Here is a 144,179-nt window from a genome sequence, read left to right on the forward strand (position 1 = left end):
AAAACCAAAGTCTCTCAAGATATAACTGAAATTTCTGTAGTCTTCAAGAATTTTTGTTTAAATAAGCATTTGCCTGTTTTTAGAGTTTTTTTATTGGTGTATAGTTTTAAGTTTCAGCAATTCTCAATATTGCTCTTTTTTTGTTCTTGTGTGTAGTTTTATAACTGGTAGTTTTATATTGGGATTATTTATGTTTGTTTCTCCTCTGTTATATGCCTTACATGTTGAAGGCTTACTATTTCCTTAACTACTAGCGTTTTAGCTAGTGTCTATTATTCTCTATGTTTATTTAGTAGGGAAGTTAATTCTTTTCTGTTTTATGCCTTACATGTTAATGGCTTACTATTCCCTCAACTTTTTTTGGCAGCGAAGGGCGATCGTCGTTAATTTTTGCTTTGGGTGTTATTGTTTTTTGCTGTTTTTGCCTTGTTCTTATTACTATCTACCTTTTTTTGCCTTTGGGATTATTCCCGTGGAATTTTTTTCATTTATTTATTTTTTATTTTGGATTTTAAATTCAATAATCTTTTATCTATAGTTTAAATTCTTTTTTCATTCGATTTAATTATTGTACTTTGCAATTTATGGACTTTCCTCCCATTCAATTCATCTAGTTATTTTCTTTTAGTTGCTTTTTCATCTCAGCAACTAAATCTTTAACAACAGTTGCTATCAACAAGTCCTCACAGACACGTCTAACGACTAGCAACCCCAGTGGAGTTCTAGGTTAATATGTGATCAATTTCTTTTAGACCTTAAACATTATAGTTGTTTAATATCAAAAAAGTAAGCCAAAGATAATTTAACTACATTTAAGGGGTTTTTGCCCATGTATTTAGTGGCTTCAAATATATAAATCCAGATAGCACTGATGATTAAATAGTTATTCCGAAAACGTTCTGTGATGTAGCCCGATAGGGTTTTTATATTAATATACATTTTCAAAAGAATTTCTTTAAATAAATTTTTTTTATATATTTACCATTCTTGCACTTGATTGGATTTGACGTTTTACTGCCTTCTTATTTTTATTTCTAGTTTTACTTTCCTCTTCTAATTCTGTTTCGAAATTGTTTTGATTTTTTTTTCGATGCAGTCTGGGGTGTTTTAAAATTTGTTTAAAGCATCGCACAGTAAATTATCATTATTAAAAAATAGCTCCATAACGATGTTATCGTTTTAAGTATATTTGGTGTAAAGAAATTAAAAACTACGTCATTTTTAAAATGATTTTTATCTATTCTTATCAATATGATAAGTATTTTACAAACTTAGCCTTGATATTTTTCTTTTTAAGTATTTATAACTATTATTCCTATATACAACTTTATATTTTGCGAAGTCATGCTTTATCTTACTTTTTTTTAATAATTTGCAATGTTTAGATAAGTTTTGAGATTCATTGCCATCTGGAAATATTCTACAAATAAGAAAGTTAAATAATATATATATATATATATATATATATATATATATATATATATATATATATATATATATATATTACACATATATATATATATATATATATATATATATATATATATATATATATTCACTATTATTTCAATTAATTTTAGATTACTAATGATACTCATATAGGCTGATGTACTCAATTTGTTTGTTGCCAATCGTGCATTTTATCATAGAAAACCTTTTTCACGTAAAGGTAAAACAATAGTTATTCGCTTATTTTTAGTTTAATTTATTAAGCTGAAATAAATATTGTTTTAATTTAATTAAGTTTAAAACAACTATGCCATGAGTCATTGCCAGTATGAGTATGCCATTTTACCACAAAGGAAATACACAAAATGATATCGCACGACGTCTCGGGACAAGTCTACAGTTTTGAATACTTTAAAAAGGTAATACCACAAAACAGAAAATTTTATAAGGCCTGGTCAACTACGCCCAAGGTGCACAACCGCAATTAATGGCCGTTTTTTGGTTCTTAATTCTACACGAAATCGCTCATTGACATTGACGCACCTCCGAATGAGCTACCAAATGTTGAACAAATTAATTTGAGTTCAAAAACAATTGGACAAGGATTCAAAGAAGCAAACTTAAAGACTAGACGTTTTGCCAAAGTTCCACGTCTTTTCCAAAACCATACGATTCGCTACCTGCAACAAGGTGGTGGCATAATTCTTTGGGGTGGTATTAGTTGGGAGGGACGCACCGCACTTGTGCAAGTGATTGGACAAATGACTGGTTGCTATTACGATCAAATCATCCTGCAAGATCATGTTTTTCCATATGTTGGTTACATTGGATATGACAGATTCATGTAAATGCAAGATAATGCTCGACCATATGGCGCTGCCATAGTAATTATTTATCTTATCAATAGAGCATATGTGGCATCAGCCAAAAGCATACACATACGACAAAGAAATCTCGTTTAAATTACGATAGAGCACCTTCGGCTTGCTGCACAGGATGAATGCAATGCAATTTTCCAAGGATATGTCCAAAATTTAGTTGCAAGCATGGCGAGAAGGATACAAGCACTAATAAGAGCCAGAGGGGGAATACTCGTTGCTAATCATGTACTTGTTTCAATTAAAAAGCAATTTCAATTAAGTTAAAATTTGGAAAATAAAAGAAGGCCACTTCATCCTTTATTAAAGCAGACGGTTCATATAGGAATCCATATACATTATCAGTTAATCTAAAATTAGTTAAATGAGTAAATATTCATAGAAAAATGTTTACTTTACAAAGATATGTAGCTATAAAAAGAGAAAAATGAAATAAAAATTTAACATAAGTTTTTTATAAGAGAAAACAGAACTAACTCAGTTTTTATGTACAAAGTGCAAATAACAGAAGTATATAAAAATTGGGTAAACAAAGAGCATACTTTTTAACATGGAGGACAAACAGAATTCCAAAAGCACTGATATTGTTGTTTACTTAAACATTTATAAGTTTTTTATTTATATTTAGGTAGCATTATTGGGCCACGTTGTTTTAAATTAAGTATGAAAGAATTTTTTATTAGCGAAATCACCAAGTTAACACTTTAAAGGTCTACCGAAGAAAAGGAAACTACAGGTTGTTAATTATAAATTTGTAGCAACTTAATCCCAAACGCAATCGATCGAGAACATTAAATTAGACTCCAACAAATAGAGCGGTAAAAAATTAAGATATTGGAGTGCTATATCTAGTAGTGTGAGTTAACATCATCAGTGAGGTATCACCTCTATCATTAATATCAACCTAACAATATCAGGTGAGGATACTGTTAGTATTGACATAAAAAACAAAAGATTCAAGAAAATAAACCACTGTAATTAATCTGAGGTTCACCACACCTATCAAATTAAGAACTATGTATGTAAAGTTTATAAATAATTTATTTTAAAGAATCTAATTGTATGTAATTTTAAATACAATTGTACCTTCTTCAACGGCTGCTTGCACAGTTCTGTCGTCATGTGGGGAAGAAATACCTACTTGTTACCAAATTTGATTACCCTTTTCTTAAAATCTAATTGAAAGCCATGCAAATTCATTATGTCCAATTTTAATATAACATTCTCTTCGATTTCAGCAAATATGACAGTATGGACGAACTTGTTTGACCCAATTCCTAATTGGATCTAAATTTCTCCATGGATGTTGGCATTTTCACCTATGGCAGTCCGCAGTCGTAATCTCGTTGGTAAAAGTTTCTTCTCCCTCTTTAACAGTGTTACGAATATTTGTTATTTTATACAATGTATTTAGTTAATTTTAAGTTCTATCATGTTACCCAAAATTTCCCGTTGCTACTGTTCTATAGACTATGTCAAATAGAATAAAAACGTCAGAAAATAAACGTGTCACCGATTAGGGAAAAAATTTAAATAATTTTAGCAGACAGCAAGAGAACAGTAAGTAATGGGAATTAATTAATTTTTTATATTGTTAATTTTATATATTGTAGGAATTTGAATTTGGTTTTCGCAAATTAAAAACAGTAAACTACAAATCCGTCAATTGCTGGCTGTACAATAAAGATAAATTCCCAACAAGCTCAAATTCTATTCATCACACGCGATTGCTGAATCACACAATCTTACAAGATCTACGAATATGGGTCCATCAGTTGTTGGGCGAACCAAAATTGATCTATGTCCTGTGTGCGGCAAACCATATCGTGAAGAACGGATGGTAGAATGTACAGAATGTAAAAAATGGTGCTGTTTTGAATGCGTAAATGTACAGGATGATTCCGAAGTAATTGGTGATGACAGCTGGAAGTGCCCTCTTTGTATAGACGCAGCCACTAAGAAGTCTCACCCACAAGGTTCCAAAATCAAGAAATCTTGTTCTGCAACCTCCTTAAAAAGCTCCTCATCAACAAGCAGCAAAACAAAAATGAAGCTTCAACTTCTGCAGGAAGAACGAGATCTATTACGTCAAGAACGCGAGTTAACCAAGGAGTCTAGGAGAATTATAGAAGAAGATGAGTGCTCGAATGCTAGTCAAGACATCGATGAAGAAGAAATAATTGAAACTAACCCTTTGGTCAATAAATTCCTTTCTCTAAATATAGATAAGCCCGTTATCGACAATATTGCCCCTTTAACACCAACACTTGGTAAGCCTCTGCCAACTTATAACGATAAAAGTTCAGGTATATTATATAAAAGAAGGGATCCTGGAGATCTCCCTATTTTTAATGGTAATCCATATGACTGGCCCGTTTTTATTAGTAGTTTTGAAAGATTTACTGAGCTATGTCAAGTAGATAATCATGAGAATATATTAAGATTACAAAAATGTTTAAAAGGTCCAGCAAGAGTCAGTGTTTCAAGTTTTTTAATATTACCTCAATGTGTGCCCCAAATTATAGCTACATTAAAAGTTCTTTTTGGAAGACCTGAGCAAATTATTGAAGCTCATATAAATTCTATTCGTAGATTACCACCTCCTAAACCGGAAAAACTTGAAACTCTGGTAGAATTTGCTTTAGCAGTTAAAAATTTATGTGTTTTATTGGAAGCATCTAATTTAAAAGACTATCTTAATAACCCTACCCTTATGCATGAACTATTAGAGAAACTACCTTCACAAATTAAAGTTAATTGGGCGATATATCGCAGTGCTTTTCAAAAATTTCAGGGATTAAGGGAACTTGCTGATTGGTTGTATAATCTGGCAACAAATGTTTGTTCTGCTCTACCTACACTAGCCCTTAATGACCAAAGTAATAAAAAAAGGCAATTTAATAATAATGTGCATGCTAATATACATGAACCAAATGCCTCCAGTGAAACACATAATTGTAAACTGTGTAATCAGAGAGATTGTAAAAAGATTGCAGGTTGTTCAGAATTTCAGAGATATTCATTATCTCAAAGATGGGAGGCTGTTAAAGCCTTAAATTTATGTAGGCTTAGCTTAAAGAAACACAGATTTCCCTGTAAGTATCCTGTAAAATGCAACAAAGAAGAATGCCAAAAGAAACATCATCCTCTTCTTCATGAATTTTCAGAAAAAGTATCCAATAAAAGTACAAAGCTTATCAAAAAGGAAAGCGGTATGCAAACAGTAGAATCACACCTCTTATCTGCAGATGAAGAAAGTAATGCACATCAAGGAACACGCTTTCGAATACTTCCCGTTGTTTTAAGAAATGGAAGGAGGGAGGTCACTACATTTGCCTTTCTAGATGAAGGGTCTTCCGTTACTTTGTTAGAAGAAAGTATTGCTAAAAAGCTAAATATAATGGGAATCCCAGAACAACTTTGCTTAAAATGGACAGGAAATCAACAACGCTTAGAAGATGCGTCAGAAAAAGTATTTTTTTCTATTGCTGGTGATTATAATGGGGCCAAAGAATTTGACCACCGACCAGTCAGAACGGTAAGAAAATTAGGCCTTCCAAAACAAACTCTCGATGCAAAGGCAATTAAAGAAAGCTTTCCCTATCTAAAAAACTTGCCTTTCAAATCATATAAGAACGCTGTTCCTCAGATCTTGATAGGCTTAGATAACTGGGACTTGGCGTTACCACTTCGAGTGAAGGAAGGTCTAGAACTTCAACCGATAGCTGCAAAGTCCAGGTTAGGTTGGACCATTTTGGACGATGTGGAAATAAACTACTCGTACCACATTTGCGAATGTAGTTCTGAAAGCATTACTAACCAAGAACTCTTTAATAGTGTAAAAGATTTCTTTTCAGTTGAAAGCCTTGGAGTTCAAAATATTAAACCGTCTGTTTCCAAAGAATTAGATAGGGCTATTCGTATACAAGAAAGTACCCTAGTTCAAATTGGTAACCAATATAAAATTGGATTATTCTGGAAATACGACAACTTGAAACTCCCTAATAGTAAACCCATGGCTATTCAAAGACTGGAGTGTATAGAGAGAAAAATTAAGAAAAATCCAGAACTAGGTACCAAAATTAATTAACAAATTCAAGATTTTCTAGAAAAGAAATATATTAGAAAACTGTCAGAACAAGAACTCTTAGAGCATCAAGAAAAAACATGGTATCTTTCCATATTTCCGGCCTCTAATCCTAATAAACCTGACAAATTCAGATTAGTTTGGGATGCAGCGGCAACCGTACAGGGAATATCCTTAAATTCTATGTTATTAAAAGGAGATGACCAATTTGCTTCTTTATTAGGCGTCCTCCTACGATTTCGTGAAAGAAAGATTGGCTTTTCTGGAGACATCAAGGAAATGTTTCTTCGTGTAGGTATAATAGAAGAAGATCAACATGCACAACGATTCTTGTGGCGCAATGGTAGCTCTGATAATCCTTTGGAAGTTTATGTCATGACTGTGATGACCTTCGGGGCTACCTGCTCACCAAGTTATGCACAGTTTGTTAAAAACACTAATGCGAAGAAATTTAGCGTAGAATATCCTAGCGCTGTTGATTCCATAGTAAAGAATCATTATGTCGATGATCTCTTAGAATCAATAGACACTGAGGATGAAGCCATCCAATTAGCAAAAGAAATTGCCTTAATTCACGCCAGCGGAAATTTTGAAATAAGAAACTGGAGATCAAACTCTGAAAAATTAATAAAAATCATGAACACCAACCACGGATATAACGAGGAAGTCAACCTAGATATAGGAAACAATAAGAGCATGAAAAGGTTCTAGGAATATGGTGGGATTTAAAGGGAGACAATTTTATTTTCAATTTAAAATGTAATAAAGGAAACAAAGATGTTTTAAGTGGATTAAGAAAGCCAACAAAGCGAGAAATTTTACAAATCTTAATGTCTGTATATGACCCTTTAGGTTTGTTAGCAAACTTTTTGATTTATGTGAAGATTCTGTTACAGGAAATATGGAGGAGTAACATTTCTTGGGATCAACCAATAACCAATGAACAGTTTCAAAAATGGCTTGTTTGGTTAAAACAGCTTCCAGAAATAGAGAAAGTTTCAATTCCAAGATATTTTCTTAATAAACTCGAAAACTGGAAGGATACCAATACGCAAATGCACATTTTTGTAGATGCCAGCGAACACGCAAGTGCTTGTGTAGCATATCTAAGAATGATGAAAAAAGATGTCATAGAGTGTACTTTGATTGGAGCGAAAACACATGTAGCACCATTAAAACCACAAACTATTCCTCGATTGGAACTTAATGGTGCGGTAATGGGTTCAAGGTTTGCTAAAAGCCTTTGTCAACATCTTTCCATAACTGTGCACAACATTGTTTATTGGACAGATTCTTCAACAGTTTTAAGCTGGTTAAGAAATGAAGACCCAAGAAAATTACCAAAGTATGATGCTTACAGAGTGGCCGAAATTCAACAAAACTCAATGATATCACATTGGAGATATGTACCTACTAAGAATAACATAGCAGACGAAGCTACTAAATGGACGAAACGTCCCAATTTGAAAAACACCAGGTGTTGGTTTAAAGGTCCTGATTTTCTGTATCAATTAGAAAACAGTTGGCCTCCAGACACCACCCTTAAAAAGGAAAAAGCTGATGAAATTTTAACCACTCATGAAGTAAAATTTAATAGTCCACGTTTAATAGATTTTGAAAGATTCAGTCAATTTAATAGAATTTTAAGAGCAACTGCATATATGTTTCGATTTTTAAGAATTGTTTATGCAAAATTGATGAAATCTGAAGAGCCTAAAGGAATATTAACTTCATAAGAACTTTTAGATGCTAGAAATATTTTAATAAAGTAAACTCAATGTGAATATTTCAAAAATGAAATAAAACAATTAAAAACTAATAACTCTCATAGCTACAGAAAACATAGTAAACTCAAGACCACTTACTTATCTTCCAATAGAATCTGAAGAATCTGAATCTCTAACCCCAAATCATTTTCTAATTGGATCTTCAAACGGAGATAAACCAATTGGATTTTTAAACAAAGATGTTAAAGTATTTAAATTTAATTATTTGTACAGAGAGCAATTTGCAAATAAATGTTGGCGACGCTTTATTTCTGAATACATACCTGAACTACTACTTTGAGCAAAATGGCATAAACAAGTTGTACCAATTAAACAGGGCGATATTGTAATTATATGTGATAAAGATTTACCAAGATGCAATTGGCCAAAGGGTAAGGTAATTGAAGTTAAAAAATCATCTGATGGGCAAGTGCGACGAGCAATAGTTCAAACAAAAAATGGAATATATGAACGTCCTGTTATAAAATTAGCAGTAATACCAATAAATGGAGACTAAAAAGATGATGAAAAATAAGTGGTACAGTTTCTCTTTTGCATAGAACTGTACCGGGTGGGAGTGTTACGAATATTTGTTATTTTATACAATGTATTTAGTTAATTTTAAGTTCTATCATGTTACCCAAAATTTCCCGTTGCTACTGTTTTATAGACTATGTCAAATAGAATAAAAACGTCAGAAAATAAATCACCGATTAGGGAAAAAATTTAAATAATTTTAGCAGACAGCAAGAGAACAGTAAGTAATGGGAATTAATTAATTTTTTATATTGTTAATTTTATATATTGTAGGAATTTGAGTTTGGTTTTCGCAAATTAAAAACAGTAAACTACAAATCCGTCAATTGCTGGCTGTACAATAAAGATAAATTCCCAACAAACAGTCTTAACTTTACTGTACCCACCAGAGGCCTACGTAGCTGATTCACATTCGATCGTGGTGGACAAGACATCGGCCAGCGTCTTGTAATGTGACGATCACAGTGTTCTCTGAATAATATGATCACGAACCTTTGTCTTCGATTTTTGAACTGTACTTGGCAAACCGGCTTCAAAAGTTTCTTTTATAGCTATAGTCCAAAGCACATCAAAGACATCTTCTTGAAGAGCAATAGTTAGGTTTACAGTCTGTTTTTTTCGAACTTTCCAATAACTCTTGCAGCTAATTAGAACTGTTTTATGAAGTTATTCCATGACGATTTTCCATAGAATGTTGTGAGTTTGACATGAACAGAATCTCTACTTCGTTGTTCCTCCACTAACAGAGTCTCGTCGTTTTTTATCTCTACTTTAATTGAATGAATTTATCTGTCTGCTGTTCCTGTTTTCTCCATCTTCTTTTCAATATATTTCAATTTCTTTTCTTCTAAAAATGAAATATCGGTAGCAACGTGAAGAAATCTGAGAAGTGACCAGAAATTTCCAAAGAGATCGTAGCGGAAGCTTTGGTTTCTAGAGAACAAATATCGATACAAAGTTTATTTTCTAAAGAAACAATGTCCGTAGAAACATACAACAATTCGAAAGATAGATAACAAGAAACTTTGCTTTTCCAAGGATGTGATATTACCAGAAACTTTGTCCCAATCGGAAAAAACTTTAGAAATCGACGATATGACAGCACGATTGTACTCAAATACATATGTTTTTGGATCAAAACATAGTTAGATAGACATAGAAGTTTTGTTAAATAAAAACATAGACAGTAAAAACATTAGAATTATAAATGGATAACAGGACTAAAGAGCTTAACTCTAGCCTGAATTTAAATCGGTTAGGGTACCATGTTGGAGTTTTATTATCCAGGACTCCCACATGAAGAGCATTCGGCTGATAGTTGTGTCCCTATCGCGCATCAGAGTACTATAGGGGGAAAGGGATAGTCTGGAGCATTGGAACGCAATGGAGTGATTTCTGTTTACACAAGAATTAATACACCACGCTCCAATGAATTGTTACACCTGAACGTAATTCTAGGGGGCTAACAAGTCTCACAGGCTGAGTTCAATTAAATTGATTGCATTAGAATTATATGTAACCTTCATTGGAATCAAACATCGAAAGTAAATTTTAAAAATAAAGTGACTGAGCATATCCAGATTCGCAGTAAGGTGCGCCAAGGGTGTATTTTGTCACCATTGTTCTTTAATTTATACAGTGAAATTCTCTCAAAATTAGAATTTGTCAGAATTAGAAGTCAATGAGGGCCTAGTAAGAAACGATAAGCTAGTTAATAACGTGAGATATGCTGACAATAACGTCCTTTTGGCGGGAACACTAGAAAAACTGCAGCACCTTGCTCAACAACTAAATATACATTGCAACGATGATGAACTAAAAATAAATTTTAAGAAAACCAAGTTCATGGTACTTACAAAAACACAAAATATCACAGTTAAGTTTGTACTAGATAATACAGAAATTTATCAAATTTCTTCGTACAAATGCCTTGAAGCATGGATTCTAAAGATACTGATCAGACAAAAGAAATAAGATGCCGCATTGAAATGACACGGTAAACTTTTAACAGAATGAGAAATCTTTTTTCTAATCGCAATATCAATACAACGCTCCGGATAAGAATGCTTCGATGTGATGTTTTCCCCACCTTTTTGTATGAGGTCGAGGCCTAGACACTGAAATAATCCAACATTAACAACCTGGAAGTATACGAAATGTGGTGTTACCGACGTATTCATGGATCAAAACGATCATGGATGGATCGCAAAACAAACCCACAAGTTCTCGAACAACTAGGAAAACAATGCAAAGTTTTAAATTCCATAAAAATCAGGAAGTTTTAATACTGGGGCCCATCATGAGTGGTCAAAAATATGAACTATTAAAGAATATAATGCAAGGAAAATCACAGGGAGAAGAAGCGTAGGAAGAAGTAAAATCTCGTGGCCATGGCCATGTGAATAGTTTGGATGCAGTTAATTAAAGTATTCAGGCGCGTATTCAACAAAATTAAAATTATAATTGCCAGAATGATTTCCAACCTCCAAAAGGATCGGAACTAGAAGAAGAAGATAGTCCACCTCATTCTTCGAAATGTTTCTAAAATTTAGTGGAATTCTCGTGACGTCGAAATAGCCGTAAACCTTCTGCGAATCTTATAGTATATTCTTTCAGGAGCGTAACAAGGATTGGCGTAACTCATTAACGTCTATTTTTTTAAATATTGTTAGCTGCATATTTATTTTGCTTTTTCTAATTATTACTTTTCAGTATCTAATTAAACAGAGTTATTGATAGTGGATCTATTTGTCGTAAACCTTCCTAGGTTTTAAAATTATTTGGTTTATGACTCTTCCATCCCATTTCATTTGTTGTGCGCCTGCTTTAAGTCGATGAACAGAATATATACTACTGTTTTGTGTTCATAGCACGTAGACTAAATTTATGTTAGAACAAATATTTGGTCTGTCGTCGGCCTATTGTTTCTAGATTCTGCTTGATATTCGTCGTCCCTTTTTGCGTGTATTGATTTAGCTTTTTTCTTTATGTCAACATTTCGTAAACTATTTTAGGAATCAGCGATGTCCAATGGCCCGATTCAGGAAAGATAAAAATCAACAATAAAACAATAAATTATTCAGGAAGTCAAGACGGTTCACACAGATATGGTGTCGGGATTAAATTAAAATGGCATTAAAAAACAGCAAAAATGGTAAAGCAGTAGATCCAGACCAAATCCCTATAGAAACCTTAAAATGCATAAATGATAAAATCTCAGACATTATAGTAGACTTATTTAACTCAGTATACAAAACAGGACACATACCGAAACAATGGTTACTCTCCACCTTTTGTGCTATCCCTAAAAATACAAACGCTAAATATTGCAGTGAATACAGAACAATATCACTAATAATTTATATTCTCAAATTATTCCTGAAAATAATACATGGTCATATAAATAAAAAACTTTAAGAAGGAATAGATGATAGTCAGTTTGGGTTTAGAAACGGACTAGGAACCAGAGAAGCGTTATTTGCTTTTAATGTGTTAGCTCAAAGATGCATGGATATGAATGTTAATATGTTCATGTTTGTTACGTTGATTTTGAAAAAGCATTTGACAAAGTAAGACATGAAAAATTAGTCCAAATTCTAAAGACAAAAACATAGACATAGGGACTTACGAATAATAACAAACCTCTACTGGAATCAAAGAGCACAAATCGTAATAGATAACGAACCCAGTCCAAAAATTGAAATCAGAAGAGGAGTTAGGCAGGGGTGTATTATGTCCCCATTACTATTTAATGTATATAGTGAAGCCATTTTTGAAGAAGCATTACTATCACAAAGTGAGGAATAATAATTAACGGAAAATCTATTAACAACATGAGATATGCAGATGACATCGTGATTATGACAAGCTCTGCTGAACAACTTCAATTACTGCTAAACAAAACAAACAGTTTCTGTGAAAAATATGGACTAAAAATAAATATAAAAAACACCAAATACATTATAATAACAAAGAAAACAAACATACCAACAAACATACATTTGGGAAATGTGCCGATAGAAAGGGTTGATAAATAAAAATACCTAGGAACCTGGATTTTAGACAATAATGATCAAACAACCGAAATAAGAGCCGGGTTAGAAATAGCAAGAAATGCGTTTGAAAAAATGAAAACAATTCTCTGCAACAAAGACCTTAGATTAGAACTGAGAGTAAGAGCACTGAGATGCTACGTGTTTTCGATACTACAATATGGACTTGAAAGCTGGACATTAAAGCAAGAACACATAAATAAGTTACAGTCCTTTGAAATATGGTGTTACAGGAAGATGCCTAGAATAGCATGGACACAGAAGAAAACTAACACGGAAGTATTGCGAGAAATAAGCAAAGAATGCGAAATAATAAACACAAAATAAGAAAGTTACAATACCTGGGACACGTAATGAGGGGACAGCGATATGAACTGCTAAGGCTGATAATACAGGAAAAGATAAAAGGAGAAAGGAGTATAGAAAGAAGGAGAGTGTCATGGTCGAAGAATTTAAGGACTGGTTTAAATGCAGATCTATAGAACTCTTTAAAGCAGCAGTAGATAGAGTAAAGATAGTGATGATGATATCCAACCTCCGATCGGGAGACGGCACTTAAAGAAGAAGATGTTTCATTGATCACCTGTTAACCTGATTAACCTGATACAAAAACTGTTACTAACAATCTGTTTTCTCCATTCATTAAAAAATACTATATAATCTGTTTCTACTATTAGCGTATCTAGTTATTTTGTTTCTTTTAAAGCTATTGTGTCTATGTCATAATTTTTAATTTCTCTAATTATTAATTCTTAAAGTTTTTCCTTTTAACATGTATACCTTATATTTCATGTACATAAGTTAGTTTTAATTTTCTTTTTCTTATTAATCTAATTGCCTTGTCCATTACCTGTGTTAATTTAGTTTGTAACAATTTGTATTTTTGCTTATAGTGGGTTAAAAGGGGGACTGAACAATCACTGGGCTTGGAGACAGGGTAAGCAAATACATTGAAACATTTGCGAACGTCTACTCGTGTTTTGGTTGGAGAGATAGTTCGTGGATAAGGATTCCTTTTGGGGGAGGGGGAGACTTTTGGAATTAACTACGAAAAATAAATAAAAAATACAGAGATGTCCTAGGCAACACTAAACAAGAAGATTTCTAAAGTATTTAAAATTAGGACACCATTTAAAAATATCCTCTTTTTCCGTTTTAAAAATATCACCGTTTAAAAAAGTTTTTCTATCCTAAAAAAATTTAAAGGTGAATATGTTTTTAAAAGAAATAGTTTTTTTAAACTCCTAGTTTAAGAGAACAGTTAAATATTTATTTATTTTTATTGTACATCAACAGTTTATTGTACATAAACAAAAAATATCTAAATTTATCAACAAACATTAAATTGAACCTTCTAACAAAACAGACTTTAAAATTACGGGTATGTACCAAATGGCAGAAAAATATGCACTAATTGTCATATGTCGAATAAACTACCAAAGTTTTCTGAATTAGTAATTAATTGTCAAAGGTTAATTTTATTTAAAAGAAGCTAAAACATGACAATTAGCTAATACATAGTTTTTTATTTATTTATAAACTTTTTAAATTATTATAAGAGCAAATCTTATTGTATTAACGAATAAATGTTTATTTAGAAAAATTTAACAAAAACCACTCTCTTCACTGGCTAGTTATTTCTCTTTAAATTATTAAAAAAGTTTGTTACCTTAGATTACAAAATTTAATACAAAAACACTGTCCCATAAACTTCAAACATCTAGATCCGACCCATGGAAGATACAAAATGGAAGCTGGATAAATCCTGGAAGAAATGAAATCAAATACCAAAACTGGGCTTCAGGTTATCCTGAAGGATAACAATTTTAATTCTTCAAAACTCAGCTGCTTATATTCCACTTTAAACCATGTCGGCTTACTTAGCCCTCAGACAATGTTATCAAATCCCTTGAAGGAGGACACAGCTTGCAACAAAACGGTGATTAACTCATATTACAAAGATGCCACATGGCATTTTGAGCTCAAATCACCTTCTTCTTACCAAAACTCATAGAACTAAGCGAAACTGCCAGTTTTCAAAACTCGAACGATGTTTCTTCGTTCAGATCCTGAATTGTTCATGACCGCTACACTATCGAATTCCCGATGACGAAATTCGGACTTGCACAATAAAAGCGTCTACCTCTTATGACGCCCCATCGCGAAGTGAACACATCCTCAAAAATCATTCTCTTGTCAGCATACACTTTCCCACCAACCTAAGTGAAAATATCCTTGTTTATTTCCGGCGTAAATATGTAGGCGGAATTAGGATCAATCAAGAAAACAGTTTGTTTTATTATAAACAGACTCGAAAATGTTTATATTATCAATCTCAGAGACCCAAAAGATTAAGAATATTTTTCGGTGTTTTATGATATATGAGGTGAAACCAAAATGCTACAAGTTTCATTTAGGTCTGTTAGTTTCTTTGGTTTTCTATTTTTTCAAGTTAGTTCTTGGCCTTACTCCTTATCCGTAGTTTTGTCCATATCACCCTTAATATATAATTGTTTTCACTTGATTTATCTCAGTTTACTTTTGCTTTTCAGTATTGTCTCTTTATCCGTTGAGTTATTAAAGAAGATTTATTAAGCAGACTTTATATCTATTAAGAGTAAATAACCATAATTTTTTTAAAATATAGGTTGAACAATATTCGCTACAATTTTTTTTTCACAATTTCACCAATATTTTTTTTGCTATATTTATTTCATTATTAAATTTCACAATCAATTTTACAGATTTTTGATTTTTCCCTATATCCGAGGTTAAATTTTTTTCATGTAATTGTTAATATATACTTGTTTACGCTTAATTTAACTTTATGTATCTTTATTTGTCCCCATTATTGTTCAATACATATTCAGAGCACATTATGAACCTAGCGCTAACGGACATAGACGAGAGAATACTTATAAACGGAGAACGATTGAACAACATAAGATACGCTGATGATACTGTCATTTTTGCAGACAGTCTTAAAGGTCTGCAGACACTTGTCTCCAGGGTGGCAGAGGTAAGTAGCAGGTTTGGGCTTGATTTTAACATCAAAAAAACCAAATACATGGTTATAAGCAAAAATAGGATACCACCTGATCAATTACTAGTTAACCAACAACCTATAACACAAATCACTAACTTTTGTTATCTGGGTGCAAACTTAAATGAACAGTGGGACCAATCGACGGAAATTAAGATAAGGATCGAGAAGGCAAGATCACCTTTCGTCAAAATGAAAAAAATCTTTAACAGTCACGATATAAAATTGGAAATAAAAGTTCGTTTACTAAAATGCTACGTATTCTCCGTTCTTTAGGATAGACAGAGTTACCAACGAAGAAGTACTACATAGAATGGGTAAAGAGCGCGAACTAGTCATACCCATAAAACGTCGCAAACTAGAATACCTGGGCCATATAATGCGCAATGAACAACGATACAACCTACTTCGGACCATACTTCAAGGTAAAGTGCATAGGAAAAGAGGTCCAGGACGAAGAAGAATATCCTGGCTGCATAACCTGCGAAAATGGTTTAACTTAACCACTACCGGACTTTTCAGGGCAGCAGTCAACAAAGTCAGAATAGCCATGTTAGTGTCCAACATCCGTAACGGATAGGCACCATACGCAGAAACATTATTATCTGTAATTTATTTCCTTTCAATACAGTAACACCTTTCAGGTACTTACTTACCCATTGTATCTGGTGAACTGTCGGGACGGCTTGCTATAATATGGTATTACTTAATTATTACAATTTGTTGGGCTCTTTTTATTAACAAGTTTATTTTGGTAGTGAGATTTTATAGAAGGTTTTCAATAATATATGTATTAAATATTGCAAAATAAGCTGAACAGTAAAAACAGGAATTATATGCAAAATATGCAATTGTCATAAAGTTATATATAGTCCGTCTAGAAAGTATCCGGAATTTTATATTTTTCCTAATTTTAATAGATTTCCTTTTTATAACATTTTGACACAAAAGTAATGCATCAAGTAGGTTGTGCCGATAGTAGGTTATGAACAAAATCGCATGACAACACCATCTGTCAAATAGTGTTGTTTGTAAACAGACTTAAGATTTCTAAAATAATGTCGCAAGTAGAAAAAAGAAATGTGGTGGAATATTTATATAGAAAGGGTGTCCGAAACATTAAAAAATTAGTGCAATTGACTGAACTTGGAAAAAGTGCAGTGTATGAGACAATAAAGAGGATAAAAAATGGCATATATATATGAGACATAGACCAGTTTCGGGTAGACCGCGTAAGATTCGCGGAAACAATTTAAATGCTTTAGTGGCTTTAGAATGAAAAAATCCTCGCCTAGAGTTTCGAAAATTAGCGAACAGATTTGGAAATCAACAAATAATAAAAGTGTGCCCAGGAACTGTCCGCATGTCACTAAAAAAGCAAGGCTACATATCAAGGAATCCAAAGAAAATCTCTACAATGACACCTCTGCACAGGCAACGAAGAATAGATTTTTGTCAACGTTTTCGAAAAGATAATTTTAATAATGTCTTTATATCTGATGAAAGTTGTTTCCAGCTTGGTGCAAATCATCTTAAAGTCCTATCAAGAGAAAATGTTACCGTTCAAATTTCCAAATGTCCACTAAAATAATTGATCGGGGAGCAAACCAGCCTCATCGTTGTGCTACACCTCTCTGTATAGTTAATGCTACTGTTGATAGTGCAAAAATAGTGCGAAATATAGTGCGAAATATTGTGATATCCTAAATGGTGTTTTTTTTTCTTTAAACGGCTCATGTTTTATATCCAGAGGGGTGGCGTTTTCAACAAGATAATGCAAGATGCCATACTTCTGCTTATACTTAAGCTTGGATGCCAGAACACGAATTAGAAACAATTCCGTAGCCAACAGCATCTCCAGTCTTAGCCCCATTGAAAACATATGGGGACTGATGAAAATTGAAGTGGAACAAGCAGCGCCACGGGATAAAGAAAGTTTGATTCGGTCAGTTTTACAGGCCTGGAACACCATTACCGAAAATTATGGCCTTGACCTAGATTCAGGTGTAACTGGACGTTAGGTTAAGTGTTTAGATTTAAATGGAGGTTGTATAAGTAAAAGAGATGAATTATTTGTTAAAATTTTATGTTTCAAGTGATAAAAATAAATACCGTAAAATTATAATTCTGCTTTCTTTTTTTCGGATACTTTGTAGACGGACTATAGTATATCATATAGTGCAAATGCCTCTTTGTCCAAATTAAATAATGATAGGGAGTTAATAAAATTATCGACTATAATACTGTTACGTAGAAAAGTATATGAGTCATATTAAAAACCGTAAACATATTTATTACTAATATTCTGTTCATTCACGAATTTTCTAGGTCATATACTACCGAATTCTCCAGAAGGGTCGAATAACAACTTCAGGTAACAAGAATGCAGCCGACGGCCCGACCCTCCGAATTTACCGAGAAGGCGATCAACTTTTCTAGTCTAGCGGTATTGGATATATATATATAACGGGATTTTCATTGTGGAAAAGCAGTCAAAAAGAAGCTGGCGCACGCGTTTAAATTGTAAAGCACGAATTATAATAAATTGTATAATTAAGATAAATTATTTAATAAAGACTTTAATAAATTTGTGAGTCTTATAAATAGAACCTTTAATATTTAAATAATAAATAAATTAGAATTAATAGAAACATTACAATACTCTAACTGCTGTTATGAATATGGTTTAACTTAATCAATAAAATTTACTATTTTTACTGAGAAAAGCCACAATTTTAGTAAAATAAGTTTATTTTGTTTCGATGTCTACTTCGAAAATCGTTTGAGAAGAATTTCCAAAGAGTAAATCAAAACTTCAAAATAAGCATATTAGTAAAATCGTCGCTTAGTCGCTTCAGGCAATTCTTGTTAAACTTAGCGAAACACTACTCATCTTATTTAGTCATTAGATCTTTGTAACAAATCCTGTATTTTCGTTAAATTAAGTCATAAGTTTAAGGATTTCCCTTAACTAGAAAATTTAAAATTATAAACGATATATGTTCAAGTTTTAATATCTGGTTTTAATATCAGATTAGAGAAACGGCACCAAATATTGAAGAATCCTTCAGTTGTAACATTTTTTACTTCGTTTTTGTTTAAGGAAGTTCTTTATAATATTAAAAGACTACCTCAGCACCTATCGATCCAAAGTACCTGTTCGTCACATAAACAAAGTATGTATTGACTTTCTTGATGTCAAATAGCTCATGAAGCTTTTTGGATAAAATAGATTAGCGTATCTTTTATAGACCTACTTTATTCTCAGACACTATTTTCTCTAAGTAGTTGTCAGATATCACTGCTGTCTTAATACCATTATAGTTGTTTTGTAACTTTCACCACCACAATCTTTTGGAAAAATTCTTGCAGCCCTGCCTTGTTTGTAATTTTCTCATTAAGAATACTTTCGGTAGACACATTTCTCTTAGTAGTGTGTCTCGCATCTATTCTCCTTCTAGAAGTAGTTACAAGATTTTGTGGTATGATAATCTAACTAGTATCAACTACCTGCTGCCCCATGTTCCTGAATTTTCTTTTTTGAGCTCCAGATAAGCATTACCAATATACTTTAAGTTTCTCGATCTTTTCTGTACATGTACGTAAATACTATTTTAATGTTGGTATTTATTTCGATCTTGTGAAGATTATGTGAACATCCTTTTTAAAAGAAGTTTTCTTAGTTTTTTGGACTTTTTTAGTCCTCCGTTTTTTTCTTAATTTGGTCCAATCTGATCCTACTAGTAGGTATGGAAGGAATTCGAGTCCGTATCAATACATTATAAATTCTGTACGAGGCCATACAATCTCCATGCAGGTTTCACATGATACAATATGCTCTTATATTGGGTGTACAATTATGACTTGCATATTGCCCTAACAGCAGGAAGCAGTTTTCTAGGTTCAAGCTACATCACAAAGTCACGGTGTAACAGTAAAATGGAAAAAGGACGTTAGTGAAACTACTATAAAAAAATTTTGATATTTTATTTGTATTACTGAAACTAATAATAAAAAGCAAACATAACATTTTTGCACTAGAATACGAAATTCATAAAGCATTTACAAATCAACAAAAAGTAATCGCAATATTTTTCGACATCAAAAAAGCTTTCGACAGAACATGGACGCATGATATCCTCAAAATTATGAAAAACTGGAAAATAGGTGGTAACTTTCTCGCTTTCACCAAAAACTTTCTTCAAAACAGGTCCATACAAATAAAAACGAATGGATTCATGTCAACATCGAAATCACTCCATAATGTCCACTTAAGTCCACTATTATTCTTAATCGCAATAAATAATATAACAAACCACATAAATCTTCCCGTAAAAGCTAATCTTTTTGCTGATGATCTAGTAATATATGTATGTTAAAAGTAAAAATATAGAATTAGCTACGCAAATTTTACAGAGAGCATTAAACAGCTTAGAAATGTGGTCTTTAGAGACTGGTTTAACTTTTTCAACTGAGAAGACTAAAGTAATAATGTTTGACAAAAGAAGAGCAGAATACAACTTAAACTTGTATCTTAATAGTCATTCTCTGAAACAAGTCCGCGAAATCAAATTTCTGGATGTAATATTTGAGTCACAACTCACATGGACTTCACATATCAACAATTTGATCAAATCTTGTCAACAAAGAATAAACTTACTAAGAGGTTTATCCAATAATAAATAGGGCTCAGATACTAAAATTCTTCTAAATTTATATCAGACATTAATAAGAAGCAACCTCGACTACGGATGCATCTGTTATGAAACAGCAAATAAAAATCAACTAAAAAAACTGGATGTTATTCAAACCACATCTCTACAACTAATCTTTGGAGCCTTTAGAATTACTCCAATAAGAAGCCTTCAAGTGCTAGCAAGAGAAATGCCACTATACCTCAGAAGACAATAGATATCACTATGCTACGCTTTAAAAATTCTAAGCGCAAAGGATCATACCTTTCTCGCAAGTTTAGTATCGGAAGAATCACTAGAACAATACACAAATTACAACACCAAGACAGTACCATTTTACGAACGAGTTAAAAGACGTAATATATCAATCAAATCACCTTGGCACCCATAAAATATACCAGACACCTCCCTGGACAGTTTCTTCACCAATAGTAGACCTCTCCTTATTTAATCTTGATAAGCATTCACATATTTCTGTTGAGGTCAGGCTTCAGTATCATGCAAATTTACTTAAATATTCCATTACAAATTGTTCTTCACCGATGCCTCAAAAGATTGCAACGGAGTAGCAGCTGCTACTGTATCAGAAAACGTAATTGCTGCCACTAGATTAACTGACGGCTGTAGTATTTATACCGGAGAGTTCCAAGCAATACTTGACGCACTAAATCATTGTAAAATCACAAATGCAAAACAAATAATAATATTATCAGATTCATTAAGTTCTTTACAGGCCATTAAACATGTTTATCCTACACACATCAATATATTCCTAATTAAAGACGCGTTGCAACAGCTTCAATTTTCTGGGAAAACCATATTATTTATGTGGGTCTCATCACATGTCGGAATTACAGGTAATGAGCTAGCAGACAAAACAGCGTTTGAAGCAATAAACAATATAAACATTCCGACTACAACAGGTATACCAATTGTAATATTTTTTTTATAATTAATATATTAAATTATTTCTAATTCCCTTGCCCCTGTGGATGATACGCCGATGGTCGTATTCTCGAATGGGTTGTTAAATGGTATTGGGAAACTACCGAAATATTATGGAAGAACCGACTTATTATAGACGCGGTTTGATTAATCCTTTCCTTTTTAATCCTGAGTATGAAAGGAACTAATGCTTTTTGGTGAAGGCCGGGTTTCTTTTTGATAAATTTGATAAATATCGGCGGGGCACGAAGTAATGTTTTCTTTCTATAATAACCTACTCTAAAGGATTTTAATTTTCTCATGTCCAATTGCTGGTACCGTTATTTACCTCGAACTTCCCGAGTCGTTAGAACTTTACCTTCTTAGAAATATATACTGTAATATCATTTTTAAGTGGGAGATCCTTTTTTTGGGTAGTTTGGTAAAATTTTAGAGGAACCCAGTTACTCGTTGAGAAAAGACCTACTTTTTGGTCGGGCGATCTTTGAGTAAAGACGTTCGCTCATATTATCGTCTCTGTGTTACCTTCTCCTTGCATTTTCTTTCTAAGTGTGTATACACTTGTATATTTAAGTTTTTTTATCTATAATCATATTAGATTAAATATTGGTGTAGAGTACCTTTAATTTTAATTATCAGATAGATCATCAACTTAACCAAGTGCGGTTTGGTTAAATTTTTATTTTGGTAACCTTTTTGTATTCTTGTAAATTTAGATTTGATTAATTTTTGTTATTTGCCATAATTGTTATACATTTTTAACCCAGTGTCTCGAGATATGCCCATTAAACATCAAATAGAGCTTCTTTAATCAACTTTGGTTGAATTTTTTTCTTACTCACTATCAGGCTCTCTTCGCTGATAATTGAACCTGTGCATTATTATATTGTTGTATTTGTAAAGCTACTTATTATTCATATTACTGCTTATTTTTATGTGTACACCGCCATTTCATAATTGATGGTGTATTTTTATTACTTGTATGTACATTCAGCTACGACATCATTGTGTTGTTGAATATATTGTTTTTGTTTTATGTATGTATTTTATTTGTCGACTCCTAACAAGTTTCCTGATATAATAATAACTCTGAATATTTGCTTATTATATTAAAATATTACTATACCCTTGACCAGTAGAAAGATCAGGCCGATTAAGTTTCGTAGGTAAGTAGATGGACGGAGTCCACCTAATATGTTTATTATTTGTTTATATAGTGTGTTGACCAAATTTATTTAATAATTAACTGTTGGTATCTTTCCTTCGATTTGGTCTCAGAACCAAAATATCTTTCTTTATCTCTTTTCTTTTCTAAGGTTTCTTAATTTCCTCCTTAAACCCCAAAAAAAAATTGAGTGGCGCCCTGTTTCTATCTTATCGTATCTTTGGTAATTTTACCCATCTATCTTTTTGTTTATTTCTGTATCTTTTCTAATATCTCTTATCCTATCTTTACTTATTTCGTCCGTTGGACCCATTCCCAGTTCCAAAAGCTAGTTTCGAACCCACGACTCGCTCTCCACCAACCATCTGGCTTCCGTCCGCAGTGTCTCCATTGGTGACCTTTCTAGCACCATCCAAAAAAGGTTTCCGAGGTTACACAATATCAGATACTAAATCTTTATTCAAAACTCATGTAAATAAAATCTGGCAAGAAATATGGGATCAAACAAATACAAATCTTAAAAGCATCAAACCAGACGTATCTTCAAAAATCTTCCTACATCACCAAAGCGAAAAGATCAGGTAATTATCAGCAGACTCCGGCTTGGGACACAAGACTTACATACGGCTATATATTCTTCAAAGAACCACTACCAATGTGCCAAAGATGCCAAACACCTTTCACAGTCAACCATATAATAATAGAATGTCCAGAGTACACCTCAGCCAAGACGATATTCAAGATACCCAACAGCCTGAAAGAAGCATTTGTTACAAAATTCAATGAAGTTCTGTCTTTTTTAAATTACTGTAGACTCTATAATAAATTATGATTTAATTGTTGTTACATGTACATACATATACATTGTACCATATTGTTGTAAGTCATGACTTTTACAATGTACCTACCTTATTTTCTCTATTTCTATCATAAACCTAATGCTAATAACCCCAGTGGTTGATGCGGATAAATAAAATAAAAAAAGGCAAACATAAAGGTAAAAATGATACTTAAGAAGTTTAAAGAACGAAAAACTGTATGACAAAAATAATATTTTTATTATGTTTAAATCGATTTATGAATGTAAAGGTAAAACAAATATATCTAATTAGTATTAGTATATGCCCCTAAATATTTTAATATCGTATTTCACTTGACTATTAGCATAAAAACTTTCCATTTAAAACAAATTATTGTTGTTGTTATTGCTCTAATTATTACTTGCATATTCTGCTAATTAAAAATATTGTGGGAGCAAACAATTAGTATGTGTTATCTTTAGTTTGTGTTAACAAAGTATCTAAATGACTAACTTGATAGACAATTTAAAAATATAGTTGCGTATTGTATACGTGAAGTCGTAAAGACTTCACATCTGAACAAAGTGTCAATAATATTGTGTAAAGTTAAGAATACCTAAAATAACAACACACATTTTAACTAATAAAATATGTCATTCCTGATTCATGATAATACAATGTGTAAGTTGCTAAAAGAGGTCATTGCCAATAGGTATATTGAACCTAAACATCTTCTTACACTCCAACAAAGTGGATTTAGGAAAGATAGGTCAACATTAGATAACTTAATATCATTGGAATCAGAAATTCACGACCAAATGCTTTTTAATTACACTCTTTTTAGTGTTTGCTTTTATTTGTAACTTTCTACGGTAACGATATTTAAAAATTTGGATCCATGACCATTTGTCTGAGTCTAAATTAGAAATAAATGGAATTTCACAGAATCTAAGCGCAGCGCTATTTTTAATTACCATTAACAACGTTGTGTCAACTGCAATAATACAATTAAAACTTTTTTGTACGCCGATGATCTGGTAATTGTACCAAGAAACAAAATCATATTATCTGCTCATAATCGTATTGATGCAGCTCTTACGTCGATAGAATCGTGTTCTCACAATATTAGACTCTAGTTTTTTACCGCAAAAAGAAAAGCTTTACATTTTTCACGAAAAACAAAGCCCAAATATCTCCAAACCTATTTATACATTTTTCACGAAAAACAAAGCCCAAATATCTCCAAACCTATTTTTATACAATTCTCCAATGGAATATAGAAAAAAATAAAATTCCTCGGGATGCAACTGTACTCAAAATTAAGGTGGACAAGTCACATTCACTCGCTAAGACTATCGTGACAGGCTGGATTAAACATTATCAAATCTGTGTCATACAAAAATTGAAGAGCAGATTTTACAACTCTAATAAATTTATATAGAGCTATAATTAGATCAAAACTGGACTACGGATGTGTTGTATACAACTCAGCAAACCAAACATTGCTCAAAACTTTGAATACTCCTTAGAGTTCAGCCGTTAGCCTTGCTCTTGGAGCATATTGCACTAGTCCTATAGACAACTTACACTATGAAGCTGGAGAGCCACCCTTAAACCTAAGAAGAAAATACTTAACTCTATCGTATGTCTCGACTATAAAATCTAACCCAAAAAATCCATCTCTTCATCATGCTGTAGCTCCAGGAAAGACTCCAGGAAGTACTCGTATATCAAAAATCAGATAGGGGTCCTATAACTTTCCATGAACGAGCTAATAGGTACTTATTCGATTTTAATATTGAACTACCTCCTATTTATCTTACGTGTAAAAAAAATTTATATTTTCATTGGGTTTTTCCCTCTCCGCTTTGTAACCTTAAATGTACAGCATATAACAAAAATAACGTGATCCCCAAATTTTTTAAAACTCACTTTCTCCGTGTTCTCTTCTTCTTATAGTGCCGTGCACCTATAGTGCGTTGGCGAATTATTTTAAGGCCAGACGTCTGTCTTTTGCGGCATGCAAAAAATCGCCAGCCTTATTTATGCCTGTCCAGTTCTTTATGTTCCGTAGCCACGACATTTGTTTACGACCTACTCCTCTCTTGCCTTCAATCTTTCCCTGGAAGATTAGTTGAGGGATTTGCGTATTTTTTTCCTCTCAGAATATCGCCGAGATATCCGTGTTCTCATGCAATACAAATATTACTATCTTATATACACGGACGCCTCTAAGACCATAAATTATGGAGTAGGAGCATGCTTTTTGACATCATATGAACATTCCATCTATAAATTATCTCCTGAGACAAGTTTTTTTACAATAGAAATTTTTGGCCATAATTAAGGTCATATTCTTTATCCTAAAAAAGAAAACTTCTTCTCTCAAATCTCTTATAATATCTGATTCACTTAGCTGTCTGACATTAATTTCTCAGGTTTATCACTAATTTTATACCGTATATATCAAAACAATTTGGCAGTAGAGTTCCTCTGAGATGCTGAGATGTCCGCTTTTGCAACATTTCGAACGGTATTTCAGTCGAACCGGAACGGAATTGCATCATTTTGGAACCTCACAATTAAGTCGTTCTCCTTCGATCTTGATACCGTTCGAAAGTGTATCGGCGAATTTAGTTTCTGAGTTCGTGAAAACTCTGATATAGGAGATGGGTTGGTTAGTGAAGCGGGCAATTATGCGAATTATTTTAGTGAAAGGAAATTTATTTTCGGATAAGTTATCCTTGATGTTTCTTTGTCGACGCCAGCAACGACTAGATGAAATATTTGTGGATCATTTGGAACGGGTTGCGGATTAGGGAGTTTTCTAAATTTGTATCCTGAGTTTAAGGAGATGGTGTCATCTCATGTGATTTGTCGTAGTTTTGCCGTGAGGTCTTTGAGGTCTAGATATTCGGTAGTTGGCACTGAAGCTGCCTTTTGGGTAAGGAAGACTTTGATTGAGTCTAAATGAGGGATTAGGTTGTGGTCTCTGCTGACAAATATCTGAGGGGATGTCCTCGGTTCTGTAATTTCGGATCGTGTGTGGTGGTTGTTGTGTTTAGGCTGTTTGAAGTTAAGTGAGTGTTGTTTATGTGTAAAGTTGGGTGAGTATGTGGGTGTGTGTATGGGTGAGGGTGTTGGTTGTGTGGTTGTTGGTGAGAGTGTGTCTTATGTTTGTAGGGGTGTGGGTGCAGAGATTTTGGGGTGGAGGATCGTAGTAAAGTGTATCTGTTATGGATGTGGACGGGATAGGATTGTGTTGCTCTGTATGTGTGGTTCTTTGTGTTTTCTTTGGTGTGGTGAGTATTCTTGGTGTTGTGTTGTTTGTATTTGTGTATACTGTGGGTTTTCGCTTGGATACGGTTATGTGACTGTGGCCTGTGATGGCTTGCAGATTCTCTTCCCACTCTCTTATGCTGGAAATAGGACCTGTTGTGTAGAGGATGGCCTGGTTTTCGGATGATTCCATTTCTAGGTTGAAAGGGATATTTCCGAGGAGATTGTGGTTATTAAGGATTCGGAAAAATTTTCTATGCCTAGAAAACTTTTCCGGGATTAGTGTGATGTAGTATTTGTGTGTGTGTTGTGTCCTTTAAATTGTGTAATTTAAAGGTGTATGATGTGTGTGTGTGTGTAGGTGTGTGTGTGTATGTGTGTGTGTGTGTGTGTGTGTGTGTGTGTGTGTGTGTGTGTGTGTGTGTGTGTGTGTGTGTGTGTGTGTGTGTGAGGTTTGTGTGTATGTAAGCGTGTTGGCCTTACTTTTCGCATCTGGAGTTTGTATCTGGTCCACGCGTCCAGATTTGCGACCCGCTGATACCGTGATTCCGTTCGCGGATTTCGCGTCCGTTGATGCACGTGTATGCCGTTTCGCGACCCGTTTCGTGGGTTCCCACTTTGGACAGTTGCTGTCGTCTTTTCTTAAGCACAGGTTTTCTGGAACTAGAACTGCTTCTGCTTCTCCGGTGTGTCCGTTCACGTTACGAGGTTTCGCGAGACTGTATATGAGAGAGATCGACAATAATAAATGTCCGGGGATTTATACTATCCTTTATTTCATCTCTGTAAATGATGCGCATATTTGTATTTTTAATATGTTAAACGCCTAATCATACAATAGTTAAAAAATCATAGTTGATAGTAAGTTATTTAAGTACTGGGTACTTCGATATTACACACGGTTTGCACATTGGATAGACGTTAAGAGCATCACACCTTTTGTTCATTTGTTAAAATTTCCATGTACCTCTATTTCCGTAGCTTCCCTTAGGAATCTTGTTAGATATTATAGGATGACTGCGAGTTGTTTGCAGGAGCTGAGGTATTAAAATATTCTGCTAGTAACGAAAGTATTTTCGTAGCAAATAAAAAACTTCATGTAATTATGTGTTTAACATATATTTAACTAATTTCAAAGAAACACGTAATTACATAATTAGGTAAAAAGTTAACGTACTTGAAAATGTGGGTAACATGATACAAGGACCTTGTAAATTTAAGAATAGATCAAAACCAAGATTTCATTAATAAAGATTTATTTTGGTCATACCAATAAAAAATATCCAAGTAGAATCAATAATTAATGTTCCTTTCATCTAACCTTCTAAGTGAACAAATAATTGTTGTTTTGTTGATTTAATGTTGGTTAATGAGATTTTACCGAACGCTTTCCACACGCGAGGGAGGTAAAAAGTATCATAAATTTTGTTTAAACTTCCTCGTGGTTCTATTTTAATAAATTTCCAAAGGATCTTTGTTTCATATTGCGTAGCGGTTATATTGTCTATCACATTGGGATGACTTATAGGGGTTGAATACTGGGGACAGAAATTACTGAGCTGTAGATAGGGTAAGCAAAAAAACCGGAACGTTTGCGAACGGCTACTCTTGGTTAAATTGGAGAGCTGGGTCGTCTGTAAGTGAATAAAAAAAAGAGTACTGGATTGGGGTAACTGAAAAAAGTGAATTAAAAAGGTACTTACATGGATATTCTGGACAAAACAACACAAGAAGGTTCCTTAGCTATTAGGTTAGAATCTTTTTAAAGGAAATAATACTATTCTTGGTTTAGGGAAAAACATTTACAGGGATTAACGACATACAATCTCTGATACATATTGCAAGAAATAGAGAATTAATGGAAAATGTGATCGCTAACATCCATTAGTGGATTTGCATCTAAAGAAGAAGAAGAAAAACATTACATATTTATTATTATTTCACCATAAACAGTTACAAATACAAATAATAATAACAAAATACAAAAAAACGACTTACAATGGTGTTACCGGTTTACAACTCTAGACGTTGGGGACACTATAAGAACTTAAATTAATAATAAACTGAAATCATCTAGATATTTTAATGGAGCTTACATTAAGGTTAACCTTTTTAAAAACAAAACAAAACAAATTCAAAATTTATGGTTAGGTATGTACCAAAGGTCCGAAGAAAGTATTGCTAAATGTCATATGTCAAGATTAAATATTAAAACTTTATAAAAATAATTAATATGACAGTTAGCCAATCTCTAAAAGTTATAATTTTATTTATATTAATTTTTTAAATTGTCATGAAAGCCATTATTGATGAAAAATGTCTATTTTTTACTTTAAACATTTTAACAAATAAAGAGTACCTGATATCACTGACTATTGTATCTTCTTTAAAAGTTTTGGGGCTGGAACTGGATTCCAAACACTGCAAACACAAATGCATCTCACAAGCTGCAAAAAGGTCTGCATTGACCAGGGATAAACAAATAGACGAAGGAAGCTGGGCACTGGGTTATCTTGCAGCAATCTTCAAAGCTTGGCTTTTCAAAAACTCCTGCTCCCGCTTGAAACCACGTGGACATATTTTTAAACTGTTCGAAACCCCATCTTACAAATTCCTCAGATGAAACACAGCACAAAACAATCGGTGATTAACTCAGACAAAAACTGACACATTACAGTTGAGTATAAAATTCACCTCTCCGCAATCAGAAATATGTCGGTTGTTTTTGAAAATTACACACAAGCTCTTTTCCCGTCAAGATCTTAAACCAATTGAAATTTGACCTTCTTTACTCTCTCTGTATCAGCTTCCTCTGTTCTCTCTCACCCCTTTTATCAGTCAAAGGGACTAGCCAATCGGAATTATTTTCAACGACGCTTTTTATGGGAAATTGAACTTTAACATGGCTTGGTTTTGAAATTCGCAGAATAACAACTTAAAATACCACCATATTTTTACCTTCTATGTGCACAAACACTTACGTCACAATATAAACAAAAACTCACGGAATTTTATACATAGCAACTAGCGTACCAAATAAATTTTATACATTCAATATTCGATGGTTATAAGGAATTTATACATGCTACAATTGTAGGATAACAACAAGTTGCTTTTAGGAGCTTAATGTGATTTTGTCAATTGCTCTGTATAGATAAATAAGGCTGATTAAATTTCTAGAGTTTTAGGTCCTCTTTAAGGTTTACATCCTTCGGTAGATCTTGGTCTTTTGTTTTATCCTTTACATTTGTGATTGAGACTTTAGTAGAGAACGCTATAAACGACTGTACTTTCCAAGTCTTTTTTGTATTTGCTGTATTTTTTAGTCTTCTTATGGGACTGTAACCTATGCAGCATCTAGGTATTTATGTTAGAGTATGTGCGGTTCTTTCTTCTCTCTTTTTATTAAAGTTATTAAAATAAGTCATTAAAATGTTTTGATTTACAGGTTAACTAACTGTTCACTTTTTAAAGTTAATACTTTTTGCCTTATTTGCCAGTGAAAATATTCATTTTTTACAAAAAAAATCACGTTTTCAGACGGTTTTTCACAAATAACTCAAATTAAGTATTTTATCAAAAAAAAAATCTTAGCAAAAATGTAGCTTATAAAACAACAACAAAAAATGTTTTGCTTATGAATTCTGTAGACTCATTCGATGCAGAAAATATATAGTAGCTTTTCTAGCATCTCTAGCATCAAAACTAAGCAAGTTACGCTCAAGATTAAGTTAGTCCCCTTTTTTTTGTTAAAAAAATCGTGATAATCCCCCCTATTCGCACCCCAAATAAAATTAATTGTTACTACTTTACAATTTATTTTATTTTTGTATTGTTTACATGATCCGTGAGTTTGACCAATTATTTTTGTAAAAATTTAGTTTTAAAGTAAAAAAAAAATTTGAAATTTTGAAAAAATTGCGTTTTTCTCATAAACTAAAAGTATTAGTGATACAAAAAATCTCGAAAAGTAAAAAAAGATAGTGTAATGTTTTTATTATTCTAATTTATTGTTTTTATTTATTAATAAAGGTTCTACACTTATAAGTTTATTTAAAGTCTTTATTTGGACAATATAACTAATTTATCTTACACTTAATAATTATATAATTTATCTACGTGCGTTACATTTTAAAAACTCGACGCGATGTTCAAAAACTAACTGTTCTCTTTACAACAAAATTCCTGTTTAAATATAAAATCCCGTTATTCGAGAATTGCCGCGATTTCCCACCGAAGAGCCCAGAAAGTCGCTCAGACTGGTTTTATTCGGCCTGCTTCTGGAAATTTCAAGTCGCGGGTGACTCATTAGAATTCAGGTAGACAAGTCTTTCAACTGAGCGCCGAAATAACTAGAATAGTTGTTAGCTAAAAGATATGAGTAATAAATATGTTTACAGTTTTGAGTCATATGAGGCGTCATTATCTATCGTAACAATAGGTTTGACTTCTATGAATATTTTGGGTTTTTTTGTTTTTCTGTAAGACAAAATATTGGTTAAGATATGGCTGTTAAAAGTTTGCATACACTCGTGATTAGTGACTCATTCAAGCCCTTTCAACTACAACCCTGTCAAAAATAAGGGTCTGGAAAAGATTAATTTAAATGATCCCATTGCCCTTAAGAAATCTACAAAATGGTTTTTTAGGTACTTAAATGTATACTGGAGTATTGTAATATACACATAATGTTCACATTATGCTTACAAACTAATAAGAGATATTTTTTAACTTGAAATAAAATAAATTCATAACGTTTTGATTAAAAAAAAAATATTCTATTTATAGTTTCAATGAAAAAAAAAATGCTACAGCTATTCGAGTTTCTTCGCAAGCGACGGTTTTTATATTGGTAGAAATTATGTGGTAAAAAATTAAAATAAGTAATGGATTCGACCGTTACTTGCTGGAAATTCATTTTATTTAACAATAAAACACTAAAAACTTTTGTTTTCAACACTTCCACAAAATTTATTTTAAATTATTATCACTACAACTATTTCGGCAAGAGTGCCTTTCTTAAGTGTGTCTCAAGTGTGTAGGCCAGAGTACCTTTCTTACTTGAGAGAGGCACTCTGGCCGAAACAGCTGTAGTGATAATAATTTAAAATAAATTTTGTGAACGTGTTGAAAATAACAAGTTTTTGTTAGACAAAATTAAAACAGTAAAGAAATCTAAATTTAATCTTACTGTATAATTAAATAATTCCAAATTGCTTGACTTTACCTAATTATATAATTTTTTCTAATAAGGGTAGTTTTCACCCCTAAAAAATAAAAACACTGCCTGGGGTGATTGCGGGGTGGATTGAGTAGCTCTGCGGTTACCACAGCCGGTCCCAAGCCCGGATAAAATGTGGAGGGTGATTGGCAAGGTCAGCAAGCTACCAATCGTAAAAGCAAGTACTGCTCAAAGAAACAATGTACAGCCTCGGAACCGTATTAATACTATGAAGACGACTACAGCAAGAAATAAGGACAAGAGAAAAACATCCAAAACCCAGATGAGAATTACTACTTGGAATATCAGATCACTCAACTAAAGGGACCAAGAAATAACCCAAGTGCTGAAAGAGAAAGAAATAGAAATTTGTGCTCTACAGGAAACAAAAAAGAAAGGAAATTGTCAATCAAAATTAGGTGAATACATACTAATCTACACTGAAGTAGCAAATGAAAACAGAGCTAAAGAAGTTGTAGCCTTACTAATACACCAAAGGTACCAAAATCACATCAAAGAGTGCCAATATATATCAGAAAGAATAGCAACAGCAAAGATATGAATGGAAAAGGAAGACCTGAACATCATCGAAGTACACGGCCCAGAAAATAACAAGCCTCAAACAACAAGGGAAGCGTTTTATGACCAATTACAACAATTAGTAGATCAAGTCAGAGGATAGATGATAATATTGGGGGATTTTAACGCTCGAATAGGCAATCAAGTAATACCCGGCATTAAACAAAAACATAACAAGAATGTTAAAAACAAAAATGGAGTACTGATGATTAACTTCTGCACGAATAACGAACTAAGAATAAACAACACATTTTTTGACCACAAAGACCAACACAAATATACATTTAATAACACTCGTGAACAAAGATCTATGATAGATTATCTTATAACCAACAGAGATATACATCCATCGAAAATAATCGACGTAAGATGCCTCAAATCAGCAGATGTAGGTACTGACCATAGCCTAGAATTATGTAAAATAAGAATCATCCTGAAATACTTTCCACCCAAGACAGCGGCGCCAGCAAAAAAAAAATCAAATTCGAAGAACTAAATACGGAATCCACGAAACACTTATACAGGAAAAGATTATCAGAGAAGATCTTTGGGAATTAAATATTAGAAAACGATAACATCGATGAAAACTGGAAAAAACTCAAAAATAACATAATTAACGCAGCAAAAGAATCACTTGGAGAGAGGAAAGTAACGAACACTAACATATCAAAAAAGAAAACACCATGGTTTAGAGAGGAAATGAAGACAAAATGTGAAGAAAAGAAGAAAGCCTTTTTACAATACAGAACACAACAAACACAAAAGGCATACAACCACTATAAACGAATCAGAATTGAAACGAATACTTTAGTTAGACAAATAAAAAAGGAACACTGGCAGAGTTTCTCAAAACAGATGGAACACGATTTCTACGGAACACAAAAAGAAATATGGAGAATGATCAGAGGACAAAGATGAAGATGATTTACAACGTATTCTACACCAATTTAATATAACCGCCAGACAATTTAACATGTTAATTTCCCAAAGACAAGTGATGGAGTTTAAATATCTAGGCATCACATTATCTAGCTACGGAAAGCTCGAAATCGAAGTGGAAGATTAAGTGAATAGAGCAAACAGAGCCGCAGGCTGCCTAAATGAAACAATATGGAGAAATAAAAATATCGGGAAAGAAACGAAAGGCAGAATTTACAAAAAAGTCATCAAATCAATAATGACATACTCGGCAGAAACAAGACCTGACACAGAGAGGACAAAAAGGACGTTAGAAACAGCAGATATCAAAATACTCAGAAAAATTTATTCTAAGACACTATGGGACAGAGCTAGAAGTACAGATATACAACGTAGATGCAAGGTGGAGAACATCAAGAACTGGGTAAGCAATAGAAGAGTAGAATGGAACGACCTTATAAGCCGAATGAAAACAAATAGAGTAGTAAAGACGGCAAGAGACGGTTCCCCGATAGGAAGACGATCAGTAGGAAGACTACGAAAACGATGGAACGACAACTTATTGGAGGTACATTGAACAGAGTCATGTCTATATAAAAAGAAGAAGAAGAAGAAAAAATAAAAAGCAACCAAAGCACAAGTCAAATTTTGAAGTGAAGGATAAGGATAAAACACAGACAGTGCGGCTTGCGCCGCGTCTGCGTCTCGTCGGCTTCTGTGCGGCTTAAAACACATGAGGCGGTTTAACAGTGGCAATAGTTTTGCCATTGTATTCGTTGTTGTCAAGTTTAGTTGAGTTTTGGACGTAGAATGGTATGGTGATGTCTCTAGAATCATCTAGTGAAAGTGACGACGATTTGTTTTTCCCAATAAATACAAGTTTACTTCATATTAGATCAAAGGAGAAGAAGAAACGCAGGTATTGGATACATCCTATAGTAAATAAATGAAAAAATAAAGGAATGTTTTACACGTTAGTTAACGAAATTAAAGATGGCCCAGAAAAGCATCTTCTGAAATAAAACTGTGGGTAACCTCTTTCTAAGCACGTTTTTTCTTTATTTCATTCGAATATTCATTTGAGTGCATATCCCAAATTGTTGGCCGTATGTGAATTTCGGTAATTAATTTATCGATGTCTATAGCTTCAATAATATATACAAAATTTGGAAAACACTTATAAAAGTGATCAAATAAAACCGTTGCAAAACACTCACACGTCTGTGTTAAAGCAAGATATATCTATTACTGATGTGCCGTCAGAAGTCATAAAACCGCCGACGCGACGGAGCATGGTACTCAGCACAGGCCGCGCGGCGGCAAACGCGGCGAGCTGACAAACAAAGGCTCATCTGTGTTGCACAACATAAGTACCATAGACGAGAGACCGCTTTCAACGCCGCCGCGGCAGCCGACGCGGCGCACGCCGCGTCTGTGTTTAACCTAAGTATAACCTATATCCAAATTTATATGCAAATCATTTAGGGGTTAAACTAGAATAAAATCTTAAATTATGTTGTTTAATGTTAGTTGACATTCATTCATTTCATTAAAAGTTCATTTGAACCAATTACCTGCTTTAATTTTTAATTATACGATTTTTTTTTATATTAGGGGCAGTTTTCACCCCTAAAAATAAAAAACAACCAACGGCACAAGTCCAAAAGTGAAATGGACTCTAAGTAAAACCTGCATCCAAATTTTCATGCAATTCGGTGGTGGCACGGAAAATTACACGGTATCGCCGTATTTCAGGTTTATTTACTGGCCTGTTTCGAATACGAATATTGCAAGAAGTTCTGCATCAAAAAAGGTAGTTATTAAACTTTTTTTTTTTAAATATTTAAACATTATAACTCTATGAGTTAGTTATTTTTCTAACTTATTGCTATTTTTAAGGTCATACTCCACTCCCACTCTATTAAGAGTATTCACTATCTCTAATGTAGTTCCTCTCTGTTGGCTTGTATGATAGCTGTAATTTCAGTACTTACATCATATAATTATTAAATAATATTTTATTTGCGTTTAAAAGTTTGCCATGGAAAGATTATTCAAATGATTCGGCAAATAATATAATAATTTTTAACCCCAGGCCGATAAATCAATGAAATTCTACTAAAACTAAGATATTGATTAGTAATCATATAACTATTTATTATCAAATATAAGAATATACGAGCCAAATATAGATTCTGATTTATGTGTTAGATCTCGAATAAAGCAGGAAAGATCAACTTTTCACAATATGAGAAATTTATTATGTAATCAGTCACATCAAAAATTTAATATGTTGAAAAAATTTAATCAACAATGGAAAAATTGTTTTAAAAAATGCCATTTTATTTCGTATTGGTCATACAAAGTATCGTTTATTTTTGAAAAGTGTATTTTTTACCAGCTTTTCATTGAGCCTACATACAAGCGTGTGACACAAAAATTGCCAAAGGTATTATAAATGTTTATAAGGTAAAATTAACCCTTTTTCAACTTGCTTTTTAATAAGACATTTAAGAAAATCTTAAGATTTTTGAAGTTATACTTCTATACGTGCGCTCCACGTTGGAAATTTGTATGGGAGTGAATCTGTGAAATCATTACATATGTAGTACTAAATTAACATACGTCTAAATAATCCTATAAAGTATGCTAGTCTAAAGTTGTAGCTATAAATCTTAAAAAATGACCAAGTTATAAACAAAACAATTGAAATTTATTGGCCTAAAAATGTTTGAAAGCCAATTTCTCAGTTTCACGACATAGTGGTTTACGCCTGTTGACTACCAAGACGACGATATGTAAGATAATGAGTAAGAGAGAGATAGAAGATATATTTTCTCTCTCTTCCTCTCTCGAATATAAAAATGTTCCTTTTGTATATATAATTTAATATTATATATATTATATAAAGATATAAATATATACATATAATATTATACATATAATAAAATATTTAATAATATTATTATTTATGTAATATGTTTTGTATTATTTATTAAATGTTCATAATTATATTAGTCTTTTGTATTTCAAAATAATAATCTCAATAAATCAATGTATGATCCAGAACTGTCAATTTTGAAATACCTTTGTGTCATGTCCTCGGTAGTATAGTAGTCAGTATCCCGCCTGTCACGCGGGAGACCGGGGTTCGATTCCCAGTCAGGGAGGACTTTTTTATTAATATTATTACATTATTGTCATTTTTAAATACTTATGGATAATGCATTTTAATTTGTATTGTATTATTATATGGAACTATGTTGCACTGTATTGTAGTGTATTTTTTTTATGTATATTATTGTCATTTTTAAATACTTATGAATATTGAATTTTAATTTGTATTGTCAGTTTCGTCTAACGAGAGTAGACGTATTTACGATAAGTATAGTGGTGAAGACAAAGTTTATTTTGTGAAATGGAAGTAGTTAGAAAGGAGGTTGATGATCCTGGTGGAACAACTATATCATTATCTGGTGAGTCGTTTCCAATAACAAACGATTATAAAAATGATAATGATCCGAGTCTTATCAGAAAACATTACGATAAAAACATACGATACCGGTTGTGTGATACTGGCCCATACGTTGTGTATGTAGAGTCTATCGATAACAATATCGGTAAATTACATCCGATAAGAGTTGGACATTATTTACATACAAATAATTTTAAAAATAATATTACTGAAATTAAATCTATTGGTAGGAATAAAATTAAGGTAATTTTAAATAATGCTTCTTATGCTAATAACATTGTAAGTGGCGACTTTTTAGAAGCCAACAATTGAATTGCTTATATACCACGGTTTTTTGTGGAACGTCGAGGTTTAATACGTTCAATTGATACAGGGTTTACCGAAACATATCTACTGGAAAAACTTAAAAGTGAGAATCCAAATAGTAATATTAAAGAAATACAACGACTAAATCGTAGAGTTACTACAGAAACAAATGAAACAAAACTAGTACCTAGACAATTTGTATGTATAACATTTATCGGAGCTTCTTTACCAAAAGAAGTCATAATTAATAGTTGCATTTTTCCAGTGGATCCGTACATATATCCTGTTATACAGTGTCAGAAATGCTTAAGATATGGACATATGACACAACAATGTAATGGGAAAGAGCGTTGTAAAAACTGTGGTGAAAATCATAATAATAAGGACTGCTCTGTGGGAACTAAATGTTTATACTCTGGTCAGCAACATTCGGCACTATCAGGAGAATGCTCAGAATATATTAAACAACGTAAAATTAAGGAAATTATGGCAACAAAAAATATCTCGTTTCAGGAAGCTAAAAAAGTTCAAAGCAATCCAAATTACTATTCAAACATATTAACTAATAATAGATTTTCGTTACTAGCTAATGATTCTAGTAGTTTTCCTCCGCTACCTTCCAAAAATGTTAATGTACCTTCAGTGTGCAGTATCTCTAAACCGAGAGTTGTGAGAAGAAATTCCACATCAAGTAGCAGTTCTGAATCTTAAAAAAAAAGAAAACTGAATGAGAGCGATTATATTGATAATGATATTGATAATGAGTTGAAAAAAGTACAGCCAGTTCGTCAATCTTACCAAATCCTTACAGGGATGAGTTCATGAGACATAAAGAACAAATAGTTGAAGGTATTACTAATATAATATTCAGCTTTCTCTCTGATATTTTAAATTGCAAAGATTATATAGACAATGATCAAAATTTAATTAAAAAACATATTTCAAATCTATTGGAAAATTTATCCACATCCAATGGATCATAACAGTTCAAATAATTTAAATATAATTCAATGGAATAGTCGTTCTACTGTATCTAATGCACAATCTTTTAAACAATTTCTGTATTCGAATGCTATTGACATTGCAATTTTATCTGAAACATGTTATAAGACAAAACACAACATTGTTTATGAGGGATACCAAATTATTAGAAAAGATCGTCAAGATCGTAGATTTGAAGGTGTAGCTATATTTTTAGGCCTACGGATAAATAAGTATAAGATATTGGATATTATAAATGTTGGAACATTGGAAATGTGTGGTGTAAAAATTGATTTTAATGGCAGAATAATTAATATAATCTCATTATATAAACCTGACAAGAATATAAGCATTCGAGAATGGGAACGGCTTTTTAATTGGTGTTCCTCACTCGAAGGAGAGACGGTACTAGGAGGTGACTTCAATGCCCATCATGCGGTATGGGGTTCTCCAAAAAATGATACTGATGGCAATAGAATAATTGATGCATTAACTGATATGGATTTAATATTTCTAAATGATGGTTCAGCGACTAGAATTACCCCTCCAAACTCTACAAAATCAGCTGTAGACTTAACGCTAATAACTCCTGGACTAATTGCACTAGCATACTGGCAAACATTGGATAGAACTCTTGGATCTGATCATTATATTATTTCCATCAAGTTGAATATTGATGTACCCTCTTCTGTTGTATATCCAACAAGGAAATGGAAATTAGAGAAGGTCAACTGGGAATTGTTTCATAGCACTCTTGAAATGGAACTGAAGAATGTTGTATACTCTGAAAACTGTAATGAAATGGCATTTAATCTGAATAGAGCAATTAATACAAGCAGCGAAGCTTCTATCCCCCAAAACGTACCTTCAGTCCTAAACATAGACAAAAATCAATTTGGTGGGATAAGGAATGTAATACACAGATACAGCTTAAGAAGAATGCTCTTAAAAAATACAAAAAACGCATCTACACTTAATACCTTTCTTGAATATAAAAAGATAGAAGCTACAACTAAAAAAATGTTTAAACACAAAGCCAAAACAACATGGATTAAATTTTGCTCCAGTCTTAACTCTAGTTGCCCATCAACTCAAATATGGAAGATGGCTAACAAATTAAACAACAAAAACGCAAACATCAAACATGCTCCTTCTGCAGTTGCAGAAGATATTCTTCAGAAGTTATGTCCACCATTTGTTGACAAACATATACCTCACATGGCTTTACATCCAGAAGAACATTATTTATTAAAAGAAATAACATCATCTGAACTGGAATATTCTATCAAGATATCCAAAAACACAGCTCCAGGTGCAGATCAGATTTTTTACATTATGTTACAAAAAATGGGTGTACTGGCTAAAAGACTACTACTACATATTTATAACTGTATTTTGCAAACTGGAATACCCCCTTACAAATTTAATGATTGCTTTGTTATATTAATTCTAAAACCGGGAAAAGACAAAGATAATCTGGAATCATATAGACCAATAACATTATTGTCATGCATTTTTAAAACATTTGAAAGAATTCTAAAATTGAGAATGGAAATTTGGTTAAGGCGGCATAATATTCTACCAGCAACACAATATAGATATAAACAAGGCTATGGAACCACGGATGCAGTAGTTCGTCTGACTACAGATGTACAAATTGGTTTTTCTAATTCCATGACAACAGGTGCATTGTTTATTGACATAAAAAGTGCATATGACAATATTGATGTAAATATACTCTGTGATAAACTTGTGTTTCTTGGCATTCCAAAATCGATATCACATTTACTATCAAATCTATACAAAGACAGAAGTGTATCGATAAGAGTAGGTCACAATATTATTGGACCCAAGATCACATCAAAAGGTATTCCACAGGGAGCTGTTTTAAGTCCACTTCTTTTTAATTTGTACACATACGATTTGCACAATTTATGGTCTCCCAATATTGTTTGCTTACAATATGCTGATGATATTGTCATCTACTCACATAAGAAAACGTACAGTGAAAGCACTACTCAACTCAAACATATTATGTACAACTTGGATAATTGGACTTGGTTAAATGGATTCAATATTTCGTACCAAAAATGTGCCGTAGTATTTTTTTCAAGAAAACACCCTATTAAACATTACGCTGTAACCTTACATGGCAATGATATTCCAATTGTTTCGGAATTTAGATATCTTGGTGTCGTACTTGACAGAAAATTGCTTTGGACTCAACATATTAATGATACAATTGGTCGCTGAGAAAAAGGTATTAATTTCCTTAAAATGGTGTGTAAGAGATCGTGGGGTGCATATCAAAACATTGCATTGAATTTTTATAGAGCCCATATAAGATCTATAATAGATTACTGCTGTGTGGTATATGGGTCAGCTAGCATAACCAATTTACGTAAACTTGATAGAATCCAATTTAAAGCTCTAAGGATTGTGTTAGGATTGATGAAAAGCACTCCAAATGAAGCCACCCTAGCTCTAGCATCTGAAAACCCACTCTCATTGCGCAAAAAATATCTGGCAAGCAAATATTTCCTAAACCAACATTATCGTGGCACTTATAATGCAAAAATAATTAATAAATTAAATACAACTGATTTAACATTTACATACTTCATTAAAAAAAACTCTCCGCCACTTGCAAGAGCAATTATAACTTGCAACGAACTGAAGTAAATAAACTCCCCTTGTAATGTTATCTGGGAATCGTTGGATATACCACATCTAACAAGTGTGCTAGCTACAAATATTATTATCCCTAAATACCAAAATGAATTTTGCTACACTACTCTTAAAGAAATCTTAAGTGGCTATTCAGATCATATTGTGATCTATACAGACGGGTCAAAATCATCAACATGTACAGCCAGTGCTTACTTTGTACCAAAAATGAAGATTAAAAAATCATTTATTTTAAATAATTAATCCAGCATTTTTTCTGCTGAAGCATGTGCCATATACAAAGGCCTTGAATTGTGCTGTGAAAACCAGTGGAACAAAATTGTCATATGCAGTGATTCACTGTCAGTATTACACTCCTTGCAAAACTTTAAATTCACAATAAATAGCAATATATTCATATTAGAAATTTTTCAACAGTTACTAAAACTATCAGATCCATATGGTACTAAATTTCTATGGGTTAAGGGACACTCAGATATTGTAGGCAATACTATTGCTGATTCTATAGCTAAAAATCCATTACAGCACCCACATATGGTGATAGAAGAATTTAACACATGTGACCTACTTGCCTATATCAAACAACATATTAAATTTAAATGGGACAGACAATGGATTCAGTTTAGTGAACGCAGGGGCACTAATTTATACAAATTACAACCAACAGTAGATGTAAAACAATTTTACAAAGATGTCACACTAAGCAGAAACACAGTGTCAACTGTCTTAAGATTAAAAGTAAATCATGGATGTTTTCCGAAACATCTACACAAAATAGGAGTTCTCCCAACAGACCGATGTGAGTGTGGGACTAGTATAGCTGATTTAAATCACATATTTTTCAACTGCCCCCTACATCGTAATACAAGTACGTGGCTGCTAAAAGAATTGATAAAAGAGGGTTTAAGTACACCATTAAACGAAATCTTCTATTAAGTGAAGACAATATAAAAAATTTTAAAATAATTATGACATTTCTTGCAAAAATTAAATTAAAGGTATGAGTATAAAATTGATCGTATGCGTGAATATTTCCTTTGTATGTTTACCATATATGTTGCCCACCTACCTAACCGTGGTTTATGTCTTGTTTGTTACAATAAAGCCGCTCTGATGAATCCCTGAGCTTGAAAAGTGTTCTCCTTGTACAATCCTGTATGAATGAATACTAATATCTATATGTAATTACGTGGCTAAAGGTTTCAAGCCAAAGCCACTAAAAAAAAAAATTAATTATTATATTAATAATATTATTATATTAATAACAAAATAAATAATGAATTTTACTGCAGAGTATGTGTAAAAAAATTTTTGCATTCAACTCCTTTCATACATATATGAAAATAAAAATATTCATTTTCATCAAAATATTGATTCAATCCTTCATTTACTTATTACAGGCCAAAAGTTGTTTATTAATTGTTAGTAAGTTGTTATTAATTCTGTTTCTCTTTCTGCTATGTCTTACCTATAGCATTACATATGTAATAATTGTGCAGATTGACTCCCGAACAAATTTGTAACGGCGAATGCGTGTATAGAAGTGTAACTTCCACCGGCAGTCCCACTGGACTGCCACACCCGTTGTTTTATTTTTAATATACCTTAAAATTGGATCGTTACAGAGTCGACTGCGATTTACAAAATAGCTTAAGGCTAAGTTCACATGGTCGCGCGACAACGCACGTTTGTAACTCGTTAACGCGCGATGATGTAATCAGATGGTCGCGCGTTTTTTTTATTCCGAGTTTTCGAGAACGCAGCATTGTAGCGCCGTAGTCGTCGAAAATGCAAGTTGATGAGGCAATCTGTTTATGGGTTTTGTAACGGAGGTTGAAACATCGACGTCGACGAAGAGAAAGAAGATATTGGGTGTATCCTATTTTAAGCGAGAGAACCACTTCTCTATATATATATCTATATATTATCTTATATCCAAAGCTAAGAAGACATGAAGATAAGTTTTTCAACTATTTCAGGATTTCGGTCACGTCATTTGACTGTTTAATGAGCATTATTGAAAATGATTTAAAGTGCAGTGATAATGCTATACGATACTGCATATCGCCGAAAGAAAAAGTCATTGTTATGTTAAGGTAAGCTTTTAATTAAATATAAGTATTAATATAGTGAATAAGGCATACTATTTTATTATAAATCAAAAACATTTTTACACTTGTTCGTTAAGTACTGTTTTCATCGCTGTTAAACAAATCAAGTTCTTGAGTTTCTGCACTAGATAGTGCTGATGGTGTATATTGTGAATTTGTATTTGTAGTCTCCGTTTGAGGATATGTGGTATATCTATACTGAGAATGAGGTTGATACTCATAGTGCCGCACGGAATTCTGTTTTGTAACTAATCTATTGTTTCTAGGCAGTGGGTGGTGTTCCTGGGGATTTGCGTTATGTTGACTGTAAGAACTAGATGGCTGATTTGTAGCATACGAAATATCGTATATAGATGCATTAGAAGAGAGTGGTTGCCGTTCATGGAATTGCGGAGTATTTGCCTGTACCTGGTTTCGTGCTATTAAATCATATATTTCAATCTTCAGTCTTAAACGGTTGTGCTCGGGTACTTTCTTTAGTTCTTTCAGTAATGATAGGCAAAATAGTTTATCTTCATCGTCTTCTTCTTTTTCTATAGGTCTTCTTTGGTTAATACTCTTTTCTAATATTTTGGCAAAATGTTCGTCTGCTGGATGAAGTTTATACTTCTTTGTAGCAGGTGGATATTCTCTCGGAGGTCTGAAGTTGCTATCACTGTTTGCTTTAGCTGATTCGGGAACGTCGCCGTCATTATCATTACCATCCTTTACTTGAAAACTATTGTCACTTTTTCTTTTTTGTACGGTGGGTTGCAAAAATGTTAATCTTTGAAAATACGTCGAAGTAGATTTCGATGTTGCTGCCGAACCAGATTTTAAAGTTTTAATTTTTTGCATATCTCTCACATATACATCACGTAAATTCTTCCATTTCTTCTGAGGTGTTGATCCTGAAATAGAAATGATAATAATTGTTATTCTATTGCAAGTATCTGTCAAGTGGTTGTTCGTTAGCTGAATTGCAGTATGGTTATAAAATTGGAAAGTCTACATTATCGGGTGCAACTCAAAAAGTGGGCAAGGTGATATGGGAGAAGTTAAAAGCAGTTGTCATGAATGCACCGAGTAAATGGATAGAAATAGCTGAAGAATTTGAACAAAAAGCTTATTTTCCTAACTGCATCGGTGCATTTGACGGAAAGCACATTCGATTAATACAGCCTCCAGACTCCGGATCTATGTACTCCAAACATTTTATTTCATTGGTGCTAATGGTTTGATGTGACGCTAATTACTGCTTTATATGGGCGAGGTTGGAGCGTATAGTAAAGATAGTGACTCAGGAATTTTCAAAGAAAGCACCTTGTACAAAAAACTCACTGAAAAGGCATTAAATATTCCTGAACCCAAATCAATAACAAATAACTGCACTAATAAGTTACCACATGTTATAGTGGCAGATGAAGCTTTTGCCATGATAGAAAATTTAATGAGGCCGTATGGTGGCAAAATGCTATGGCACGCAAAAAAATATATAATTACCGTTTATCGTTAGCTCGAAGATATGTTGAATGCACGTTTGAAATTATGTGCAAAAAATGGCGAATTTTGCACCGACCCATAGACGTTAAACTTGACTTTGCTGAAAACATTGTTAAAGCTATTTGTGTCTTGCACAACTTTGTCAGAATTAAAGATGGTATCACATACGAGGATACAGTTCATGCCGCACCATTGTTTAATATGAATAGATCACACACTGGGCGCGCAATTCGAGATGCAGATAAAGTTCGAACTGCATTTACAGATTACTTTGTAAATGATGGAAGGCTAGATGGACAGGACGGTATGGTATAAACAATATTACTTTTATAATAATTAAAGTAAAAATAAATAAATGTTGTTCTTACCTAATTTTTTTTTTCTCTTGAGTGTCACCATCATTGCAAAAGTTCAAAACTAGTTGCTCCCAAGTCCGTTTCTTCAGTATTTTATTAGAATATTCCTTTGAATTCAAGTTCCATATGGCTGGTCTTTTTTCTACTTCATCGATAAATCAACTGAACTGAGCACGTCTATGCCTGATTGTTGTACTTCAAAACGCACGACGTCGCGCAAATTACGCGCAAATCAAGATTCTGGCGACGAGCAAAGACAATCGTGCGGGATCGCAAGTTTACGCGCGATGACCATATAAACATTTGTATATGACTACTCTGCATCTTAAGTCGCGCGGTTTGTTGTACGCGCGATCATCTGAACTTAGCTTAATAGTGACTGATTTGGGCAAGCACAGTTGTTTACATAAACGCTATCCGGTATAAACAAATTGGATAACTTAATAAATTAATTGGTTAATCTGTTTGAAATTTAGCACACTTTAACAGGTTTGCTGCCAACTTTGTTACAGCAATGTCTACCCAGAACCCAATAGTTAATATTGCAATAGATGTATAAAATAAGTCACCTTCGACTTAATTTTGACTTGTTTGGAAGATATCTGCCAAACTGATAGCTTTAGAAAACTGTCCAGTTAATTGGACAGTTAGTTAGTATTTAGAACATAACAAGAAATAAAAACAAATATTAGAACTTGCAAAACCTTTAATCAAGAAACAAAACAAACTGAAGAAATTATATATATATATATATATATATATATATATATATATATATATATATATATATATATATATATATATATATATACATATATATATATTCAGGGATTCTACAGTATTCACTGCCTTCCTTCGCACAACCGTATCCATCTCTCTCTGTTGTCCCATTCTCAATCGTTTTCTACTTTGTTCCTCCAGGATTTTCGGGGTCCTTTCCTATAGTGCTCCATTCGGTTATTCTCTTTATCCATCCGCTGTCGCTAATTCTTTTTACATGTAAATACCACTGTAGTCTTTTTTGTTCTATATATGTTAGTATGTCTGTTTCTATTGATGTTCTTTGCTTTATTTCGTCATTACTTCTCCTATACATTCTTGTTACTCTGCAGCATCTTCGCAGACATTCCATCTCTGTTGCTACTATCTTACTGCTGTTTTTCTTGTTTATGATCCAATTTTCAGCCTCATATGTCATAATACTTCGCACTAATGTTTTATAAATCTGTGTTTTTGTCTTCATATTTAGGTGTCTATCCCACCATACTGAGTTAAGTTGTCGGATTGCTGTTCTTGTTTGTCCTGATCTTTGTGGAAACTGTAACTAAAGAAATTAACAGAGTTAAAAAAAAAACGACTTAAAAATAATGTTCTAAATAGAGCAAAATATATATAAAGAAGCTCTTACTAAAAACGCATTTATTTTATTTATTCAGACGGTAATCTTTAAAACATAGAGTGACACAAAGACCCAGTCGCACGCTGCATATTGGACAAAAATATCTTATTTTCCTTTTTTTTGCACCGACGACATCTCAACCTCGGGCTTGTGTCCTTTAATGTCGAAATATTTGCTTCAAAATCATGGAAGTTCTTCGAAACATTGGACTGTTTTACAGTATTGATTTTAGTTTCACAATCAAAGTCATTATAACTTTTCCTCTAAACTGTAGAAGTAAGGTATTTATTTTTGTAATTTTTTCGTTTATGTACCATCCATTCCATGTTGCCACAAATCCATTAAATACAAAAATATTTTCCACTATGAACGTATTGTTTTTCGGGGGGTTGTATAATAAACTAAATAAACCTGTCTATACCGGACATGCCTGTTGTAATCATCTACACACAATGGTTTTACTTTTTTGGTGCCTCTTTTACCTTGAATTTTCTTCATTTAATGTTTATGTTTTGTGCTTGTCACCCTGACGTTTCTATATTTCCAATTTGTAATTAAAACTGGCCCTTTTCTTTTTCAGATCACCTCTCATTTTTTAACTTTTTTTTCATGACTTCTTTGGGAGTTCCTTTTCTGTTTTCCGTAATTGTTCCCACACAATTTGTTTTTTTTTTTTGAATAACTGTTAAGCCAAACTCACGCTGGTATAGTAGTTATCCATATATACCTTGTGACCTTTTTCTAAATAGTTGGGAAGTAATGTCATAACTACAGAATGAGTATGGGAAACGTCACTTTCTTTTATTGCACTAGTAGTTGCACATATAATTTTATACCATACTTATGGCTATTGTAGCCTAAATACTGCTTAAAAGATAAGCGCCCGTCAGTTTATCATAGACTCATCTATTGATAAATTTGGTCCGGGATAGAAATTGTTTTTGATATTTGCCAATATTATGTCTAAAAGTGGACGAACTTAAAAAATTTTATCAGTATGATCAAGAGAATCGTGATTAGAAAATCGTAACAATTTTAGAATCATCTGTAATCTGTTTATGGACATTGTATGTCCAAAAATCGGATGACAGTATAGCGGATATTTACTTCATTGTTTCGAGAGTTGTGGTAAAACTAGTGTGCCACTCAGACAGCAAAGCCCAATAAACTTTGTAATTTCCTCGGCAGATATGTTTTCCACTATTTTTGTCTTAGCGACCTACTATTACGACGACACCGAATTACCTCATTACCTCTTCTATTTGTTTTATTAGTAATTAGTTGAAAAATCTTGCCAAAAAATTAATAGAACTAGTTAACAGGTTGCGCTTCAGACGTCAAATTGATATTGATTCTAGTATTTCCAGTAAAATGTATATCAACAGGATCTTCTTCCGTATCCATCCAATCATCATTGTTATATATGATATTCTTGGAGAATTATCTGCTACTGGATTTTCATTTTGGGTATCAGAGTCAGAGAAAGGTACAGGTTCATTTTCTGCTACATTGTTTGAGTTCAAACTGCTTCTGTTGGATGAATTTGAGGGACAGTAGTTTTCTAATTCTGACTGCTTTAACAGTTTCTTTATATCATCACTAATCACATGCTTTCTTTTTATTAATACATCGCTTGGACTGAAAACAAATATTATTTTTGATAAAAAACAGACTACATGAGTTTAAAGAAAAATGCAATAATCTGGCAATATTGCATAATATACTGATAGAATCTACTTTGTGGGACAATAATACTGCAAAGAAAGAAACATACAAAAAAATAGTTCTATTTTACTCCATTTCACACGAACTCACACCCAAAAGAAAGATTAAAACTAAATTCATAAATATTTCCATCTAAAACAATATAGGTATGGTACAAATAACTCTTATAAATAAAATTCTCTCATACTCATAGTCACGAAACCACCTGTAATCTACATAATCTCTGAAACCAATTCAAAACCTAATAAACTGAATAAAAGTACTTCCCCTGGCATGCTCAAATCGCCTCCGTTATTACTCGCAAAAAAATAGATCACTACTTGCAGAATAAATTTATACTGATTTACATTGATTTATAATGTACATGTGGCACAATATACGCTGCAAGCAATTTTCTTGAACTACTTGACGGTGCATATTGAAAACTCAAGGCCGAAAATATCGGTTAGTATCTAAAATATTTCGAGCACAAATCTTAGGAGAGTGCCCATTTCAAAATCTGTAATATAGTGCTAGATTCCACCGTTTAAAGGAACACGTAGGTATATTTAACAATAAATGGGCGTCCAGTTAACTGGACGTGGGCTCTTACTAGAAACCCTTACGTCCAGTATACTGGACGTTGGCAGCCAACCTGTTAATAACTCAATAACTGCCACAATTTTGAGTGGCAAATTTATGTTACATGTCCTTATGCAAAAAACAAAAGTATTAACAAATATAAATTACTGCAAAAATAAGGATTTTTTGAAGCTATGTTGGTAAATTGTTTTAAGATCTACAATATTAATAAAATAATGTTTCTCTACAATGCATAAGAAACGTTTTATAGGTAAAAAATTATTTTTTCACTTTTTAATATCGTTTAAAAAAACTACCCCTCATTATCTACCCCTCAAGATGTTGACGTGAAATCAATAATTTTTTCACAGATAGAGTGGTGTATACGTAAAACTTGCATCGAAGATAAAGAACTTTTTGAATATATAAAAAGTAAAAAGACTGCATACTTAGTGCACACTATAATACCAGAAGAACGATACATTTTTTAACAACTAATACTCGAAGAAAATATAGCGAGTAGGAGTGACCTAGAATGTAAAAAGGTGTCACAACGGACACATTTTGATAAAGTCATAAAGTGAACTTACTTTTATAAACGGCCTTACTCCTATAATAGGTCGGAGTACGTGGATCATTAAATTGATCGAAGGGTGACCTTTATAGGACTATTACTGGGCTTTTTTGAAACTAAAACGAAGGTTGATTTTAACTAATCTGATGATATTATCCTAGTATTTCACCGAATTTCTTAGTGTCCAATTCTATTGTTCGCATTGATGTATATGTAGTTATAATATATAAAAAATATTAAATAATAATATATATTTTATTATTATATGGATAAAATATAAGCCCAATAATATTTAAGCTAAATAATATCATAACTGATGATGATGAGAACACATTTGACCAGACTATCAAATTATGACATCGACGCGTTTGTTGTTTGTTTTTGAATCCGCGTCCTTGCGATTCAATTTTAGTTTGACGCTGCTCATTGCCGTGGATGCACAAACACAGTCTCGCCTTCAATAATAATATATACGTCTTTCGCAGGAAATCTAAGACAATACTCTTTCGAAAGGGTGTAGGTATCTTTTTTTTCATAAATTTTTCGCATTATCACCAGTCAGGTGCTCCTTGACCTTGTACCTAGATATATATACATATCATCAAATTAGCCAATTTTATCGTAATAATTATTGATAATACACCATATAATTAAATAAATAGAAGTTGCAGTCTTTGCTAAACATAAAGTTACCGGCGCGTAGAGGTTTAAAAAAATGGTGTGTACGGTAAAAGTTGAAGAAGGATTAGTACAGGGTACTACAAGAACCAGTACTAACGGCATTCCTTTTCATTCTTTCACATGTATACCATACGGAAAAGCACCCAAGGACGATTTACGCTTCAAGGTAAGTGAAAAAAAGTCTATCTATACTTACATGATTACCTGTCAATACCATCTATCTTGACTTGATCTATATGTAGAGTATATGCTAGTTTTGAGATGGGTTTTAGGGATGTAATTACTAAAATAAAATGAATATTGTGCAAATTATTTATTTTACACTCCCCTAAAAGTTGTACTTGTATTAAAAATCCAATGTTCTTCACCCCATTTTAATTATTCTGTTAATTTATGTTGTTTCTTTTTAATAATGTTTAATGTACTTTTTAATGTTTTGGTGTTCTTCGACATTATTTCAAATCTTTCACTTTCATATCCACATGTTATATCTACATCTTACATTATGCTTCTCCCACCTGTTCCGTTCGTTATGTCTTTCTTAAATTTATCTTCTTCTTTTTCAACATGTGCCTAAACCGCCTTATCTTCTGTGATTTTGTTATGTTCTGATTTTCTTGTAACTAGATTCGCATTTATCAGTCATTCTTGTATTTCATTACTTATCGATTGTTTTAGTCCATCTTCTGTCTTCCTTTGTTATTTTTGGTCCTACCATTTTTTATTATTGTTCTTTCGAATTTTTATACTAAGTTGTTATTTCTCTTTTTCCTTTAACAGTTGTTGATTTTAAGCTTATTCGCCATATTGTTGTTCTTTTCCTATTTTTCGTTTGTAAATCAGTGATCACCAATATGTTTGGCTATCTTTTGTTCTGCTGGCACAGGGTATGCCCAATTGCCTTATCTTTTTCAAATCATTAATAAATGTCTATATTTGTAAGTTGTATGTGAGTTGTATAATACATACTCCTTAAAGATACTGTTTTTATTTGAAGTATACGAAAGCACCAAACGCTGTCTAAGCTAGTTTTATATTTTTATTTTCCAAATCTGATTTGTTTTACTCAGTTTTATGATTAGTAAAATATTCTTATATAAATATATTCAGTTGCTTATTCTATATTATTTTTACCTTCACCTTTCCCCTATAGGTTTTACTGTTGTTTTATTAGATTCCTTTTCGACCATCTTACGGTTTAAAAACCTGTATCTAACCAATTTTTTAACACACTTTATTTTCTGCGTTATTTTTCTTGAACTGCGTTTATATATCCTCTGAAATAACAACTTATCCGGTAAATGGAAAGCTGCTTAAGGATGATTGGGTATACAGCTGATTGAAAGCCAAGAGTAATATGGTTGGCTTCAATCAGCTATATACTCAATTAACCAAATTTAATACCAAATCAAAGTTAAATAAAATTTGTATCAACTCGACGGTAAAAATTCGATATCTTTTGATCAGAGTGTTATATCGACAAAAATCAAAATGTGTTTAAGAAGTGAAGAGTACAGCTTTTGTATGTAATTTTTGTATTTTGCCTCAAATAAAGTCAGTTTCTATAAATCTGTTCAATAAATAAACCTGACGCGATTTTTGCCATATTTTACGATTCCGGTGCCATAGATCCGATGCCATATATTAAAAAAATTTATCACTTTCATTGATCGGTCGTAGTGAAATTTTCATTTTTAGAGACCAATCTACAAAACCTATAATATGAAATTTCAATTTTGAGTTGTGGCAACAAATATGAGGCATTGGAAATATGACTAAAAAGAATTTAAACTTTTACATTACAAACCATCGCACAACACGGGAAATGCCTTCAACAATACAGTTTTGGGTGCAATTTATGACAGAAGTTGGGTACTTTTGAAAAACGTACTAGTACAATGGAAACAGTGCAGTTTTAAACGTTTTAGATAGTTTGTAAACTAAAAAAACTCAAAACTAAAATATTATGCTATAGGTTTTAAAGATTGAGCACTAGTAATCGAACCTCTATAGTAGCCGGTCAATGAAAGGTATAAATTGTATTGATCTATGGCATGAAAATCATAATAAATGGCAAACATCGCGCCACGTTTATCTATTTAACACCTTTATAAAAACTGAGTTAATTTGCAGAAAATAAAAAAAACAGCATAAAAGCTCTTTAGGTTTAACATATCTTGATTTTTGTCGATAGGACACGTTGATCAAAAGATATCGAATTTTTACCGTCGAGCTGATACAGCATCTGATGATGTTCATGACTATAAAACGAAATATAATGCAATATTTTAAACGAAAACAACGTTTCGGCACCCATTTTGTAGCAATTATCAAGAGGGATATGGTTCCGTTTGTGTTCGGGATCTCAATCTGCCTACTCCCCTAACTCGTGACATACCAGTATCTTGTCCTGTAGAAAGACCCGTCAAACGACACTGAGGTCTTAATCTGCCTATCCCTCAGTTCGAGTGACGACTGGTGGGTCGTACCGTATGTAGTGTCATCGGATGCGATAGTCTGTGGACTAGTACGCATTTCGATGCGCATCGCCCCGCCCCGAATTTTCCCATTGGCTCTTGACCAGGAAATCCCTATTTATCACTCGAACAGCGCATATAAATATTGGCGATTTTCAGGTCAGCCAGGTCAGTTCCTCACGGGCTCTCCGAGAGCTTAGTGCTCTCGGGGCTCTGCTTCCTGCATTTATTTTCCATACTCTGTGGCTGAGAATTGTTTCAACTTAACTTGGTGTTTTTATTTTCGACGAAGAAATTGTCATGTAAGAAATATCTTGCCTTTTTCAAGGCAAAACACCGAAGATAAATATTTTCCAAGTCCATAATCCGAAAATGGACTGAAGTAGAGGAGCTCTCGACAGTATATTCGAAGCTCTCTACAGAGCACCCGGGGATATAAGAAGGTGGTTAGACCCTTATTTGTTCCCCCGAGGTGACAGTAGCTGCTTTTATACTATCAATATGCGCGGAAACGGTCTAAACGGGATCGATTGGGGCTGGGGTCGCTGAAGCAGCGGTCGCCACGTTGCTGGCAGTGTTTTAGCGTCATTGCGCGTGTTTACGCTGTTAAGGCGTTTTCCATATTCGATGGCTTCCCGAATAATTCTCGATATTAAGGAGCGATGGTTTTTGCTTTTTCGAAATCTGTTTTGTAATCTGTCTGAATATGATATTGGGCTAGGGCTGAAGAAGTATCGGAATGTTTTACAGATATAAAATGTTCGTAAAGACGGTTGTGGATTCCTCGGTTTGTCTGTTTTGAATGTTTCTATTGCTTTGGATTTTGTCGTTGCCGTTTTGTAAGAGTGTTTGCCTTATTGAATTGATTTCGCATGATCTGTGATTATCGTCGCTAAGTCTTATGGAAAAGACGCTTCAAACTCAACTTTCTTCGTACATTGTATATAACTATATGTATATATATATATATATATATATATATATATATATATATATATATATATATATATACAGTAAACGATGAAAGTTGAGTCTGAAGCGTCTTTTCCATAAGACTTAGCGACGACAATCACAGATCATGCGAAATCAATTCAATAAGGCAAACACTCCTACAAAAGAGTTTAAAAATTACTTTTACTTAATTTTAATGTTGATAGCGGCGACAAACAAATAGTTTCGAAATTACTTTTATTTAATTTTAATGTTTATGTTTATATATGCACCAATGTAATTTATGCTAATGATTATAATTATCGTTTTAGTCAAATATTTGCGTAATTATAATAAGAACGTGATTATTTTAAACAATGATAATTGTATTAAGGAAAGTACAATACATATTAATAAATACAGAAGAACTAATAATGCCTGTGCATTAACGGACATTTATGGAAAGTTTATGATGCGAATTAAATAAATGTTTAGGCTAAAATTTGTATTATACTGTCTTTCGCCGAATCTAAAACTGTTTTTTACCGCATTTAAAGGCTGCCAAATGTGTGTTTTATAGTATATCGATAACGTTAAAGAATCAGTCGATGTTCTAAAACAGATTTGTTAATATTATCATCTATTAAATAAGTAAAAAACTGTTATTTATGTATAAGACGATTAATAAAGAAACTTTCTCTCCGTGTAATCAACAATGGAAAAATATGAATAATTCTTCTTCTTCAATCTTTTTAAGAGGCAAAGTGTGCGTTCAATCGTCTAGATCTCTAGATACTCACACCAGTGTTTATTAGGTCGCCCAATAATTATTTGCCCTATTGATGATTTCTCTTGGGGTATTCTTACTATTTTTTTTGTCCCGTTTTATCAATATATTTATCCAATTCCATTTTTTGTAGACATGTGTTAACAGGATATGTTTTGTACTGCATTCCAACGTTTTCAATTCTTTTCCTACCATATACAGTTTTGCTAAGTATTCTTCGTCGCGTTTTCAACTCTGTTGTTTAAATTATTGCTTTTTTTCAATTGTAATAGGCCTTGTTTCTTCAGTGTATAGTTGTACAGTTTTCTTGTATACCTAGGTTTCATGTATATATCAATATATTTATTTCTCTATATTATGTCATTTTGGCAGTCTGTTATAGCCTAGCGTGTTTTATCATTTTCCGTATTGATCTTTATTCTCATATGATAACAATTTGTTGTTTGTTCTATTACTTTACCTTCGACTTTTAATTTACATCGTATCGGTTCTTTAGAATTGTACCATAAGCACTACTAAACTGCTAAGAAATAGGTTCAAGATACTGGATTCACTTTACTCGTTGTAGATTATCAGCGAGGTCGGTTATAGAGATGATAAACACGCGAAAGATATACACAAAAAAAGAAAAAGAACAATTGTTCACAAAATATTTAAAAAAAATGGGATGCTTATGATTGGACTTAAGTAAATATGCAAAATGCATATTTATACAAAAAATTGTATAAAACGCATAAACGTTATTTCGATTTGCGGATTTTAAATACTACATATTTATCTAACTGTAGATAATGGTATAACTAAGTAACTGGAAATTCCAAGGTTTATTTTATTTCAATATTCCAGTCTTCAATATTACCGATAGCACCTATAGATATACTACCTATTATTCTTGGTACTGTTGGAGCAGGTAATCGATTATAATCCCGTAATAAAAGGATGTTGTAAAAGTTTATTATATAAGGGTTGTGCTGGAGGCGAAAAATACTGTAGTCTTAGTTACGAATATTGTGTTGCAAAATCAAGAACCTCAAACTTAATTGGTATTGAGAGAGACCCATATTGAGATCGCGATAAGGAATCACACTTTGGGATAAGGAACCCTGTTTCGTATTAGAACCCTAATGAAAATCAAAAATAAGATATGCAAAGAAACGAGAAGTACGAAAATAAAAAAGAGAATTGTAATATAACTTCTGATCCGAATCCAAATCCAAATATTCGGAACCTTTGCCTAATACCTAGCTACTAAAAGAAATTTTATCGAAGGCAGCAGGCAAAACAAATTATTGGGGGAGTGCTACAATATAGTCGGTTCGATATATTTACGCGGGTTTCAGATTAAAAATTTTATTGTAAGTACCCAGTTTTAATTACCAACTCTTTGGGAAAATATCAACTGGTCAAATGAAATGAAAAATAATCCATAACTTTTTTTAATTAAATAATAATGGAAAATCTTTTATATAATTGACAGTATAATAAGGAGAATTACTTCATTAATGGAGTCTAATGTGGCTAATATAAACCTAATAATAATTTTATATTACACTTCACACAGAAAATAAATGTATATTTGTTCCATGGAGAGAATTTCTAATGAAAAATAAAAAAAAAAAATAACTTGCCAACAAAAATGAAAATCAGTCATTATCATCAAAAATATCATAATCGTCATCATCATCACTGTCATCACCATTAATTGCTATTATGATTGGACTTATTTCGTTTATTTTATTTTCACGAGTCCACCAATCTTCTATTAGTTTCTCGCACTTGAAGATACAGTTGCACCACACTTCTGGAGTTACAATTGAAAGTGCCTTTCGCCAAGTTTCCCGAACTGCGTCGTCGCTATAACCGTTAGGCCTAATATGGTTGTCATAATATTGTTTTGCTATTCTCCATATATATTCGATGGGATTAAACTGGCAATGATACGGTGGCAGACGTAAAACTTGATGACCGTAACTTTCAATAATCTGATCCACAACAAAGGTTTTTGGTTTTGCGTGGATATTTGCCAAGCGTAATAATTCTGATTTTAAAATATGTTGTGTAAATGGTATATGTTCCTTTGTCAACCATTCTTTAATTTTATTAACAGTCCAAGAATTCGTTGGACTTTTGTTTAATACTTCAGAATGATAAGGTGCATTGTCTAAAATAATTACGCTGGGCTCACTTAAACCTGGGAGAAGTTTTTCATGTAACCATTTTACAAACATTTCTGTGTTCATATTATCATGATAGTCACTTGATTTTGATTTAGATGAAAATATTAAATCAGCACCTTCTATAAAACCGGATTTCCCTCCTGCATATAAAATTATGTGTCGCTTCCCTTCTTCATCAGTATGTTTGATAGACTTTACGTTATCATCTTGCCATATTCTCTTGGTTGCACCCCTAGAAAATATCCATGTTTCGTCTAAATATATAAAATTTGCCCTTTCTTTTTTTAATTTAGAATATTTTCTTAGAAAGTTAATTCTTTTATGCACAACAGAACTTCTTTCACAAAGGGCTTTTCTGTTATCCTCCTTTTGAAATTTGAAACCCAAATTATGTATCACTTGCCATAGACTTGTTCTGCCAATTTCGTCAAATTTTCTATCTTTTAATTCTGAGAGAATTGTATTTAAGGTCACATGTTCCTTGTTGGCTCGCATTCGATAAATGATATCACGAATTTCAAATTTTTTTCCATCTGGAATATCTTTCGTTTTCAATGATAGGCGAGTTTTTCGGTGATCTTCTTTCGGCCGTTCATTATTGCGATTTTGTAATACTCCTCTTAGTTTGGTTTCACTAATTCCTAGAGCATCACATACGCGTTGTTGAACAGACATTACCGATTTTAAAGGACCGCCATTTTCTTTTTCATCCGTAAAATACTTATGTACACTACAAATTAGACTATCTACATCTAAAACACGTCTAGGCATTTTTAAATATTTCCACCAAACATACAATGTCAACACTGGCCAAGAATCAATTCAACTGCAATATTGTAACAAATTTATACCTACCCTAATGTTATTTTAATGTATTTTAAAATATGACCATTAATGCAGTTTTTACCTAATTTTCTGGGAAGTCGTTTACTGCAACTAGTTATCAATGAGTCATTAGCATAATTTTGTTAATCCGAAACCCGCGTAAATATAGCGAACCGACTATAGATAAACTAGGAATTCATGGAACGACTTTGCGGTACTGCCATTATTAGTTCTTTACTAAAGGAAAATGTTTAGACAAAATCTAACAACGCTAATGATCGAGGGATAATAATGTAGTTAGTTAACATATCTGAAAAAAGAGTTACCCCTTATTTAGATTGCCAATATTAAAATTACGCATTAACTTGTTAAAGTTAGTATTTTAAGAAGAAAATATAAAGAACAGAAATAACCATACACGGTATTAAAGATAAATTATTGTTTCAGTTTTCATACCCAATAGAGAACGTTAAATGATTACTTTAATTTAAGATATGACTTTAAAATATTATAATTTATTAAAAATAAAGTACAAAGTATCTTGTTTACAAATAGCTGATTTGTATACTTACAATTACTCTGAAATAACGAGCGCAATAATTTTATTATCTAGATTTTATATTACAAACAATTAAAGCCACGTGACAAAAAACAATTTACTCTTTACCAGATGCTCTACATGGATGATTCATTCACTTGTGCAAATTACAAAATGAAATGATACGGAATATTCAAGTATAAAAAAATTTTTCGTTCATGTTATGATTCATCTTTAATTTTAAAATTGGTAAACCATGGCATTTTAGGTTTCTTTTTTGTTAGTCGATTGTGATTGTTGTCAGCTACTTTTCCTTGTTAGTACAGAGTTTTGTACAATATTAAGTAGTAGGCGGGATAAAACACAGTCCTGTTTTACTTCGTTTGCGCAGCTAGTGGATCAGTTTTGTAGGGCTTGGCTTTCTGTCTTACTCTAGAGTTATTTGATGAGATTTTTTTTTTCTGGTATTTCTATTTCCTGTAGTGCTTTCTATAATGCCATATTTGTAAGCATATCGAAACCTCTTTTAAAGTCCACAAAGCATATGAAGAGTGGGAAGATGAATTCCTGCGACTGTTCTACGATTAGGTACAGTGTGTTAATTTGGTTTATACATAATCGGTTCGGTCTGAAGCCGGCTTGTTCCTTCCCTAACATTGGTTCCACACTGTTTGTCAATTGGTTCTTTATAATTATTACTGTTAATTTATTTATGATATTTAAAAGTGTTATTAATATTAATCTTTAGTTTTCACAATATCTTTTCTCACCCTGTTTTGGTATCTTTATAATAAGTACCATTTTCATGTTTTAGTATCTTTATAATAAGTACCATTTTCCATCGTCTGGGGAACTTTGGCATGAAGAACTTCTTTATCAGACATGACCTAGACCTTTAACTGAGAATCCGCAGGGTACTTGCTGCTACGGCTGCCAGAGCTTAGACCCTCAATCCTTCGTTAGAGAAACGCATGGGCGCTTAAATATGCTTTTATAAGAGAATACGTAGAGGACAAAGCTTCGTCAACATAATATTCCTAGCAGTGGCGACTCGTGGCTTTAGAGACAAAGTCGGCAAGTTTTTTTTTGTCTCCTCATATAGGTATACCGTCTTATAAAAAGACTTCAATCATCATATGAGATTTTTTTTCCTATAAATTTTAACCTAAACATGTTTATAAATTAACTCTAGTCTACGCTGTTTGGAAGTAGCAAAATGGGTTATAACGTCATTGTAAAATTTATTAGAGTTTTGGAGAGATTTTAAAAGTTTTTTTTCTATTGACATTTGAAACCAGCTTGACATTCTCTCTTGTTTCATGGTGTTTCGACAATACGTTTTGATTCTTTTGAGACAAGAGAAATCTCGTTCATTTGAGGCAGAAGTTAGTAGTAATGAGATAATTAATGGCAATAATTTATTAATTTTGGTAACAGTTTGTTGTAAAGAATTGCAGTATATAAAATTATACATATTTTGTAACTTATCCCACCTTCCAAAAATATTTGGATCAGCATATAAAACGTTTAATTCATTTTCTAATTTTATTTTAATAAAGAATGATGGATAATTTTTAATTAACCTGACTAATAAATATCTTGGAAATTCTTTGGCGTAACTTTTAACTTTTGAATCTTCAAAGAGGTCAAAAATTTGCAAATCTTCAAAATTCGAAAAACGAGTATCTATTTGCGTAATAATAGTATCCAAAATTTCAAAATATAATCGTTTCTCGAGATCAGTATTTGTGTCATGCCTTTATCTTTTATTTAGAGGGTTCTGAAATATCAAGCGAGTTCAAAACGTCACTGCGTAATGCGTATTACTGGAAATTACTATCATTACGAAAATTTCTGAGATTTTGCACCAGTTTTGTTATTCTATTTTTGGAACGAATAATGTCAGTTAACTGATTTTGAACAACATTGAATATCAAATCAGTTTGGGTAAACACATTTTAAAAAATATTTAAAAGTATGTTAAAATAGTAATCATTTAATAAAGTTTCCAAATCGATTGCTTAACGGATCGAGATATCATCACTTTCAAAATCGCCGCATTCAATAATAAAATCAAAAACTTCCAAAAGCTGTTCACGAAAATCTGCTACGGTGAAAACTAACCGAGATTTAAAATTCCATAGCGTCTGACAAACTGTTGGCATTTTTTTCGAAACAAACTGTTCTAAAACATTGGTCCGTTTAGGCGAGCTTGAAAAAAATGAAGCAAATTTGCTTAAACTGGCAAAAAAAGACGACATTCTTTAATTTTTTTATAATGTATCCTGCAAAACTAAATTCATTCTATGCGCATGACAGTGAGTAAATAAAGCTTGCGGTGCAATAGTTTTAACTTTCGCCTGGAGACCATTCAATTCACCAGACATCATGGCAGCGCCGTCATTAGTTTGCCCTACCAATTTATTTTTGATATCAAAAATTTTAATCTGTTCTTTAAAACACCAAAAATATATTCTGCCTTATGGCTTTTACTCACGTCTCTAAAACCTAAAAACCTCTCATAAATATTACCACGTAACGCGTATCGAACAACAATTGATAATTGTGAATGACATGATATATCGGTAGTTTCATCTACTTTTAGTGAAAAGCAAATGGTTTCCTGAATCTCAGATTCAATAACGTTACTCAATTGATTATATTAATTCATTCTGGATTGTTTTAGATACACCGCTAAATGTCTTCGAATCAGAAAGTAAATTAGAAAATACCAAATCGTATTTTTCAACATTTTTATTAGTTCTCTATAATTACCTTGATTTAACGAATGCTCCGATTCATCGTGTCCCCTAAATGATAATTCCTGACAACTTAAAAAAATTACAATATCAATTAAACGACGTAAAACTGCGTGATTATTTTTTACAATTTCGTTATGTTTAATAGCATTTTTACGTTGGGCATTATCTAATGAAACATAGATATTTTGTTTTCCAAATAAATCTAGTTCAATCTGGCTGTATGTATGATCTTTCGAAATATCATGTTTCTGTAAAGCCCTAAATAATTCATTTAAATTATTGTAACCAGATTCACACCACGGATTTTGATGTTTGCTCTTATTTGTCGAAAATAAAATGCAAGGCCAACAGAAAAGTTTGTTTTTTATTTCGAAGAACTTGTTCTTCATATGGAATAGATAAAAACCCATTTTGCAAAATATAATTTACAATATCAGATTTATCAATACTTACAGTTTCTCCCATAGCTTGCATTTTTTAGGTTAATTTGCCGTACTTGGCAGTTAAATGCCTAAGGAGAGAAATTTATGTTTGGTTGCTCATCAACTAATATTCCGTTGATTTTTACATGTATATCGTCAAGCTTGGGATCGACTTGCCGAAGTCCCCGAAACGTGTCTTTTTAAGAATTCACACAAGCGGATGGATGTCTCGGATTTTGGATCATTAATTTGAAAATTGTCTTACGCAGGGATCACTTAACGCTCAGATTGGACGAATCCTTTTAAAAACCTTAAATAAAATTTATTATCTCACAGATATTTTTTTATTTCATAAAAACAAATGACATTAACTTATTACCTGCCACAATTAGTTATCGAAATACTGATTAAATTAAATATTAAAAAAAATCTATAATATCTATTAAGGTGTGGATCAGCACTGCCGACCCTGCCGACCCTAACCGGCCATCACTGATTCCCAGTATATAAAAAATTTGTTCTTTCAATCCCTAGATTAAAAAAACCCTTCCAATCACACCACGAATCACACCTAACATAACCCATCGGTTACTGTTATTCTTAAATAATTTAAAAAAGTTTTAAATGTCTCGAGTTTATTTTTATAATTTGAAAACATTTTCAAGGAAGAATAGTTATTTTTAATTAAAAATATATGACTACTTTTTACACTAATGTCTTTAAACATTTGAAAAAAATTTTCCCTCATCTTAATTGTCCATATTAAAATTATGCATAAAATTGCTGAAGAAAAGTGGTACATGGTATTAAAGATAAATTAATGTTTTAATTTCGTTACGCAATAGCTGTCGTAAAAATGCAAAATATTTATCTTGTAAAGGAGACAAATTTACACCATAAAAATCCAAAATAATTTAATAAATAGAGAAAGTCTATTAATTTATATTTCATTTCATTAAAAATAAATTATTGTTTTCATTTAAGATATTGCTTTATAATATATTTTATTACAGATAAAGTGCAAAATATCTTGTTTATAAATAATATCTAATGTATATACTTAAAATTACTCTGAAATAATGCGCTCAATAATTTTATTATCTAGATTTTATATCACAACCAATTACAGCCACGTGACAAACACAATCTTCTTTTTACCAGATGTTCTAAATCGACGATTCAATGACGTGTTTGTGCAAATTCATTAATAATGAAACTATACAGGATATTCAAGTTTTAAAAAACAAATTTTTCGTTTATTTTGATTCATCTCTAACTCGTGGTCGCCAAATATTTGTGCACCATGGCATTTTAGATCATTTTCTGTTAGCTTTTTATTGTAGAAAATTGTTTTCGAATTTGTATTATAATCTTCTCGTATATTTCTTGACACAACTTGACTCAATATACTCTATGATCCCTGCGATTGTAGTCAGCAATATATAATGTATATATATATATATATATATATATATATATATATATATATATATATATATATATATATATTGTAGCGTTTTTAAATAAAACGAGCGGTTCGAATTTTATTTATAGGTTATTTACAGTTCGATGCTCTCTTATCAACTAAACTCACTCATAACATCGTTACATATATGTACCAAAAAGTATTATTCTCGAATCTTCTGGGGTAGTCCCATCTCTAATTCGTTGTTTGACAAATGGATTTCTACAGCGCTCGATACATCGCGAAGGTTCTCGAAGCCATTTCGAGATGCAACCGTTACATAGGCCATGCTGAAAGCATGTTCGTAACAATATACATATATCTTGGGCTTAGGTTCATAAAAAAATTGTTTTGATACTAAAACATTTTTATATTTGAATTTTTATATAAATATGATACTAAAACATAATATGTACCAAAAAACATTTTATCAAAGACATAATATGGTTTAAAAGTGAAACTTTGGATTTACCAAGCATGTAAAAATTCGGTGCTAACAAGTATACATAAACGTCACAATTAAAATAATACTAAAAGCATAGGACAGATCCACTAAGTCACTACATGTAAAATGTATTTTAAATTTAATATGTTGTTTATTGATGTTAGTTTATCGTTTAAACAATCAGTTATTTTAACATCATAGGCGTTCTGAGATTATCTTTTTGTGCGTCTTAGTGGGTTTATCCTATGCTTTTAATATTATTTTAATTGTGACGTTTATGTATACTTGTTAGCACCATTTTTACATGCTTGGTAAGTGCAAAGTTTCACTTTTAAACCGTGTTATGTTTTTGATAAAATGTTTTTTTTTAGTCCATATTACTTCTTGAAAAAGGCATGGATATTCTGTCGAAACGTCGAAAAAATATATAAAAATGTCTTGGTATCAAAACAATTTTTTATGAACCTAAGCCCAAGAAAATATATATATATATATATATATATATATATATATATATATATATATATATATATATATATATATATATATATATATAAGTTATCGACCCATAAATTACGAACTAAGCTTTAATAAGGAAATGACCCAAGTCCAGTGAACTGAATTAAGCTGATTAAGACAACATACGTTCCGAATGTTATACATTCTACTTTTAATATTATATTTCATTCTGTATAAAAATTATATTTGTAAGTTAGTCTAGATTCTGCTTTTATCATAGTAAAACCTATTGTTACTATTTTGTGTTAAATACAAATTTTTTTAAAATATATTTTTTGAAAACTCTAATATATTTGGCGCAGTCAGATTGGATGGTCAAACGGGCGTTAATGAATATAACTCCCGGTTCGTTTCTACGATTTTTTGACCATTTGAACCATATTCGCGAAGTGAATTCCAGTTGGGCGAATTGAGTAACCTGACGAGAAGATTCGTATTTCTATACCGGAGGGACTTTCAAGTGAATATTGTGAGTGTCTCTAGATCCAGTTCCAAAGCAGGGTATTCTATGGACAAGATCGCTACATTACTGTAAGTGAATTAATGTCATATATAGAGCCTAATTTAACACCAGATACTGATTATTCAGAGAGTAGTAACTCAGATACAGATTCTGACTCAATTTTAACTAATTTACATTTTAGTAGTAATAATAAAATAATTCCAGAAATATTAAAATTAAATAATAAATTTAAAATGGCAGTTCCACAATTAAAGAAAAAATACTTAGATATGATTCCAGATTTTGATGGAAATCATACATTACTTCCTAGATTTTTAGAAATTTGCGAAAAACTTGTAAATAAATTTTATAATGCTGCGGATGTAAATGGTCAAAATGAATATTTGATGTCAAGTATAATAGCAAAAATAAAAGGCGAAGCCGCAATTATTATTTCTTGAAACAATGATGCTTTCAAGCCAAATCCGAATAGAAAATTCCCAAACCCTACTCCAAAGACCAACGCAAAACTTCCAAAATAGGACTCATTTCCGTAACCCCAATAATTTTGCAAGCCAAAATAAAAATATTATCGCGGAAAAACTTTATAATATAGATTGTCCTGAAAGTTCATCCCAAGACCATTTTTTAGAGGAGCTAGCCTCGGAAGAATGTAGAATTATTAAACTTAACTAACAAAGAATGCGAATTGCCGTACATAATTTTCCCTGAACATAATTTAAAAGTTCTAATAGATACCGGGAGCACTAAATCTTTTATTACACCAAAAATAGGTGACAAATATTTTAAAAATTCAATATTTCAAAAACCATTTCAAATTTCTACTGCTCTTGGAACTACCAAGGAAAATTTCTGTACCGTAATTCCTTCCTCGTCTATATTTAGGTATAAAAAGCCGCTAAAATTAAATTATCATATATTTAAGTTTCACGATTATTTCGATTGCTTATTAGGATTAGATAATTTAAAATTATTACAAGCAAATATTGATTTAGTAAATAATTAACTAAAAATACCTACTTGCTCAATTAAAATTTCCTATTATAGACCAGCCGCTGGCAGCACGAATTGTATAGTAGTGTCTCCACGTTCTGAACAAGTAATTAGGTTAAACATAAAAAATATAGAAAATTGTGACGTAATTGTACCTTATATAAAATTAGGAAAATTAGAAATTCCCCAATGTATTACAAGAGTTGTTAATAATGAACTGCACTATTACGAACTCATCAGAGTCCCATTTTAATGTTGATTTAAGTTCACCAATAGAAGTTGAAAAGTTCGATGAATACGAACAAATAAATCATCCCAATCTTAATTCTATATATACCGAAAAATTTAAATTTGATATTTCTAAAATCCGTACCAAACATATGAATACCGAAGAGCGGAATTCCATTTTAAAACTAATCAGAGAATATTCGGACATTTTTCATATTGAGGGCAACCAATTGTCTTTCACTAATAAAATAAAACATAATATAAAAGCTTCTAACGAGATTCCAATATATTCTTAATCATAGAGATATCCGGAAATATATCGTAAAGACGTCCAAAATCAAATTCAAGGCATGTTAGACCAAAATATCATCAGACCGTCTAATTCTCCATGGTCCTCACCGATTTGGGTGGTTCCTAAAAAACTCGATGCCTCCAACAAACCTAAATATCGCGTTGTAGTTGACTACCGACGTTTAAATGCTATCACTTTATGAGATAGATATCCACTTCCAAATATTACTGATCTCTTGGACAAATTAGGGCGTTGTCAGTACTTTACCACGCTAGACTGGTAAAGTACCAGTACTTCCTAGTACTAGTACTTTCCAAAAACTGCTTTTAACACCGAAAACGGTCACTATGAATTTTTAAGAATACCATTTGGACTTAGAAATGCCCCAGCTACATTCCAGAGGGTAATGGATATTATATTGAGAGGCATACAAAACGAAAAATGCCTTGTCTACCTAGATATCATAATATTCAGTACTAGCCTCCAAGAACATCTCATAAATTTAAAAGAAGTATTCCAGAAACTACGTGAATCCAACTTTAAGATACAGTTGGGCAAATCTGAATTTTTAAAAAAGGAAGTGGCCTACTTAGGTCATATTGTCACTCCAGACGGAGTCAAGCCAAACCCAGAAAAAGTAAAGGCTATAAAACACTTCCCAATACCTGCTACAACGAAATAATTAAAAGGATTCCTAGGACTATTGGGATATTATCGGAAATTTATTAAAGATTTTTCAAAAATTACAAAACCCTTAACAATGCGACTGAAGAAGAATAACGAAATAAATATTAAAGACGCAGATTATGTTGAATGGTTTAATATTTGTAAAGATCTTATTACAAATGAACCAATTTTACAATACCCTGACTTTACTAAACCATTTAATCTGACAACAGATGCGAGTAACTTTGCAATAGATGCAGTTTTGAGTCAAGGAAAAATAGGTTCTGATCTACCAATTGCTTATGCGAGTAGAACAATGAATGATTCAGAAATAGAATACTCTACGATCGAAAAGAAACTCCTAGCTATAGTTTGGGCTGTTAAATATTTCCGCCCATACATTTTTGGTCGTCGCATGACTCTCGTGACAGATCACAAGCCTCTTCAATGGTTATTTTCGTTAAAAGATCCTAGCTCAAAATTAGTTCTCTAGAGATTAAAACTCGAAGAGTATGACTATGAGATTGTTTATAAAAAAGGTGCTCTAAACACAAATAGTGATTGTCTATCAAGAATACGATTAAATGCAAATGAAACTCAAGACATAGAACCCGAAACACCTCCAAATTTCTTCGACTATATAGAAAATTTTAATGAAACATTATTAGGAACCCCAAATAACGTAGATTCAGAGTCTTTGATTGTTGAATCCGATGAAATAATAAATGACCAAGATGCCAATGATGAAGATTCCCATGATAGCGACGGTGTTATAATCCATACAAACAAAGAAAATCCGATTACAGGTATACCTATATCAGAAAGCTCGGTAAACACTGGAATAAATTAAATTATCATTTCTCAAGTTCATTACGAACCAGCAGCACCATCTATTATAAAACTTTATGATAAAAAACAAAGAATTCTTGTACAATTCTCAAAAAATGACACTGAACGCGACATAGTTAAATTTGTAAAAAAATATATAGCACCTAAAGTTAAATATCATTTGTACTTCGAAGATCCTATATATGAAATATTTAGTAACGTCATACAAAAATATTTCAAATCTTCGCAATTATCTCTTATTAAATGCACCAAGAAGCTAATTGATATCCCACTAAATGAAATTGAGGAAATAATAAAAAATAATCAAGATGGAAAACAAAACCACAGAGGATTAGATGAAACAGAAACTAGAATAAAGGCCTTATATTATTGGTCGAATCAAAGAGCATCTATCCAAACCTTCATAAATGATTGTAAAATTTGCCAATTAACAAAGTACGACAGGAAATCTGTCAAACCCATGTTCAATATAACACCTACTGCATCTAAACCCTTCCAAATTGTACACCTAGATTCGATTACGTTAGAAAATACAAAATTTTTAACTATAATAGATTCTTTTTCTAAATATGGTCAACTATACAAAATAAATTCAGCTCAAGGTATTAAAGTAGCGAATGCATTAATCCGATATTTTACTCATCACTGCATTCCAGAACAAATAATATCTGATAATGGAACCGAATTGAAAAATTCAGTTGTCAAAGAATTGTTAGAGTTACACAAGGTAAAAGTACATTTTATAAGATCTCAGCATCCAGAGTCTAATTGAATTGCCGAGAGATTTCATTCTACGATCATTGAACACGTTAGACTACTAAATAATCAAAAAGAATATAAAAATGACCATATTGAACATAAAATAAATTATGCCTTACTAGCCTATAATAACAGCATCCATTCAGTAACAAAAATGAAACCATACGAGTTGTTTACCGGACATATAAATAATAATTCTCCTTTTGATATCAATATCGAGCAACAAGTTTTAAATAATTATATTTCAAACCATAAAGAAAAGATGAAAATACTTTATTCTAATATCAATAAATCTTTACAAAACGTAAAAGGAAAAGTAATCTTAAAAGCTAACTAAAAACGAGAAGAATTGCCTGAAACAATCTCCACTAAAATATTTGTGCGTAACAGACAATTCCAAGGTAAAACAAAAAATAAATACAATGCTGAAGAAATAAGCAAAATTAATAAAAAAGCTAAACCGCGAAAATAATTACTCGACATAAAAATACTGCCGAAAATATCGACTTTTCTAACGTCAAACGACCTAAAAAAACCTTACAAATTTTCAGGTTCCTCACAATCGGATGCGCAGCAATCCAAATAAAAGATGTTACCCATAATCTAGGCATACTACCAATCAAATTGGGACCTGCAACATTTGTCCATTACTACAATTTAAATCCGCTTTTAGAAGAATATGATAGCTTAAATATACAGTATGATCACCTGAAAAATAATCTTTCTAATTTTAAATTTTTCAATAACGAAACAAAAAATTATGTTAATATAGCACAGTACGTCAAAAATAACATTGAGGAAAAATTCTATCTTCTAAACATACATACAAGTCACGAAATTATCAATAATTTTAATGAAACAATTCAAAACATACAAGAAAATGAAATTAATTTAAAATCAAAAATTTTGGCAATAAAAAATATAGTAGACTTCCACGCAAATCTTAAAAACGTCAACTGTTTAAAAGACATGTTTAACGAAATTATAATAACATACAACCTAATACTCAATACAATGGAAAATGTCCAAAATTCTATTACATTTTGCAAACTAAAAACACTACATTACATCCTAGCATTATTAAGTCTAGTGAATTATATAACGAACTCCAAAAAATTTCATCACATTATAAAACACAACTACCCTTTAAAGTAAAATATGAAAACATTTTAGATTTCGAAGCTATTTTCCAAATAACATGTAAAATAGAAAAGAACCAAATACAATATTTTCTTTCAATTCCTATTAATTATGAATCTAATTTCGACTTTTATAAATTATTACCAATCCCAACTAAAAGTAAGTCAGAATTTGTTATCATGTTACCAAACTCAAGATCTTTATTAAAAAACGAAAAAATAACAATTCCTCTAAATGACATTTGTACTTATGGTAAGATCTTTCAATGTTCTGGTTATCTCCAAATCAACCACGAGCACTCATGTGAAGATGAAATTCTATTTCATGGCATCTCCACGCACTTCCAATACTTAAAAGCGAAAATTCCATTAAACCATATCGAAATTATTCCAGAAATTAACCAATATTTAGCTGTCTTTCCTAAAGAAAAAAAAAATACTCATTAAATGTGCAGAAGAGACGCAAATAAAAATCGTAAACGGAATTTATCTTATAGAGAACACACCATGTAAAATTATATTCCAGAATAAAGAGTTAACCTTTCAAGATGTTACATCAGGACAACCAATGATGATAAACGCACCACAATTAAATCTCGACATTCTTAAAATAGCACCACTGGAAATAACGCTAAATTTATTAAAACTTAAAGATATTCCAAATCATGAATTAAGACTCATATTACAAACTACGCCTGTGTATCACATTCCAAGTATTTGGACAACTCTATTGTATATTGGAATAATTATAACAATTATTGTTCTATTCCAAAAGAAAATAGCGAAAACCAAGAAAAACAATTCTACAAAGAAGGAAGAAGAAGGGCAAACAATCGAACTTCCACGACAGGCTTAGTTCTAGGAGAGGAGGAGTTATCGACCCATAAATTACGAACTAAGCTTTAATAAGGTAATGACCCAAGTCCAGTGAACTGAAGAACGCTGATTGAGACAACATACGTTCCGAATGTTATATATTGTACTTTTAATATTATATTTCATTCTGTATAAAAATCATATTTGTAAGTTAGTCTAGATTCTGCTTTTATCATAGTAAAACCTATTGTTACTATTTTGTGTTAAATAAATATTTTTTAAAAATATAGTTTTGGAAAACTCTAATATATTTTATATATATATATATATATATATATATATATATATATATATATATATGTATATATATATATATATATATATATATATATATATATATATATATATATATATATATATATATATAGTTGTTTTCTATCCTTAACCTTTTTTTTTTGTTATCTTTATCCTTATCCAAGTGATGTTACGCTACTGGTAGCAAACAATTTTTAATTTTATGAGGTAACTTTGTCCTAGCAAATTCCAAAGAAATCACTGGTATAAAGTATTCAAAACCATTTTTAACCATTGAAAGCTGGTATCTAGAAAATTCCTGTTTAACAACCATTCAAAAGGAGGTTTTATGCCTGGTTACACCAACAGATCTTAAGCTATAGCTTAAGCTAAGCTATAGCTTAAGCTAAACAAAAAGTCATTAAGCATACATTACAGTAAATGACCATTTACTTTTCTTGTACATTTTTCTGGAAAAGATCACTGCCTATCACAATCAACTAATTTTATAATCTACATTATATGGGTTTTTCTATATTATATGGCTGATTATGATAGTTAATGACCTTTTCTTGCAAAAATGCAACAAACATTAAACACTACCAAAGCTGTAATTTACTGAAATGTGTACTGAATGAGTTTTTCTTGTCATCAGTCGGTACATAGTTTTTTTTTCTGAATTTAAATATTGATTATATCTTAAGTAGTAACTCTCCTTGTTTTATTTATTTTAGAGCGTAACAGATACAGGTGAAAATAAAAAAAAATGTGTGTATGTATTCCACAACACAACTGTCAATTTTTTTAGGTTAGATTGCTCATCTTAAACTCAAACACAGTATAGACAACTTTATACTGTGCCTCAGACAGTAATTTAAGCTGCGAATAATGTAGAAAGTGTGAACGAGAAGACGAAAATGTAGAGCATGTCCTATGTGAATGCCCAGAGTTATCGTTAATATGAGAGTACGCGTTCGGCGAGTCCTGGCCCACACCTGCCCACATAAGAGAGATGTCTCCTGGTGACTTGTCCACCTTGCTAGAAATGGCAGGATGGACAATGAGCTAAGGGTGACAGCTCCCTGGGAGGATGCACAATGGGTCAATTGTGGCCTAAGTGCTGTGAAACTTAACTCGCCCTCCCTACTCTACAGAACGGGGACTTGAGATTAGGATCGGTTCAAGCTGAAAATTGATCTAAGACTCAATGGTGTAACGACTATGTTTCATAAGCTGAGCTTAAGGCACGTCTTAAGCTTAAGATATGTTGGTGCAACCAGGCATTAGCTACCTAATAAAAATTTCGAAGAAATTTCATCTGACCCCTGATAGCTGAGGCACTGATCACGTAGTCAGTATCACATTGTATCTCAGCTTAGCTAATCGCGTCTTGGTTAGAGTTTTAAACTCTCGCGTATTAGTCAGTGTCAGTTTAGTATTCAATCAAATCGATTCGATTAAAAGTTTTAGATGTATTGAGTATACCTAGTTATTACTATATAGCTTATATTTAAAGGCTACATATTTCACAAACGCTCATTATTAATCTAGTATATTAATACTGAAGGAAACATTCTTGGTTCATGTGACAATTTTATTAGTAACATATTTAAAAGTTGTAACAGTGCTTTAGTGTGGTGTTTTGCGGACTCGTGTAAATTGGACATCGATCATTAAATTACATATTGTTTAATGCTTGTGTTCTTATTTCCCACGTTAGTGGGTGATCCTTCGAATTGGAATTAATTAGATACATTACTTAGTACTCTCTAAATGGTAGTAAGATCGCCATCTTAATTTGTGGAAAAAATCTTCCGTTTATTTCTATCAGATTTTGATTTTACTTATTTTCAACAAAATATCGTACCAGCGCTGGGCTGGCTAAAAAAACGTCAGCCTTAGTTCTAAACTGAAAGCGTTAGACTCCCTCGTACAAGTTTAATTTTAATTTAAATCGATAAAGTTTAATATCAACCAAGGCGAGGAGTTTCTCTCTGTCCCTTATACTCCGTTAAACTCTTTTGTCCGCCCTGGGTAGGTACTCCTATAAATTTTTAAAAAGTGCGACTAATTTTTTATCTGTGTTTACAGAAGAATTTACTCGTTCAACAAATTTAAGAAAAACATGGTGATTGATTTATTTAGATTTTTTGCGAAATTAATATTCGAAAATGAGAGTATTATATATAAATATACCCTTTTAAATTGACTACCTCTTCCTCTAAGATATTCAAATCTTAGAGTTGAAGCTGAACACATTGAATATATGAAAATCATGCATGGAGTGAGGTAAGGCTGTATTTTGTCTCCTCTAATTTTGAATCTTTACTCTGAAAGAATATTTATGGAAGCTTTGCACGAAACTGAAAAACCCATTCCTCGAAACGGGTACCGGCTAAACAACATCAGATATGCAGATAATACCATAGTATTTGCGGAAAACCTAAAAGACCTAGAAGTCTTTATAAACAAAATCACGTATTACAGTCAACAATATAGACTCAATATAAACGTAAAGAAAACCAAGTTCATGACAATTAGCAAGAAAAATATAACAAAAGGTCAACTCTACATCAACCAAACCCAGTAGAAAGAGTGATGCGCTACAAGTATCTCGTCACCATAATAAATGAAGAATGGAATAACAATCAGGAGATAAGAGGCGCACAATCGGAGAAGCTAGATCCACCTTCAACCGGAGAAGGACCTTCTTCAAGAGTCACAACCTTTCCCTTGATATAAAAGTAAGAATACTGGTATGTTTTCTCTGTCCTTTTTATGTCAGAGTCCAGATATGTCCTCCCATTCTGTGAGGAAAAATATTTGGCAAGCGAGGTCCAGCAAAAAGAAGAACATCCCGGTTAAAGAACCACACAACCTGGTTCAACACAACATCTGTACAACTTTTACGCGCTGTTGCAGGTAGTATACAGATTCCCATGATGATCGTTAACATTCGTCACGGATGCGCACATCAAGAAGAAAACCTCTTCCTCTATAATTTTTTTAAAAACTTGCTTTACTAGAGCTAATTTACTTGTATTCATAGCTTTGTTTGAGTTGAGTTTAGCTTAGTTTAGTTTATCCAAACAGACTAATGGACAACGACATATCGCAATAATCACAAATATTCTCAGTAACATATACAACCCTGCTAAACTGAGTTTATTACACTTTTAAAAAACCAGGAGCCCAAAAATACGAAGAATACCGTGTGAATAGCCTCATAAGTCACCTCCTAAAATTGTTCCTAAAGATAATCCAAATGTAATTTACAAGCTGCGTGAAAGTCAAATTTCTTCCAACTAGTTTGGGTATTTTAGACCAATAATTATGGGATGAAACAATCTTATATGATAACAGAATCAGCGGATATTGATACCAACGGCGACCGAATCGTTAAAGTGGTCTTCGAGGGCACGTCGCAAAGCTATTAACACAAAAACCTAAGTGCCATTTTCGAGTTATATTACCTTTGATTATCTGATAGCTGATACGAGTTGTAATTTTCAGAAACATTGTACTCAATTGATCTTTGCACAAATAAATCGGTCAAACTGCGAAATTGGGAGCAAGTTAAAAAAATTGAAGAACGGTAGATGTACCATGTTTAACTGCGGCGCACTAGCACGCAGGTGGGTTGGCCGATGGGCCAGTCCTGACCTGGATCTTACAACCTTGTTCTATAGCCGGGCTTTGTTTACACGCAAAAACGATTCTATTGATATTAATCATAAAGCTTCTTGGTACCTCGGAAGTTGTATGATGTTGGTCACAACCTTGTTTTATGTTTACGGACGTTTCTGAAATTTTATTGGTTACAACCTTGCTTTGGGCAGTTATTTAATTATAAATCAAATCATTTAGTAAATTAATATTTTAAACATATTTCTGTATTGGGTAGATTGTGAATTTACTGTACTAACAGTGGCACACTAAGGTTAAAGCGGACCCTAGTGGACATTGAAATTCCGGGCCTATTTTTCAGCCTTGACACATACTTTGCCTTTGTAGTTTGTAGGTGGTAGTTCGTAGTTTGGTTTCAAACCATATAGTATATAGTTCTATTTAATTATCTAATTCCAAAAAACAAAAGGAAAAATAAATAATATACATGTATAAACATTAAATAAACATAATTTATTAAAAAAGACAATAATACTTAAACAAATATACCCGGATTGATTAGTTACATTGCCTTTTTTTCTAACTTTTAATTCTGAAGTAATTACTATTTTAATTGGAATAAGCCACAATTGCAGTTTAAAATAAGTTTATTGACATTTCAATTTCCAATTCGGAAATCTTTCTCAAAATACATTAATAAATTAAACAAATTTGGTTTTTGTTACTTGGTGAAAAATTTAATTTTATCTGAGTCATTTATATTGAGAATTCAGACATATATTATACATTTTAAAGTTACGATTTTAAAATTATATTGTCAATATTGCTGAGTTGTGTTCTCATGACGACTTTATTGTAAGATAGTTCATTCTGTCGCCAAGGTAACCAATCACGACAAAGATTGTTACTTTGGCAGGCCAACCACAGCGCTCGTTATTAACTGCGCTGTCATTGGCCTCTCGGCGGAAGTGTGCTGAAAATTCTAAAACACGATGTGTATAAAATTGCAGCACATCTTCTGAACGGAATCCAGTCGTCATACACTACTAGCTCCCTAAGACCTTATTGGTTCGGTGCGCTACAAAGCTACCTTTAAGTTTTATTAATTAACCAATATCCTGCTATCGTCGAAGACGTCCAAAATTGAAGAATAATACCTAATAATGGTTATCCAGTTTAGAAGTTAAATCATCAAGTGTACGAGAACCGGCGTGTCGACTACAAAACGCTTCCTGACAGTAGAACACGACTTTCTGAGAAAGAAAAGACATTGGTCTTAGAACTATCTCAAATCGTGTCCAACTGACCACAGCGTTATTTGGGCCTGTCACGGTAAAGAGCGAATAAAAGCCCCGACGGGGACTTGTAATTGCTTTTCCGATCAGGTTGAGCTGCAATAACACTTCGTCTCCAAAACCTTATGTAAATAGTAACTATATGAATAACTGTTAACAAAAAGGTAGCTATACGAAGCTATTGGCAGCAGGAAGAGTCGACATTGCCGGCATTCTTGTACCTCTCTCGAGGAGAGGGAACGCGGCTACACGAAGCGAGAAGGCCGACATCTTTGTGGAACTTGAGTTATACACCACGCATCAGAATTCTAATACATATTAAATCAGTGTAGAAGTGGAAATTTACTAAATAAACTTATTTTAAACTTCAGTTGTGGCTTATTCCATTAAAATAGGAATTATTTTAATTCCGAAAACTTGTAAATTAGTTTGAATTATTTTTCTATATAAAGTAATGATAAAATATTTAATTTGTGTTGGTCTAAAGTGAATTTTAAAAAAATATTCTCGCCATTTCTGGAATGATCTTTGAGTGAGCTTGCATTGCTTATTGGAAGGGTTAAATAAATTCTCAGAATTATGTTTAAATTTGTGAAACTTGCATAATATTATTTTCCGGAATAAATGACCATATGGATACAGGCGAAATAATACTTTCTTTCCCTACTTATAAAAGTCTTCACTGTAATATTTATGTAAGACTTCATTTTTCAGTTCTGCTAGGTTTAAATCTTATTCATAACATTTTAATTCCTCTATTGAAGAGTCACTATCACTGTTCAATCACAAATTAGTCCATTAATTTGTAATCTCACATTAATCTTAATTTCCCGAATTTGTATAGTTTCACCGTGTATAATTGTGGAACATATCGATTAGTAACTTAATTACAGCTTGTTCAACTTCCTGCAAACTATTGCCTAATATTATTAAGGAAATTCCTGCAATCATTTCCTCGGTTCAAATTATATTAGCTAGCTTTCAAAACTCCAATAATTGAATAATCATGTAACGATTCTACACAGTAAACGTACGTGTTCAATGCAATGGTTTATATGAGTTGTACTTTGCCCCGTGAAACATCTTTAGCCACGAATGGATTGCGAACCCTCTGGTTCGGTGAAAATTCAGGAATCAAAAAAACTCGCATTTTTTACAAGGCTCAAGCGAAGTTTGTGTGGTAGGATGCACAACCCTCAACCCAAACTCACGTGTTTTGTACGGGCTGTAAGCTGTAATCTTGGAATACGGGGAGAATCAAAACTAGCACAAAGCTTGTTGATATTATATAAATGTTTATATATCGTTGCGAAACTGCAACACCATCCTCTTTTAATTTAATTTTAATTCCCGCTATTAATTGTTCTGAAGAAGGAAGCAACAGTTAATTGTCGCGTTGTTTGTTTCCACCCTTCGTTGAATCGAATAGAAGATAATTCCAAAGATTCATTATTGATTTTGGTGGATTTTTATATAATACTCTCGCATGGCGTCTGTTAAATATTCTGGCCATAATGCAATATCGTTTACTCTTAGTTTCATCATTACTTTAAGATAATGTTAAATTTATATTTTCTCCTTTTGTTTCATCTTCACAATCGAAATAAAGACTACGTACTAAAAATAAAGAAGAAAATGATCATCAATTATATTTATTTTTACTAAACATTACAATCACAAACAAAATAAGAATTTGTGGTATTTTATATTATATAGGTTTTATTTTAATTAAAAAAAAATGTAATACCTTCATAAAAACGTACATTTTTATTTTAAGAATTCCAAAAAGTATTGAACTGTGAATCCAAAGCAATCTTTTTGCGATCAAGTCTAGATACTTAATACTTAAGTCTTACTTGCACAATTTTTAATCAAAACTCACCAGAAAAGATTATTTACGTAATGTTTAGGAGACACTGATTTGTAATAACTACGTTTGTCTGTTTAAACACGTGCGTAGTAAAAGTAGGCTTACACGTATCGACAGTCGACAGTCACGGATGTGGATGCATTAGCACGGGAACGCTCGTCCACACTCGCCAACTTCATCAATCAACGATTCGGCATAATTTGTATACGTTTGTTCTAGTAATACGTATTATCATTCACGTTTATAATATCATGTTTTTCTTAAAAAAAATTAAAAATTAATTATAAACATTTGAAAATTAAAAACCTAATTTACGGGCTCTAGCTACGTGCCTAGGTTAACTGGACTTTAGTCCGCCGCTGGGTACCAATTACACAAATTTGGAGCTATATTTCTCCAACTTAGGTAATCCTACTATATATCACACGTTTAATTGCGCATATTTTATCTTTTAGGCACCACAACCAGTTGAGCCATGGCAAGGAATTCTGCATGTTGTTCACGAAAAAAATTGTTGTATTCAACTAGATATGTTAACATTTGAATTATGTGGGTCTGAAGATTGTCTTAGCTTGCATGTATTTACCAGAACGGTAAGTAAACTATTTAATTGTATATCTAAAAAGATTTGCGTTATGTATATAGGCTGTCCCAACCACAATGGGACAAAAATATTATCTAAAATTTTTCTATTTAAATAATGTTTCAACAAAAAATGTGTAAGTAAAATGTGTGTTTTTACAAAATTTTACCAAATTTGAAAAATGCTTTTGTGGCATAAGGTTAAATAAGCTGATAATTTTCAATTATTTGTATGCTTTATTATACATTCATACGCCTGTGCGTAAGGCACACCTATTTTTTTCTATTATCCATAGATGTACACAATCGTTAATATTGAATTAGGACCTTTAACAGGGCGATGAACATAAATAAAGAAAGTTTGAGGTAAACTGCACTAAAAATATTTGTAGAACTTTATATTGTATATACTCTCTAAGTCTTTTGCATAGACAGTTAGAGTTTATACATTATTCTAAATATTAAATCAAGTGTGAGTAGTGTTTCTGATCGTTTTTGACGAACCTTATCTGTATTGCCCCTGATGTATTGCTTTTGGACATACATAGTTGGTAATAGTTTTATTATGAATCGACCAACTTAGTTAATATCTTCTTTTAGACATTTTGCTAGTCTTGTATGATCCACCTTTTGTACCACCTTTCTTTATATTTACAACGAAATAACACAATTTCTTATACTTTCAGATACCTAGTGAAGAAAATAAACTTAAACCAGTAATGGTATATATCCATGGAGGAGGTTTCATGAACGGAAATCATAGTACATCCATATATGGACCAGAACATCTTATGATGGAGGATATTGTACTCGTTAGTGTTACCTATAGAGTCGGTATCTTAGGCTTTTTATCTTTAAGTGATCCTTCACTCGATGTACCAGGAAATGCTGGATTAAAAGATCAAGCGCTAGCTCTTAAATGGGTCCAGAGGAATATTAAATATTTCAATGGAGATCCTAATAATGTCACACTATTTGGTGAAAGTGCAGGTGGTGCTTCTGTGGAGTATCAGCTTTTATCTCCTACGACGAAGGGTTTATTCCACAGGGCGATTATTCAGAGTGGATCGACTTTAAATCCATGGGCGAGAGGTTGTTTAGATCCAGCTGATCTAGCCAACTTTATCGGTAAGCCAAACATCAGCGAGAAGGAACTTCTTAAAATTTTGGAAGAAAAAAATGCGCATGATCTGTACCAAATACAAAGGGATTATATAAAAGTAAGTTACGGGAAACGTGTATAAAAAAGTGTGTTTCTAGAATATATGTAAATAATTTAAGTGCAAAACTTTTAGTGTAAAATTAGTAGATTTGGTCTATAACAATTCTTGAGATTACTTCTTTTACTGAAGATTGGTTATCATGATAATTATAGGTTGCTCTGAAAAGGTCTACTGAGCTACAATGAAAAATTTCTACAGTCGGAATATGTCCTGAGAAAACATTGGAATCGGAAAAGTACCTTGCAGAACTCAGCAATTCAAAGATTTACACAATGTACTAAGAATTTTGTATAACTCTTAGTATATCCCAAAGTATGTCATTCTACAGAAAGGTGTCTGAAACATGTTTTAATTTTAATATAACAAGATACTAAAAACGATTGTTTCTGAAGAGAGGCGGCATAAAATTTTATTCATACAGAAATGAATCTCAGCACTAGATAACCTCAACAGGGAGTCTTGTGGTAAACCTATATCACTCGATTTACATAGATGCCTCCCAACATTATATTTCCGAAATGGAGTTTCCTTGTATAAACGTCGGTTTTTGGATATTCAACTTGACTTTTTATGTGACTTCTCAGAAATACCTGTCTGGCCATAAATATTAATACAAGGTATTTAACTAAAAAAAATTAAACTATTGAGTTGATTTAAAAAAATTTGGCACAATTTATTACTAATATAATGAAATATAAACTACAAACAAAAACTGAAACAGTAGGCAGTACCATGTAGAGTAGCGCGGAGCTTCACGCTATGTTTTTTTTATTTTTAAAATTTAAATAGTATATTTAAAATTAAATAAAGTAATTTTATTAATTATTTATTTTTTATATTTTAAACAAATTTAATAAATTATTGTGTTTGCTCCGAGCGCCACCCATTAACGTTTTAACAAAGCATACGTTGTTTACTTATGACAAACATATCAAATTCAGACTAAATATTATTAGTAAACTAAATATTAAGTTTAAAAATAATAATTGTATTTATCTATATAAAATTATTTTAAAAGCAGAATTATTATAAAAATTTAAACCAATGATTCAATGTTGTTTTTAATCAGATGACACTTATGACTTTTATTAAATTTTTACAATCGTTACGAATCGAATCTTTTAGCGACAGATATTCTTTTAATTTTTTAGTTCTCATTCAATGTCTATATTTTGTTAATTCTTTTTCATACAGTTTTTAATTTAAACCTGCTTAGAATAAATGTATGATGACTAGAAACGAATTGATGAGTAGTAAATCGATGTCAAGAACTGCTATTCTATGACACTACCCGTGAGGACGTCATCTTGTGGTGCTAATTCCGTAAGGCTCACGTCAGCACTTTATTGTAAAGAAAGTAATACAAAGCCAGTATAGAAGCTTCGCTTCAAAAAATTATATAAAATGGCCGCTATTTGCTTGAATACAGCGCCGAAGTCTATTAGGCTATTAATCGATTACTGTAACATCAATAGGCACATTGTCCACAACTTCTACCAGAGCCTGTTTTAATGACTCTTGATTATGGTGACGTCTTATACAGACCATGCGCTCTGAAAATAACCACAAATTAGTAATAGAGTCGATTAACGTCTGGGCTGATGCCAAACATTTACTACTAAAAAATTCGGGTATATGATTTTCAAGCTACTTTTGGATTGTTTTCGCCTTATACGCAGGTGCAGTGTCTTGTTGGGATATCCATGATCTATTTTGGAACATGTGTGTTTTAAAAGCTCCACTACATTTTTTAAAATCTCCATTGATAATTTCTCGCAGCTGTTTTAACGCCCCAACGATAAGACGTTGTTTTGTTTATCCATTGAAAACGCCAAGTCCCAAGTCTTATTTGATATTGTAACTCATGGTTTTCGGCGCAATATCCATTTCCCGAGCAATAATTTTTTGTTTTCGTGCAGAATTTTTGTTAATTTTTTGAATTAACCGTGTGAATAATAAGCCACGCAAGGCCAGCCGGATCTTTTACGGTCACTTACTCCTCTCATATTCAAAAATAATTTAACAGTACAATACAAAAAAACACGAGTAGTATTTAACCTTTTTAGTAATTAAAAAATACCATCTCTTTCTATTCCACACTTATAAAGAGCAATGACAGCAATACGGTTCTCTTTGTTTGTTAACTCTATCGTAACGGCTCAAACTAGACTGGAATGTTTTGGCGTGTTTATAGTGTACATATCAACAGTCAGTAATGTCAACATAACTTTTAACTAAATGGAATATTTAAGGCAGGACTATGTATAACATAGCTTTCTATTATGTATGAAACGATTCGATAGCTCAACGTGGTGGACAGGAAATTGCATCATGTATTTTTAAACTAATAAAAGATAACATAAGAAGTTGTAAACTTTTATAGTGATTGTTGCGCAGATCAAAATTGTAACATTTATGTTACCGTTATGATTTTGGAAATCATGATACTATATAAAATGAAGCAAAAACGTAGTCAAATTAACCATTCGTTTTTAGAGCCAAGCCATAACATATGGACGCTGATAATGTTCACACATTACTTGTATTCAAAAAACGTAATATTGATATAAAAATTCCGAAAGACTGGATAATTTTGATGCTAAAGGTCAACAGCAGTCCTAAATTTGAATTCGTGAGAATGACTCAGTCTGATTTATTAACTTTGAAAAGTTGCTGAAAGTGTGTATGTAAATTTTCATCAGACACCCAAAATGAAAAATTGTTAAAATAAGAATTATGACTTAAACAGGACCTTCCTGAATGTTTCTTGTATAAGTATACGTATTCTCCCGATGAACACTTTATTACCTTTGTATGAAACACCCATTACCCCTACTGTACAGAAAATAAACAATCTTAAAGATTTAGTGGCATAAATATACCCCAATAACGTAAAGTATTTTTCGACTTTTATAAGCTCTCTTATCAGCAACCCAGTTATATAGGAGCTGACTGATGATCAAAATGATGCTGAAGCTCCTAACGATTTAAAAGTCTACGTTAATTGGAATATGTTTTGTAATACAGTTTTATCTAGTCTTCAGTTTTTATTAAAATAATAGTTTTGCTAATTAATGTTGTTCAATTAAGACAGTTAACTGTGGCAACCCATTTAAAAAGGCCAATGTCAGATACTTATGAGAAAAAGAGATGTCAGAGACTAAGACTAAACGATACTACATCTTACAAACAGACCTATGTCAAAAATAAATCTGAAAAGATAATAAATATTTTGTAACAACGAATCTCACTACAAAACATTAGGTCTATCATTCTGACTTGACAACCATGCGTGGGTCCTAGCCTCCTCAAGACTTTCTCTCTAGTTGTCCCTATCCATTGCCTTCCTCCACCAAGCACGTATTACCATATTTCTTATATCATCGATGTTATCAAGGAACCAGGTTCTGGGTCTTTCTCTTCTTCCTTAACCAATGGGTCTATCGAGGAGCGTTTATTTAGCTGTGTAATTTTGTTTCTTCCGCATTACATGTCCTATCCACCTTAGACGTCCTATCTTAATATGTTTTACGTATCTGGTTCCTGGCATATTCTATAAAGTTCGAAGTATTATCATCTTCTCCTCACTCCATTGTCATTCACTACTCCATGGAATCGCCGTAGTACTTTTCTTTAGAAACCTCCTTACATGTTTTCATTACTTTTTGTTTAGTGAGTGAGTCTACAGAGTCCAGGTCTCTGAACCATATGTTAGGATTAGGCGTATTATTGCTTTGTAGAGTTTTATTTTTGTATTTCTCGATATAATTGTGGATTTAAGGAGGAAATTGAGCCAAAGTAGCATTTGTTGGTCTTTTAAATTCTAGGGTTTATCTATGCGGTAGTACTATTTTCAGTGTTAAGGAGCGCTCCCAGGTATACAAATTCGTTCACTGCTTCGATGACGTCGTTTTCTATAACAAGTGGACGTAGGATTTGTGGCTTCTTGCTTATTTTCATATACTTTATTTTGTTGGTGTTTATTATTAAACCCATTTTTGTGCTGATTCTTTTAATGCTACACACGCCTCTCGTGCAGCGTCTTCTGTTCTCCCAACAATATTGATATCATTAGCATAGGCAAGGATTTGCACTGATTTGTTATATATTGAACCAATAGTTGTGATTTGTGACATACGTATTACTTTTGCCAGAGCCAGATTGAACAGTAGACATGAGAGAGTGTCTCCCTGGCGCAGCCTGTATTTGTTTTGAAACGTTAAGACAGTTTCCCCTGAATTCGTACACTACATTCAACTTTTTCAAGAGTTTGTTTTGTTAAATTTACCAACTATTTGGTATTCCTAGCCTTTTCATTGCTTTGAACATTTCTATGCACAGAGTCGTAGGCTGCTTTGTAGTCTATAAATATGTGATGAGTATCAATGCCATATTCCAATGTTTTTTCTAAAATTTGTTTCAGGGTTGCAATCTGATAAACTGTCGATTTACCACCTCTGAAACCAGTCTGGTATTTTTCTACTATCGGTTCTGCTATGGTGCCATACGGTGATATAGTACTGAGAAAAATATTTTATAACGCTGCATTTAGAAGCGTAATTCCATTCCTCTGTGATTAGAGCATTAAAAGATATCTAATTTTTTGTGTATGGTAAGTATTCTAATATTCCAATTATTGGGAAGAGATTTCTGTGTCAATATTTGTTTTATAAGCTGATATAATGTAATTATGGTATCGTGGCTACCTTCTTTAAATAGTTCAGCTGGGAGATTATCTATTCCGGGTGATTTGTATCTGGCTAGTTTTTTAACTGCATCTTTAAAATCAAGAATCGTTGATGGTTTTTCTGCCCTCTCGGCTGTTCCTCTAACCTCATCTCTTTCGTCTTCCAGGTTTTCTTCTTCCCGTACACCAGATTTTCTGCAGTGCTAAAACATCTACTTTGTACGTGTTCACTATGTCTAGTAAAAATGTGAGTGCTCCAGTTTGGTACAGGGTTTGGGTATTCCACGTTCCTAATCTCAATTCCATTTTTCCTTTACAGAGTCGTTGTCGTGAGTTCCGTCCAACTAATAATTCCTGAGGTTACGTAACATATGGTTTTTTACAGGAAGAGGTTGTCGGACTCTAGCCCAACCCACAACGTAGAGGGCCAGGGACTCTTCTGTTAGCGCTGCCACACCTTAGTCTGTTTTGGTTCGCGGTTGGTATTTATATTTCCCAGCTACCCACCGGTCCTAGGACCGGTTAGGGCGTTCCCCTATCCACCACCTGGGTTCGAGTCCTATGGAAGACAGACAACTCCACACGAAAAACAGTAGGTCTATCAATTTTTTCTACTATTACCAAGAAAGAATGGGAAAAACGCAATTTAAAAATATTTCAAATTTCAACCGTGAATTTCTTAAAACTCAAATTTATGACATTAATCCTTCTTGAACTCATCGACAGACATATTTTCTTTGCTTACGGACGTGGAGAAGCAATTTTTATCTTATGCATTTCCTCGCAGTTGTGTTCCTCCTTTGTTAGTCTTTTAAAACTTGTGATTAGGATTTTGATGACAGAATCCTACTTTGCAAAATGGTGGTATAAATCATCGTGTAAATATCTGTCGGTATGGATTGGCATTCGGTATACCCTGTATGTTATATTTCTGTCTTTCTTCATACATTCAAAAATGGCAATTTTTTTTCTTTTTCCGTTTCATAGTACACTGGATTTTGGGGTCTAAATTATTTATTTGCCTAAGGGATAAGTTTTTCTTTATTCTTCGTGCTTCAAGACAATAAAGGTGTTTTCGAAGAATCTAAATTATAGTTTTGGTGAATCCTCTGCTATTTCTATTGCTTGTGTTTTTAGTTCCTGGTTTGCTATTAAACGATGCTCACTTAACTTGTGACTGTCTCTAGATGTTCTAAGAATATTATTACTTTCATTGGCTCTAACAACAAGTTCTGTTTATCTTCATTGGTTTTAATAACAGTTAATAGTTCTTGATATTTCTTCACGTGTTTGTATTTATGCCATTACTGTCAAATATTAAATCCTTGTTTACGGAAAGATATAACGTTTAATTGTTCTTGTTGTCTTGTAAATATGCCTTTAAATTCTTGATATTATAATTACACTATTTTTTTAGTCAAAAGACATTATAGGAGACTTCGGAATTATTTCCCCAGTAGTAGAAAAACCAAATCCCACAGCATTTTTGACCAAGGATCCAATGAAAGTGATACAATCCGGGGAATATAATGCAGTGCCAGTGATAGTAGGATTCTGTGATTATGAGGGAGGTATATTTAGTGCATTCAGAATGATGAATGGAGATAGAGATATTAGCCATCAACTACATACTGACAGGTTGCTTCCCCAAGAAACTGATTTGTCAGATACAGATCTAGTTAAAAAGATAACTAAAATCTTGGACAGTTACTATAAAAACGACAAAAACATAGATGATCCCTACTTGGTAAGTAGTAATTAATTCTAAAGTTAACTTTATAGAACAGAAACAAATAGATAAAAGAATAATTCAGAAACAGGCAAACCGCCACTACTCGGTGTACTGATTATCACCAACATCATCAGTAGTGCTAAAACGGTAATGAATAATAGCCCCTGATTTTACCAAGATTTCTGCATTATATAATTTGGTAATTAATAATTTTGTGTGATTTTTCATACTAGAAGTCTTACTAGAAGTTTTATCGATTTTGCTAGATAATTTATAATCTCATCATTGCCTCGTCAATGGCCACTAACCGGAATCCTTATGTTTGTTGTTTAAGAACCTTCTTGCAGCATTGTTCATAGATCACTCGTAAATTTTTGAGATAAGTAATCAATAGTCTATAATATTTACGGATACATTTTAAAAGTTCAATCTACTATTACAATTTTTGCTAATATACCATTTCTGACACTACTGCAACGTCAACTTAAACGGCCAGTCTTTTTAGATTTACTATTTGTTTACAACTTTTATTTATTTGTACAATTCCTTCGTAAAATACACTTACAGACATACAGATTATCATCATTATAACAGTATCCATACAGTATCTTGTATTTTGACAAAAAACTTACAGTAAAATCTTACTGTAATTACCATATTACTGAGACTTAATAAATTTATTGATATGTGGCAACACCGATTCGGAACCGATCGCCTTTCTTCGCGAGAAGTTCCGATATTTTGAATGTTCTCGATCGTCTGTCTGCTGCCTGCATCTACTCTCCTCACTCCACAGTTCTGTCCGAGACCAGTTTAGTCGAGTCAGTTCATTTATTGTAAACGTGTATGTTTGCGTGTTAATTGCAGTTGACGGTACTACAATAAGATATACCAAGCAGTAGGTAAATATAAATTTATACAAAATTATCGATAAATTTTTAACTCGGCGTAAGCGAGCATTAGATACCAGTAAAGCATCAGCAAGTGCTTAGGCGAGAGTTATTTCAAAAATAAAATCAAGAAAATATTCTCAATAATACTTAAATTTTGGATTTACTTTTACTGAAGTAAATAAAGAAGAAAGGTTGCTATGTATTATTTCTTCTTCATGTGCCTTGTCCGTTCCGAACGTTGGCAATCAACATGGCTACTCTGACTTTGTTTACGGCAGATCTGAATAGTTCAGCAGATGACAATCCGAACCATTGCCGCAAGTTTTGGAGCCACGAGTGTCTTCTCCTCCCTGGACCCCTTCTGCTGTCTATTTTCCCTTGAACGATCAGCTGTAGTACTCTGTATTTATTATGTCTCATAACGTGACCCAAGTATTCCAACTTTATTTTCTTGATACTTATTCTTACCTCTCTCTCTTTACCTATCCGGCGTAGTACCTCTTCGTTGGTCACGTGCTCAGTCCAGGATATACGTAATATACGTCGGTAAGCCCACATTTTGAAGGCCTCTACTTTTTTCATCAATGTTGCGGTCATTGTCCACGCCTCCATTCCATATAACAAAACCGGGAATACATAACATTTCAGAAGTCGAATTTTGAGAGGTAGGGTGTGGCTTTTAGAGGTGAAAATTTGCTTCATGCTAGTGAACGATGCTCTTGCCTTTTATACTCTTATACGTATTTCCTTCGCTTGATCCCAATTTGAGTTAACTGTTGTTCCCAAGTAGATGTACGAATCCACGTGTTCAATTCTTTCATTGTCTAATATCAGTTGCTGTGGTGGTTGTTGGGTTTTGCTTTTATTGTATTATTTGCTCAAACATTTTAGCAGCCGACAGCATGAAACCTAATAAACTTAAAAAACATTTGGAAACACTTCAGAGTAAGTATATTAACCAACTCAGAGAATTCTTGGAGTTAAAATTAAAATTACATGAAAAGCAAAAATCATTTTTAAAAAATCATTTTTAAAAGAAACTTTGACTGTGAATGAAAAAACTTTAATTACCTCTTATTAAGTCTAATATATAATAGCCAGATGCAAGAAGCCTCACACTATTGGTGAAGAGCTTATTTTGCCAAAAAAAATGGAGTCTATACTTCTATCAAATGATACTGTTGCCCGTCGAGTTGGTGATATAGCTGAAGATGTACAGGATCAGCTACTCGGGAAGTTGCACTACAAGCTGTTTTCGATTCAGCTTGATGAGGCAATAGATGCTCATTTTATTGCCTATTTATTATCATATTTTGTGAAGAACTACTTTTCTGCAAATCAACAGAATTGAAAGCAACATCGCTCTCATTATTTGCTATCTTAAATGATTATATAAACGAAGAAAAAATAGAGTGCAGGAATTGCGTCAGAATATGCACTGATGGTGCTCGTGCAATGTCCGGAAAATTTCAAAGTCTACAAGCGTTTGTGAAACAAAAGTTTCCAATGTGTATATAGAAACACTGTATGATCCACAGAGAAGCTCTGGCTTCCAAAAAATGTCTCCTGGCCTAAATATTGTACTAACTACGGTTGTAACAGTAGTTATTTACATAAAAATAAGACCTTTGAAAACTAGAATCTTTTTTGTACATTGTAAAGACATGGGTGCAGTACATTTAACATAATTATTTTATTGTGAGGCAAGATGGTTATCACGTGGGAAATTTTTACAACGTGTTTTTGAATTGACATTTTGAAAAGACATGAAATCGTCATTCTTCTAAAAGAAGAAAAGAGACCGGAAGCCGAGATGTTCCGCGATGGTTTATTTTTGATGAAATTGAGCTACTTGGTTGACATAATCGAGAAACTAAATATTTTAAACCTTCAGTTTCAAGGAGCCAATACACATATATTGGTTACGAGTGATAAAGTTAATGATTTTTGTAGAAACTTGGAATCGTGGAGTAAAAATTTAAAGCAAAAAAAACCTAGAAATGTCTGCAAATTTGGATGAATATATTAAAACTTACAAGGTTGAAGAACAACACGTGACAGTTGTTTTTGAAACCATTAAAATTCATTTAGCGATGCTGAAAAAAATTTTAAAAGATATTTTTTTGCCGACGACCGACTAATGCGTAGACAATTTTGGTCAAGGGTAAATGATGAGGTTTCAGCGCTGAAAACCAGAGCATTGCGTACACTATTACCGTTTTCAACATCTTACCTTTGTGAAACAGGATTTTCCTCGATAGCTGCTTTGAAGGCCAAATATAGAACTAAATATAGAAAAAGAACTGAGAGTGTCTATTTCTAATATTACACCCTATTTCAATAAACTTTGCTCTGTAAAACAGGCCCAAGGAAGTCACTAATATACATTAAACTTATTGATAATTTAGTATTCAGTGCTTTTATAATAACACAATCTATAACTATATGTATAGTAGGGTGGAACGAAAATAAAAAAAAGTTAAATAGCGTTGTGTCATAGTTGAAAAAATATGCTTCTTACAATCAAAACCAAGTATACAAAAAATAAAACAGGTGACTTTATATCCTGAGGTTTTTCAAGAGGATGACATATTTGAGAATATATGAACTTTCAGCCTCTAAGATAATTTTTATTATTTTTTAAATTTTTGTAATACATTCATGACACATATTTTATTATGCTACTTAAGATTGTAGGAAATAACCTAACAATTCTCAAATTGAAATTTTAACATTTAATGCATCCTCAAGTGACCTGAAAAATAGCAAACTGGAACAAAAAGATGGTATTTAGTTAAATAACATTTTTATTAACTTTAAGTTCAGAATAATGAAAAACAAAACAATAACTCAAAAATGATCTAGTAGGTAACTAAACTGATTAACATTATTCATTTCTATTTTTAAAATAGTCAGATATTTTTTCATAATATAGCAACATTTGTCTTGACTGAATCCGGTTTTTAATAAACCCATCGCGATTACTCTGACCACACACTGCAGCTGACGCTTCAGTTACTAAGCGAACGCAACGTTCTACTGCTTGAGTATTACTAGGTAATAATGGAAAATCAGAAGTATTTATACCAGATATTAAATCAAGATTAATATCCATCTTCATTGTCAGTGGTGGTTCAGTAGCGCTTAATTTGTACCAAGATATCATCTCCGAATAATGGTCGGCATCAAAACGTAGCACAGGGATATTAAACTCCCGTATAGTTTGTCTACGTTCCCTCCTCGCCTTTAGAATACGTCGTATGCCAAGTTCTTTGTATTTCAGATCTTCATCCGTAAGCATTGACAACAATATATTCTCTGGATGAGCGAAAAATGCATTACGTTGGATAACGGGATATATAATTTTTTTAACCATTTCAGGTAGTGTGCTACATGATTTGATTCATTGGAAAAAGTGTCTTGATCCGTCAGTACACGATGGCCGAAGTTTCACTCTGAACCAAAAGGGGGCATAAACTTTGGAAATGTAAGTTGCCAACAGAAAAAGACTTTCATCTGGAACTTCGGTTGCTACGTAAAGCCTCATAATTCGGTTAGCTGTTGTAAGCCATCTAGCATGTGACAGTTTCCCTGGATTTCTTGAGGGCAAAGAAGCAGATACGTTATCAGTTTCAACTGATTGCACTATGTCCAATAAATACTGCTGATCAGTACTTAAATCAGACCCGTTGCGATTTAGCTGTGGTAGATCTGATTCTATTCTTTTATACTGTTTTACTGGAAGATTTTCGCAGGATTCCAGTTTTTTCCCAATTGAACCTTTGTGTCCGCAAGGACCTGAAGTTTCGCCATCAATTTCTTTAAACACATGCCGCAGGGGAAGCTCATTAAAATGAAATAAGCAAATAAGCCACTGCAGGGGACGCTTTAGTTCTTTCTCTAACAAACGAATTACCCCGTTCTTTGCTCCGGTATTTACTACCGTTCCATCTGATCCAACAGCAACTAAGTCATTTAAATTAAAATTCTGGTAAATAAACTATAATTGATGCTTTGATATTTAATGCTGAACTACCTTCTGGAACGACGTGTCCTATATATTGAGAACCTGGTTGACTAACAAGAGATATATGTTCTTCTGTAATACACCGGCGTTTATTTGCAGTTGTTTCATAAATTTGTGTTCAATCCTTTCTGCCGTCAAAGAATAATCCTATAATAGCAGGTGTTTCCGTGGGTTTGGCCATACAAAGTTCTCATTGTGATGTTCGGGCTCTTATGATTTTCATTCTATCTATTGTCATTGTTGCATTTCCTTTTGATATAACACCCGTGTCTTCCAAAACAGCATTAACTATTATAGCTGCTGCACGATCGGACACCCCAGTTCTGTCACATGCAAGTGCCACTGATGGTAACTTTAGTCTCATTTGTGATAAACTTTTATTTTTCATACTTGATTTGTCTAAAAAGAAAAGTTTTCATGTTTATACTTAGGTACATGATTCAAACAAATTATAACCTAAACTTACCCGAGACCTCATCTGGAGCTGGATCTGATCTTTTACCAGGAATATCGTCTTCCTCTTCTTGGCAAAGGGTAGAGGCTACCGATTCGAATTTCAGATTTCTTCTTGTTAAGGTCGTAGTTTTTGAATTTATTTCACCTAAACAATAAAATCAATATCAATGTTTTTACACATGGTTTGGTAAAATCGAGGGTAAACTTACATAGAGATTTATTAAAACTGCTATCAAATTCAACGTCGGCCTCTTTATTGTCTTCATCATTAGAACTGAATTCTAAAAAGTTTTCCTGTACATCTAAATAACTACATCCAGGTTTTGAATCTTCTTCTTTAAGGAAACAAGTTTTTCTGATCTGATTTTTTGCAATCTTTGTACTAACTTTTATGTCTACTGTTCCAATAGCCATTAGTCTCTTAGTTCTTTGGTCAGCAAGAAAGTTTTGTTCTCTTTGGGGTACTTTTTTTGATTTTTCACACTTACATGTTTGGAACTCACACTTGCAAGCGGCTATATCAAATAACTTAGAGGCCTTTTCTTTAAATGACTCTAATTTAAGATTAATCGTCTGAATATTCTTTCTACTCTTTAGATTTGTTTAAATAAGTTTGTAACATTGGTGAAACTTTTTGATTTTGTCCCATGTTCGATTTTTACTCACTATAGCAATTGAAGCTTTATGCCAAATTTCTTAAATTTTTTTCACCGTTTGTTTTAAAATCTCACTAACAGGAGGATCCTTTTCGGCAAATTTTTCCTTTAAGTCATGTTGTACAAACAAATAATGGCACATAACATCGCTAAACGTTGGCAACATTCTATCATTCAATAATTTTGGATGTCCAAAAACAACACACTTGTCTTTACTTCTAGTTGCCATTATTATTTTCTCACCTGCGAGGACGTTAATATTTCACACACAACTAAACCTGACAGTCGTAATAGGCGTAAAACGCTTAAACAAGTTAATACAAGTAAGTTGTGATATGCGCAGCGAAGACGGCGCGCTGGCCTGCTACCAGTGGCGGCGTCACTTTAGGAATTAAGAAGTAATTTTTGAAAAATTAAATATGTTTGAGGAACCAGAAGCCCTGGTAGTAGAAAACATATGTTTTAATATATTATTTTGAGTGAAAAAATGTATCTTTTTTCCGTTATGACAGCTTAAAAATGCTATTTTTTTATTAATATCTTTACTATGACAATTTAATCGGAAATCGGTGAAATTCCGAAATTTAAATGTCTTGAGGAACCCCAAAATATTAAAATTGGTCAAAAAAATTTTGCCATCTTTTTTTGTTAACACTTACGCATATTTTAACAACTATGTCACCCGACTTTTTTCGCTCCACCCTAATGTATAGTGATAAAATTATTTATTTTGTTTTTTCGTTTTTAGCTGCTAGGTGACTCATATTTTATTGCTGGAGTACTAACCTCTGTAAAAAATCAAGCAAAAGTTTCCAAATGTCCAATTTATCTTTACAAATTTACTTTAGACACCAAGCTTAATACATTTAAAGGTAGATCTACCTCGGATCTGAAAGGTAATTTGATGACTAGATTTTATTAATTTTGAAAGTATTAATATAATTCTGAAATTAATAATATAATACTAATATAATTCTGTATTCTGACGACTGAAAAATATAGTGTTTTTCAAGGGTGAACCGTAGATGCATATCGGAGTAAAAGATTACTTCTAGCGTCGTTCAGCAGCCTCTAGTAAGAGGCTCCTAATTTGCTATCAAAGAAAGGTCTCCCGACTTCTTATTACTTCGTATAGGTGCCGCTGCTAGCGTACCGGGCTGTTATTTTAGTTATATTGTCCAAATACTAGACTGATTTTCATTTCAGTTTGAACTTCCAAAAGTGTTGTATAGGGTGTACAAGGTGATGCATATATATATATATATATATATATATATATATATATATATATATATATATATATATATATATATATATACAGGGTGGTCCAAAATGTTGATATTAAGAAAGATACAGGGTGTTAAACTGCAAATTTAAAATTTTATTTTTCGCTATAACTTTCATGTTTGTAAACATTTATGCACAAAAATTTACAACTGGGTACTTTTGAATATAAGAAATTATAATTTAATGCACACTTTGGTGTAGCTCATAGAGGGCGCCACATATGTCACATATGTGGTACAAATTATTACTTAACTTTTTTGCTCTTTGAGTTACCTGTATTTGTGACAAAAAATATTAAAGATACGATATTTTAACAAAAAAAAAGTTATACTTGTTAATGACTTCAAAACTCAACAGTTTTCGAGATAATCGCATTTTACCAATCAGCTGCATAATTCTGATTTAAGGCAATTACTCCAGGCAACGAAGGAAAAATAGACAAAAACATTAATAAATCTAAATTTTGGTATAAAATACCTTTAACTAAAGTTAATAGTTAACGAAATATTAAATAAAATAAATATATCAGCAGGATAATTAATAATAGGATTTGAAAAAACAACAGAAAAATAGGATTTTACATCAAACATTTTACGTTTTATGTTAAATTAAAGTCATAATCAAAACATTTTGTTTACAAAACAAATTAGGAAATAGTTAAACTAAATAACATAACTTTTTGTCAAAGTAAGTGTTCGATATGTCCACCATTTTATTTAATTCATTTGTCAATATATTCCATAAAAGGTCGTCTCATATTAAATAGCATCATTGGTTCTAAAGAAACTGCTGCAGTATTTATTTCTTCCCATAGTTGGTTGCGAATGGGATTCTTGTAGACACGATGTTTTAATACGCCCCATACACCAAAATCAAGCGGATTAAATTCTGGGCTACGTGGTGACTATAATGTATGATGGATGAATATATTCTTTTGGAAATATATCCAAATCTTATGGTATATTATGGAACTACATCTTATTTGTCGCAGAGGTTACATAATATATTAAACTGTGTAACTCTTACTCTTTGGTTACTTATATACACACGGAGTAACCTATCGATGACATTACTTATTTATACGATTACGTTACAGCTTACCAGTAAGTATAATTACATCTTGAACAAATGAACTATTATGATTAACTGACGAACTAATATTATGCTGAACTAAATTGCCTGTTTGTTTACTATATTTATAACGATATCTGTTATTAGGCCAACGTTGATGTTTTTGTAAAAATGCTGAGTCTTTAAGGTTAGATTTGTAGCAAAAGTATTGTGAAACAAGACACATATGTGTTATTCAAAACCTGTGCTTTAGTTTATAATTGTTCTAATAAAAATGGGTAAACAATTTACGTAATGAATAATAAGTTTTCTTTTGGGATTTTTTATAAATTAAATAATTATATCAATATCTGACCACATTGCCAATGAATATGACTGCCACGACCACTCCAACGTTCAGAAAAGTTATATTTAAGTATGTTCTTACTGCCTTCTCTCTAGAATGTGGTGTTGTACCATCTTACATAAACCACATATTTTGAGTTTTTAGCATTTTACAATAGGGAAAAAGTAATACAACGCCAGCAGGTATAGAAACTTAAGCGATAGAAAAGGGAAATTGTAAACACGATGACGGCCAACGTCTGAATACGGACACGGACATAAAGCAGAAGCTGAAGAATATTTTCTCCAATAAGACATTTAGCAGCCATAAAATTTTTTTTGTAATGTTACATTATCATCTTTGAGTTGTTTTAATAAGAATAAACTATGAATTATGCTTATCTACATGTATTTAGTACTTTGCCGCACAAATATCAGAACTAAGAATTATTATGCAGCTGACTTATAAAATGCGATTATCTCGAAAACAGTTAAATTTTGAGGTTACTAACAAGTATACCTTTTCTTTGTAAAAATAATGTTACTTCAATATTTTTTAACACAAATAGAGCTAACTTAAAGAGCATAAAAGTTAAGCGCAAATCTATGCCACACATGTGGCATATGTGGCGCCCTCTATCAGTTACATTAAAGTTTGTATAAAATTATAATTTATCCTACTTAAAAGCATCCAATTATAAATTTTTGTCCAAAAATATTTACAAACGTAAAAGTTATATAGCGAAAAATAAAATTTTAAATTTCCACTTTAACACCTTGTATCTTTCTTAATATCAACATTTTATAAAATCAAGTTGGCTTAAATCGTAATATTTTAAAGTACCGAATTTGTACAATTACTTAAGGACCACCCTGTATATGTAACCCGGAAAACAACTGAAACCACATATAGCTCCCGCGGAAATTTCAAATCATGGGTTGAAGTCAATAAAGGGCTCTTTTGGAGAACTGTTTTATAATACTTAAGCTTTCAGTTGCGGTTACAATTATTTTTAAGAGCTAAAAGAAAAAATACAAATCATCTGATAAAGTGGAACGAATAATTGTAAAAAAGTCTTAACTCACCAAAGAAAATTACTTTTGTTAACAAAATTTGCTGTAAAACGGATTTAAAAAACATTAATATAAAAACTTATAGATCTACTCTGTTTCTCCTTTTTCGAAATGCCAACTTCGAGAGAAAGTTAGTTTCTAGTTTAATTTGTTTTTGATAATTATATTGCCAACATTAAAAGTATGTTAAAAAATTTTTAATCAGAAACAAGAAGATTTATTCATTATTTTCATGTTGGCAATATAATTGTCAAAAACAAATTAAACTACAAACTAACTTTCTCTCGAAGAAACGAAGAAATAAATATTGAGGAAGAAAAGTCAAAGGAAGCATTAAGGAAATAAAAAAACAGAAAATCACCAGTAGAGGATAGAATACGGAATGAAATCCTAAAGTAGGGAGGACCAGGTCTGACGAACCAAACAACTAATAAAACGAATCCGAATAAGAATAAATCAAAAGAGAATTTCTCAAGAATGGAGACCAAACATCCTAATACCTCTGTTGAAAAGAGGATACAAATCGGACCTTGGAAATTACAGAGGAATTAATTTATTAGACACAACACTAAAATTAACAACCAAAATGATATCAAATAAACTGAATGATATTATAACACTAGCAGAATAACAACAAGGTTTTAGGCCGGGAAGATCATGCACCGACGGTATATTTATAATGAAGCAAGTGCAAGAGAAATCATTAGAATACAACAAACCGGCATATCTATGTTTCGAGGACCTTAAGAAGGCATTTGACCGGGTCAAATTAAAGGACGTTATTCACTTATTATACGAAAGAGAGATACCTCTAGGAATAATCAAAACGATCGAAAATATGTATCTACCAAAACAAGAAAATAAAAGTAAAAGTAGAAAAAAAACTAACTGACCTTATTGAAGCTGGTAGTGAGATAAGACAGGGAGATTCTCTGAGTCCTATATTATTTAAACTGATTGTGGATGAAATAATTAAAACAAATAAGAACTAAAAAAGGATACCAAATGGGAGAAAAACAACCTAAAATAATCTGCTATGCAGACGACGCAACACTACTCCTTTAAAATTAAGATGATTTACAACGTATGCTGCACCAATTTAATACAACCGCTAGAAAATTTAACATGTTAATTTTGCCGCAAAAAAAATAAAAAGCATGGTTATAACAGCCAATTTACTAAGGTGCAAATTGGAGCTGGAAGGTCAGATAATAGAACAAGTGATAGAGCTTTAATATCTAGACATTGCATTATCTAGCTACGAAAAGCTGGAAACTGAAGAGGAAGATCAAGTAAATAGAGCAAATAGAGCTGCAGGTTGCCTGAAAGAAACAATATGGAGAAATAAAGATATCGGGAAATTAATGAAAGGCAGAATTTACAAAACAGTCATCAGACCAATAATGGCATATGCGGAAGAAACACGACCTGACACAAAAAAGACAAAAAGGATGTTAGAAACAGCAGAGATTAAAACACTTAGAAAAATTGATGTGAAAATACTATGGACAGAGCTAGAACTACAGATATACGACGTAGATGCAAGGTGGAGAACGTTAAAAACTGGATAAGAAATAGACGAGTAGAATGGAACGATCATATAAAGTCGACTTTACACTATATGATTTATAATGTGATTTGTCATATGATTTGGTCATGGAGTGAAATTTACATGTTTACACTGTGTTATTTGTCATATGATTTTGTCATAAAAACTGTAATGCGGCTCGTCGTAGCTTGTCACAAAAGAATAGAACGGTACCTATTCCGCATGATAAAATCATATTATTTTCGGTAATAATACCGGTAACACCAACATATTTAAATATCGCGCCTCATTCTTTTGTCAATTCAGTGACATGTAATGCGGCTCGTCGTAGCTTGTCACAAAAGAATAGAACGGTACCTATTCCGCATGATAAAATCATATTATTTTCGGCAATAATACCGGTAACACCAACATATTTAAATATCGCGCCTCATTCTTTTGTCAATTCAGTGACATTTCCTTACCGAGAGACAACATTCTTTATTTATTTATTTATTTTTTGTTTGTTGCATTGATATTGAGCCCATTGTCTAATCTGTGCTATTGTGCCATTTATTTAGTTTATTTTATTTTTAGTTTAGTGTTTTGTAGTCTTCTTAGTCATAATTTTAGTTTAGTTTCTTTATTAATTATTTTTAATTAGGTAGGTATAATATAAACACTACATTTGATATGTCCCGTCCACTATTTCTTTGATCTTTTTCTTCTTACTATTAGCTGTACGCAGTTGTTGCCGGCGTATTATTATTAAAATGCGGGAAGCCAATGTAAGCAAAGTTTTATTTTCCAATCTAATAGTTCTTACCTATACTGTGTCTTATATCTCTATGATCATAAACAAAAGGAAAAATTAATAAAACCTCAGAGTCACTCATATCATACGTCATAACTTATCGTTCAGTGTGAACACGATTTTTTAAAATATCATAGAAACGAGGAATCATAACAAATCCCATATGATATTGTCATATGATAAAATCATGTAGTGTAAAGTCGACTTAAGCCGAATGACAACAAATAGAGAGTAAAGACGCAAGAGATGGTTCCCAAATAGTAAGACGAAAAGGATGAAACGACAACTTACTGAAGGCACATTGAAAAATCAGAGTCATGTCTACATAAAAATAAGAAGAACAAGAAGAAGAAGATTTTTGCCAATAACTAGGAAATGTTGTAGGCTATCTGGTGCTTATAATATTCAGTTTCTGGATGTAATTGCAAGAACATGGTGAACAGTACTTCAAAAAGTTGTCATGGTATTGCAGCAGAGTATCATAAATTGATAATATAATATATAATAATATCATAAAAGAATAATACTAATAAATTTTTTAACTATGAAGTATTAACTACTTTTAACTTGTTAAAGAGTTGCCAGCTGAAGTCCGTTTGAAGAGGTCTACCCTCCGGACAGAATGATGTCTCCGGCTTCTGCACGCAATGTAGCTATTCTTCAATAATTTTAAAGTGTTTGTCCTTGTGTAGTGCAGTGTGTTGTACAATTATATGTTTATGACATTTTATTCTTGTCGAATAGGCCGCAATTGACGAAATGCCCCTGAAGATGATCTAGGGATCGAGAGTACTTGGGAAAGATTAAATTAAACTGTGCTCGATATATTATGCCTTTTATTTGATCAAAGTTCATTTTTTCGAGCATTCAACCTTATATATACTTTAACTTCTGTTAAGGGTTTTACCCTAGTATTTTGGTGGCTCAGGTATGTTAACCTGCTTTTAACCTGATGATGGAATTATTATTCCGAAAACGTTTGTTATTTTAATGTAGCCCTTCTAAGGGTTTTTTTAAATATACCTAATTACATAATTAAATCTCCTTTTTGTGATACATGGTATACAGCCAGCTGCAGGAATTTATTTTCCTTGTGGATTTTATTTGTATTACTTTTCTTTTGTGTATTTTTGTACCTATAAAGAAATAATAATACATATTCAGCAATCCCTATTTCTTTTAAAATGGGGTCTTTTCTGGAACAAAAAGTTTGTATTAACAAAAATTCTCACAATATTAGGAAGAAACAGTGAGTAATAACTCAATGTTACAAAGACCTTGTCGGGACCAAAGCCTAATAAATTTATATATTTTCAGGTGCCTTTCATGGAGATGATATAGCCTACTTTTTTAAAACAAGTCAAAATCCTGACGTAGGAGAATCTGAAAGGAATGGTCAGCAGAAATGCATTGCCTTGTGGACAAATTTTGCCAAATATGGAAATCCGACCCCAAAGGGATGTGATCTGGGAATTGAATGGAAACCGATTGAAGGCGAAAAAATGAATTGTCTTAATATTGGAGAGAAGTTAACGATGGAAGTTAATCCAGAAGAGGAGAGAATGCAAGTATGGGAGCAGGTGTATAAAGCTAATCCCAAGACTGCTTTTTATTGTAATTAATATGTTTGCACACGCTTATTTATTCTTAAAATGTTTATTTTTATATGGAGCCATTATTAAATATATTTTTAAAGTTTAGGTAAAATGTATTAGTATGTTTAAATTTATATTAAGTAAATAAAATATATTTCGAGAAACACTGGATGAAGAATTTCTTACACAACCAAAGAAAGTCTCTCCGGGTATTAAAAATAATTGTCTCTCCGGATATTAAAAAATATTAAACATATAAGGCGAAAACTTCGTCTTCATCGGAACAAATTATCTCATGAAACTGTTTTGCATAATCACATTTGTGGGACATATTAGAATAAGGATCATGTTGTTATCCGCACAAAAAGTAGTTAGAACTTTAAGTAAGTTTTTAAACAATTTGTAAAAATGCACACTTTCGTCCCAAATAAATTTTGTATAGATTATTTTGGCTTACTTTGAAAAATGTACAATCATTTTTTCTCTGAATATGACTGCTTGCGATTAATATATTATTTAAAGTTTACAAAAGTGCAAAAATGATCGCGTTCAAGGCTTAACAACACAGAAAAACAATTATTTTTGAAGTTAAATAGTTAAAACATTTTTCTATAAGATTCCGATCAGTCATTTGTAAATTGAAAATAAATTAAAAAATTAAAAATTTTTGTAAATTTACAACATAATTTATTTAAGCATATTTTTGAGTTTGTCATTACAATCACTGGATTAATTGGCTTTGGACATTGCTTTCTTTACCGCAAATATATATATATATGCAAATACATACGCAAATGCATAATGCTATGCGTTCAATTTAGGTAAAGAGACTTACAATCAATGGCGAAACCGGTCGTCGGTGGTAGAATAAATTGATTATGAGTAAGTATTTTCTTATTTCTCTTTACAAAGATATCAATGTTAGAATTCATAAAAAACAGACAATCATATTTATTTTTTGTTTTGTGTAAAAGGTTTGGAAGAACTGCATTATTGTGCTGTTCCAGATGTACCTATATAGAATTCAGATAAAGTTTTACTTTTTAATACAAACCGCTCATTTTTGTACGAGAGGATTAATAGACTCTCTTTATGCTCTCCAATATTAAACAAATATTGCGAAAAATTCATGCAATTTCATTGTATCGTAAGTTATGAAGAAGTATCTTGGTGAAGACGGTTTTAAAAAGAATTAAGAAGCAGACCATCATAGCTTCATCATTTTTATTTATATATCCTGTCATAGTTGCTCTTATTTAAATTTTTCTAATAAAACTTTGGTACAATATAATAAGATAATTGGTCCAATACCTGCAATGAAATATTCAAGGTGAACCAAAATTTTTACCGAGCAGTGGCAGCTGGCTATCCCCATACCGATCACAGGCTCTTACTCTTAAAAATAGCAAGGTTATAATTTCAACAATAAACATCAAAATGGCTATTACGATAACGGCGATTATATGTATGAAATATGATAACGAGTATAAAAAGCAACGTAGAATTAGGATCTTTTATTCTCACATGATTATCATGCAATTAGCGGCCAGATTAAATAGTTTCGTCGCTTTTTTGTTTTGTTTTCGTCGCTTTTTGTTGGACAACGATACTAAGAATTTTATAGTCCTCTTGTATTGATTGAACTCCTACTTAGATAAAACTCGTAAGATCAATAGATGCCTATAGATACTTGTAATATAGTAAGTATGTTTCAAGCTAAGAAGATACATAACACCATTAAGAAAATATAGATACTAAAAATATTGATATTGGGCATTAATAAAATGATATAAGGGAATCAAATGATGTAGTGATCCGCAAAATACTGCCAAAGATTAGCGGGAAACAAGAAACAGACAAACAATGTCAAGGTTAACGAGAGCGAAAGAAATGGGTCTCCACAGAAGAGGGAGTTGGGCTGAAGGTTGACTATTTCGTCTTCTAAAAATGATATGAAATCCATACTGACTAAACGGCGACGAGTACGCTAGAAAAACGAACACCATTTGAAGGGTTGCGACATGCAATATTAAAAAATTAAATAGATAAGGAACTTTCCAAAATCTCCTAAACGAACTAGAGACACAAAATATATATAACTGTCATACAACAAATAGGGTGGATTGGAACCATAATAATAAAAAAAAAACAATACGATTTTCTACAGCTGCGACTAAAGATCACATCTTGGACACTAGATTCATAGTAAACAATAGAGTAAAACATAAAATAAGAGATTTCAGAGCCATTGGCACAAGAATGTATTTTAAGATTTAAAGGACGTTTCTTCAACTATAGTCTAATTAATACACATCCCACGAGAGAGGAAAAAGAAGATGAGTTTTATGATGAATTAGAGTCTGCATACCAGACATGCCCAAAAAATGATTGAAAAATAATCTATGGAAGGTTAAACGCAAAAGTTAAAAGATAACTGCAATTCTAACCCACAATAGGTAAGCACTCTCTCCGTGAGCAATCCAACTTAAATAAATAAACCGAGAATTCTGAATATAAACAATGAATTTAATATATCCGCACAACTAATAGTATTGATAAAAGAAACTCTAAAGGTAGAAAGTATAATTTGGACACACAAGAAATTAACGAAAACGTTAATAGAGCGAGCTGAGAAATAAACAGATTAAAAGGAAATATGGGCAAAATTGTAAAAAAAATGTAACCATGTATTTCAAAAAAATTATGATTAGCTACTGTTAGTAGACATAAAATCTGTATAATTGATATTCTTAACGTAACAGACAAAGAGACAATAATAAAAATCAAAAGAAAATTGAGAGAAATTAGGGAAAAACAAGTATATATTCACGATGACATGCAAAAATCTGAAAGTATGATATAGGGCAAAATCAGAACGAAGGTAAAAGAAGTTAAATCGTTTGGAAAGAGTGTCAAGGTCCAATTTTAAAAATAAATGATGAGTTATGGATATGGAATAAAGATCAGAAGCAACTAAAAAGAACAGAAAAATAAAGCAGAAACAATAAAAAACAAACAGACGCAAATATTAACAGAGACAATGAACAAAGCAATGCATTGAATTAAAGACAAAAAGAACATTAAAACCAACTTGAGTACATGAACTGTAAGAGTTTCATATAAAACAAAAAAACTTAGAAGAATTATTTGGAAAAATTAAAAACTCTGAAATAGACATATTAGCTTTAAAAAAACCAAACAATTAGATGCAGAAATAGAAATTAAGGAAATAGTATTTTTTATGGCGGGGAAACAACCAAAGTACATCAAAATAAGATTCCACAGAAGAAAACAAATGCGAATTCTAAGAAAGACTAGCACAGAATGTGAAGAACTACCAGGAATGACATCAACATAATAATGGGAAATTTCGATGAAAAAGTATTTGTGACGTTATGTCGAATGATAATGGTCAAAGAACTAAAGGATTTTCAATAGAAAGACAAATTATATTGTATAAATTTGTATATATATACATATATATATATATATATATATATATATATATATATATATATATATATATATATATATAATATATATATATATATATATATATATATATATATATATATACATGCATGAATGCTAATATAAAAAACGACAATAAAGGAAACAAGTACGAATAACGAATAGCCAGCAGACTAAACGAAGAACAAGAAGTATCAAATCCGAATTAATATTAATTGAAATTATAAAACTGATACTGGAAAACATTGGTGTTATGTAATGTATATCGATTTAACCTTGTGTAGTTTTTATTCAAAAACATTGATGTAGAATACTAATAACTATTTATTATTTATTGTTAACATTTAATTTCGGTCGTAGCTACGGGTAATCATTTTGATTTATGGATGTAAACTATTTAATTTTATGTCACTTAAAACATTATAGTGTGGGCATGTATCTGTTGCTTGATTATAAACAATTTTTATCGACAAAAAAATGTTGTGAACTGATTTTTGTTTAAAATATTAGTACACCATTATAGACATATATATATATATATATATATATATATATATATATATATATATATATATATATATATATATATATATATATATATATATATGTGGTTCTTCCCGAGAACTAAGTAATTTTCATATATATATATATATATATATATATATATATATATATATATATATATATATATATATATATTGATATGATATAGGAAAGAGAAAAATAGTGATTAAAAATAATTTACAAATTATATATTAGATATTAAAAGTATTTGGTTATTTTAAGAAGTTATATACTAGAGAATTTATAAAAATTATTTATGTGAGGGCATTTTTAAGAAATTAGCATATAATAATTGTAAAAAGTTGTATTTTAATGTTGTAAATATATTTAAGTGAGCCATGTGCATAGGCAACCAACTATACAGTAAGTGACAGACAGAAATTAATAGATACTTTTTTCTAGAATATCCATATAGAAGAAATAGAACTAAATCGAACATGATCTCTTACCAGATGGTTCTGGAACATCCAAAAAGATATAAATACCCGTGATTTGGATTCAAGATGGCAGTTTTAGTAAGCAGTCAGAGTTTAGTAAGAAAGTAGGTCCAGTCCATTCAGTTAATAGTCCAATTGTTTAATATAGTGACTTAAATGAAGATTAAAAATTACGCATATATTTTTAATGCACATTTATAATTATACACAAATAATTATTGAAGATTAAAAAAAAAGTATATTAGAAGAATATTGGTTGGATATTGGAAGAAATTAAAATTATATTATGATTGGAGATTAGTATAAATCAACTTATAATAATTATATGGTGATTGGATATTAGTATCTTGAAAATAAGAATAAATATAAATGCTGTTTGCTGGTTTGCTTGGTGGTTTATAAATGCTGGTGAAGAAAAATATATCTTAAATTGGTAGAAGCTGATAATTGGAAAAAGTAATTTCACAAAAACAAGGATAACCGAAGTACGAAGACATTCAGTGGTGATTAGAATTTATATAGTGGAAAACAGTTCATTTAGGCATTCAGTGAAAGAAAGGTACAACATTTTGTTAATTTAATTTAGTTAGTGTCATAACAATTTCAATTTTGAAGATAGTTTGTTTAAATTTTACATTGTCTATAGAATTTAATTAGTTTTATAAGAATATCAATTTAAAGATAGTTTATTTTAAATTTACATTGGCTAGGTTAGATATATATGTGTGTTTCATAATAGTTATAATAAAGATAATTTAAAAAAGTACTTACAAACTAATTCTTTGAGAACCGCGATAAAAACCCTATATATTATATTATTAAAAATACTCATTGCTCATCATTCACAAACAATACATCATAACAATATATATATATATATATATATATATATATATATATATATATATATATATATATAATATATATATAATATATATATATATATATATATATATATATATATATATATATATATATATATTAGAATCGACCAAAAAATAATTTATAAATACGTTCGAATTATCGGGTAAAGTGGTCTGTAATGAAAACCTTTCTTTTTTCTGAGATACTCAATATTTCGCCATTTATTTAATAGCTTCGTCAGGAGCAAACTAAAACAATTTGAACATTACAAAAAATGGCGTACAAATACGTTTTAAAACACTCACAGAATTTAAGAGATTTCGCAAATAAAAACTGACATTGAATTTTTAGAAATATTGAATGTCAAGATTAAATTGTCTTTAAAAGTATCATCAGAGTTCATATTTACAAAAACAATTTATAGGCTTTTTAGATGTTATAAAAACTCTACGATAACTTAACATTAAAACTTAACTAACTAAACGAGAAAAAAGAAACAAAAAACACAAGAAAAACTGTAAAAGAGCACTATTGTTTATTTAATTTTGACCAATGGCTTCATTTGAATGTTGGTTTAAGCTTTTTCAGGTTTCAAGGGTCAAACCACACTAATCTTTTCGACTGTTTTCTATCCGTTGTAGGATGTCATAATGTCACATGTGGCTTGTTTTCGTACATGTACGAACCCTTTAAAATAGAAAATCTATGAAGATAGAGACATGCAACGTCAGAGGTCTTCTCTAAGTTGGAATACTTCACACGGTAGAGAAAGAGCTAATAAGGCAAAATATAAGTATATGTGTTTTAGCGGAATCACACTGGAGGGATAAATGAGTTTTTAAAACTAAAAAAACCACACTATCTATACAGGGTGTCCAAAAACTCTCCTGACAAACGAAAACCAGAGATTCCTCAGATAATAATAAGATGATTTAACCCACTTCACCCAGTCCGAAAATGCTTCCTAAGGGAGCTAGAGCGCTTTGAAGATGGCGCCTTGTATGTATGGTTTTGTTGATAGCTCCAGGACGCTTTTATTAAGAAAAACGAGAACTGGTGCAACTATTTATTTTTCAAAGTTGAATCGATTCCTTTAATTGCGAATTTCTAGCACCGTTCATAGGCGCCCGTTTTCGGTAGGTCAACGAGTATTTTACCGCCTAACTTTTTTGTCTTCAACTTTTAAATATTTGTGATACAAGATTATTAAATTTTCAGGTATTCTAGTACTAAAAGGTACTCTTATTTTATGTCGGTAGGATACACCGTTTTCGAGATAAATCGACTAAAATTTTTTTAAGTTAAATTCATATTTTTTGTACTAGTTGGCTTTAAACTGTCAACAGAAGTATAATCTACGTTTTTCATTATCAAATTTTTGTCAGTTCGTGAAGTTTATCTTATAGTTGTTACTTTTTGGCATTCAAATACAACAATTTCAATTCAACAAAAACGATTTTTACTAATAAACAATACGTTGATATACACTCCGTCTAAAAAGTATCGCATCACCTATGAAACTGCAAATTTTGTATTAAAAATAATTTAAACCATGGATTTTTTATTGTTGTTTTTTGTTTGTTTTTTAAGTACGTAACAAGTATTAAAAGAAAAATCCAGAATGTACGGAAAACAAAGGTTTTATTTAATTTATTTCATAAATTAGAGGTAAGCGCACAAACAGCATTGAATAAAAAAAATAAAAATCAAAAGTATCTAATCACAATTTAGTAAGACGTATTGCCTTCTCTAGCTCTTATAAAATCTATACAACGTTGTGGCATACTTCCAATTAATCTTCTTAGATAATCTTGATTGATATTATCCCATTCTACGGTTAACAAATGTTGCAGGTCCTGAAGATTAGCTGGCGTCACATTACCAGATCTCACCCTTCTGTAAAGATGGTCCCAAACATGTTCTATTGGATTTAAGTCCGGGCTGTGCGCTGGTCAATTCAAAACTTGTAAATTTACCTCTTGAAGGTGCTCGGTAACGATTCTTGCGACGTATGGGCGTGCATTGTCATGCATTAAAAAAAGTCATTACCAATACATGGGCCGTAAGGAACAACATGCATCTCCAAAATTTCTCCATTGTAGTTATCAGCAGTTAAGGATCCTCCATCTAGCTGTACCAATTCGGTTTGACCCCTAAGAGATATTTTGCCCCAGAGCATAATAGATCCTCCTTCAAAGTTTGTCGCCGGTCTTGGGTTGCATTGAAAATAACGCTCGCTATCTCGTCTATAAACTGTATTCTTCGATCCGAAGTGTATAAACAAAATCTTGACTCATCCGTAAAGAGTATGTTACCCCAGTCGTCGATATTCCAGTTTACGTGCTCTCTTGCAAATGTTAGACGTGAGTTACAGTACAATGACCGCTACCATCCAGTAAGTTCCACCACGTGGATTCCAACACGGGGCTACCGCTTGAACATTCTGGACTAAATTGCGACGTATTGAACAGCAAGATCAGCAATTAATAAATTATAAAAACACCATGTTAAAATCAATATTTTTCAGTCTGATTAATTAAAAGTCTGATTTAAAATTATAGTCTGATTTAAATTATTATTGTTGTTACTAAAATCTTTGTCAGTCGAAATAAAAGTTTTAATTGTGAAGTTCAGTTTTTAAAAAAGTCTTTTTCCCAAGAACATTCATAATTGGCGCAGAGTCAGTACGGAAGTGGAAGAGCCTTTATAGATCCTCGTCACTTTTAAGTGTTTGTCCACTGTTCCAAGAACCAGCCCCAGGGAAACCGTCTGCAGAGTTCACCCCAGGGAATTAGAAGTTAGAAGAAGCCTTCAGGAGCAAAGGAATGCACATCGGCATCGTCTTTATCCTGTAAGCGATTTAATTATTACTTAGAATTAAGAAGATTAGATTTTGAAAGAATTTTTAATAAATCAGACTCCTCTGAGTCCTTAGATTGAATCAGAGCTAAATTAGAAGATAAATAAAACAAAGATTTGAATAGATTAACAAAGATTAAAGTAATTTAAAAATATCTCCTCTAAGTCCTTAGATTGACTTTAGAGTCAGATTTAGACAAAATTGAATAGCTTAATAAATACTATATATTAATAAATATAGAGATTAATAGATAGAAAATAAGTAGATTAAGATTTATATATTTATATATTGATTATTGAAAATTACTATACCGATTTGACTATTGACTATATATTATATTGAAAATTTTTAAAATATGGCAGTTCCACAATTTGACGTTAAAAATTTATGCATTCTTCCAAATTTTGACGGAAATCCAAATGAATTACATGAATTTATTAAAGTTTCTACAATACTTCTAAACCATTATTATGACAGACTTAATGCAGCTAATATACAAAACAAATTTTTGCTTCATGGTATTATCAGTAAATTAACAGGTAGAGCCAAGGAAGTTATATCTGTATATGGATGCGAAAGTTGGGACGAAATAAAAAACACATTAATTCAAAATTTTGGAGACCAGAGAGACGAAAATTCGCTTACAAGGGATCTAGTAAATTTAAGACAAGGCTCAACAGAATCTATTATGCATTTTTATGAAAAAATCATGGGACTTTTAAGCTGCATTAATAATTACCTAGAATTACATACCATAAATGCCGATATTAAAAGGAGCAAACAAGAATTTTTCCGTCAACAAGCTCTTACAACATTCTTAGCAGGCCTACGAGAACCAATGGGCTCTGTTATCAGAGCAATGAGACCAGGAAGTTTAGCCACGGCAATACAATTCGTACAGGAAGAAAATAATGTTCGATATCTTCAAAAAAACCAAATAAGTCAACCTTCAACATCAGGAAGAAGCGAAAATTATCAAGAACGCCGACCTCAGAGACAGCAGATGCCTACACAAATCCAGAAACCATTGTACCAACAGACAAATTTTGCACCTCCACGATGGCAGCAACCAATAAGACAATTCTATCCGCAGAATCAGTTTCAGCAACCACATCGGCAACAAAACTTCGATCAATTTAGACAAAATTCAAACCCTCCAGCATTCAGGACCCAGAACCAGTCAAATGTATGGGCACCCAAACCCGGACAGTCAAAGCAGTCTAGACCAACACCTATGAGTGGAATATCAGAAACCACAACCAGAGGCCGTCAAAATTTTACACCAAATTACCGAGCGCAGCCAAAATTCACCGTAGAAGAACTTTACAATACACAATGCCACGGAGATGAGCAAGAAGAGAATGCCAACTACAATGATTACTACGAACCTGATTACGACAATTTTCTACAAGATACATATGAAAATCAACCAACCGAGTACGAAGAAAACGTAAATTTTCGAGAGGACCCACCAGAAGCAATCGGAACGTAATTGAACTTCATTCATTTCCCGACAAGAAGGAGCTACCCTACATCGAAATCTCTAAGCCTTCTTTACGACTTTTAATTGATACAGGATCCACAAAGTCATTTCTTAACCCAGAAATAGCTTCTTCATATTTTCCAAGTTACATAAAACATGAACCCTTTGTCGTCACATCAATTTTTCAAAACTATTCCCAAAAATATTGTGCCGAAATTCCTTCATTTTCAGAATTTAATTCTGACAGCAAAATGAAATTTTACCTCTTCAAGTTTCACAAAACTTTCGATGGTCTTATTGGCCTCGACAATCTAAAACTCTTCGAAGCCCAATTAGACTTCCCTAAATCGCTTCTAGTTACAAAAGATTCTACAATCCCCATTAAATATGACGAAACAAATAAAACACAATTTTATTCCATTCATTTGGAAGCAAATTCTATTAGCCAAGTGAAAATTCCTGTCAAAGAAGAAAAAGGAACCATCATTATTCCTACCCAAAAAGTACAAGGCGTCGTAGTACGAGAAGCCCTTACTAACGCCGAGAACCACCTAGCCTGGACCGAAATTGCCAACTTCACGTCAGAACCCATTCATCTTTCTCTTATGGAACCACTCGAAAGCAATAAAATAGACATTCAAGATTTCCATATATATTCCATGGAAACAACCTCCGGAGCAGGCTACAGACAAGATATCGACGACTTAATTAAAACCGAACATCTTAACGAAGAAGAACAGGAACAAGTTCGCCACCTATGTCGAAAATTCTCCGATATATTTCACCAACCAGACACTCCTCTCAGCTTTACTAACGAAGTTAAACACCACATCAGAACCAAGGATGAGGAGCCTGTATATACGAAATCATACCGGTATCCGTATGTGCAAGAGGAAGAAGTAAAGAAACAAATCTCTTCAATGTTAGAGCAAGGGATCATTCGACCAAGTCAATCGCCATGGTCCTCGCCTATTTGGGTCGTGGCAAAGAAACCAGATTCATCCGGTAAAATAAAATGGAGAATAGTGGTAGATTATAGAAAGGTCAACGAGAAGACAATTGACGACCGATACAGAATTCCTCACATTAGCGATATTTTGGACAAATTGGGAAGATGTCAATATTTTACGACACTCGACTTAGCAAGCGGATTTCACCAAATCGAGATGGCTGAAGAAGACATTCCCAAAACAGCATTTAATGTGGAAAATGGACACTATGAATATTTAAGAATGCCTTTTGGACTTAAGAACGCTCCGTCCACGTTCCAATGTATGATGGACAACGTATTGAAGGGACTTCAAGGAGAAATATGCCTCGTCTATATGGACGACGTAATAGTATATTCAACATCACTACAGGAACACATAGTAAATCTCACAAAAGTATTTCAACGGCTAAGAGAAGCCCGACTAAAAATCCAAGTCGACAAATGCGAATTCTTAAAAAAACAAGTTAATTTTCTAGGACACGTAGTCACACAAGAAGGCATAAAACCGAATCCAGCGAAAATTGAAGCAATAGAAAAATATCCAATACCGAAAACAGCGAAAGAAATAAGAGGATTTCTTGGACTACTGGGATATTACAGGAAGTTTATTCGAGACTTCGCAAAAATCACAAAACCTCTAACAAGATGCTTAAAAAAGGATGCAAAGATCGAACATACACCCGAATTCGTAGAATGCTTTGAAACGTGCAGGAAATTATTAATGAATGAGCCGTTATTGCAATATCCAGATTTTTCCAAACCGTTTAACCTCACAACAGATGCCAGTAACTTCGCTATCGGTGCAGTACTTTCTCAAGGACCAGTTGGCAGTGATAAACCAATTTCCTTTGCTTCCAGGACACTAAATGAAACCGAAACCAAGTACTCCACAATAGAAAAGGAAATGTTAGCAATGGTGTGGGCAACTAAGTATTTTCGACCTTACCTATTTGGAAGAAAATTTAAAATACTTTCAGACCACCGTCCTTTGCAATATCTATTCTCCCTAAAGGAACCCAACTCCAAACTAGTACGTTGGAGATTAAAATTAGAAGAATTTGACTACGAAGTAATTTACAAAAAAGGCAAAGCTAATACAAATGCGGACGCACTCTCTCGAATCGAAATACACACAAAGGAAACTAAGGACATCGATTCACAAATTAAGGAAGTCTTTGATGATTTAGTAGACATGGAAGACGATGGATGGTCAACGACTAATAATCCAGATGCAGATCGAATAATCGACGAGATTGTAGAAGAAAAAGCAACAGAATTAATTCCAGAAAACATCCCAGAAGATACTGTTGAAAACGAAGATCAAAACATGGACGAAGACGGAAATGAAACAATACATACAGCAGTAGAAAACCCAATTCTTGGTATACCTATTTCGGAAAAACCACTTAACTTCTACAATAACCAAATTATAGTCAAAATCGTCAACTACAATCCACGACCTCCAGCAATTATACAAACCTTTCCGAATACAAGACGTTATCATATCCAGCTGTCGAAAGATCAGTTAAAAGCTGATACCATAAAAATTTTTAAGGAACATCTCAACCCGAAAAAGAAGTATGCAATTTTATTTGAAGCAGAAGAAGAAATTTTTGCAGAAATTTGCGAAATTATCAGGAAAACTTTTAAACACAACGCATATGACTTAGTAAAGTGCAATCTTTTATTGGAAGATGTTAACCTAGAAGAACAACAAAAAGAGATTATAAAAAACTATCACGAAGGAAAAACGAACCATAGAGGAATAGCTGAAACAGAAAGTCAAATAAGGAAACGATATTACTGGCCTAATATGAAGAAGGACATAGAAGATATCATAAACTTTTGCGATATATGTCAAGAAAATAAATACGACAGACTTCCTCCCAAACCAAAATTTATGGTTACACCAACTCCCACTAAACCACTGGAAATAGTTCACATTGATTTATTCCAGGCTGATGGACAGAAGTTTCTAACCATAATAGACGCATTTTCGAAGTATGGGCAAGCCTACCCAATAAATGGAGGAAATGCAATCAATGTACTCAACGCCCTATTGATTTTTATAACACATCATGGACTCCCAACAATGATAGTAGCCGATAATGGTACGGAATTTAAAAATGGAGTAATACAAGAATTTGTAGACTCTCATAAAATCTCAATCCACTATACAACACCAGAGAATCCGCAATCCAACGGGATGATTGAGAGATTTCATTCTACGTTAATCGAACATCTTCGAATCCTAAGGAACACCAAAGCAAAGCTCTCGATTAAAGAACAAATGCTATACGCTATAATTGGGTACAATAATTCCATACATTCAGCAACGAAGTTAAGACCCATCGACATATTAAACGGACATATCGACGCAAAAGATCCCTTTGACGTTGACATACAGAAAGTAATACTGAACAATTATATCCAAAATCATAGAGAGATAACAAAGGAATTATATAAGGAAGTAAACCAACAAATACAAGAGAATAAAAATAAAGTCATTGAAAATAGAAATAAATCGAGACAAGACCCTATTACGTATAAACCAAGCACAAAAATCTATACACGAAAAACAGTTACCAGAAATAAATTACTTCCGCGATATTCCGCAAAACATATAAAAAGAAATAACGAAGTGACTGTAAAATCATCAAAAACTACAGTTCACAAGGAAAACATAAAACATCAACCTAAATCAAAAACTAATTCTAAACCGTCCGCACAGGATCACCCTGACGATGAGAGAAGAAGAGAAGATCAAGGACCTGAAAGACAACCCAGGATTAATTCCCTTCAACCTGGGACAAGCAAAGATTCATACTAGTACACACGATTTCATATACTTTTTCAAACTACTACCAATAAAAGAAGAATTTGACAGAATTGAAACCAGTACGACGCAAAGACCACAGCAGTTCAAAATAGACTTAGCCATTACCTTTTTCGTGTATTATATTTATCCTTCATTTTCTTGTCCTATCTTATTAATCTTAACTTATCCGTCCAAACTTATCTCATCAATCTTCCGCCCAGATACAAATTCAAAACCCCAATCCAGAGTTACATTAATTCAAGGACAACCATCCCAGAGCAACCGCTAATGCTTCCCAAAATAAGGACCATAGATATTCAAACAGCGATTAAATTCAAATCATTAAGGATTTGAATCATCAATTCTCTAAGGAAGATGAACATCTAGAGACAATTAATCCGAAATTATGGAACCATAGCTATAACCATTTTTGGATGACTCCTTTATATATCTTTATTACAATAATCTGCCTCTATATATGTTACAGGTATAAAACAAATAACAAAAAAACCTAGCGACGAAACTCCAGAAGAGGCCAACTCAACAGTTCTGTTCGTCCCTCACAAAACTTCTTCAGGGGATGGAGTAGTTACAGTACAATGACCGCTACCATCCAGTAAGTTCCACCACGTGGATTCCAACACGGGGCTACCGCTTGAACATTCTGGACTAAATTGCGACGTATTGAACAGCAAGATCAGCAATTAATAAATTATAAAAACACCATGTTAAAATCAATATTTTTCAGTCTGATTAATTAAAAGTCTGATTTAAAATTATAGTCTGATTTAAATTATTATTGTTGTTACTAAAATCTTTGTCAGTCGAAATAAAAGTTTTAATTGTGAAGTTCAGTTTTTAAAAAAGTCTTTTTCCCAAGAACATTCATAATTCGTGCTATACGATGTTCCCTTGTAAGTCTTGGGGCATTGCTAAAGCTTTGTGCCCTCCAAATATAAAACTTGGCAGGACCCCGGTCTTCCTACCTTTCGGCATACGACCATTAGTGATACCACTACCCTTACGAGTCCGACACCAAAATGAAGGTGGCACGCCACGTACACAAGGCACGTGTCGTGGGGCTCCACCTCCACCCTAGTACCTATGTTGCGATTACCTCACCTATCCGTTATCCCCTCCCACAGGCGGACAGGTGACTTAGGCAGAGGAATTTCCACATCGCACGTAGACAGGTCGCCGTCGAGGATATCTCCTCTACCAATCTTAAATCTCTAGGCGGGTACGTGCCAGGACACCGACACCACGATTGGTGGTGTAAGGTCAAAAGAGGTGTGTACGGGCCCAGCTCGTTAAACCTCGCCTGGTTCTCTTGGAATGAGAGTAGAGTGGTCCCCGAGAGTCTCGTCTCGGATACTAGGAGTGTAGACCGTTGACCTTGACGCCTAAACGTCCGAGTGCGTTTCTACAAACGCGACACCTCAAGCGACGGCTCTCCACCTCTCGATTCCTACCCATTAGTCGCCTCTTACGACAGGCAGGGCCTTCTCGCCTCGGCCGTATTCTTATCTCCGCGAGCCGAACGGTGAGGGTCTCGGAGCAGTGGCAGCTACTCTGGCCCTAATTCCAGACTGTTTTAAGATGTGCCCAACAGTTTTTGAAGACACGTACATTTCGAGTTCCTTGACCATGACAAGGAGAACAGTTCAAAAGATCCGTGTGTGTCAAAGGGCGATGGAGCGTGCTATGTTAGGCGTTTCACTACGAGACAAGATCCCAAATCGCCAGCTACGACAAAGAACAGGAGTGGCTGATGCAGTAGAGAGAGTAGCAACACTGAAATGGAACTGGGCAGGTCACGTGGCTCGAATGACAGATAATAGATGGACAAAGAGGATACTGGAATGGAGACCAAGAGATGATGCCTACCGAAGCAGAGGTCGTCCACCAACACGTTGGACTGACGATCTAAAACATTGTCATAGGAATTGGATGCAAGAGGCACAAGATCGAAATAGATGGAAAATTATGAGGGAGATCTATGTCCAGCAGTGGATAAGCGAAGAATGAATGATGATGATGATTACATTTCGAGTCTCGGCTAAGTCATGTTGAAGTTGACTTGTAGTCACATGTCTTCGACGCAATGCCTGAAGGACTAAAAATCTATTGTCAACACGGTAGTTGCTCTTGGCCGACCTGTTACAGCTCGTCTTTCATAAAGACCAGTTTCTCGGTACCTTACTACCACTCGTGATACTTTCGACTGATTTACACCCACTAAATTTGCCACATATCGCTGAACCCTTCCGTCTTCAATGATGGAAATTATTCTAACCACTTCATCTATCGTTAAATTTAAATTTATATTGTCACGACCTTCCATATTCTATATTTAATACGCAATTTTAAATTAAACGCAAACTGTATACTGTTAACAAAAGTAAAATAAAGACTGATAATATAAAAACCAGACAAAATAGTTATTAACATTTTTTTTCTTAAACAGTCCCTAAGCTGTTTTTACAAATTTCTTTTTAATATTTATTCTAGCCTTAATATTCTTAAGGGCCAGAAAGAAATAATTTAAATTAACCAAATGCTGTCAGAAATATTTGTAATTTTATAAGTGATGATATACTTTTTTGGCGGAGTATATATTTAGTTTATTGCGATTGCGAAGTGAGCAGTAAGGTATATACGCTGAAAAATTTCCCGATTAAGAGAAAGAAGTTTAGTGTTCCCAAAAATAATAAAACAGGGCGACAGGGGCGACATAATGATGAACAGTAGCACATAAAAATGTTATTTTAATGGAAGATGAGGAAAATTTAGAAATTGGCGTTCGAAGACTATTTGCCATGTATCCCACAATGTAAAAATCTTCCGCAGGAAACATCTTACAGAACGAAAATTTAAATATCATTTTTATTTCACAAAGGTACAAGTAATACTACAAGAAGATTTTCCTTCTCTGTTATGGTTACAAAATCAGAAAAATCAAAATGAACATTTTTTTAGATACATTTTGTTTTGCGACTAAGCTACATTTACAAAAAATGGAATTTTTAATTGCACATATTAAATTATTAATAATTAACATAATGCACATTATTATTTGTACGTTGGTAATAATCCCCACGTTGTTCAAGAATTTAAGCATCAGCATATATTTAGCATAAACATCTGAATACGAGTGGTTGACGATTATCTACTTGGACTCGTTGAATTGCTTGCTAGTTTAAATAGTGCTGATTATTTACATTTCCTGCAAAATGTTTTACCTGATTTGTTGAATGATGTGCTTTAAAATATTTAGCAAAACTTGTAGTTTCTACATAATGGCTGCCCGGCCAACTATAGCAGATGTACGAGACTTTCTTGGTAATATCTAAGTAGACCGCTGGATTGGAAGATATGGTCCAGTTGCTTCGTCACCAAGGTCGCTGGATTTGAATGCTTGCGATTATTGTATTTGAGAATATATAAAAGCATTTATTTATTTCATTCTGATGCAAAATTGTGCATAACTCTGGCTAAGGATACAATATGCTTGTAACGAATTTAGCAATTCGTTCAAAAAATTGAATTTTTGCAAGAATTCGGCGTTCTCTAAGCAAAATTAACAATTTACACATAGAGACTAACAGTCATCATATTGAGCTTTTTTACTATCTACCTGTGATATTTGTTCTTTTGAGGATAATCGAAGTTCCGTTCTGTTAATGAAAAACGTAGTTTATACTTCTGTTGACAGTTTAAAGCCAACTATAAAGTGTAAACTTATAGTGCAAAAAATATTAATTTAACTTTCATGACGAAAAAACGAAAAATTTTCAAATCGATTTATCTCGAAAACGGTCATATCATCCGACATAAAATAAGAGTACTTTTTAGTAGAATACCTAAAAACTTAATAATCTAGTATCATAAATACTTAAAAGTTAAAGACAAAAAAGTTATGCGTTAAAATAACCGTTGACCTACCCGAAACGGACGCCTATGAACGGTACTAGAAATTAAAGCAATTAAAGGAATCTATTCAACTCTGGAGGATAAATAATCGTACAAGTTTTCGTTTTTCTAAATAAAAGCGTTCTAAAGTTATTACAAAAAAACTACTTAAAAGGCGTCATCTTCAAAGAGCTCTAGCTCCCTTAGGAATCATTTTTGGACTAGGTGAATTGGGTTAAATCATCTTAAAATTATCTGAGGAATCTCCAGTTTTCGTTTGTCAGGAGAGTTGCTGGACACCCTGTATATCAGGATTTGAAAACACAGAATACAATGGACTATCTATACGTATAAGCAATAGAATATCGAAATATATCAGGCAATATAAAACAATAAACGATGGACTCCATATTATTAAGGTATATATACCCACAACGACAGTTACAACAATATAGAAAACGTCTTGAAAAAAATCTCAGTAAAATTCCATAAAAAGAACCAGTATATATTATGGGTCGACTTTAACAAGGTCGGAAATTAACCACATTTGAGAGATATTGTCGGGTCATTTAAATTGGGCATTAGAAAAAACCGAGGAGAACGTCTCCTATAGTTTGCTAGTGAAAACAATCTAGTAATAACAAATACATTTTATATACACCACCCAAAAAAGCTCTCAATATGGACTATCTCGAATTAAGAACATAAAAATCAAATTGACTACATACTTGTACGGAAATGATGGAAAACCTCAGTATTAAATGTAAAAGCAATCCCTGTAGCATACTGTGGAGCAGATCATAAACTGCTAAAAATGAACTGCAGGGTTAAACTACATACAACTAGAAACATACATCACATAAAACAGGTAGGGGTAAATAATATAGAATTCCAGATGAAACTGATAAACAAAGAAAAACCACAAATATTAGAAGATATAAATAAAACATGAAATGAAATAAAAGGCTGGATATATTCAGCGGAAAAAGAGTGCACATTGCATAAAACCCAAAAGAACAATTATTGGATGTCAGGGAAAAGCTTAAAGTTAGTGGTAAAAATAAGAGTTATGCTACAACATAGGGTCAGTACACCATAGATGAACTACACCCAGTAAATGAACACTTAGTTCTATTTTCCGTTAAATTAAGACGATCCGCTTCTAAAAACCGTTTCTGTCTCTGTCGTGTGGCCAATCAACTTGTTCCGTACGCGTTCATTCAGTAGAAGCGCTGAAAAATCTGTTAGCTGTTAGTCTAATCTTGCCATTTGATGTGTGTTGTCCATGTTTGAATGAAACGACCAGGCGCAATATTTTGTTAAGGTAAGCCAAAAATTGATGATTTATAAAACTATGAAATCTGCATTTATAAAGGGTGTTTGACATGTTTTGTAAAAATTAACTCTTAAAGTAGGTATCTTTATGAAGCAAACTTCCAAAGTAAAATACTTATGACATATGAGGTGGTTTTCCAGTAAATGAACGGTGTTCATCCGCTACTCTTTTTTTGTTTATTCACTGGAGCCTTTGTCTAAACCTTCTTTTTCTTAAACAAATTGGCACCAGTACCATTATGGCATTTTCAATCATTGTAAACTATATCCATTATATTTTCTTCTTTCTGGATGGAGAAATATTATTTGCATTTCAAGTATACACATGAAGATTTGATTAAAGCTGTCGACGAAATTACCAGCGGTAGTCTAAGTTTGAACAAAGCATCCCTTGCATCCAAATTAGAAAAAAAGTACCTTTTAAAAGAAAAATGGGTCCATCATCAGTTTAAACTCCTTTTGAAGAAGAGAGGTTGGAAAGTTGGATTTTGACAAAGGCAAAATTGGGGTTCCCAATGCACCCAAGCAATGTCATGGATGATGTACCAAACATTCTCAGAGGCGCTGCAAGACCAAACAAGTTTATCAATGACAGACCTGGTGAAAAATGGCTACAATTCTTCTTGCAGAGACACCCAAACATTGCTAAAAGTAATACAGAAATAATAACAAAATCGCGGGCTTCAGTTACAGAAGAAGGCATTCGCGAATGGTTTGCAGAACTGAACGAATTTTTGGAAAACTCGAACTCAAATTGGCTGATTAATTATTGTCAAGTTCTGAGAATTCACTTGTCTGAAAACTACATGTTTTTGGGAAACATTTGTCAACCCAAACACAAAAGAGTCCTTAAGGAAACGTACCCATTCTTTGTGTAGAAAATTTAAAATGCCACTTTAAGCTTAATTTACGGCTATTCACGGAGGTCCTAAGAACAGAAGAACCACCCCAATGGATTCGCGTACATACATATTTTGTTTCGTATGATCGGCGACTCTACAAGAACCTCTCATCGTGAAAAGACGCAAGCAAGCCAGCATCGGGTGTGCATCCCATTTTTACCCTCAGACCTTAGAGACTCCGAGCGAGGCCCAACCACAGACAAAAGGTAAGTGAATCTCATATAGAATTGACAATTAGATATTAAATCTGCCAATTGTTATTTGAATTGCATTTTATTTTACATATCTATTTACGAACATTTGCTATTTTTCGCTAATTTACTTACAAACAAATTATTTCATTTTTTTTCGTTATTATTATTTATCGATTATCATTTAACCAGCGACCTCATTAAGTTTTATACAAAACATTTGGCCACTTCGAGCGAGGATGATAAATAATCATTTTTTTTTTACTTTGATTCAATTAATTTCATTGTGTTTCAATTAATTCATTTTAATAAATTGTTTTTTTTTCTTTTCAATTTAACTTTAATTCGGTCCTTCGGCATCTTTTTAAATTTAATTTACATAATTAAATTTGGTCATATTTACGTAACAATTTTTAAATTTATTTTGACTTTTATAATTTATAATATCAATAGGTATTTTTATATTACACATTTTGACTTATATTACATATATTAATTATGTATATATATCACTTTTATGATTTATTAACGTTGTATTACATTTTTACATTTTTTTTTGTGTTGATTTTATGAATTATTTTTATTCTACTTTTATCACTCTTTCCAACTTATTCTCTACGTCTTGCATAATAATTTAAACACAGTTCTTTTGATTTCTTTTGTCGATATACCTTTCGTTAGTTAGCTTTTTATCGATACTTCACTTGTTTGTTCAGAATTTTGTCTGAAACCAAGAAGAGCATTTCTCTTCTTTCAATCTAAGGCATTTCTTTAGTGTTCGATTTGCTTAGTTTTGTTTGCATTGTCCTCTTTTTCGTTTCTTTTATCTTACAATGTCCAGCAAAATAAACAAAGCCAACTTGGCGCGTCAAACAGCGTATTCTAGACTGAGGGAAGCCCATGAGGCAGGTATTCAAGCCTCAAGGGATGATACTGTCAAATCGTTATTCTTAGCCAGGGCAGAGGAAATCGATGCTATTTACCAAGAATTCCATACAGCTCACAATCTAATCATCGGATCAATAACCGATGAGGAATTTTCAGAGCAAGATAAGTTTAGGGTGGCCGCCGATCAGGCATACTACGGAGTAAAATCCATCAAGAGTGATTTTTTAATTAGGGATTCGTCTTCTTCTTCGAATATCTCCTCACATTCCAATGCACAATCTTCAAGGCCTTCAGTTAGACTTCCAAAGCTTAATATACCCACATTTTCAGGCAATTTTCGAGATTGGCCTAGTTTCTTTGACCTATTTAACAGTTTAATTCATCACAATCACGATTTGTCCGATGTGGAAAAATTCCGGTTTCTTATTACGTCTATTAGTCAAGAACCTTTGGCTCTTATTAAAGGCATTCCCCTGACCGATGCAAATTATCAGATTGCTTATGAGATTCTAGGGAAAAGGTATCAGAATAAACGAATTCTTGCTACCCAATATTATAACGATATTTTCAACGCTTCGGTTATTAAAAATTCCACTTCTTCTAATTTAAGAAATCTCTTAAATACTTTCACGGAAAATGTTGCTGCTTTACGTGTTCTTGATTTCCCGGTTGAGCAATGGGATTTCCTATTATTCAATATGTTGTCGAACAAATTGGACAATAAAACTCGTACAGATTTTGAATTAGAAAACAGTCGAAGCTGTGACATTCCCACTTACAGGCAATTGATTTCATTTCTAGAAAGACAATGTATAGCTTTGGAATCTGTTCAGTTTAATTCATTAACCCTTTCTACCCAGTCTCACTCGCGATCATTTGCTCATCATTCTAATAAAAAACCGTTTACATCTAGTTTCGTCAGTGCCACCAATCGAACGAAGGTAGCTTATCAAGGGGGTAAATGTGTCTTGTGTTCTGATGTTCACCCTTTATATAGATGTTCATCCTTTCTCGCTAAAACGACGCAAGAACGTATCTCGTTAGTTAAACGCCATAATTTATGCTTCAACTGTTTGGGTACATCTCATCCCGTCGTGAACTGTAATTCTTCGGGAACATGTAGGGTTTGCCAATCACGACATCACACTGTTCTTCATTTATACCCAAGTTCCAACGAATCTTGTTTATTCAGTCAACCGCCTCCTCAAATTCCAACTTCTAATGAGAATCACAACCCTACATTAGAGACGCCTCAAACCTCAACGTCTAGTTTTGCGCCGACGTCTCTAATAAACGCTAACCTTTCCACACAATCACGTTTAACATTCTCGTCTGTATTATTATCAACATGTTTGATACACATTAAAGATGTCTACGGTAATTTTCAGAAAGTTCGTATCCTACTGGATACAGGCTCGATGGCTAATTTTATTTCAGATAGTTGTTTTCGGCGCTTAGGTCTTTCCCGTAATAATTTATCAATCCCAGTGGAAGGTCTAAACGGAATGTCGACGTGTACCACTCAGGGTACCACGTTCTGTCATATTAAACCGTGTGATCGTGACGGCCCGATCTTCTCGTTGGACGCAATCATTGTGAAAAAGGTGTGTTCAAATCAACCTAAGGTATTTATCAATCCTCACGATCTTATTCATATACGTGATCTGAAATTAGCAGATCACACATTCTATCAACCCGGTCCGATAGACATGCTGATAGGTGCTGAATTAGTTCCTCTCTTTTTAAAGTCTGGTCGAATTCTTGGCGAACCAAACCAACCTGTCGCTTTAGAAACCATTTTCGGTTATGTGCTACAAGGGCGAGTCTCTACGGATCTTTCAAATTGTAATTTTACCGCTTTACATACGTCTATGGATACAAACATAGATAGTCTTTTACAAAGGTTTTGGGAAGTCGAAAATATATCTAAACCTGTCATTTTGTCCCATGACGATCAAGTTTGTGAAAATATTTATAAGGCATTTACTTTCCGAGAGTCAACAGGCAGATTTTCTGTTCCTCTACCGTTTCGACAACCCAATCCTGTCTTTTGCGATACTTATTCTCAAGCATATCGTCGTTTTTGCATGTTAGAGAATCGTTTTAAGAAAATTCCGGATCTCAAAGAAAAATATGTTGAGTTTATGAATGAATATATTACTTCCCAACATATGGTCCCGGTTCCTGAATCCGATTTTAAATCGCCTACCTCGTATTATTTTGCTCATCACGCAGTTTTCAAAAAACAACTTGTTAATTCGTCTCTTGTTTCCAAAATTCGTGTTGTCTTCGACGCCAGTCTACGTGACGTTCGAGGTGTGTCTCTCAATGATACTTTATATACAGGTCCTAAGCTTCAAAAGGACATCTCTTCGCTTTTACTTAATTTTCGATATTTTCGTTACTGCTTCACGTGCGATATAAAGCAAATGTATCGACAAATTAACGTAAACAGAGAATTTTGGAATTATCAAAGAATTCTCTGGAGGTCGGATTCTTCTAAACCTCTCCAAGAATACTTTTTACGTACTGTTACGTACGGTGTTTCTTCTTCACCTTATCTCGCATTAAAAACCTTACAAGAGTTAGCTGAGTCGGCAGAGTCTCGTTTCCCTAATGCTTCACAAGCTTTAATGCGACATTTTTATATTGACGACGGTCTATTAGGAAGTGATTCTCTGTCATCTACCCGCTCTCTACAGTTAGAGCTCATTCAACTTTTAAAGCTCGGGGGTTTTGAGCTAGGCAAATGGGCCAGCAACCATCCCAGTCTACTCCAAGATTTTGGCTCCGATATTCTGACATCTTGTTCGTTTGATAAAGAGGAACCTTCCGTTATTAAGGTGCTAGGCCTGAAATGGGACCCGTCGACTGACGTCTTTTCTTATTCTTACTGTCCCCTTGACAAAACTTGTACAAAGCGGGCTATTCTTTCGGAGATTAGTCGTATTTTTGATCCTCTTGGTTTCATCTCCCCGTGTCTTTTAAGGGCCAAACGTCTGCTACAACAGTTGTGGCAATCCAATGTATCTTGGGATGATGAACCACCTGAACAAATACAACAGGTATGGCATCAGTTTAAAACCGAGTTACCTAATCTTGCAAACATTCAAATCCCTAGACACTTCGGCTTTAATAAATCTTCTAAAGTTGAGATTCATGGATTCTGCGATGCTTCAGAGTTAGGATACGCCAGCGTTGTATATTTCCGATTTAGTACTTCTGATAAATTTGAAACTGTACTTGTGTGTGCTAAATGTCGAGTTTCTCCTCTGAAGACACAATCTATTGCAAGATTGGAACTGTTGGCAGCTGTATTGCTGGCGGATCTAGTCGCCTTCATTAAAGAGTCGTTTAAGCATATCTTTTCTTTTTCCGATATTCATGTTTGGTCGGATTCCACGATTGCTCTTACTTGGGTTAATTCTTCTCCGCATAAATGGAAAACCTTTATTGCCAATCGAGTAAGACACATACAAGAACTTATACCATGTTCTTCTTGGCATTATGTGCCATCTAACCAAAACCCTGCTGATTGTGCTAGTCGTGGTTTGACACCGGCACAACTACTACAATTTTCACTCTGGTGGCGTGGTCCTGATTTTCTTTCGAAGTCAAGGGAGTGTTGGCCCTCTCAAGTTAATTTTCACTCCTCCCACTCCACGGAAATGTTAGAAGAAAAATTGCCCACTGTATTATCATTGATACCGGTCATTTCGGATAATATCATCTCTACTTTACTTTCAAAATTTTCATCCCTGATAAAAATTCAGAAAGTCATGGTTTACGTCTTAAAATTCGTGGCTAAACTTCAAAGAAAAAACAATGCTGCATCTTTCGATTCCCTAAACAGTCATTTAGAGATGGAATCTGCGTTACGATACATTGTTAAGCACGTACAAGCTGACGTTTTTTCGGATATTTTCCTCAAAATTCAACAAAATTCGCTGTTACCCAAACCTTTTCGTAAACTCGCACCCTTTATTGATGAATATGGTCTTTTGAGAGTAGGAGGTCAATTACAAAAGTCTCGGTTGTCTTTTGATATAAAACATCCATTGCTATTACCCAAAACTCATCGTCTCACCGATTTAATCATCGAATGGACTCATCAAACGCATCTGCACCCTGGTTTAAAGGCTATGCATTATTTATTGCTTCAACGTTTTTGGATTCTGTCTCCGAAAAGTGCCATTCATCGCTGTTTGTCGAAGTGCATTCGTTGTTTTAGATGCCGACCTAAATCTTACAACCCCTTTATGGCAAACTTGCCAACTGTCCGAGTTACTCCGTTACGTGCTTTCCTGTATGTTTGTGTGGATTTTGCAGGACCATTCTCGTTATTAATGTCCAAACATAGAGGTGCAAAAACATATAAAGGATATGTTTGTGTATTCGTGTGTACGAGTACAAAGGCCATTCATCTGGAAGTAACTTCAAATCTTAGTTCTGAGTCCTTTTTGGCTGCCTTTCGTAGATTTGTATCTCGACACGGTAAGTGCCTAACCATTAGGAGTGATCAAGGTACCAATTTTAAGGGAGCCAGCAACGAAATCATTAAACTAGCTCAATCTGCTGCTGAGACTCTTTCTATTACCTGGGATTTTAATCCACCCGGTGCCCCTCATTTTAATGGGTTAGCCGAGGCTGAGGTCAAATCACTCAAGAACCATATGTATCGTGTTTTGGGTACACAAATTTTGACTTATGAAGAGTTCTATACTCTTATGACTCAAATCGAGGCAGTTCTTAACTCCCGTCCTTTGTGTGCAGCAAGCTCTGACCCTAATGACTTGCAGGCACTGACTCCTGGTCATTTTTTAGTTTTTGAACCCTTAGTGGATTCAATTCCCGATCCAGATCTAAGCGCTTTAAAGATTAACCGTCTGAATTGTTGGCAGTTAATCCAAAGGATAAGAGGGGACTTTTGGAAAAGATGGTCTAAAGAGTATATTCATTCTCTTCAAGAGCGATCTAAATGGCATAGTCCAACCCCATCTCTCATTAAAGGTTCTCTAGTCCTCATAAAAAATGAACAACAGCCTCCTCTTCGCTGGCAATTGGCCAGAATCATTAAGTTGCATTACGGCACCGACGGTATTGTACGCGTTGTTAGTCTGAAGACAGCTTCAGATGGCATCCTACAACGTCCGGTGGTCAAGATCTGTCCACTACCTATTTGTTAACAACTATATTTCTCTTTATTTCTATTGTTATTATAGTAATAGTTAAGTGTTTGTTTTTTATCCTTATCATTGTAGTTGTTTTTAAAAACATTCGTTTTGGGGCGGAGAATGTTTGGAAAAGTATCAAGACTGAGTTAAATATTTTATTTTTAATATTCAGAATATGACCTTATTTAGTTTTAAATCTTTTATTCAATCATAGTATATTAGCTAAGTATAATATGGCTTTAGTTCATCCTTTAAATTCTCGAACTCAAATTGGCTGATTAATTATTGTCAAGTTCTGAGAATTCACTTGTCTGAAAACAACATGTTTTTGGGAAACATTTGTCAACCCAAACACAAAAGAGTCCTTAAGGAAACGTACCCATTCTTTGTGTAGAAAATTTAAAATGCCACTTTAAGCTTAATTTACGGCTATTCACGGAGGTCCTAAGAACAGAAGAACCACCCCAATGGATTCGCGTACATACATATTTTGTTTCGTATGATCGGCGACTCTACAAGAACCTTTCATCGTGAAGAGACGCAAGCAAGCCAGCATCGGGTGTGCATCCCATTTTTACCCTCAGACCTTAGAGACTCCGAGCGAGGCCCAACCACAGACAAAAGGTAAGTGAATCTCATATAGAATTGACAATAAGATATTAAATCTGCCAATTGTTATTTGAATTGCATTTTATTTTACATATCTATTTACGAACATTTGCTATTTTTCGCTAATTTACTTACAAACAAATTATTTCATTTTTTTTCGTTATTATTATTTATCGATTATCATTTAACCAGCGACCTCATTAAGTTTTATACAAAACAATCGGCGATCCAACTCGCGTTTTCAATGCCGATGAAACTAACATGAAAACCTGCATGAAATCAGGGTTAGTTCTAGATACGACCAGGAAATTCAGAAACCTCTACGAGATTGCTTCTGGAGCCGAAAAGGAGTCTATAACAGTTCTATGTAACTATTCTAGCCGGTGATGTAGTTCCACCGATGGTAATTTTCCCGTATAAGAGGATAGTAAAAGAACTGGCCATTTCTGTTCCTTTAGGATGGGGTGTTGGACGATCTGATACAGGATGGATGACCTATGCAACGTTCTTCGAATGCGAACGCATTTTTTCCTTGGTTGGTAGAAAAGGATATTCAGTTTCCCGTCATTTTATTTCTAGACGGTCATAAGTCCCATTATAACATGGAGCTATACGAATTTTGTATGGAGCACAAAATAGTTCTGTATTGTCTATATCCCAATGCAACACATATCTTACAGCCCTGTGAAGTACGCATTTTTCAACCTTTGAAAGTGGAGTGGAAGGAAGTGTCATGAAGGCACAAGCAACTAACAAGTATCCCAATTACACGCCATAATTTCTGTAGCATATTTAAAGAAGCATTCGATCAGGACTGTAAGCCTGAGACCACTATGAATATCAATCAATAGGAGTATCAATCGGGTTTTAAAGTTGTAAAACAGTTTTTCGACCAAGTCAGAATAATTGAGTTTATTAAGAAATTTAATTCGAAAGATGAAGATAACGAGAAAGATGACGAAATGTATCGGTTTTGGAAATTTTGTAAAATTCAAGCTGCTGAAGATGTATGCGCAAGAATAAGGAATCCATCAGAAGATATAGAGGAACATACCCCTGTAAAGGAAACATTTACTGATTTAAGTGACAGTAACCATTTAAATGGAAATAAACCACGATTAAAGGTTAAAGTACTTTTACTGACGTTTCAATTTCCACTTCGGAAATCGTTCTCAAAATACAAACATTAGTAAATTAAACAAATTTTGTTTTTTTGTTACTTAGTGAAAAATTCTTCTAATGATTTAATTTTATCTGACTCATTTATATTGACAATTCAGACATACATTATACATTTTAAAGTAGACGACTTTAAAATGATATTGACAATATTGTTGAGTTGCGGTAATTTTCAGTAACCATGAATCAATAGATGTATTCTCCGAAACCTTTATAAATAGTTTACCTGTACAAATTGATGATAGATTATACTTAACAGATTCCTTGGTTAAAACTGCTAACGAAACTGACGTGAACTGTAATACCAATGATAAAATGAACAACGTTTTAAACGAAAAAGAGACTGAAATCAACCATAACCTAATAATACATGATGATTTCATCCTAAATACAGTAAATGACGCCAATATTGGCAGAATTGAAAGCAAACTAATTTGTGAAGAGATACTTGAAATGATTATTGAGAATGCCCTGATTTTAAGTAAGGATTTTGATATTTCTCAAACCGGAGAAGCATTTGAGAACGAAAACCAATTTCACAGCGAGAAAAAACTTAATATGATATCAAACATTGTAATTGGCAAACAAAAAAGGAAGCAATATAAATGGTTTGTCACAAAAACATTTGCATTGGCCAAAATAAGAGGGGCAACTGAAGAAACGTAGGACTGTGCAGCCTAAATTTCCTTTTGCAATTACTTTCAAACAAGTGGGTGGAGTACCGTAACGAAAAAGAGCAGAAGAGGATAGAGAAAAAAATGAAATTAAAGAGAAGAAAATATAAAGAGAAATGAAAATGAAGGACGCAAAAGGAAAATTGATTCTAAAAAAAACTGAAGAAGCCTATCAGATAGAAATAACAAAACCGAAAAGAAAGCGCGTTGGGACAACAGAAGAAAGCGTCGAGAAGGAAAAACCCTTAAAAATACTTAAAAAGGAAGTTGTTCAAATAGGCAAAGGGTACTACGTGTTAGTCAAATACCAAAACAAAAAATACCATGGGTTGGTAACAGACATTGAGAACGAAGAATATGAAGTAAGTACTATGGAGCAAAAGCTAGGCAAGACACACAAATGGAGATGGCCGAATGTTCCAGATAAGATATGGTATAAGTATCAGAATATTGTGAAGAAAATTCCAGAGCCTAGCGTTGGTTGTTCTGATGGCTATTATTATGTTTACAATTTGTAATTTTTTATTTTTTGGATGACTGACTATCAAAGAGTAGGTATTATGTTATTTGTATCATCGTTCTATTTTTATCTCAATATCTTATTCTTTTAGAAAAGAAACTGCTAGATATGTTTACTATATTTACGACTTTACTATATTATTATAAGTATTGCAAATTTTTAATTTCTGTCTGACCTAAACTAATATCTACCTCATAATATAGATATATAATAATTGTGATAAGATTCACTGAATTAACTTTTGTTGACTTTTTAAGATTTAAAATAGTTTAATCTACTAGTATTTTTAGCCATATTTATCAAAATCATCAAGCTTATTTCATGACCCAAAGTCCAGGATACCCTTATTTGTTCATTCACTGGAGCACTGACCCTACCACAAAAACAGCAAGCCACACTCAAGAAATAGCGGAACTGAACAGAGGAATAAAAGATATGTACACCAAAGATAAAAACAACCAAATAAATAACGTGTGTCAAGTACTGGAGCAGCATACAAACCGTCATGAAAGGCATGAACTACCTATTTAAAGAAGTTAAATTTTTGTCCAGAAAGTTCAAGCCACAACTTCAAGCCATTCAAGACCATAATGAAGAAGTAAAAACCGACATAGAAAGCATTGCAGAGATGTAAAAATTGAACACAAGAAACATGTAATCAGATCAATAGGCAGGATCAATAAGCTTACGAACAGAAATATAGAAGGTTCTCAACCAACTAAGAAACAAAAAATCACCAGGGATCGATGGCCTACCCTTGGAGACTCTAAAAAGCAACGGGCAAAATTGGCGTAGATGTAATACTGGATAAGTGCAACATAATATGAATCACAGGTGAATGACCCGATGAGTGCTACGAATCAATCTATATCCCTATCCATAAAAAATGATCACTAACCGTATGCAACAATTACAGAACTATTGCCCTTATTTCTCATGCAAGCAAAGTCTTGCTACATTATAATCAACAAACGGCTAAAGAACTTTCTACTCCCGGAGATAGCCGAAGAACAATGCGGATTCGTACCAGGAAAAGGAACACGGGAGCAGATACTAAACACCAGATAGATAATAGAAAAGGCGAGAGAACACAACATACCAATGCTGCTCTGTATCGTAGATTACACAAAGGCTTTCGATTCAGCAAAATGGGATCCTCTCTGGAGTATAGTGGAAAATATGGGAGTACCTAACCACCCAGTTAACCTAATAAAAAATTGTAGGATAAAAACTCAGCCAAAGTTATAATACACGGAATATATTCAGATACGTTCCAAACAAAGAAAGAAACTAGACAGGGCTGCATAGTATCATCATTATTGTACAACACATAGTCTGAATATATAAAGAGAAAAGTACTGGACAAATGGGATAGAGAAATTACTATAGAAAACAGAAAAATCAGCAATCTGCGATCCGCAGGTACGCAATCGGTAAATTTCGAAATTTCGAAGTGGTAGACAGATTTATATACTTCGGCTCCTCCCTAATAACCAACAATGGCGATTGCTACTCAGAAATTAAGCGTAGACCAGCAATGGCCGAACCGCAACAGCCAAACTGATTAAAATATGAAAAGACTGAGAAATACTAAGCTACGATTGGTCAAAGCTATTATTTTTCCCATTGCTACATACACAGCTGAAACATGGACTTTAAAAAAAAATCGATAGCAATAAGACCGAAGTTTTCGAAATATGGGTCTACAGAAGAGTTCTACGCGTGTCCTGGACAGAAAATAGAACCAACCAGTCAATTCTGGAAGACCTTTATATAAAAGACAGACTATCAAAAAAAAAGTAAACCGAGCATACCTAATTTATTTCGGTCACATAGCTAAAAGAGCAAGGACCATGGAACAATTGGTAGTAGAAGAAAAGATAGAAGGTAGAATACTAAGAGCAAGATCTCCAACAAGATGGGCAGACTCTGGTGGGCACATAAAGACTCTGGTCGGAAAATCTCTACATAAAACCGTCCATATGGCACAGGATCGCAGACAATGGAGGCAGCAAGTCAATAATATATAGAGTGTCACCACGCTCTGACAAGGGCTCAAGAAATAAAGAAGGGGAGGAAACCACTTGTATTATGCCGCAAATAATATGCTTATGTTGCTTTTTCCATTTTCTCATTATACACACTCCAGAATTTTTATGTATTCTTCATAAAAAATAGCATGTTTTATATGCTACTTCCAATACTTTTTTGGTAGATCCAGGACTGAGAAAATCTAGTCGATTGATCCTATGAATAGTCTCTGAATAAACTTCGTCGGAAAACAACTTTCATCACAAGTAATAAAACCAGTGGCATTACACTCTCAAGCTATAGAGATTCCTTGCTTAATCGATACAGGTACAAGTATATTATCGCCATGCGTTTGTGGTGAAAAATAAGGTTTTCATCGAAGATAAATGCTTATGACAAAAACCGAGATAGGAGACAAGGGTATGCATATGACTAAAAAAAATAACATAAGGAAAAGATGATAGAATGATATCCATTATTTTTCCCTTAAGTTTATTTCTAGTTACTTTATTTAAACATTTCATTTCTTTCAATGTGTTCCATTTGTTTCATTAATCTTCTGTGTGCTGTATTCGCTGCTAAAATTTATTTACAAAATCTTGACAAAAAGTATGAGGAAAAAGCTAAATCAATACCCGGAAAATATATTAGATGAATATCAGGCATGATTTAGAAACAATAGATCGATGTTCGACTAAATATTTGCGCTAAAATAAATCAAAACCATGTACTACGTATGTGCGATGGAATAAATAGACAATATATGTAAGAACTAATAAAAGAGATAGGCCTAAATAAATTTCACGAAAGGGTCATAAATCAAATCATTTTGAAACAACGGAAGGACAAGGAAACCCACTATGTTTAATTAGATGCTGGAAGAAATAATTAGAAAAAAAAACAAAATAAAAATATAAAGAAGAAGACAATTTTATATTAGATGAAGATGGGGAAAATAACGATTTTTTAAGAATTTACCTACTCGAGTTTAAAAATAGATGAAAAGGGATATAAGGAACGGGGGAAGGTAAAAATAGAAAAGGAAATAAAAGGTATGGAGCATTGAGATCACTAATGAAATTCAAATATGTCTTAAGAAAAACTAGAAATTACAAAAAATCATGCGTACAGCTATAGATACATGCGAAATATGGATTCTTAAGAAATCAGAAGTAAACCTTTTAGAAAAATAGGAGGAAAAATATAAGGAGGTATAGATGGAGGTATGAAAATAGATGGTCAATGAAGAAGAAGGAATAATATTTACAGGCCCGTCCGCAACAAAGGTTGTGATAGAAATTGTCTGATGATAAATATGGGTCATTAAATGCATCTGACGCCTCGAACATGTTAGAGAAGAAGCAGATATAAGCAGCGACGATGAACGCCATTCAATGAACAAAGAAAATGGTAATAATGGGAGTGGAGTAGCTACTGACGTAAGTCCCAATGTAAACACGCATGTTGTAACTTGGAAAATACCTTAGAAATATTTTACACCTAGAAGAAAATTGCCTAAGAAAACGAAGGGTGTCAATATTTCGGAATTCAACGGGCACCATTCTGACCTAGATGTATTTCTAAAATTATTTACTAGAAGCTCGTTTACACATATTACTGATAGTACTAATAAACGTATAAAGCCATTAACAAGAAAAAAATAATTTAAAACTTAACTGCGCCAACTTGACCAACATGTATGAAATTATGATAGTACTTGGCTGCACTCTTGTGATGTCCTATAACAAGGTGCCGAGTTTTTATCATTACTGATCCAACAATGATTCATTGTCAAATAGTATAATAAAAAATGCTCTCGGTAGAGATCGATGTGCTTTCCTACTTTCAAAAATGTCTTAAACTGACCCAACAAAATTTTAAAATGTTCTAAAACATACTATTTAGAAGACATCGTAAACTGTTAAAAACACGATTTCAAAACGCAAGATCTGAATCTTCTTACCAATCCATTGATGACACGATGATAAAATTCAAAGGGCGATCATCTCTTAAACAATACATATAACACCTAACAAACCAATTAAAAGAGGTATCAAATTGTGGCAACGATGCGATTCCGTGACTGGTTACATAATATACGACTTTAACATCTACTCCGGTAAGGAAATCACAGCACTAGAGGGGACTCTCGGAGAGATAGAGGTAGCGACACTGTGCCAAACACTTCAATCAAAAGACGTATGTTTGTGTATTGATAGTTTTTACCACTGTTGATTACATGAATAATTTTGAGTTTCCCAGAGATCCCAGAGCGATCAGACATAACTTATTTTCACACAGATGAAACCTTAGAGTCTGAGTAGCGTCTCGTGTGCTTTGAATACCTGCGTATTTATGAAACTTGCTGAGTGACACCTGGGCAGGTACCAGGTGAGAAAGGTAACTAAAAATAAGAGCTATTTAACTTAAATTTACATAACTGATTTTTATACATATTTTGTAGAATATTATTTTGAAAATACTGTAATAAGTGTCAGACACTTCTCATGGACCAGAACTTTTGTCAGACGCTTTAAAGCTCCACTAAAATTAAATGAACTTTACTTACTTTTACATGTCTGATTTTTAAATAGAGATGCAAAAATATTTAATCGGATCGAAAACAGTAAGTATTTCTGAGGCTCATGTGCACAGCACTCTCGCACTCATACTTCTGGTTAACTAATTTTTGTGTTTGAGGGATGTTTGGTCATTTCAATTTGTCTGACTGATTAAATATAACTTTATTATAGTTCCATTAATAACATATTTAAAAATCAGACATGTAAAAGTAAGTAAAGTTCATTTAATTTTAGTGGAGCTTTAAAGCGTCTGACAAAAGTTCTGGTCCATGACAAGTGTCTGACACTTATTACAGTATTTTCAAAATAATATTCTACAAAATATGTATAAAAATCAGTTATGTAAATGTAAGATAAATAGCTCTTATTTTTAGTTACCTTTCTCACCTGGTACCTGCCCAGGTGTCACTCAGCAAGTTTCATAAATACGGAGGTATTCAAAGCACACGAGACGCTACTCAGATTCGAAGGTTTCATCTGTGTGAAAATAAGTTATGTCTGATCGCTCTGGGATCTTGGACTATTAGTAATTTAGAAGGGAAAACCAAATACAAATAAAAAAAAATATTTCATTTGAACTTTTTTAATAATCCTAATAAATAAATTGAATAATCCCTATAATCTGTGTAATTTTTATAAGAACTTTTATATAGTTGTGTTTTTCATTAAAAAAAGTTAACTGTATAATATACCACTAATATTCTCAATGTCTTTTGACGTGAGAACGTCTTAAATTAGGTTGTGGCTCGGAGTCATTCATGAAAAAGTGTAACGCCCGCTCACGTCTGTTACAGTGAGTCACCGAACGAGAGAGAGGCCCGCCAGACCGGCGAATGCCTTGCGTCTCTCTCCCACTCAAACATGATCGGTCCGCTGCGCGCGCAGTACTAGAGAATTAGGCGCGTTGAATCGGTGCGTGCTTCCGTGCTTGTGTCTCTGTCTTTCTCGAGCGTTCTTGGCGTTCAAGACACATTACAGCAGAAACACTTCCTTTCATTTCATATTTCTCCTATCATCGTCCTATCCTCAACAAAATCACTCAAATAGAAATTAGTTAAGTTTAAGTTTACATGTACAATGTTTTAGTAAACAAAATATATTTCTATAGTTAAAATTTGTGCAATTCTTATTTTCATTCAATTCCTTGTTCCTATTGTGGAAAAACCGACTTTACAGGCAACCGATTTTTTTTTTGTTTAAGGTGTTTTGTGTAGTTTTAATCAAAAAATTCTACTACGATGGGCCACACACCTAACTACAATCAAGCGGAAATATTGAGAAGAGAAGGAAATTACAACAAAAGACTGCTTCTAGAAATCAACTCTGTACCCTTATCACTGTAGTGGTCAAGTTTTAGGAGACATTCATTGAACTTTCCGAGTAAGAATTTGTATAAAATATATCAGCCCGAGTGTTTGACGAAACAGGGCTGCTAAAATGAGTCATAACGCTCTATTGATACGGATTCGAGTACAGGAAGTTTAACGAATTTGTCCTCCTGGGCTATATATTTGGCCATTTAAATATACATATATATATATATATATATATATATATATATATATATATATATATATATATATATATATATAAAAGTAAAATGTCAAGCATACAATAGTTGATGACATAAAAACAAAACAGTTAATATGGTACGGCCATGTACAGAGAATGCCAGATGACAGGATTCCAAAACAGATTTTGACGTGGACACTTGAAAAAGACAATTGAAAAAGAACTAGAGGAAAGAGAAATCCCTCCAGGCCTAAGGCTGAATAGAGAAGAATGGCGGTTAGGAGTCGGAAGGCGTCGGAGAACGCTGTAAACCGATAGTAGTAGTAAAGTAAAATGTAATGGCATGTCTCGCAAAACAGAAAACCAAAAAAGGTATATCTATGGAAGGCAACAATATATACGTATTTTTGACTGTTGGTCGTCTTCAGAACGGTGCAGTCAAGCTAGAAAAGGAGCATGCTAACTTAAAAAAGGACCACTACATCCATTGATATATCTTTTTCGGTTTTCTGCTTTGCGAGACATGCCATTACATTTTATTTTGATTATTCACCCGCATTATCCATATATATATATATATATATATATATATATATATATATATATATATATATATATATATATATATATATATATATAATTAGTATTTCTTGAGTTTAAGTTCAATAAGTAATATTAAATTTGGAACTAGATTTGATTTGTTGCCGAGAGGCGTGGAGGGAGGCTGCTTGGCTTATCTCCGGCTCTACGGGCTTCTTGCGGTCCGTGGAATTGGACCTACTTGTTCCTCGAGTGTCCACCATTCTTCACGGAACAAATAGTGGGTCGGAGGTAGACGTTGGACGAGGTAGTTGGAGTCGTGTATGTTTTTCGGTAGAAAAACTGTCACAATTCCAGAATCAGAGGTTTGTAGTGCGTGATTAACACTGTAAAATACCACAGCAAACCTCGTAGATAACGTACATATAAAAATATAATTGTATGTGTGCAAAAACGAGAAGTAAGTTTGAAATATGGGTGCAAACGTCTTTTCTGTGCTTGATCTACGTAGTAGAAATCCCACTAAAGCGTTATGTGCACGACAGTAATAAAGAAGATGAAATAAACAATATTTACACAAATAACACAAAAGAAATAAAGATGCAATAGTAAAAAAAGGCAGTTTGAGAGATTCCTTAACTTACGGAAGGAATTCTCGAAAATTTCTTGTGTCTCCTTAACTTACGGAAGGAGATCACAAGTAAATGTAAATACTGCAGAGCGTATGGTCTCCGTGAGGAGAGATGTCGCAATGACTGTATTTAAACGATAAATAAAAGAAATACAATAATAAAATAATAATAATAAGAATATATGAAGCGTGTGATCTCCTAAGAGAAATATCGCGTCAGATATATTCAAAACACAAAGGCAATAATAAAATAGCAAATGAGAATATATTTGAGCGTATGATCTACGGGAGAAATATCGCAGCAATTATATTCAGAATAAATCAAAGCAGTGCAACAATAAAATAGCAACAAATAAGTATTTTTCTCTGTGCGTGATCTTAAAAGAAATACCACAGCAGAAAAAGGCAAAAATGGGAATATACTTGAGCGTATGATCCTCTAGAGAAATACCGCAGCAAATATATTCAAATAATCAAATAAATGCAATAATAAAATAGCAACAAATAAGTATTTTTCTCTGTGCGTGATCTTAAAAGAAATACCACAGCAGAAAAAGGCAAAAATGGGAATATACTTGAGCGTATAATCTTCTAGAGAAATATCGCAGCAAATATATTCAAATAATCAAATAATCAAATAAATGCAATAATAAAATAGCAAATATAAAATGGGCACTTTCTCTGTGCGTGATCTAAAAGAAATACCACAGTAGAAAGTACAAAAATAGCACAGACAATATATATATATATATATATATATATATATATATATATATATATATATATATATATATCAAAAATGCACAAATATCAACAATAATAGCAAAAATATATGGTAGAAATAATAAGGCAGATTCTAGGTGGATGACTGGCACCGAACCTAGAGTCTTAAATACGAGGGTGAGCTCGAACTGGCCGACTACAGAAAATCCACCTTCCTTTATACACGAAAATCCTTTGTTTAGGGGATTATGACGTAGGAAAGTGGACTTTCCGTAAAAATCGGCCAATGGTAAATTTTAAATTGCTCAAAGGCTGGAATAAGCCTTATTCCAACCAATGAACAATTTTTTTCATGTCAGGAGATGTTGCCCGTACGCCGATTGGTCAGTTAATGCGAGCGCACGAGAACAGATTGTGCCATTGAAATCAACGTTTCATCGGGTAACCCGTTCCTTTGACAACATTCTAAAATGTACAAGATTGAGAACAGGTTTGCTCTAATTACTTAGTATATAATAATTTCTACATAAGCGTATCGTTGGTATTTTGCGAAATAGGTAAAGTGGAGATATGTGGATTTTTTTATGGTATTATATTTATTATTATTTAAATTAGATTGAAATATATTTTATTTAGATTTTGCGCTTCACAGTTAGTACATGGTATCTCGTACACAACATGTAATTTTTTGAGTGTATATATATATATATATATATATATATATATATATATATATATATACATATTGTTGTGGTATTCAAAATTGAATAAATGTACGATGAAATCAATATTTCAGAGATTATAGAAAGTAAAAATACTCCGAACTGCCTGGAATTAACCAAAGGTAATCTTAGTCATAAATACTCTTTTGTATAAATATAACAAGTGGATAGTGCGGGTACAATGAATAGAAGTTAACGATGGTTTTTTCTCATAAGCCATAAAGTGTTCCGTAATCCGGGTGTGCGCCATGAACAGGACAATAAAAATAGTTAATAGGTAAATGGTTTTTCGGAATCTGTAAATATCCAGTAGAAATTAAGTGTCCTTGTAGAAATAATATGAATTAGGAAAGTTTGTAGATATTTCTGATTTTATGTGGGGAGTGGTATGCAAATTTCTGATTGGCCGAGAATTTGGAAAGTGCTGAGATGGGTATGTATAATGAGAGGTTGGATGAATGGATATATGAGATACGAGAGGCAGTTAGTTCCAGTTTCCTAAAGTGAATGGTTGGTTTTCGAGGTGGTCTTCAGGGGTAGTAAGTGATAAAGAATAAGTTGTGAGTTGGTGAAATAAGTGTGCCCGACGGTAGTTGATCTGGTACAAATTTGTAAGTACGTATCGCTGTTTATTTCGGAACGAGAGATTAAGTTTGGCGAGAGGAAAAGAGGCTGGCATCATTGGAAAGGTACGTGATTCCGAAGGAGAGCATTGAAGACACTAAATTGCAATATCTTGTTTAATATTGAAAATTACATAGGAGGCTGCTGAGAACTGATAATTAATTTTGCATAGAACGAGGAATTGGACAACTCAAGGAAAAGGAAGCGTTTCAACAAGAGAAACATTCATAATATATTCAATTTGAGAATTTTGGGTTAAATAATATTATATCATATTAGTAACGTTTGAATAAGTTGTCGATAGTCGAAGGAGATCAAATTTGTTCTAAGAGGGGACACGGAGCTGTGGAGAGAATTGGATAATTCATACAAATTTTTCTTGGTACAATTGATATACCAAAATTGCATTACGAAGGACACTGAATATTACTTGATTTGTTTATGTAGAATAATAAGCTGGATTTTAGATTGTAATTGTATTATATTATCCATGCATTATTGAAGTTTCACGTACGTAGAACGAATTTTGTTTGATAAACATTGTATGCTATGTTTATCAAACAGTTTATTTTATTACATTATTTTCATATCATATTATGTTGTTTTATTCCGTTATTCTTTGGCCCTAACCCATCAGCTGTAAAGTATAGATATTGAAGCACGAGTAAAACCTGAGATAACAAAATTGAAAGGTGTGATACAAATAAAAAATCAAAAATTTAAATAATGTTTTATATATATTTTTTGTAAAGTTTTAAAATTAAAATTTTTGATATGACATTAATATATATATATATATATATATATATATATATATATATATATATATATATATATATATATATATATTGTTATGATATGCAAAATCGAGAAAAATATTGGGTTGATTAAAATATTTCAAAGTTCAAAAACATTAAAATAATTCAGATAAGTAGGATTAACCAACAAACATTTCGAAGAAGGAAAGTTATTAAATTCTTGGATTATCTGTACTAAACAAAATGTAAGCTATACATAAATTATTTCTTTGTTATACTTGAGTGACCCGCATAATTTTAAGTGAAATCCAAAAACAATTAAACCGGGTTTTCCAAATACATTAATGCAGTGATTAGAGACAATAGAAGAGATTTTAGAAAGAGGTTTTTGTTAGTTTTTAAGAACTATAGAAAAATATTATTTGTAAATAAGTTTTAGGAAATTTTATAATTATAGGTAAAAATTTGTTTGTTATCGAAATGAAAAAATGGGGGAATTGTGACAAGTTTTGATTGGCGGAGATTGAAAAAGGTGGGATAGGTATGTAGGAATGGAAGTTTAGCTAGATTTAGGAGAGAGAAAAGATAATCAGTTGGTTTTCCAAGTCTGTAAGACGAACAGTGATTGTTCTCTGGCGGTTCCCGAGAAGTAGCAAGCAGTAGTGTTGAATGTTAGTGAGTTTTTGTGGAGTTAGTGTATCTGACAGAAGCTGAAGCAGCAAAATATTGTAAGTCATATTTTTCTACTTATATTCCAAGAGTCACTGTTCAGGCCAACGAGAGGTTCAGTTTATCGTAAAGAGAAGATATTCCAAGAGTCATTTTTCACTCGGGCCAACGAGAGATTCAGTTTATCGAGAGGAGAAAGGCTATCATAATTTGAATGATTTGTGCTTTTGAAGGAGATCATTAAGGACGATATACTTGCAACAATCTGTTGTAAGATTGCTGATTACATAGGGAGCGGTTGAAAGGAGATAACATAGTCTACAAGGAACAAGGATTTGGACCACTCATCATCAGAGAGAGATATTTTTGTTTTCTGCAGTTTTTTTTCTTTTATTGATAACACAATTTAGACTTAATTTAGAAAGGATATAAATATTTTGATTAGGAGAGTTAGAATAGTTTGGGATTTTGAGATTTCAATTAATATTGTTTGTACCATTAATTTTGATTGTTCACGTACGTAGAACAAAATTTTGAGAATCATTATATGAGATTTGTTTATTGAAAACTTTTGAGTGTGAATTATTTCATTATTTTTATTTCAATATATAGTGTTAGATCATATGTGTTTTTTATTATTCCGGTATTCTTTGGACCTTACCTTTCACATGTAATAGCATAGATATTGAAGCACGAATTTAACCCTGAGATAAAAGAATTAAAAATTGTGATAGAGTCATAATCATATCATTTAAATAATTTTAATTAATCAAAAAATTAATTAGCTAATTATTGCTTGGCGCACCAAGACTTTAAATATCACAATAATATATATATATATATATATATATATATATATATATATATATATATATATATATATATATATATATATATATATATATATATTGTGATGATGTATTTTTGTGATGATGCATTTGTGAATGATGAACAATGAGTGTTTTTTAATAATATATATATATATATATATATATATATATATATATATATATATATATATATATATATATATATATATATACATCCAGTATCCATACATATATATTGATACATCCATTTAATTTTCAATTGATACCTTCGTCCATTATCCAATTACCATTTTTACATAACATAATTTTTAATCTTCAATAATATTATCTTTATACTGTTTACTAATCTTTATTGAACTTATTATATTAAACATCTGGACCTTCTGACTGACTATCTTGAACTTACTGAACAATTTACTTCACTAACTAAATGTGTCTATCTTCTAACTAACTTTCTTACTAACTGACTCCTCATAGTAACTGTAACTGATCCCTTGAATCCAAATCACCGGGTATTTATATCTTTTTCCATCTTCCAGAATCATCTGTCAAGAAATCATATTCGAATTGTTCTATTTGATTGTTCTCAAAAAAGTATATGTTCTGGTTATGTCCATTTCATAGACATAACCAAATTCGAGAACGTTCTACCGTAAACAAAGGTTAAATTCTGTATTCTAGAGAATTCCTTACTTTTCTATCGAGAATTTTGTCGACATTTAGGCTTTTCAGATCAGAATATACACTTAAATCAGTAACTATATATAAATTAAACATTTTAAACTAACATATTATTATAACCCCACTTTATATTCCTAATTATTATTTAAAATGTCACTTTCAGAGTATGTATATCTGTCTGTCACTTACATCTATAGTTGGTTGCCTATGCACATGGCTCACTTAAATATATTTACAATATTATAATTAAAAACTTTTTACACTTATTATATGCTAATTTCTTAAGAATACCCTCATATAAATAATTTTTATAAAATTCTCTAGTAACTTATAAATTATTTTCTTTAAACACCAATCATCTCAATATATAATATATATATATATATATATATATATATATATATATATAATATATATATATATATATATATATATATATATATATATATATATATATATATATATATCATTCGCCTTTTGTCTCTTTCCCATTTTCTTCCTCTCCTGTACAGCATATACTTCCTGGTCTCTATTATTTACTAATTTAATATTCTCGTCATCTGATCTCTACTATTTACTAACTTAATATTTCATTTAGCTATCCTTAGTATACTTTTTTTGCCTTTAGATTAGAATAAATAGTGTTAAAGGTTATATTGTTACATCATTTTCTACTTGTAATTTTTAATGGTTAACGTTTTAATGAAAAACTCACCCTCTGTTAAAATAATTTTAATATTCACACGAATAGAAAATATTAATTGATTCGCCTAGTTCAATAACTTAAATGGTTCGTAGTATCATTATTATACATTTATCATTAAAGATATATCTGTCATAAAAAAAATGTAATAATATTTTCAATTAACTGAACAGTCGTTTATAGAACACTTCAACAGAAGATAATTACTCTATTTGCTCTTGATAACATCAAACGCTTTAACGTAAATTAATTCCGTTGTAGCTATTACATTTTTCAATCAATTATCTTTGTGTGCTACGTTAGATGACAATATAATATATAAAATAACAGAAACAAATAACAGTTTTATAAAAATATTGCCAAGCGCATTAGCTGTATTTTAATAAACTATGCCCGTTCACAATCAAAAATGCCTTCATTTTCTTATGTTATACTGCAGCATTTTTGGTATAACCAACAGCTTTCCTGATTCTGTTCTCTTTAAAATATACGTAATAGTCATGCTTAGTATTTCAGTGGCTGGTTTTAGTATTGGAGCTTATGCTAAAGAATCGGCCCAGTTCCGAGAGCAATATGTAGTTTTTTTAAGAATCTCAGATCACACGAGCAGCGGTTTCCTGATACTAGCCGCAGTAACGACAACTGTTGTGATGGTGTTTATGTATCCAAGAAAATTAACTGAAATATTCATTTCTATTGACCATTTTAAAAAGATTTTAACGAGTGACGTTAATTCAAGTGCTATGCAACTGGGATTTTATTTAACAATTGTTCATATTATGCTTGCTGTTTTATGTAGTTTTGATGCTTATGCATGGATACAGGCAGAAAGCATTGACGTTGTTAAATACTATATTTCAAGACTTTTTCAGTACTATCAAATGACAATAGTGATGTTTTTATGGTTTTGGTTAGCCAAACAGTTAACAAGTTGTTACAAACACTTAAATAAGGAATTACTCATGTTAAGAAGTTCGAAAATCTGTACACCAGGTCTTCTTTTAGTATCTTCGAAATCAAACAACCTTCCACTACAAAATATTGAGATCAAACTTAAAAAAATTGGTATAATATATAACGATCTAAGTGATACTCTGGATCTAGTAGATGAATGCTTTGGACTATCATTATTGTTTTACGTTTTGTATACCATAGCCTTCGTGGTTCTATACACAATGGTTTTAGTACTAAACTCTTTGTTTGATAATAGTCATTTAGCCAATGAAGTATATAAGCAAAATTTAAGGATTAATAGCCTACTGTGGATAATGGACAATTTCGTAAGTATTAATTTCATTGTTATTTAGAGAAAAATAGTAATTGTCATCTAGTAGATCCTGGACTTATTTAATAAAACAACAATATTTGTGTAAAATTCGAACTTATTAATAAATTTATTATCCTTCTTTTTATAACAGCAGCTATGTGATTTGAAAGTCAGTCTCAGTAATATACAAAGACGTTCCTTTTCAAGCACATGGAAATATATTGCAATATATAACTTTAGGCTGCCGATTTTAATAATACTTTACTCGTAAGTACAATTAACTGAAGCTTAGATTCTGTACGATCATCCTTCTCAATGGTTCTATACAGAGGATCATATTTTAATACCAGGCAATTACATTGGCTTCAGTAGAACTTGACTTCTGTCTTACATGCACTCATGTATTGCCAAGAAAGTCTCTCACCTAAACGCATCCAATCCAATACAGTAATACCCCGGACTTACGCGATAGGTGGGACTGAGCGCTATCCGCGTAAGTCTAATTCGCGTAAGTCGGGGTACAATTTTGCATATAAAGACATACAAAGTATGTTTAAGTGGGACTGGAGACTAAATAAAACAATAATTTAGGAAAATTCTAGATAATATTAAAAACTAAATTAATAAAGTGTATAAACACAATCCGAAGTTATTCTGATGTAGAAGGTTTCATAAATTGTAACAAAGTCGTCTGACGAGTCAATGATTTTTCTTCTTCCGTAATATCTCCTCGTAGCATCCTAGTAATTTTTTTATTCCATGTTTTGTAACAAAAATGCGCTCTTCATTGGAGTCTATGCTTTCCAAAATTGTTAACCCTTTTTCAATCGAACTGAGGGCTTCTGTCAAGTTTCCAACTGTCATTTGATCTTCTAATTGAACTGGGTCCAAAGAATCATGATTATTAATTTCTTCCTCTTGTACACGTAATGTTATAAGCTCATCGATTGTAAGCTCCTCATTGTGTGAATCCAACAGCTCTTGAACATCATCACTATCCACTTCTAAATTTATTTGTCTACCAAGTTCGACAACGTCTTTGATCACATTGCAAATTTCATCAGGCCCTCGCACTGATTCCGCCTGAGTCTCAGTAGAGAAAAAAAAACTGACAGAGTTTTTTCCAGACGCCTGTTAAAATTTTTTGTGAAATTTCATCCCAATATTCTCCAATGATTGTCACTGCTTCTAAAACGTTGAATTGTTTCCAAAATTCTTTAACAGAAAGCTCGTTGTTTTGTCTCATAGCTTTATGCAGATGTGCAAACGATCGTCTCGTGTAATAAGCTTGGAATGTATTGATAACTCCCTGGTCCATCGGTTGAAGCAAGCTGGTTGTATTTGGTGGCAAAAACTCAACTTTCACACGTGATTCGAAACTAGTTAAAGTAGCAGGAGGATGACCTGGCGCGTTGTCGATTAATAGCATCTCTTTAAACTGGGTTTATTTAGACTGGCAATAACGTTCGACTTCAGGTATGAAGTGATGACCAAACCAGTCTTCAAAAAGAGAGCTTTACGATTCGACTTCCAAATCACGGGTAAACCAGCTTTAGATTTGTTTTGCAATGCTCTTGGATTTTCTGAGCGATAATTAAGAGAGGTTTTAATTTAATGTCACCTGCTGCATTCGCACCAAGCATCACTGTCAATAGATCTTTGGCGGCCTTAAAACCTGGAAAAGTTTTCTCTTCACGTGCAATAAAAGTTCTTTTAGGCATCTTCTTCCAAAGCAGGCCAGTTTCATCTATGTTGAATATGGTTTGGCTGGTATAGCCACCTTTATCTATCATAGCTTTGAGTTTCTATGGATAGAGAGATGCAGCCTCTTTATCTGCACTTGCCGCCTCTTCACTTTCTGCAATGCTATGCCAATTACAGCGACTTTTGAACCGGCTGAACCAACCGTTACTAGCTTTAAACGTTTCATCTTTAGCCATCTCCCCAGCTCCTTCTTTTAATTTCTCAAAAATTTGTTTAGCTTAAAAGCACACCGTGTTCTGATCAACAGGACAATTTTTCACACTTACTTGATTATCACACCATAATTTCAACAATGTTTCCATCTCAGCGATAATACTATGCCGTTTACGAATGATGCTTGAATTCAAAGACTTAGCGTTTTTCACAGCTTCGAGAATTTTTTCTTTACTTTTCTGATTGATCTGACTGTCGATTCCGGTAGATCATACTTCTTCGCTAAATCACAAATTTTTATTTTTGCGTCGTAGTCTTTAAAAATGTTAAGTTTATACTCCAAAGATAATGTTTTTCTTTTCTTGTTTAAAGCAAAAAAGTCGGTTCTACTTCGTTTGGATGCCATAGTTACTTATAGTAAATATCTCAGATCGTCGCACAACGCACAAAAAAACACAAAATCGTAACTTATGTACCTACGCGCCGATTCCGCACTACACGTCTGTGCCTGTTGTAAACTGAACGAATAATAATGCGGGAGGAGTAAGTCAGAAACAAACGCCGGCGCTTAGCCTTGACTGCGCGGCGTTCAAACAAAAAACGAATAGACGAGAAAATTAAATCGCGTAACTCCGAATTCGCGAAAGTCGAGGTTTTATAAGTCGGGGTATTCCTGTACTCTTTTTATACATAAACGGCTTGGGCATCTTTTAGCTGTTAATGCTGCCATTGATCATTAATGGCGGTGGTTTTTCTCATGGAGTAAATGATCATAATT

The 144,179-nt window shown here is 32.7% G+C and overlaps 5 protein-coding genes across 6 annotated transcripts; all 5 read left to right on the top strand.

Moving 5' to 3' along the window:
• Nucleotides 1–4,089: 4,089 nt before the first annotated feature.
• Nucleotides 4,090–6,417, top strand: LOC140432100 (uncharacterized). Its single transcript, XM_072519962.1, has one exon. The coding sequence runs from the start codon at nucleotides 4,090–4,092 to the stop codon at nucleotides 6,415–6,417; it is 2,328 nt and encodes a 775-aa protein (XP_072376063.1).
• Nucleotides 6,418–6,693: 276 nt separating this feature from the next.
• Nucleotides 6,694–7,125, top strand: LOC140432174 (uncharacterized). The gene has a single exon (XM_072520027.1). It carries the CDS (start codon nucleotides 6,694–6,696, stop codon nucleotides 7,123–7,125), a length of 432 nt encoding a protein of 143 aa, XP_072376128.1.
• Nucleotides 7,126–38,448: 31,323 nt separating this feature from the next.
• On the top strand, nucleotides 38,449–42,818 carry LOC140432260 (uncharacterized). The gene is made up of 2 exons (XM_072520093.1): nucleotides 38,449–39,487; nucleotides 42,805–42,818. The coding sequence occupies exons 1-2, from the start codon at nucleotides 38,449–38,451 to the stop codon at nucleotides 42,816–42,818; spliced, it is 1,053 nt and encodes a 350-aa protein (XP_072376194.1).
• A 6,657-nt stretch (nucleotides 42,819–49,475) lies between these two features.
• On the top strand, nucleotides 49,476–98,508 carry LOC140450714 (juvenile hormone esterase-like). 2 transcript variants are annotated; one of them, XM_072544385.1, is made up of 6 exons: nucleotides 49,476–49,918; nucleotides 76,846–76,983; nucleotides 77,659–78,192; nucleotides 84,300–84,629; nucleotides 91,395–91,542; nucleotides 98,062–98,508. In XM_072544385.1, the coding sequence occupies exons 1-6, from the start codon at nucleotides 49,787–49,789 to the stop codon at nucleotides 98,364–98,366; spliced, it is 1,587 nt and encodes a 528-aa protein (XP_072400486.1). In that variant the 5' UTR covers nucleotides 49,476–49,786; the 3' UTR covers nucleotides 98,367–98,508. The 2 variants fall into 2 exon arrangements, with proteins under 2 accessions (XP_072400486.1, XP_072400489.1); XM_072544388.1 differs by having other exon boundaries at nucleotides 49,485–49,587.
• Nucleotides 98,509–119,000: 20,492 nt separating this feature from the next.
• Nucleotides 119,001–124,241, top strand: LOC140432286 (uncharacterized). Its single transcript, XM_072520106.1, has one exon. The coding sequence runs from the start codon at nucleotides 119,001–119,003 to the stop codon at nucleotides 124,239–124,241; it is 5,241 nt and encodes a 1,746-aa protein (XP_072376207.1).
• Nucleotides 124,242–144,179: the final 19,938 nt, after the last annotated feature.

This window comes from Diabrotica undecimpunctata, chromosome 1 (assembly GCF_040954645.1).
Source record: "Diabrotica undecimpunctata isolate CICGRU chromosome 1, icDiaUnde3, whole genome shotgun sequence".
Lineage (NCBI taxonomy): Eukaryota > Metazoa > Arthropoda > Insecta > Coleoptera > Chrysomelidae > Diabrotica > Diabrotica undecimpunctata.

Coding starts and splice junctions, on each gene's coding strand:
- LOC140432100 (XM_072519962.1), top strand. CDS start 4,090: ATGGGTCCATCAGTTGTTGGGCGAACCAAAATTGATCTATGTCCTGTG.
- LOC140432174 (XM_072520027.1), top strand. CDS start 6,694: ATGTTTCTTCGTGTAGGTATAATAGAAGAAGATCAACATGCACAACGA.
- LOC140432260 (XM_072520093.1), top strand. CDS start 38,449: ATGTGTGGTGTAAAAATTGATTTTAATGGCAGAATAATTAATATAATC.
- LOC140450714 (XM_072544385.1), top strand. CDS start 49,787: ATGGTGTGTACGGTAAAAGTTGAAGAAGGATTAGTACAGGGTACTACA. Junction 84,630..91,394: donor ACATAGATGATCCCTACTTG/GTAAGTAGTAAT, acceptor TTTCGTTTTTAG/CTGCTAGGTGACTCATATTT. Junction 91,543..98,061: donor ATCTACCTCGGATCTGAAAG/GTAATTTGATGA, acceptor ATATATTTTCAG/GTGCCTTTCATGGAGATGAT.
- LOC140432286 (XM_072520106.1), top strand. CDS start 119,001: ATGTCCAGCAAAATAAACAAAGCCAACTTGGCGCGTCAAACAGCGTAT.